Here is a 144,179-nt window from a genome sequence, read left to right as displayed (position 1 = left end):
TGCTGCTTTCTTACACGTTTGGGTGCAAACCTGGAAAAAAAAAAGCAATACGCTAACAGGCAGACCATGTAACTCAGTGATAGGCTGTCATGTCTAATACATATTCTCAACGTGCTGTTGCCTGTGCGTCCATTTGAGTCTGTAATCTACAATTTAGAACTTTATAAACTTCACGTCTAATTTGCCGCTTGGACAGTGTATTTAAATGTGATTATTCCTGCAATAATGCATTTATTTTTTTTTTGTCAAGGGAGTCACAGCATCTGATTTGATGTCGGATTTAATTCAGCTTTCCTGCAGCTGTCAGAGCGTTTCATTAAAAGAGCTGTTTACTCACAAGGATAAGTCTTTGATCAAATACACTCTTTCACATTGCTATTTGAATGTCTTAAAATACCTACGAATATGAATATATATCTATATATATATATTTCTATATATGCACACACACACTCACAAGGAATGAAGTCAACAATAGTAGATGTTGTTCAGGCTCTGTTGTTCACTCATGGCCTTCTGCCCAGACTTTGCTGATGAGCACACAGCCTGTTGACCTCTTAATATTGCCCAAATGTTCTGTTTATGCAGAAAAAGACGCTTGCTGCTCTTCTCTTAAACCCAATAATATCTGCTCCAAAAAAGAAAATCTGATGGCTTTAATCTAGGATTGTTGAACGGGTATTAAGAACCGGATTTTGAGACGGGTAAATGTCACATGTGACAAAGGAAGCGTCGCTCCATGCAGGCATGGAAAGTCGGATGAAAGGATCGAGGTGTGTTTAAAATGTAGCCTCGGTATAATTTGAGACGTTGATGACAGTCCGCTTCCCCAGCGCCTTGTCCTTTGATGCAGTGCTCACGTTTTGACCTTTTGTAACCCGAATTTCTGACGTCCCACAATGGGATTAACTCCCCCACGATGTTAAATGCAGTATGGAATGCCTGATGAGCCGGCGTAATGCTTGTGTAGAGGATGGCCGCCTTGTGTGCACTCTCTGGCTTGCATCATTTTGCAGAGATTAGATTTCTGCAGGGGATCATGGTTGAGAGTGGATAATCAAGAGGTTTGGATTACCTAATGATTAAAGCTGACTTACCCTTAATATCATGATATGGGTTTGATGGGGATGATCCCCATCAGAGAATCTCATCAGAACACAGATAAAACCATTTTTGTCCTCATCCAACAGTGTTTTCTATATTCATATTTTACTCATGGGGTGTGGAGTTGCAAATGTTCACACACTATTTTGTGAATATTGACACATCCGCGTCGACAAGTGTTGATCTCACAGCAGTCACGAGCCAACGCCGTACACGTCACATTTCATGTTCTTTCAATTCATTTGATGTTAACCAGCAATAGCTTAGGGATGACTTCATCCGGTGTCAGGAGTTCACTGGTGACGGCACTCCCATGAGCTGAGAGGAGGTCAAGGGAAGCTCTGGCTCAATCATCTCTTCAGAGTAGATCTGGTTAGCCATTTTGTTGACTGGAATTTTGGAGCGATGTAGTCATTTCTTAAGCCGCGCAAATACATCGGTGCAAAAAACTCAAGCTGGGAAGTTATAGCTCATGCACATCGGAAAGGGAAAACAACGGCGCTTTTTCTTCTGTCAATTACCATCAGGCCTTGTAAGAATACACATAAGGTCTGGAGCACACGGGTAAAGGCGTACACCCCATACACACACACACACACACACACACACACACACACACACACACACACACACACACACACACACACACACACACACACACACACACACACACACACACACACACACACACACACACACACACACACACACACACACACACACACACACACACACACACACACACACACGTGTAGTGGTCCGCCCAAAACAGCATGCACTTCATTGCCTAGGCTTGTCACTCTGTGGGAGTAATTTGCCGGTGAGGTGAGGGAGTTAACACATTGATGAGCAAACAACAACAGATTCAACAAAAATACATTTTGTGGTTCGCACCGTCTTCGTGTTTGGCTGATCTCACCCGGTGTGTGTTCAGCTGATTGGAGATTGAGCAAGTAGCGTCATGTCACTTGATGACAACTTGAAACCCACGACGCCATAAGGACCACGCGCAAGGATGATAAAGCCATGGTGCATCCAGCTGTTGTGTTTCTTACTGGAAAAGACTCAATTGTTCCTGTAAATGAACAAATAACCCATTCATTTAAAGTCTTCTGTTCAGCTAACAGCTATGTGTTTTTTTTGTTGGGTTTTTTTACAGATTTTGGACGGTATCTGGCACCAGAGCAACAGGACTTGTGGTCTTGTGGGAAGTGTGGCGCAGTGGAGGGAGCCGTGCCATAAAGGAAGCACCCGATCCGGGCATTTGCCAGCAAAAGACTGAACTCAACTGCGACCTTCAGCAGCGGGCGGTAAGAGGAGGAGGCCATGTGGACCGCACGCCTGCTAGTCTTCGCCAGCCTCTTCGCACCAGCCGCTCTGGGTGAGTTTGGCTCAGCAGAGCTTCTGTTTGTCTGTTTGTGTCTATGTGGAGCAGATGTGGGGACGAAAACATACCAATTCATTTTGTGACTGGCAGGATTTGAAGCTGTATCAGAATTTCCTCTTTTTGCTTTTTAAGAGCCAGTTTCAGAGATAAAAGCCTTTGACTTATGTCTGTCACGTTTTTGGCGTCTATATCTCCTCCCGCTAATTAGCAGTTTTTTACTCCTTAAGCTGGAGCTTTTTTTCTCCACTTTTCTTATTTGCATTCTCTTGTCTCTTGTTCCTTTCTCTGATTTTCTATCTATTTTTAGATCTGTCCCTCTTCCTCCTGTCTCAGTCTCCTGCTCTCTTGGCAATAGGAAACAAACTGAAATTGCTTTCAAAGAATCATTAACACAGCTTTGGCTTTGTGGCACATGTCTGGTATAGTGAGAATCGCAGGAGGAAAAACAAAAATGACTTCTTTTGTCATTTCACGCATTCAGATCTCAAGATTAAGTTGTGAGGACTCTCTTTTCCCACACGTCGGTAAACGGAGACCGCTGTAGTTCTGCAGCATTTCCCTTTTGGCCTTCTGTGAATTGTTTCAGAGGCAAACTAAATGAAGTCATTTAAATTCCGATTAAACAAAATCAGTGGTGGTTGTTTGTGGGTGTGTGTGGAAGTGTGTGGGGATGGGGCGGCAAGTAGGGTTTGGATGTAGGGAGTGTTGGGAGTGGGGCAATAGCCCATGGCATTGTTAATTGGATATGGCTAAAACCATTAATGGGAAATTTCAAGCTAATTAAATAGTTTTTATGCTGCAATATCCACGCAGGGCGGGCACAACCGAGTTCACCATAAAGTGCTAATGACGGCACGCTTTCCGGCATCGTTAGTTTTGCCTTAATGCTCAATAGAAAGAGGTCAGGGGGCAGCAATATGTCATGCATTTATCTCATACATTGTGATAAGAAGTAGCTACATACTGTTGGTGTTTGTTTTTAACTTGTGTACTTATTTGATCACTTTTTTATTACAGAACACTGTGTTGTGATTGAAGTCGTGGAGTAATGTACAGTGTGCTGAGGTCACCTGTAGTATTGAGCTTTGGTCACACTAACTAGATCCGTCCTTTCAGTACTGTGGGATGAACACAGGGCTGTGTGTGTGTTTGTGTGAGGTGCTGATGATGACTCAGTAGGTATTGAAATGACATGAATGAAAAGTACTGTTGAGTGGGAGCCGGTGCTAGCTTCCACTCCCTTTGTGGAACCTGCTGGTGGGTTCATTTGTTCCATTTTGAGTTTGATTAAAAGAATGTCCTTTGCCCCATTTTTATTTCCGTTCCTCTTCTTGTGCTTTCAATATATGTGTCAGTTTTAACGATTATTAGCCATCAGTGCATCGGTTGTGTCAAGTCCACAGCGTGTGAGCATTTTTAGACCTAACCATGTGAATCTTCTGTCTCACTGCTGCGTTTTAAAAAGTCTACACTGTCTTCTCACTCGAAATCTATTGTCCACAAACGCCATCGGAACAAAAAGCATTTAAGCTTGTCTTGGGGATTTAAAGCATATCAACGCTCCATTGGCTGGATAAACACTAGGACAATCAGCCTCGGCCAATTAGAAAGTGTCATGGGGGGGATTTATGTGCCGTGGTTTAAAGGAGATGGACGTCTGAGAGACGTGTCCAAAACGTGTCCACCGCAGACGCTCTGTGACAGCTGGGTTGTTTAAAGGTGCAATGTGAGGTGCAGGAGATCTGGCCAGAATTGTAAGTTAAAATATACAAAGAAATGAACTAACATCATCAGCACAATGTCAAGAAGTTACAGTGTTGACATTACATCAAACATGTCTGTATTGAAGGTAGAGATATCATCTGAAATGACTTTTGTGTGATCTTGCTCTGCTGTGCGTTAATACTTTTTGTAGAACTGATGACTGTAGATTTAGATTGTAAGGACCCAGTAGTAGAGGTGTGATTCTGGCCCCTATTTCTCTGCAGCATGTGGCTACACAGATATTACATAGTGCACCTTTAAAAGAAATAAGTTGTGTTTTTGCATATTTTAGACCAACTACCACAAATCAAATATACTTTAAATTAGTGCGGTATTACTTTTTCCAAGCATACCGTAGCCCTCTGGTGTTTCCCTACCCTCCAATCGGCCGTTGCTGTTATTTTTTACGTCAGTATGGTATGACAGGGTAGGAAAAAAGCATTCATCAATCTTAAAAGCAGTGTGAACTGTTTGGAAAAATGACCAGCAGCAAAGCATGCATGATTTGTCATAAATGGGCTAAAACGTTTAAAAGCACCTGCACAGTCCTGTAAATCAATCATTCGGCATTGTTACTCATACACATCAATCACTCATTGATCCCATAGGAATAGCCGACATGCAGCCGACACCATATAGTCGCTATTTCTTTTTTTTGGTGCTGTAACTAATGCCCTAAAGGAACCGCATTTAGGCATTGTGGGCTTGTTTGAACACCAGATGAAGTGGTTGACATCCCAAGTAAATCATTTGGCAGTTTGACTGCGAAAAAGAAATCATTTAATACCCAAACCCTGATGCTAAAAGCAGACACATCCAGATGTTGCCAGTGAATTGTTCTGCAGCTGGGGAAGCTTCAGTGGGAATATTCCCCACAATGTCATTGTGCATGTTTCTCCCTTAGAGTGTTGGGAATGCGTACTCCGGGGGATGCTGGCCTACTTTGGGCTCTACAGTCCCTTTTGTCTATATGCAGTCAGGCACAGGCATGCACACACATGTTCACATGAATAGAGTAAGACACTGGCGATATCAATGTTTTTTTTTCTGACACAAATGCCAAGTTTCACAAAATAATCACATCATGTTTGTATAATAATGCACATGCAGCACTAGCTGAAAGTCTGCAGTTGGAGCTGCACGGCGTCCTGTCCTTTCTTGTCTTCATTTGTCTGTCAACACGTAAACCAGCTGTCTGACACTTTACACTTGTCTGAGGAAAATGAGGAATATCTCTGGACAGGCGTGATAAAATAAAGTCAAGTTAAGGAGTGGTGGGGGATTTGTGGCTGTGTGTGGGTGGAGATGCGTCTTTTGCGTGTGTGTGTGTGTGTGTGTGTGTGTGTGTGCCTGCTTGCATGTGATCTGTCTGTGTGTGTGTGTGTGTGTGTGTGTGTGTGTGTAAGTATAGCGACAATGTCTTGCGAGATTAATATAAAGGTTCCGTCGCAGATGCTGTCACTGGGTTGAAAAATACGTAAAACGCACCCTTGTCATTGTTTTGGTTACAGTGAATAACAATGAAAAAGCAATGTCCCAAACACTCTGGCCATGCCTGAGCAGCGCATTAATCATGTGTTTCTGTGCATGTAAAATGCTCCAGAAAGGATTTCATATTCATTCCACTTAATACCACCACATGGAATCTGAGACAGAGCGGCTATAATGGACCAATCCAAGAGATGAAAGCGTGAAAGTCTGACACATATTTTTCATGGTCAGATACTAGTGCATACATCAAGCCTGGAAGCGGATACCGTCCTGCTGGGTAGGGACATGTATGTAATGAGGGATGAATGAGACAGCGAGGCGGACGTGTGTACCCGACGTATCTGTTTAGCATAATGTGTGTTTGCCGTTTTATTTTTGTAGCTTTCAGAAGAGTGTCAAGGTAAGTGGCGATTCTGCAAGAGAGGCAAAGAAAGACAAGAGTGTAGAAAGAATAAACATATAGCATCCATCTCGCTTTGGTCATTCTATTTCTTTCATTCATATATCCTCTTACGCCAACATGCAACCTTACAAGCACCCTCTGTTGCTCTCGCTGAGGTATCTGCACCAATATGCTGAGGATAGCTGTATCTGCTGGAACCAAACAAGGGCATTAAACTTCAACGTCGGTCTCACTGTTCCCGTTCGGATCCACTTAATTAATCTCCTTGTGCCAGGGCACCGACTCCATCCGCGAAAAAAAAGAGGCGTCCCTGGATTTGCCTAATTTGCTTAATTAATTAAACAAATGATTTATTTGTGCTCATATTTCAAAGCGGGAGAAATTTCTTTGGAGAGCCCACTGAGGCGTGTACTGTTTAGTTGTGGCTGTGAGACGCCTCTCGAAGCTTTGAAAATAAGTGGGCTGTGGAGTGGGTGGATGTCAATCATTCATTTGCAGCGGCATAATGTACAGGCAGATAGTCATGAATTATATATGCGTTTGAATGGGACATTAGTTTAAGAAAATAACTGTGTTTAATAAAGGTGAATTAAGGGCAGGATTACACTTATATTGTTTCCCTCTGGTGAAAGCAAACAGAAAGCGTTTCATGATTGTAGCCTTTGAGCAGCCAAATTCTCAATAGACAATGTGCCTTGTGTATTTCGAGGTGTCGTATGAGTGGGTGGTAGAAGGCTAGAGAAGTTAAAGAAGTGAGCCAAGGAATTTGGGGAAACTTTGTGCAGTGTTATGCATTGTATCCCGTTCTCAGCTACCGGCTGATTCCCAACCCATAACTGATAACTACCGAAATAACTAATGTTTGAACATCATCTTGGTCTAGTGTGTTTACCATGCTTGTGAATTAGCACAAAACAGCTGGCCATACTTGGAATTGTAAAATTTGACCCGATGATGCTGCTGGAGGAAATGTCCGGGGATCATCATAGAACCACATTTTATGGTAATCCATCCAATAGTTGTTATTTCACTGAAAGACACAAATGTCAACCTCATGCTGAAGCTAGAGGAGATGTCAGGGTATCACCAAAGTCATTATAATATTATAATATATACAAAATCTAACCGCTATCAATCCAATAGTTGTTGAGATATTTCCGTCTGGACCAAACTACACACTACTAGCATTGCTAAAAACTCTTATTTACAACCTTGTTTGTGTCTTGTAAGACCCCATGCGCTAGTTGTGCAATATAGTGTGCATCATTCACACCGGATGAGGTTTTGGAAATGTGTACAACATCGCTCAAATTGGAGCTTGAGTATACTGCACATACTGGGACAATAAATATCAAGGCAAGGCCGGGAAAGTAAAAAACGGGTGCAGGCATCAAAACATCCGCTTATGCCTTTTGACATTAGTACGTCCCCATTGCGCGGTCACTGCACTTAAATCTGTGCTGAAAATATTGCACTATACATGATGATGATGAACGTAATTCACTTCAGTCTTAAGTAAAAGGCATGACTAGACAACAGCGATGCATTTTAAAAATGAGCACTACAGGAAAGCTCTGACTTGAGATCTACATATTTTAATCTAAAGATAAAGCAATTTGTTTGCTGGCAAAATGTAAAGTTTAGATAATTGTGTTTCCTGACTTTGCCATAACAATGTGATCACTTTGAAAATGGTTTTGATGAGATTTAAAAAAAAAAAAAAAACGCTCTGGGATTAATGCTTTAATAGTTTTGTTTTTTTAATTCTCAAATCTTTTTCCTGGAAAGGGTTTATGCTTTTCCCATAAGCCACACAAGGCTTCCTGAAAACCGATAATAGTGTTGCAGTTATGGGAAAAAACCCAACTTATTTAATACCTACCCTAAGGGAGGCCTCCATAGTCAGACGCCAGTTTATTCCATCGCATCTTTCTGAAAGCTTTTTTCTATTGCAGCTTTAGCAGGTCTTGTTTTGTCAATACGTGTGGCCTTATTTGAATAGAATTGATACATTTGAATTTAAAGTACATATTCTGGGTTTAACATCCGCTTTTCTCTGCATTCACTTTCAGTTCTCCCGTCCGTGTTATTCCGAGTAACAATTTGTGTGCGTGGCTCGCAGGAATCCCGTCTCTTTTTATGCTCTTCTATAATGAGTGAAAAATCAATACCTGCTTGATCTGGGGAATAAAAGAATGGCCTTTGCTGCCCATGGCACCAGTAGACATTGCCAAATTGCTGTCAGAACTTGCAACCCAAGAGAAATGGATGACAGCAACATTAAGAATGGCGGGGTGGGGTTAAATACCGCTGCATGTTTTATAGGTGTCCGTACTGGAACCTGTGTATATCTTCCAAATAAATGAGTTAGCCTCCCCGTTCATGGAGCCCAGTTGCGGAGGCATAATTTGGTAAGCGCTGAATGATGCCATTTAAAGTGGACCTGCAGCTGGCCCGAATGGTGTTTAATGAGGATAGATATTGACAGCAAGGTCAAGTGGCAGTGGATGTTAGTTTACATTAGGCCGGCATAATGTGCGCGTGTACGTAGTGCGTGTATACGTTTGCGATGTCGGGTGGAGTGGAGAGAGAATTGCTCAGTAACCCCGCAGACCGGCTCACAGGGCAAAAAATGGTGGGCGTGCAATACCACAGGGTTTCCCACACCGCATAGCGGCAGGGCTCCGGCAGTAATTTGGGGCGTGGGTGGAATGTGAGGAGCAGGAAGGGCAAACAAAACCCACGCAGAGAGACAAAGCAGTGACCTCTTCTTTACTCAATTTATGAAATTAATTACTCCCCCCCCCCCCCCTTCTACTGTGAAATCTATACGAGCAACATATGCGTTTAATCCCTCGCCTGTAAAATAAATCCAATGCATCCGCAGACATGTTTGCATGTGTGACATATTTGTGTTTCCGATGACGCAGTCGGCGCTGCGAAAAACTTGGCAGATGATTACACGTTGCAACGTTCGACACTACATTGCTGCGTATGCAAATGCTTCAGCTTTGTAGGATTGGCCCCATAAGCTTTGTTTCCACCATAAGGCTTTCTCAATCATGGGCGAGGCTGTGACAGTGTGTGAGTCAAGCACAGTGAGGCTGTCGAGGCCCACCCCCCCCCCACCCCCACACACCCACATGATGAATTGTTGCTGCTGCAGCACATGATTGCGATACATGCCTCAAGGCCACACAATATGCATATTTGCTAATTATTCAGATTAGAATCTCCCCATTAAAAGCCACATGTTGCTGTAACATGTACTGATATCTAGATTTTCGATGTTTGTGTGTGTGTGTGTGTGTGTGTGTGTGTGTGTGTGTGTGTGTGTGTCGGGGGGGGGGGGGGGCTATCTATTACGGCTGTTCATCTCTCCCTCTCAATATGCATCTGCTTTAGGTACACAGTCCAAGATCACAGACACATTTCGGACAATATGCCACAATCCAAAGCCCTTTTGATGAAGCTGTCATAAGGATGTAATGTTTTTACTGTTTTTGATACTAAAAATGTGACTAAAATACATAAAGAAAAATTGGAATAATGAATTAGACGCTATTCCTTTGAGATACAATTGCATGTCGTAAATGCAATGTAAACACTTCATGCTGGTGTTTCTTTTAGTGTGGATAATGTGTAACACATGCTTGAGGCACAGGAGTGCAGAGAGCGAAGAGAGTCACTTGGTTAGTTCTGAACGTCACTCAGGCTTTGGGTCGGAGCTGTGGTCGCGTATTGATGTCGCTGAATCAGAATTGTATAATGTTTACACCCGTACCAACTATCTAGCAATCTAGCCGAGACTATTGATCAAGTTGTAGTGTTTGTGTCATTCTCTGGTGACATTGAGATAAGCAGGTCTGATTTCAAGGGATGGGAAATCTACTTCAGCTAATGTAAGGTGTTGCTCAGTGGTCACACAACAGCACACAGTGGAGCGCTGTTCCAGTTGCCCCCGATGAAATACGCTGGCACTCTCTGCTGATGAAGAAGTCGACATAATGACACCCTGTCACCAGAACAAGAAAGCAGGCCCGCAAGTGAAGACCATATTATTTGAACAATTCTTTTAAAACGGTACAATGAGACCTAAACAACCGGCTGCTGCTTTTATTTCTTTATTGTTGGTAAATCTTGATTATAGTCTCGTATTGTTTGATGCGTCAGACTTTTGTCGCTGTTGTTGAACGTTTCAGGAACAATCGGAGGCATTAGAGAACTGCAGAGTACAGCGGCCTTTCTTCGTCAGACAGGGTGAAGCAATAGCACCTTTTATTTAACCAACAAAGGGAATCATTGAAAATGAAAAGGGCTGAGAAATTAATTAGTTATTTTACCTTTTGATCTTTCTTTTCAGATGCAGCACTCAAGCTATCGGGTGAATTCGAATGTATCCACACACAAACAAAGAATACCAAAGATCTGATGCCATTTGCGTAAAACTAAAGTTCACACAGATGTCGCAAAAACCAATTATGGGCAAGATGGTGTGTGACCCTTCTCTTTCTTTCCTCAGCTCTGTCATTGAATAAGCCAAGCATGCAAGGTAACTGGTGATTTTTGTCTCGGCGAATCAATATGAAGTATTGTAAAGTCTGCATTTCGAGCAAAGGGGTGGGGTGGGGGGGATCAAATGATACCGTGGCACAGATTAGCCCATGAGACCTTGAGGATAAGCGAGAGAGGGAGCAAGCAACAGAAAGCCGGCGGTGTTGGCGTGGGGGAGGTGGGCCGATACTGGAGATGGCCTCCAATGTGGCCCAGTGGCCTTGAAGGGGAATTCAATACAGCCATTGACAAAAGAAGGGTTCCATTGTGGAGGAGGCTGTTCCATTTCCTTATTAATTGTGCTCTCATTAAAATAAAAGGAAGGAGAGAGGGGAATGGATAGCGCGGGAGTAATGGTAGCTCCTCGGACGGCCTCCTTGTTTGGAAGGTTGCCAGGGTCAACTAGTCTACAGTTCTCATGCTTTTCCACAGGCTGGAAAATACACTGTGGTTTATGTATTCTATTTTTCTGCATGCACAGCACACAGAGATATACGAAAACCCTCCCTCCCTTTTTATCTTGCTTCTCTCACGCCTTCCCACACATTCGAACACAAATCTTCCTGATTGGCCACCACGTACCGTGCAGATGTGCTGTATCAGGACTCCGGGGGTCACTGCTTGGCTTCAGTCTGGCACCACAGCTTTCGGACATGGGAGGAATCGTCAGTTCAGGCCATGGATCACTGGTATCCCTGCCGAATATACTCCCTAAGTACACTCCTCTTGACCCTCAGCTTGAAGGATCATTTGGTTTTATTACAATTTAGGTCATATTTTAGTTTTTGGCATCATTTCTATTGATTATGATGACTTTATACTCATCACGGCAAGCCAAGTGGGGCAAGAAAACAGAAAAACGTAGCATGGAAGGTCAAAGTGTGGGTAAAGATTTGTTTTCCATTTCAAATAATATTGGCTTACCGGACATACTTACAATATTTCCAAATATTCAATTAAATTGCATCAGAGATATAGGGTACTCTGTCTTAGTCACCTCAGGGCAGTAAAACACAAAATGACTCACCTTCAGCAACACCAAAATCACCAAAAACGCGTGATAACAAATATAAATACATCTAAGCATCCAATATGACCTTGAATAATGTTCTTTATAACCATACTTCTTTTGTTTTTCTTCACCCGTATGGAGCAGTGTGTTACAAGCTTTATTTACATCAGGTAGCTCTCAAAGTGTGTATGTGTTGCTGCCCCCCCCCCCCCCTTAATTCTTGACATGGGCTATTCCAAACTGAGATGGAGAATAATATAGTGAAGATGTCTTTTTTCGGGAGGTGGGGTAAAGGGCAGAAGCCATAACTTTCACAGACATCCCCCTGTGCCTGGGACCCTACAAAAGACCAACTGTGTCAAATGAGAAAAATTGCAGGTGCACATTCCCCAGTGGTGCACTCCCTCTTGCCTCCCATTCTCCACACACACATTCGGGCATGCACTCATACACACACACACGCTGCCTCCGTGATCACTGCCCCTCGTTTGGTGGCGGCAGGAGGAGGAGGTTCGGTTAGAAGGAGATCCTTTTTCACCGTGATAATGCTCTCCTTTCTCTGCCGCGAGATGGACTGAGGAAAAGGTTGAAACTGGAGAGGCAGAGTGAGCGATGTCATTCCACAGCGAGCAACGGCATCAAACAAAATAGGTCATTTTCATAGGACCACTGCAGATGTTTCTTCGCTTGTTAGCCCTCTGCATAATACAATGCTGGGTATTTTGTATCGGGGTCACGGTAAAGATCACGGAAGCCACCCGTGGGAGGTCTGGATTTAACCCTGAGTACCCATTTACTGCAGTTTCCACGACTTAAATGAGTAAAATGGATTGCAAGTACATTACACACACACACACACACTGTGTGCAACTTGTGAAATCATGTTCATGTTATAGCTTGTATTTCATTATAGTTTTAGATCTTGCCTCAAAAAAATCAGCTTTAACCCATGGGACTGTTTGTATTTCAAAGAAGTGCTTATAGCTAATGTAGAATGACTTCATCCAAAATGTCAAAGTTAGCCCACAGCTAACATTGCACTTCCTGTTTTTCACTTTCTTATCCTGTAGATAAATCTCACAATCCCCCAAATGTATCTCATGACTCCTTGGAGGTTTCCCTACCCGCAGGTTGGCAACCACGGACATAAGGCATGATGGGAAATGTGGTGCCAAAGTTCTCTTTATCACCCATAAATGCAAACACATGAACTAGGACTCAGTCAAATAATGATTTATAAGGAACTGTAAATGCTTTGCAGCAGTCTTAAACTGTACACAACCACTGAAGCTTCTCAGTGAAAGAGCTGTTTTTTGAGGTGCAAAGCTATCTCAATGTGCTACTGTATCACGCATTACAGCTCTGAACCCGCTTGTGTGAAACCATGTGGCACCTTTTGCATTCCTTCCTATGCCATGCTTGTTATGCTCGGGTCCAATATGCCACATGTTAAGAGTTGCGGCCAGATGATTTGATGCGTGGGCACCACGTACATGTTGTCTATACATATTCAGCTCTCATTATCGCTACATGCTAAACCCTATGTCTGATACCTGTCATGTTGAATACAGAAAGAAAGACGATCAAAGGAGATCATTATAGCTGTGCGTCTCAGTTGTAGCGTAGCCACCCCGGCTAATTTCAGCAGCACTGCCTTAACTGCATACATGTGGAATGAGATTATTTCTCCCTCTGTGGGTGGTTGAAGAATCTCCTTTTTCACATTTTGTTCTTTATCCAACACTAGGTTTTTGTCTCTCGCACCTTTTTTTAAACCTGTTTTATTCCTGTTCACTTTTGATTTGTTTTCCTTTCACCCACACACTCCCTTCCCTCTTTCCTGTTTCGTTTGCTTGAGCTTCTTGAGTGGTGCTATGCCAATGCTAACCATTTAGCATTGCTACAAGCTCGCACAATTGCCCCTCAAAAGCAGACCGGCCAATCATAGCTTAGCATCGGCCAGTTTTGACCAGCGTCTGACAACTATACGGCTGTGCTCTAATGCAATCGTTTCATTGTCTTCATTTTCAGGCTGGTTTTCTGGATTTTGAGCTAGTCATGGTTAAATGTTGTGCAATAGTGATACTCATTAACAGGTTGGAAGTAGATTTCCGTTTCTAAGATGTTCCGTTTCTACAGAGTACGTAAGCACAATATACACTAGTGTGAACACGTCTCTGCTACGCAAGCTACTTAAACTGAATGTATACACATGCTTTAAATGTTTGTAACAGTGAATAAAGACCAACGTTGGTCCTTAATTTCATTGTCTTCTGTGACGATCTCCAGGTGATGGGGTGGTTCACTGTTTACATTGTGCTTTAGCTTCTATCTTCATCTTTTTTACCTGTTTTTGGTGCTGAATCAGTTCAACATCCTGAACACATCCTTCAGATGTGTAGTGTAGACCCTTCTGTCTGCTTCTCTCTGAAATCTCGTTTTCTTTTTCCCAAAAATTGGATACTATGTATGCAGTTAGTGACAGTGTGGGCTCCATGGTAGATCTGACAGCTTAACGGAGTAGCGGCGGGACTTAGCAAAGGGGTCAATTGCCTCCTCAGCTACAGTGACCCTACTGAAAAAGACCTCCTGAAGATGTACAGTATGAACCACTGAAATGACCGATGAGGAGGCTTGCACTGTCCCATAGGACATGCTGGGACTCTGGGAGACGATCGTCATAGGAAATCAGTGGTACGCCTAGCTAGTGATGTTGTAGCTCAGGGAAAAGGAGGTGAAACTGAGCAAGAAGAAATGATCATCCTTGAACGGTGTTCTGCGTAGGTGTATTCGCCAGATAGAAATAAGTCCCTCGGGAGACACCCCCCACAACCCAATGCATGTTGTATTAATGTGGGCAGCTGCACATACAAACGCATGCAAGAATGAACAAACCACAAGGGAGGTAAAGAATAGAAACAGCTTGCAGTTACTTTGAGTACAGATACAGACAGCCCTTAATCTGCTGATGCCACCCGGCATATGAGATTGCACCCTTTTGATTCTTACAGTATATAGGGCAAACCCCAACCCCCAACCCCTCATCTCACTGTCATCTATACTACCTTTGAATTATACCTTTCAGGGATTTTGTGAATCTGCAATGACACACGAGTAAGATTGACATGTTTTTTTCGCCCGTGCTTGATATTATGGATGTGGCTCCACTGGCACAAATAACTTTGGAATTATGAGGTAATTTCTTTGTTAACCTAAAAACATAACGGATGCATATGCATGAAATCACATTTTAATTTAAATACTTTCTTGTTCTTCATTATGTAAGTAAACATTACAGCGCTGAGCTTTAATTGGTATTAATTCATGCTTTTTGCCCCTCGGATATTACACTGCAGTAAAATTTCTACAAGCAGGAATATGGGAAAGAGAATTGGCTTAGGTTCATTTCCAAATGTGCTCTGCTGCAGAAAACAAATCAGTACAGTGTAATTCATAGAGTTTGTACCTTGTGTGAGGGGACTTTTGATGAAGTAGAATGCAAACAAGGACGCTGCGAAAGAGCTTCAATTTCCTGTTTTTGCCTTCAAATGGCGAGATATTGAAAAATGCTCATCCTGACTTCCCCGAATTCCAAACACGGCTACATTTTTCATACAGTTTCATGAGAAACTGAAAAGGAAATTTCTTCTCAGGATTTCATCAACAACCAATGTGCTGTTTTATGTAAATGACGTTACTATCTTTCCTCCACATTGTGCTTGTTTCAAGTTGAGAAACACGTTTGTTTTTGTATGTACAATTGATGTGGTGCAGAGTGGTGTGTTGTAGACTGATTGGGGTCATCTCAGATAAAGTGCTTTACTTTCTTTTGTTCCTTTTCTTTTGTTCCGCTATCGGCCTGATCAACAGGCAAACGTCATGTTGTGCCAAAGCAGAACGTCGTTATCAGTTTGGTTGTGATGGTGGTAACCTGGTGGCCAATATGTTAGCGCTGGGGTTCAGCTCTATTTGCACTCACTATTGCACCGTTAATACAACTCTAATGAGCAAAGCCCCTGGGATCCATTGCCTTGTTTCCTTTTCATTACAAGAGAAAGCATCTTCTCTGTGTTCTCTCATCGGTCTGTGTTGTATTTCGTGTGAAACGAGCTCATAGAGCTTGTTCAATATTGTGGGTTGCTACGGCAATACATGAAGGGCAATCAATGAAGAAAGAGACATGGAGGGGTACTCTAAATCAGACTGTATTTCAGAGTGTATGTTGACCTGCTCGACGGGGACAAACCGAAGTAGATCATGTTTTTATAAATGTAAGCACAGAGCAAACGAGTCAAATATTACTCAAAGCAGTTTTACAAAAACTGATTTGTCACAAAATGATTGTCACAGTCGGCATCAAAGTAAAGAATACGAAGCACCAGCACATTCGGCACATTCTTGAGGTACTCATACTTTACTTGGGTATTTGCATTTTATGCTACTTTAATTATACTCCACTCTATTTTAGATGAAAAATAAATCAACAAGGTTTATTTAACAGTAAGTAGTTACATTGAAGATCAACAATTTACATACAAAGCACATCATCAACTTAAATGTTTAAAAAAACACAATGTGGTAACTTGTTATCGATTAAATACCCATCAGTATTTATATGTTGAATTTGCTTCACTTCAATATCCAAATGCTGCTTGCGTGTTGATGCATCAGTAATAATACCATGTGCATTGTGCTGGTCGTACTTTTAAGCTTCTACTTCTAGTCATATTGTGAATGCAAAATCTTTATTTGTAATGAAGCCTTTTAACATTGAGGTATTGCTACTTTTACTTTAGTGAAGAGTCTAAATACGTCGTCCGCCACATTGCTGTGCTTGCATACAGGTTTTGGAAATTCCATGGATTCCGAAAATTTACAAATTTACACAAGTGGCCACCCTGGTTGAATATACTTTTGAGTTACCACCACTTCAAGTGTATTAGTTGCTAAAGTTGACTGTGCAAAAACTGGAATATTGCTTTGTATAGAAAGAATATCCGCCATTTAAAAAATTGTTGTTTTCTAAAGGTGATCCTTCAGTTGACCACGGCTGTAAGGAGGTGTTTAAGATGTTTAAGAGTGGTATCTTTTGGAAAAATAGTCAAAAAGAAAAAAGTCAGACACGGAAATGTCTTGCTGTGAAATCTGAAAGATGTACCACCAATTTAACACACAAATAGCTCCCTCAGGATGTTTTACAAAGCGTGCATGTTTTTTTCATATTGAATGCCTGGCCCCTGTACTCTAGTGTTTTCCTTGTCTGGAGGCCGAACAACCTCAGTTCCCACTGCAGTTCTCAGCTCGCGATGCTAAATTTAGCCACGCTCTTGCCTCCAGTGTGCTCTTAGGCAATTGCATCTGATGATGTGTGGTAAAAGAAGAGTGAGGAAAAGACCTCTTTCCCCTCACACAAGACGGGAATCAGCCCGTTGTTTCTTTTGTTTGACCTCAATTACAATCAGGGCATGTGTTACTATAGGGGCATGTTGAGTCATGCCTGCTCTGGGATTAGTGTGCGTGTGTGTATCTCCTATGTGTGTGTGTGTGTGTGACAGGGATTGTGTTCATCTTAGCCTGGGAGGCACCGTACAGTAGGTGAGGGCCAAGGTGCATTAGTCTTGGTTGAGATGTTCCCTTGAGTGATGCCTGCACGTGTGGGTGGGTTCCAGGGAAGAGGGAGAACGCAATGAAAGGAGAGGAAATAGCAAAACGATGTCAGACATGACGGGAGCTGAACAAAGCCCAGCTCGCTGCCGGGAGCCGCTGCCAGCTCCACAGACTCACCTCCGGCTTGAACCATCTGACAAAACGGCACTTCTCTTGATAGGAAGCAGGACACACACACACACACACCTGTGCTCTGTTTACGTTTAGGGAAGGAAGATTGGGAAACGACCCGCATTTTTTGTGAATTGGCAATTAAAAGCAACTAGTCACAGGAAGTATTTTTCAAAGAAAAGTTCCCTTTAATTAGGATGAATTTAAAAATAATTCAGCTCGTCTAAAATATACAAAAGTACTTGAACATCTGTGATTGGGATCACTGGCGGGAAGCTGGAGTGGATTTGACCTAAGAAACTAATGTTGTAATTTGCACACCGAAGTGGTTTTGAACATAAGACCTTGATGGGAGACTTACCTCCCATTTTCTCTTTTTTTTTTTTTTACCACGGCCATACACTTAATGAATTGAAGTAGTGATTAATTAAATGGAAGTGCTTGCTGCATGGAAAGACACTTCACCCCTGTGTTCTGAGTATGTGAATCAAGCCTTTATGGAGTGATGGCAAGGTACCGGTGTTTGTTACTTGTGTGTACGCAAACATGAGGTTACTGTCTGTTGGAAGCGTATCGCAGGGGGAAGGAGGTTGCTGTGCTCTGCAGATTTCCCTCCCTCCAACGACCAATTTATTAACTTTCACAGTTATTAACTCTCATGGTGTCGATACACTGTTAGCGTAGGAGAGGAAAAAAGCAATACACTGCTACTCTGTAATGACTACTTTTTTCGATTTCATCAGGTAGATGGTTGCGTGCATCTCCTCTTAACCCCCTCCCCCCGAAACTCCCCCCCCCGATCAAATATTCAACATGCAGAGGTTGATCCAGTGTGCTGCAGTAGTTTAGTATGACTGCACTGTATCTAGTCCTCCCTCTGAGCTAATTTGTTAACACTGAGAGCTAATTTCCCTCCAGGCATCATGGGCAGTTTGACTGACGGTTTGAAACTGGCATTTGCACGTTGCCGCCCAGCAAAAAAATCATCATCAGTCTTCCCCCTCTGCTGGAATTTGCAAGTGCGTGGTGTGTTGCCAATTAATGTCTTCAAATGTGTGTCAGCGAACGCAAGTAGAAGCAAAACAAATGGCTCGTTCATTGGGCGTGTTGAATGGATCCCTGGGTCCTGTCATAATGAGTAATGCTAATTGTGCTTTGCAGCATCATTGGTCAAAGTGTCAAAAGCCATCAAGTCGATTTGAAAGGTTTGTCACCGTCGTTCCCGTGGTCAGCTCGTGAATTCATCATTACAGAGGTAATATCCGTCATTCAGCTTCACGTTTCGACAAAAATGGCTTATTTAGCCTCAATTTTATAGCTGTGAAACTTTTGTCACAAGTTGTCTGACTACCTTGCCGATGCAATTCTTCTTATGAAGCACAAATGTTGTTATGTTGATGCTCTTCTCTTAAATGCTCCATCTGCAGAGTTCTTTGACGGTTCCCTTCCTGGATAATTTGGCACTCCGCGCAAAAGCCTTTGAGATTTCACTTGCCTTTGGCCATATGTAAACGTAATTTACTTGGGAGAACAATTTGCCTGAACTGTTTCTCACTTCAAGATAAATAATCCCTCATGCATTATTAAAAATGCGATACTTTTTTTTTCCCGAGTTGAAATTCAAAGTAGTCCTGCAAATTCCTTTTTTTCCCCCTTCTCCCCCAGAAAATGTCGTTTGTTTGCAAACTAGGCAGTGGGTGTGACAGGCTGCCATTGGTCTAATCAAATAACGGTATCCAGATTCATGCGCTAATTAATCACTAGCTCTGAGGGCCGGTCCCATCCAGCGATTCTCGGTAGGGAAAGAGACATTTGATCTGTTGAATCAGCTCCCTTGCCATCTCCTCCCCGCTCTTCCATCTAACTTACATTAATTCAATGAAGTCAGAGTTCATTTGAATGCAACCCCCTCTCGCACATACACATTAAGTTTTCAGTTTGTATCATCTACTGCAGAGGCTGAGTCTCCTTTTTAAAGGATAAAATATTACATCCTCGCATATTAATAGCCTTTTTTTCCTCCTTTACTGGGAACATATTTGGTTCTTTGCCAGACTATCCAGATGCCTAATTGCAGGGGGAGCATTATTATTTATTGGGAAATTATCCGCTGTGTCTGAGCTAACGCACTTCAGCTGAAGTCTGATTTCATCTGAAACCGGGTTGTTGAGAGCTGTCACATGTCCCCGACATCTGTTTATCTGAGTGATGGAGGCTCATTTGGACAGGCTCATTGTAATAATTTGTGCTGGTTGACCTTAACTCCTTGTCCCTGACACATTTTCTTGGGAGATGAAATGAAAATACAAGCCCCCTAAGGCCCCTGTTTTGTTACTAATGATGACTTTTAAATGTCATTCTTTCTCTGCTCGGTCTGCACTTCAATGCTCGGTGATTCAGAGAAGGTAATGTGTCAGTGACCAAAGAAAAAGCTCTGCTTTTTAACAGCAAAAATGTTCCTTCTTACTATATACCTTAACTATTTTCTTACTTTGAACAAACCCACATTCAGAACTCCAAAGTGTTTCCCCCTCTGCATTTGATTAAAAGCTCTGCGGGGTACCGACATTTTCCAAATGACCATTTTTCTCTCTGACCTTTCTGTTGCCCTTTTTGGTGAGTAATTGCGTTTTTCAAAATTTTCATTTGTGCGTTATGTCATTTGTAAGCATCGTGAGTCAAAACACTCTGTGGTGTGAATGTAATGGAAGTATCCAGCGTGACCCTGACAGTTGGCTTTCCCCAAACGACGACTTCTTTTTTCTTCTTTTCTCCCCCATATTGTGCAGCGCACGCAGAGGAATTATCCAGAGACAGAATCTGCAGTGGAGAAGAAAGAGATGCACTCTGCATGCGAATACTCCTCTACAGTATTGGCTGGAGAGGAGGGAAGAGAGATAAAGTGAACGAAACCTCGGCCTAAGATAAGAGAATGGACTTTCAATAAGACCATTTTGATTTTCGATAGCTCTGTCGATGGTGTGCACAGGTAGACGGCGATGCGTGCGAGTGGGGCAGGATGCTGGCTCTGGCACCCGAGGAATATGAGCCCTATCAATCACCGCCTCCGGGCACAAATGTAATTACACTACAGTTGTTGACTAGGCGGGTAATCCGAGACACCGTTGGCATGCATTTACTTGCTTACATTAGGGGATTGCTGGTGCCCATGTTGACGGCATCATGCTCGCAACTCTGGGTTTTTTTTCCGTGTTTTTTATGGGGAAGCTGGCGTGTGTTGAGCCCTCGCCTTTTCAGTATAACAAGGCTGAGAAGAATTATTCATGAAGAGGAATCGCAGAGATCAAATTAGTCAAGATTTAAATTTCCAAGGTTGTATAATAGAAATCATTTTACTCCTACACTTTGAATGGCTGCTCTCCAAAAAGAGAAACCACACACAAAAGAATGAAGATCAATAAACAAAGCAAAATTGGTATTTGTCATTCAGACTCGATTACTCTTTGTCATCCATCTAAATGCACCTGTCAAAGTCAACCTATGTTATCCTCTTTCTTTGCGCTTGTCAGTTTCAAAGAAGTTTGGTGCGATCCAAACCAGCACTTTTCAGGGGGCGAAATACATCTTCCCATTAAGAGGAAGATAATTGATGGCTTTCAACACCAGAATGAATACGATTATTCCAATTGGTGATGTTTCCATGGCAAGTGTGCTTTACTGTGTTGGGATCTGGAGGATTTCTGAGACACAATGAAGTGACAGGATAATGAGGGGCTTCTTTTGTTGTTTCACCTCTCAGAATGTCTTTGGGATTTCTCTCATGTTTGTGGTTCACTTTTTAAAGAAAGGTAAGAAGTGGTACCTGGATGACATTTGAAGAAGTGAGAGTGACACCGATTGTGTGCAGTAACACAGTAAAGGTGCAGGCTGTAAAACCAAAACAACGAGCTAAAAGGTGCTATAATGCTCAGTAGAGAGGAGCAGCAATGCTGAGGGACAATTATCTGTGGGTTCATTCTTTTTGTGGTTTGATTCCAAATGGAGTCAGTCACGTCCATCCTGTTGCACTCAGCTGATTACTTAAATACCGTATGAGTCAACACGATGCTGAACAAAGTTAAATGTAACCTCTGTTGGATATTAGTCATTTTTATAGTTTAGAGAGGAAATATGAGCCATTTTTACCGTCACCTGAATGACAACCGTGCCGTATAATATAATGATTGCATTGCGTAGAAAAAAGAAACAATCTCGCACTTTAATAAGACACAGAGCAGTTTATCACTTTGCCATTTGCCATTTGCCATGAATATGCTCCGTTTGATTCACGTGCGACAAAATGATTTCAACTTGAGGTGCAATTACTATAGTTGCTTTGAATAGGATGACAAATGGTCCTCCCATTGAGGCGTGGTTGACAGCTCAGAGTCAAATAAAGGGATTGGAGCTTGATTTGAGATTATTCTGTCACACACTGAACTGATGAGAGTCCCAGAGAATTGTTTTGTACATTAAAAAAACCCAAAAACGTGGTTTCATTTATTGTTACCCAGGTAAATGTTGCAATTCATCATGATATTGATTTCAGGTGATACCGCCAAGCCCTATCCTCACATGTGGAAACCCTCGGTGCCTTTTTCTTTCTCCCCGTCCGTCTGTCCTCCCTGATGAATGTCCGTGCTGCTCCGTCGTCTGGTGGTGGCTTTTGCAGCTCAGACGCTTGTCTGAAGGGATGTTTATAAAAAAACAATCTATAACTGCCACAGTCCTCCTACAGTCACTCAGGCCAATGTTTACACTTCTCGCTCATTTTTTGTTCTCGCTGTAAACACAGAACTCCTCCAGTCTGTCGCGCACAGGCTCGCGTGTGCGCGAGTGTGAGCCTCCGCAGACGTGCGTGGGTGTGCGTGCGTGCGCCCGGTGTCAAGGAGAGGGAAAAATAGCAACCTCCGAACCGCCGCCGCTCGGTCACAGTAGCACTCCTGGCCATTTTGACTCCGCGGTAAACAGCAGATTTCTTTTGCCAGACAGATTCTAAGCTTTGGCTTGAGGCAACGAGCACCTTTTGACCCCCTACCTCCTGCCTGTGCGTTCTTAAATGAAGTGCATTTTATCACTTTAAAAAGTCAAAAGAATGGAGCATCCCCGATGATTTATGAATTCTGGTCTGGAAGGATATAGTAACAATTTACACGATGCACGCTCCGCTCAGTTTCTGTCTGTCTCTAATTTCTCCGTTCAATGCCCATGTAATGAATTTTTATTTAACACAGCCAAATGCAAACACCGTGTCTATTTCCTTCTCTTTGATCTGTGTCAATCTCACACTCTCTCTTTTCTCAACTCCTGGCCTCTCGAGGGCCCCTGTGGTATTGCTCATCCTCCCACTCCAAACAGCCAGCATCCTGTCCGCCCACACGCTCTAGACCAGGGTGGACAACCTCTTCTCATATGTCTCAGTGTCAGACCTTTTGATTACAGGTCCTGCAATTGTTTTTTGTATTTCCCTTCTAGGAATATACAGATTTTTTTTTTTAATTCAGGCCTCAGCCAAACCCAACTCCAGGATGAAGTTCTTTTCACACTTAAGTGCAAAAACCCTTTAACCGAAGTAGAGAGGTCAGGAATCTGTATAACTCCTACTCACATGAAGTTTCTTTTCTTCCCCCTTCTGCAGCCTTCAGTCGAGCGCCCATCCCCATGGCGGTGGTGAGGAGGGAGCTGTCGTGCGAGAGCTATCCCATCGAGCTGCGCTGCCCGGGCACGGACGTCATCATGATTGAGAGCGCCAACTACGGCCGCACCGATGACAAGATCTGTGACGCAGACCCAGCACAGATGGAGAACACGCGGTGCTACCTGCCAGATGCATACAAGATCATGTCACAAAGGTAAGTTTATATTTCCTCGCACGAGTGAGCAGAATACAAATTTCAGATTGACTTTGGTATTCATACATTTATTAGAATTTTATATTTTCGTTCTACCTTCAGTGTTTTCTTTACATTTAGAGCTACAATATAAGCTCTCTCATATTGAGTCATTTTAAAGCTCTATAGATGATGACAACAAAGGACGATAATAAAAACCAGGTTTTTCATAGATGATCCATTTAGACTAATGGGATCTGAATATTTTAATGTATGTACAGCCACAGCCGCAAGCTAAATTTGCTTTATGCTTTTAAGTAATTGACTTGAGTAGCTGTTTGTTAAAACAATCTTAAACATAATCAGCAAATCTCAAGTTATTGAGCGATGCTGTAATTCCCAACTGAGGTCTGCTGAAATTGAATTAAATGTGTCTCTCCTCAAGACATTTTCCTTCATAAAACAACTGTTATTCATCTTATCCACATTGCAGAATATGGAAATGATAACAAAAAAATGGTGCGTAGATTTTAAAATGTAGAACGCACCACATTTCAATGAATTGAGCTGTGTGACAAATATGAGCACTTGCCTTTAAGATTAGCAAAAATGAGAAAATACGGGACTATGTTTACATAATAAAGCCATTAGTGGCTTTGGAAATTAATACAAAATCCCTCCTTTTGGTATGTGTCTGGCTTAGCAACAAGCCCCTGTATGGATTAATTGGCCAAAGAATCCTAGTAAACCTCACCGTACCTGGTTGCTAATCCATATCAGTCATAATTTTCTCCGACACCAATCAATAGTTATTTGAAGTAATGTATATTATCAGTTATTTGTCAAAATATAAATGTACTCGATGAGCTTTGCTGCCACATGTGGGCCTTGTTCCAGAGTTATGACCCCGTTGTGCACAAAGCGGGACCTGGAGACCTATTTGTCAGGCAGACAGTGTAGGCGCACCGTGCTTTGGTTTTTGCAGTATAATGGATTGCTAACATTAAGGTAATATATACACAAGTTTCGGGGGTTTAACCAAGAAGTTTTGGACTCAAGAAACTGTAGAGCTCAAGGCGGGTGTGGAGGGAGCACATGTATAGTCCATCTTGGCTCTTTTGTTGACTTATTGCAGCACTTAGAAGGGATGGACTTTATCTAAATTGCTACTCTGTGTTAACTTTAGTCTACTTCTTTTGATTTCCAAAGCTTTAGTTTCACATTGGACGGACCCCTTTGAGAATACTAATGGACCTTTGGGCTTTATCAAACAATTGCTCTTGGCTTTTTAGTTCGGTACCATAGAGTTCAGATAATCAGCTGTGTGAAAAGCAGCTGATGGTGAAAAGAGGTGGTGTGAAACATGTTGTCGGGTAATTGATGCACCCTGTGGCTCTCTTGTTCTCCAGCCGCCTACTCAGACTAAAAATCCCTGCAGGAATGAATCAACCGGTCTCGCTACTGTCAAGAACACAAAACTAACTATAAAGTACTAGCGAGAAGCCGGTCTTTGTAGCATCTCGTTGCTACCGGGGGCATTTCAGCGATGCTAAAAGGTAACTGCAATCCGATTCAGAGCCAGAGCAAGTTGTCTTGGGAGAGGAAGCTGCTAAGTGGATGAAAGGTGTGGGTGGTATGGGGTGAGAGGATTCAATGATATTTGTAACTGTAGCGTCACAGCTACACATTAGCATGTGGAGGTTAGCACAACAAACGAACGCCACCCCCGACTATTTTATGGTAAGAGCTGTCAGAGCCGTTGCTAGGCACCTGCGGCTACGCTCATTAGGGTTAAAAGAAAACAAGAGTGCAACAGAACGAAGCTATTTGAACAGAAAGGTCTTGAAAGATTTGACCGTATGGTTTCAGCGAGGATAATGTGATCCCTGATAGAATGAATGGCAAAACAATGTCACATGTTGATATAAATGCTTCAGTTCATTTACAGTGTTGCTATCTCTCAGCTTTGTAGCCTGTAAGCACAAGATTGTGTATTTCTTGAGCTTATCTTTCTTCAGTATATTGTCGACTTTCAAATTCTTCAATGAGTCGATATCAGCAGTGATGCAAGTACACGCCTTCATTAATATTTTAGCTTGATTTTCCTCCCCCGTCTCCTTCTTTCCTGTTTCCTTTCTCCTCCTCTATTGATCATGCGGTATATTTACAGGCTCACTGTAACTGAAGCAACGCAATGGTGTGATTAAAGCATTTACATGTGATTTCCACAATAATTGTAGTTTTCAATGAGTTGTGTGTCACTGCGCTCATGTCTGAAAGGACGTGTTGTAGACTGCAGAACGCAAAAGGGAGACTGAAAATAGATGGATTCATTCAAGTTAATTGTTTTTTATGGAGGTGAATTTGTATGTGTAGTCACCATAATAAATATTTGAGTTTAAAAGATGTGTGGTATAAATAATGGTTATATTGCCCAATAACCATCTTTTGATAAGGATCCCTTAAATATGTTTCTCTGCAGTGGATTTATCAGTCAGATAAAAACCAAAACAGCTAATGCCCTCTGTAATAGTTTTCAAAAGTCAGACACTGTTCAAAGTCCAGCTGGCGAGAGTGATGCAACCTGCAAGGCTTCTTGCAAATACCAAAAATGTTTCATATGAATGGGACTGTGGGGCTCAGGGGGCGACCTTCTCACAGCTGGGGTGGTGAGTGGTGACAATGTGAACTGTATTCTGATAATTTCACTGATATCTTACTTGACTTACTTGAGTCCACTCGATCTTTAAATGATCTCCCACTCTAAGGACCATAGAGGCTGTGTCCCATTTTAATACTACATACTTATTCAAAGCAGGTTTTGTGGTGGGTTCACACTGGACACAATTAAGTAAACTCCCAACAGTCGGTATGCATAGTAAAATGCGCTTGGTGTACTGTATATTAACACAATGCACAAAGGAAATGGAGGTGCAACTCACAGCTGCAACTAAATAAATTGCTTACAATGGTGAAACCAGCTCCTGAAAGATCTTAGAAAACTCCTTTGCTCCTTCTTTGTGAAGTTTATTTGGCATTATAATTCTAAGGCAGCAGTTTCATTGTCTGACGGATGATTTGTTATTGGGATGAAATGGTAAATCATGTATATTTCTTGGATTCCACCAGCTATAACTGTATATGTTTAGTATGTAATATGGAACTTGGACACAGCAGAGACAGTGAAAAGGTTGGCAACTAATCTCATGTGATTATGTTAAATGTAACAAAGATAAACAGGTTAAGGGGCAGTAATGCTCACATTACCTTAGAATCTAATTAGCATGCTTGTGAATGCACTGATAGTATTTTCCTCTTGTGGGACTCTGCTCCCCTTTCCCCCCCCCGCCTAGCCTGTGTACCACCTGCCTCTCCTGCTGGCACCAGTTAAGTCGTGGTGACTGGCAAGTGTGGTATTTAGCATTCACGTCCCGTCTGAAGATGAGCCACGCTGCTGCCGGCTTAGTCTGCGTGCCAGGCCAGCATCCATCACCAGCAAATGCCCAACCATGTCACCGGTTCTCGCGAGCTGTCAATATACATTTAGGCAGCTCAATCCCCCTGCTTCCCCCAGCCACTAACATCGCTCCATTGATATTCAGCTATCAAGCCCAAGTGCTACCTTTTTCTCGTTAATCCCACTCATAGAGGTGTATACCAGGCCACTTCGGCAAGGTGTTTGGTTCCATTACAGTCCTTTAAGCGGGAGCTAATAGCAGCCTGTATCTGAGTGATAGCACGCCACTGAGCTTGTGAGTGCTGGTAATGCATCCCAAAATGAAGGTTGTCTCGCACCGTGCTGTGACAGGACGAAATGAATGGCTCTCTTTCATTAGCCGTCGCTCCCTTTTGTGCCGCGAGCGTCGTGGCTGCACAGAATCCGCAGCCTCTGGATAAACATGTCCCCTATAGGTGGTGCCGCGTTGCAAGCTCGCTGGAGGCTAATGATGCTGTGATTGAAACGCGCTACCAAGGATTCATTTAGCCCAATCTGAGGCCTGTATTTGCATAGTGTTGCACACATGCTGCAGCCTGTGGTTTTTGCAATCACTGCTTTTCCCTTTTGGGCAATCTTTGGAGCTTATTGTTTGGGAGCTGGGGCTTCTCTCCAGAGCATGTATGGATCTGGTGCCATTTCCCCACTGTGTGAAATCACTGGAGAGGCCGGGCACTTGTGCTATCAAACAACAGTGACCCTTTTCTCATCAGAGTCCCAGTGTCTCTCTCTCCTCCCTCTTTTTGTGTTCCCCTTTTGCTTTCCCCAAGGCAGTGTGGCCTTCACGGCCAGTAATTACAGGCTATATCAAAGCTATATATCACCTTATATCTCAGTAGACCTCAGCAGGCACCTTAAGGGACAGCTGATAGCATTGTGGCAGGCTTGTGCATGACCCCTGAAGGAGAAAAGCAGGTCAGGATGGTGCAAAGAAACGCATTCACCCAAACACACACATACACATTTGTGTCCCTCTTTTGTCTATTGTATTGCTTTACATTTTCTTTCCCCTCCGTCTCTCCGGGATTCCTTCCGCTGCCGTGTCATCACACTTGTCATTTCAAGGAACGATACATATTTTTGTCTACTAGCGTTCTGTGTTGATGCACATGACGCTAATGATGAAGGTTAATAGATATCACGGCTTGATGAGGCTCTTGGGGACGACGGAACTAAATGAGCGCAACCTGTGATTTGAACCTGCTGGCCTTGTGACAGTTGACATTTGAGAACCTTCCTGTTAATGATGTTTATGTGGAAAATAAATGCTTCCCGGCCATCATTTACTTCACCACGCTGGAATGCACGAGACAAATGGCTCCTCTCCCGTCGGATGAAAACACGCACTGACAGGAGGGACAAGAATGATTGAGGGATAAGACGGGGTAAGCAGATGGGAGGATCCTTTCTCCTCTGCCGGTGATCTGTCCCATACGTTCCAGTTCTCATTATCCTTGGCTTCTGACCTCATTTCAGAGTTTAAGGACTTGATGAGATATTTGTTTAAGCGGGAGGGTGGGATTAACTGAAGATTTGCCCATCTTCATTTAAATCCACTCATTTGAAAGAGGATGTTATAGATGTAGGTTTTTGGGAAAATGCTGAGGTTGCCAAAAATACTCCGGCGTGTAATTCAAGGGGAAGTTAAAAGTATGTAAGTTACAATTCCAATTAACTTAGAATTTATTTTGTTTGTAATAACAAGCGTTATTCTTTCGGCGACAAAGGAAAAAACACTCAAAATTAGTAATTTGTTGTTAGTTTTAGCATTTAATCGTGTTTACAGACAGACATCACAGTGTTTTATCAAAACAGATATAATTATTTCATAGTATGTCAACATAAAAGGCTGATTGCATGTTCTCAAATAAAACAATGGTTGCTATTAATGATAAGTCGTAGTTATCTCCACTGATACTCGTCAACTCAGCCAGTGACAAACAGTTTTATAGATCTGGAGGGAGCTGTCTGAAGTTAGGAAAAAATAGCCCTTATGATGTCGTTAGTTATTTTTTTATCCAAGCTTTGATTTTTCTTTTTAATCAACAGACAGCCTGCATTACAAGATGTGGGGTTTGAAATAATTGGGCTTATACTTTAGGAAGTAGGGGGAATTCAATAAAAGATGCTATGACGCTGCATCGTGGGAAATGTAGGATACGGTGTATTTGGAGCTTGACCCAAATAGAAGTCAGGATATCAAGGCCTTTGGTGGTTCAAGTGAGTCCCGCGGCTTTATGGAATTGTAGCGCTAAAATGCTGGAGTATGCCTTTAATAATCATCTTTTTTTGCAGCTTTAATGTAGTTTTTTTTATACTCAATGCATTAAAAAAAGGCATTCGTATAGTAGTCAAAAATATTTAATATAGTCTTTCATACAAGCAAATAGACAGCTGCCACTGACATTAAGAGAGAGCTTATCATGCTGAGCAGATGTGAGCGTAATACCATCATTGCTCATGCACGACCCCCACAGCTCTATCAGAAGTGGCCTTTCTTGTTTAAAGTCGAGATTTGCATAAACATTTCACTCCCCAAACAATTGGATGTCAGATGAACGAATGCATGACTTTAATGTTGGAGGTGCAAACATCGCGCTTTAAATTAAAGGTTCTGTTCGGCAGATTGTAATATAAGTGGCTCTGCAGCGCTTAATCATACGGAAGGATCCAACACCGCTTCTACTTCGATTCCTACTGGGCATCCCAAATTAGACATATAACACAAAGCATACATATAATTATGTACACTTTGTTTTAATCGTGCATGCAGCATATTGGATTATATTCAGTGCATATTTTGCATCAATCACTAAGCAGTGCTTTCTGTGACAAGCTTTTCCTACCAGCCTTTCTCTATTCATACAAGAGTCATTGGTTTGTCTTGCCTCTTCTCCATTGGAGGCCGTTTTTTTTTTTTCCAAGATACAATTATGTGTTGAGCACCTGACAATTACAGAACAAAAACATGACCGATGAGCGCAACGGGGGACAAACGCCTGTTGTAAGAGTATGAGCAAATAGAGAATGGTGGGTGGTTTTGCATGCCATCATTAATATGCAAAAGGAAACATGATGAAGTAATGAACACATTTGGAAGGTGATTGGATTACTGTAGGAATTTAAACCCCCACACCATCTGTACACGTTTGCCTCGTGCCCTTGCGTAACTCTTTTTTTTTTTTTTTTTTTCGCAAAGACCTTTTAATCAAAGAGATTTATTTCTTCCTTATTCTATTCTTTTCCTACAGTGGATGACATCACATTACATTATTTATCCTGTCTCATTTCTGCCCCTTCCCTACGTCCAAACCTACTCCAATCCCCTTTGAGAAGAGCCTACCGCATTTGGCCAATTAGTTGCTGTAAAATTTCAAACGTGCAGTCCATCCAGTCAGTCCGGGTCTCCAGAAGTGGCCGTACAAGACTTCTGCGGTGATTAGACGGGAAAGGAAGCCCGTGGGTTCGCAAATGGGGAATGTTGAAGGACATCTCCCCATACCAAGCGGATTGGTATTTCTCAGGAGATAAAAGATAAAAAGAGGAGCAGATTGACTCTAACCAAGCCAGTGGTTTGAATCAACCGAAGCGGTGTTCCTTCTTCGATGCTGAGCGGAATGCCCCATAGACTTTGTTATGTCGAGCGCTTTGCAAAAGAAACCAGAAGTTTGAGAGTTTTGAAAAATATTTGGATTCCGGTGCATATTTCCCTCAGTCTGGTCATTGGGTCTTTTGGTATCAGATTAATGGCCGTCGCAGTGGCGGCGGCTCACTAAACACCCGAGTTTTTATAATGTTTTAAAAAGTGAAAGTAGGAGGCCTCAGTCCATTTGTCAGCTCGGGGAGTGAGTTTCACTTGGATGAGTGCAAACAGTAAAGAAAGAGCTAATTCAGAAAGGAGCAGGTGGTTAGTCCGAGTGCAGGGAGCCGACGAGGCTTTTTCCTTCGCTCTATCTGATATTTGCCCTTCTCTGCGCTCCATCGTCTTTCATCCTTGTTCTTCTAGTTTTCTGCTTCTTTTTTTTTTTTTAATGGGCAGCAGGAAGTAGGCAACATACACATTTGATGTCTCTTGATTCTGCCCTGAAGCAGTATATCCCTTTTCTTCCCAGTAACGTAGAGAGGGCATGCAACTTTTCCAGACATTTGATAACTTTCCTGGCTTAAAGATGAAACAAATAAAATCCTCCCATGCTGATTCATGGCAAGGTCCAACACTTCTTGTGGCTCTTTCATCCACTCAGTCTACCACTTTTACATAAAAACAACTTTTCCCTGACGGCTTTCCTTAATATTTATCGGCAATTGTAGAATAACTTGAGTAAATTGTTAAAGTTTTTATGCTCATTGTACTATTTATTGGAAGAATGTTCCCCTTAGCACCACTTTCTAGCCCATCTATTGGTATTTTGGTGCCCTGGGGCAAGTCATCAGCTAACTTTTAACTTCTCTGGCAAAAGTAGCTTTGCATTTATTATTCCTGAAATGCCATTTGAATGGCGGTATAATAATGTACAGCAGAATTATGATTGTAATCATTTTGATTAAATTCGATAAGGGTGAGCAGACTATTTATCTTTTCTTTTTTTCTTTTTTTTAAATCCACAACTCTCTCAGGAGAGTCATGTAAACGGGATTATTGTGGGAAATTGTTTGTTTATGCAATCATACGCAGTAAACGGCTTAAACAAACTGCTCCAGTTTTGGCAGCAGTGGCGCTGTTGTTGCATATAAAAGTATAATAGCATATTCTAATTGAATCCCACCTTATTAATCACTTTAGTGAAACAAATGTTTTACTACAGAGCCAGTTATTCTATTGCTAAATGAAACTCGGTGTCTCTACAAACACGAGGCACATTCGCTGTCTTTGGTGCTATTTATTGGCATCTTGCCACATCTTACACCCTCACTGCACATGTTCTAGGGATGGTCGCCAAGAGACCAATTTTCAACATGGCATTGGTGGACGAATTTGATTGGGTTAATGTTAGCTGTTGGATTTGGCTTCCAGAACTAGATCTCTAGTGTTTCATGGCATCCAAAATAACTTTGACGCATGTTTTCCGAACCATGTTTCCCGTGTTTCCCGCCACAACGCTGGATTGCCAGTGTTTGTCATGGAAATTTAAACTGTTTGATTGGTGTTTGTGTTTTTTGTGAAGGGTGATGTTTGTCACCTGGCTTGGTTGACTTTGAAAAAGGCTCGTCTTTGAAGAGTTAAGGCTGCGATGAGGTACTCTAGTCCCTCTGAAACGATGGATGGCTCAAAGTGCTTGGCTGGGAAAGCCACCAGTCGTTGCTCAGCCCAGCATTACGAGGCCCTTTTTTACCTCTCTTAATCCTGCCATCTACCCCCTCTCTCTGTCTCTCTCCCTGTCCTCTCAATTACTGTTCTACTATCAATCCCTTTTGCCCTCCTTAGCACTCCTCTTCCTCTTCGTCTTGTTTCTTTTATTTTACTGTAATGTCTCTCTTTTTCTTCGTGGCTTTGTCACATCACTTTTTTTTTTTTCTTGCTGATGAGCTTATGCCGGGCATGAATGAGTAGCCACAATCCAAAGTCTCTGGGTGCTTTCCTTGCGAGGGCAGTGAAAGCGGGATCTACATTCACGCCGCATGCCCTCCAAACTTGGCAAGGCGGAATCAAGGGAGCTAGACAAGGAGCGGTTTCACCTTGTTTCCTTCGTGACTCTCTGATGGCTGCACGGTTAGCACCTCACAAAGGACCCGTTTTTATTATCACGGTCTCATTCGCCCACAGTCGACGCTCTCATCTGCGTCTTTCATTCCCTTTTGGCAAGAAAATAGATCTAGATTTGTAATCAGAAAGGGGACCTTTACAATTCTGCAATCCCACTTCCTCTTTATCCAATTAGATCTTCTTTTAATAGATAGGTTTTTAACTTTCAATCCTAATCAATTCAAATTGTATAACTACCTCTCCGTTTGATCTTCAGGTGCTGGGCCCACCTGCGTGGTTAATTGGCAATGGAAAGCTAAAACCTAATGTATCGGTCTTCAAGATGAAAAACTGATGACACTCTTGTAATCAATGTTTCATAGAACATTTGCATAATTCACTTTGATCTAGCGCAAGCGGCTGAATATTCATAGTTTGTCACTTGAACTCTATACATATCCAGTAATCCACGTGGCTATTTTCACCAGTAGGCTCGTATCTTTAGGGTTTCTGTTAGCTGTGCATGATTTTAGATCAATTTAATTTGGCATCCCTCGTCCCCGTAAGAGAGTGACATGGTTTAAATTGTCATCACCATCAAGCTAATCTGCCATTTATTAGCAATGACATCTTGATTTGTGACTTCCTAAATGTAGTCATTTGTCACTGTTGAAGAAGCACTGGAGCTTCTAATGTCTGTGTTCACCATAATAAATATACCTATCCGCCTATTGGCCTTCGATATTGTGCTAATAGTGTGTTCTTACATGCCTGACGTCACATCTGTGACCTAACTAATAAATACATATTTTCGTGATGTGCCTTTGCAAGGCCCGACTGTCACTGCCTCATTTAGTTTTTATTGTTTATTTAATTAACAAGGTTCATACTTGAGTCTTGATTGTTTTTGCCTTTCAATCTCAAGTCAAGTAAAGTCTTCAGGGAGCTATGTTTCTAGTCCCACAAGTTTATGACGATATGAGCGTGCCAAAATGGCTGAAAATATATATTTTGTTCCTCTTTTTATTTTTGAAAATTGAATAATTTCAGAAATATTTGAAAGCAGTTTTTGGCAACAATCCTATCCATTCTCAAAATAAATATGTTCTCTAAGCCAGCTTTTCTCAACCTTTTCTGCCCCGTGAGTTAGTTTTTATGTTCCAGAATTCTGATCAAAAGCTTTTGACCGTACCACATGATCTTCATTCGATTTTTTGTGACATGATCTATGACTTTGAAACTCAACTATTTCAAGCCTCATCTCCTTTAATATCTTATATCAATATGATTTAAAAAAATAAAATATTCCACAAACCCATATGCAAAATGAGATGACCCCGTGTTGGCTGTTCTGATGTCTTTCATCCCCCTAATTGGTTGTGCCACCTCATCCTCAGTGACGCACACGTTCCTGTTGTGGAGTTTCTATCTGTGTCTAGAATGGCGTCTCCTTCTGGCCCCATACTTATTTGTGACAGCTCATTTTGCCGGGCTGTTTTCTGACCTGGAGCATGTCAATATCGCACAGTGGGAGAGCTCTCACTTACCCAGCGCTACATTGTTATTCATGAGCCTTAATTCCATCAATAGCCTTTTCAGCCACTGCACTGTGGTTGTTCCTTCCTATGGTGTGATTTTTAAGGAAGGTGTATGTAGCTGCCACAGAGTAAATGCTACACCAAAAAGGAAGGGTAGCTTGTAGCCCTGCCCACTCACCATTTGCTTAGAGCCATGTTCAAAAGTGCTGCGTTTAAAGCAGGAGAGGGGCTTTTGTGGGTGCTGTCATGGACCAAAATCCATGTGCTCATTGAGGCGGGGGCTGCAGAGGGTGGGAGCCGAATGTCTAGTGGAGGTTTTGAGGCTCTTGATGTGATGCCCTGCTCTGGATTTTAGAAGATTTGGGCTTGGCAAAACACCCACAATTGCATCAATTCTGATATCCAAGTTTGGCTAGTTTCTTTATGAAACACTGCAAAAAATGTAGGTTTAACAACATGACCAACTGCAATTGCACAGAAGGGTTGATTGCTGCCTACTTAAATGGATTTTCAGTTGAGGGAATGTTTGTGAACTTAAGCAAGTAGCATCCATGCTTCATCTGTTTCTTTGGCTCAAACCACTCAACAATAAAACAACTAAAAATTGAAAGTGTTGCTGTAATCTGTGTCTGTGTCATTGGAGCAAAGACATAGAAAGATACAGCGGAGAATGTTTGTAAGGGAGGGAGTGAAACCGTGTTCATAGCTGGAGAATGACATGGAGGGATGCAGCAGAGATGAAAGATGGTTCATCTGAGACACCACTGCTCCCTTGTTCTCCTTTGGCTGCTGATACTGTCGTCACCCAATCAGGTTTCACCTTGAAAAGTTGATGGAATTTACTGAACGCCCACTGCTCCCTGATATTGTTGTTTACAATGCTTTTCACCTGCAACCTGGACATCAGTTGCTGTTTGATTAGTTACAAGATGAGAATTTGAATATGCCTTTCCAAGCCATCTAGATTTGACATCACATTTTACGAAGCCATCCAACGGGCTGATGTTTGGGTTCTGGTTCAAGAAGGTACTCCATGATGCAAGTACAAATACAATGGGTGAGGCGTGTACACCCTGACGCCATTGCACGTCTGCGAGTCCGCTAACCAAAGGATCATTTCCTTCTTTAACAGTCACCTACGTCCTTTAGAGGAAAGGTGTAAAAGCCAGATGTAGCTTTATTACTGGGCTCTTGTTCTGTGGAGACCAAGATCTGAGCCCATTTGCAAATGCTATAATAAACTCTTGAAAGACAACTTGGTTCTCAATCTTAATTTCAGATTTGCACCACAGAGGATTGTGCGAAAAGCATGACAGCAGTATATTTAATAAAAGATAAGATGAAAGTGTTGATTCCAGTTGGGAAATTAGGTTGCAGCTGCATACAATAATATAACTCAGCTAAGTAACAAGGTGCGATATTACAAGTAATAAAAAAGGCAGAAAACAATGCGGTTATGTTTAAATAGTAATGTTATATTTGAATTAGTTAGTAATAGCGCTTCTCCTTTCTTATAAAGCAAGCACGTTTGGCCTTTAAAAGTATTATTTATGAATACAAAAAAAATACAACATTTTAGTTAGTGCTGCCAATGCAGAGAAAGATTAAAGAAAATCGAATTGTTTCTTGGAAGGAGACTCTGTTTTTTTAACCCGAGTGGAATTGTGGCTGTTAAAAATATGACTTGTTTTAGTGAATTGATAAATCCATCATCTGTTTTCTAGCTAGAAGTCAGCTCCTTTTATACTTCCATGTGAATGCAGTATTTGTGTCTTTGTTGGTACCTCGTAGAAATGCTGGTGCCTATTTATCCACAAGCCTGGACAAAAACGGATCCTGGGAGCTTTGGTATGCGGCATTAGAAACCATAGCGACAGAACTCGGTTTGAACTTGAGAAGTCTTTGTGACAAGCCGTGAGGATTAAGCCCAAAGTTAGCTTGTCTACCCACTAATCCTGCTTCATGAGACAAGACTCGGGTCATCATAGATACCAGAAATGCTGGAATTAGGTGTGGAAAACACATTTCATGTTCTGTACAACAGCACAACAAAGTGTGCTCCAAAAAACTGTCATTTCAAAGAGTTATGCAATAAATATTCTGCTACAAAACAGACGTTGACACCAAATACATACCGGAGTTGGGAAACAAGCCGAGCGGAAACAAACAGACAGGATGACACTCTCTAGACTTTGTTTTCTACCTGATTGCGACCCTCTTCCTCAGGCTGTATTTCACAAGGCCTGGTATGTAAGAGAAGTAAAGAAAAAAACAGCTTGACTTCACTTGACAAATTCGATGGGACAGTGGTGCTGCGTGGGGTGAAATACAAGGAACGCCTTGTCACCTCTATGAGTACAGGAAAAGGCCAGAACTATATCAGTGTTTGCACTTCTAATTCCCTCCTTGTTCACCTTGCTTGCACTCCCGGTCTGCCAAGCGTAAGCTGTGAATAAATCTGAAGCAGTCTCACCCGGCGCTCATGAAGTAGGGCTCCTTAATTAACGCAACAGAGGAAGATGTTAATAAAAGAGAAAGTTGACTCTAGTGCTTAAACAATTATTAGATTATTTCAAGCAAACTCTGTGTAGAAATCCGAGAAGAAAGACGCTCCTTAAAACTCCAACTTGGCTGAGAATCACAACATTTTAAAGTTTTCTTCGGTGCTGAAATGATCCAGTGCTAGTCGTCTCTTCATCCATGGGTACTTTGCAAAAAGCAACTGCTATTGGCTAATTCAGCCTACTTTTAATGGGGCCAATTTTCCAAAATGTAAACAATATAATTTGCAGGTCTCTGTTTTGTCTAAGGCGGGGGGGGGGGGGGGGGGGGGGGGGGCACCGTGTCAATCTGAAGTTATAGACTTAACAAACAGTTGATTAATCAAACAACAGAATAATAGAATAATCATTAGTTGCAGCTCTCATTAACTGTGACATCCACACATAATGTTTTAATCATTCTCCACAGGTTTATGAATAATGTTTGCCCTTTAAAGTCTATCTTAATAAGGATCTTGCAATGTTGAATATGTTACTGTACTGAAGGTGTATTTTTGCCACTGCTGCCGTCCCACCTTCAACATACAGTAATTGATATGTCTTGTACTAAATTCGGGCCTTTGTTCCTTTATGGGCCAGTAAATTACTTTCCCCTCAGACTGAAGTTGTGACTGACAGTACCTTGGGCATATTGACACAGGAGACAGGAGAGTTCAGTCAAGCCCAAGCTTTTAATCCCAGCCATGCTTCCTCCAGGACAATCCCCTAAGACCCGCGGTGATTTCCTGCATGCCAATGCACGCCTGGACCCTTGCCGAGCTATCGACGCCTGACCCCTCCTGTATCGAACGCCGAGGTTACTCATAACCCCTGCTCGTCTTTCATTATTGAGATGTGAATGAGGAAGGTCGGGGAGGTGGTGGTGGTGGGGGGGGGGGGGGTTTTATTGATCGGTCAACACAGGAATATTTAATTGTCGCTTGGGTTGGCGCTGCCAGGACACTCTTCTTCATGACAACAAAGGTGGCCATTTTGAATGTATAAAACGGGTGAAGTGAGCGTGTAAACCTCCAGTTTGAGGTCACGCTCGGTCTCCTCCGTTCTGTTTGTCTAACTTGAAGGATTGCGAAACCGCAGCTGTAAGGCGAGGTTTATTTATGGCTAAACCTTGTGGCCTGTATAGATAGAGTGGTTTGTTATTAGACGCACCTATTCGGGCCCTTTGTCATGTGAGGTAATTAGAAGCTAAACACACTCCAAGAAGCTAAGCACTATGGGGGACCGTTAGTGAAGCAATGCGGTTTTAGGCTTTGAAAAAGGGCTTTGAAGACGGAAAGTGCTGGAAGCACATCCTGGCCCAAGTCGGACATTGGAAGTTACCATGGTGACAGCGACTAGAAATGAAAAATCTGTGCTTAAAGGCAGGCCTTGGTGTGTGTGTGTGTGTGTGTGTGTGTGTGTGTGTGTGTGTGTGTGTGTGTGTGTGTGTGTGTGTGTGTGTGTGTGTGTGTGTGTGTGTGTGTGTGTGTGTGTGTGTGTGTGTGTGTGTGTGCTCGCTTGGGAAAGTGAGGGAGGTAAAAAGAGATGGCGGAGGGGATCAGTGATACAGTATGCGTATTGATTTGTGTGTAGATTATAAATACACAGAATGGAGTGCTATTTTATTTGAGTGTTGGTCTGAGGAGTTTTGTATTCTTTGTACAGACGAACCTCAGACTTTCCTCCCATTTTCTCAAAATAGAGATTGAATAATGGTCCACGGAAAGGATTAGAATCTTTTTGTTGCCGCTGCACAGTGCATGCAGCCACATAAGCCCCCCCCAAAAGAAGTTCTTTGACTCGAACCAGCAGCAGATGCCGCTCTTTGTGCGCAACAAACAGGACTCGCCGCCTTAAAAAGTCAAAGCAGTGGCATTTTCTGCCTTTCTCTTTCTATTCCCCATCCGTCAGTCTGAAGGCCAGCACAGCAGTGGCGCACCGCTGGGGAGCTGGCCGAAGAATCTGACGCTCGCAGTGATGCTCTTGAGATGGGCTCAGAATCTCAGCAGGAGTGGTTCAAAAGGCTAACCGTGGTCAGCAATTCAATGGGGCCTGTCACTGCAATATTTCGGGATGGATTCCTTCTTATGCTGTAGAAAGAGTGCATTGGGTGTGTGAATGCACGTGCGTGTTTGAGTGCAGCACAAGCCTCCCTGCAGAGAGATGCAGGTTGGCTCATACACGCGGCTTCAATTTAGCCACTGATGCACACGGTGCACGCGTCAGAAATCCTACTTCACACCCTACACATCAAATTATTGTTTTTCTTCAATATGTGACACATTCATATTCATACGACTGTGGTTATAGAAAATAATAACCCAATCCTCCCTTTTACACGCCCCCGCCCCCCCCCTCCCTCCCCCTGAAATGAGGCTCAACCTAAAATGGGCCTAGAGGCTGAAAGTCCCAAGGGCCTTCACTGGGAGATAAATCAAGCGTCACCAGGAAGATGGGGAGCAGCATCATTTGTTGGCAAGAATAGAAAAATTCATCCTGGAAATCGTAAATCATTAGACGGGCAGGCCCCAGTGAATAAGCCTCACCCACCAAACAAATCGATTCGTGAAGTTATTGCACATTTCAATCCTCCCTTCTGCCGCCGTACCGGCACCTGGAGGGACCCTGTGGGACCCTGTGGGCGTTAGGATTTGCATACACATACCCGGAGATTAGGCGCTTCCTATTTTTTGACAGACATTTAAATCGGGCGCTGAGCTTTATTTATTTGTTTACTTTTAATGGAAGAGATGTGTTCCGGCTTGTGTAACGGATATCGGTGGTCAGCAGGTCAGCCTGTAAATGTTGTAGGAGTGAAAGTGCTGATCCAATCAATGCGTATTCCTCTCACAGCAACAGCTTTCAAAAACACGTCCTAATTGACTATTGTCCTGAAGAAAGTGGAAAAGCCTTTTCTTTTCTTTATAATCCGTCTAATAATAATATACCCACTGCTTCTGATGACTTTATTTTTCATGCCAGTTACATTCAGTCCTATATTAGTTTCCAGGTTCAGAGCTGAACTGAAGTTGTTGAAGAAATGCCGTCCATAAAATGTAAAAGCCTGATGGACAATTGACATGTTACTTACTGATCCTATCTGAGGGAAATAGCTACCCCATGGGAAATGATATTGTATCTTATGAACTGTTACAAATTGTAGGTTGAGCTGTCAGTCCTCCATGGCAGAAATCCCTGTTGCCTTGTTTTAAATGAGAGCAGTCGTGGGAGATATTGACAGGAGTGCTTGTGTGCTGGCTTTTTAATTATCCACCGCCGCCATAGCTACTGCAGCATAGGAATCCTCTACCTCCCTATGTGTGGTGACATCATTTACATACAACTCTGCTTAGCCTTACCATTTCATCTAATTTAGGGCACCGTTTAAAAGGAGCCATGGTGATTATGGTGATTGTCCGATGGACAACCTATCATTTCAATGAACATTAGTGACGGATTCAGTTGATTCAAAGAACAAAATAATGCATTATTTATTAGAATTTTCACTCTGGGCGAGCCTGTGGCTCAATGTTTGTGTGTTTCTGTGACAGAGAGAAATATCTCAACTAATATTTGCAGAACTTGGAATCAAAATGATGTTTAAATAAAACATTGTTTTTTGCTCTCTTTTGAGCTGCGCCATTTCCAAGATGCGTATCTCCCGACATCCGAGGAAACGGCGGAGGATTATTCTGCAGAGTTTATCTTTGCCCTTTAGAGCTAGAACACAGACACTCGTGTGTGTGTGTGTGTGTGTGTGTGTGTGTGTGTGTGTGCTCCGTCAGACCACTCGCCGCCTTGAAAGCAGAGATAAGCTTTACATGTGAATGTGTTTATGAAAAGGGTCGAGCATTGATGTCAAAGAGAATTCATCACACGCACTCTATTGTGTTCAAAAGAATGATTGTATATTTAAAGAATATAATTAAACTGCAAAAAATATGAACTCTAAAACTCATCTCAATGAATTATCATACAAGGCCAAACCTTTGTTGTATGATTTAAACAATGCACTTGCAGTATAAACTGTTACTGCACTGGATTTACTCCTAACGTTGAATTTGGAAACGTCTAACTCCCCCACCACTCTCAAGCGTGGGCCAAAGTCATACTTTAATGGAATTTCGGTGTGCACAGCCAGACAGATGTCTACAGCATGTGCGGAATCACGGATTGACCTTTCAGGTGGGGAGAGAAATTGCAACACCTAATACCTGTTGTGGCACCAAAATAGATGGATTAATTTCTCAGAGGCTCGCTGAGCAAGTTTGATCCGTCTGCAGCAGGATGACTTCTCCTTCAAAATAACATGGTGTCTTATTCAAAACTCTTTCTCAGAAATTGTATTGAGTTTGACGTGTCCCATGGCTGAAGCTGTATTTATAACATGTATTCCTTAAAAACACATATCTGATATTATCTTGCTGTCAAGCTGTCAAGAACGATATAAAATGTCAAAGTTCCGTATTGAAAGACACAGTTCACGTTGGTCACAATCAATGCTTAATCCTTATACTCTACACAAAGCGCTCGCTTTCTCCTCTGCACATTCACACCACGCTGCAGAAAGAGTTTTAGCTCTCCACTTGCTCTAGCAGAGTGTTTGGAGCAAGCTGTTAGAGCTTAAGGTGAAGTGAACATGTACTGAAGAGCTCAGAGGTTTTTCCATTTGTAGTATTCACATTTCCGAGACTTATTTAAGATTCAGAAGCAGGCTTTGGTGCCACAAAGTAGTGCAAATAGAAACATGAAACATCCGAGGACCTCTCTTTCAGAGACATCCCTTGAAAGAATGAAACGGGTCATAATCTGTTATTAATCTGTTAAATCCCAAAGCGCAGCGAGTTGTGTTGAGTAACTTCCATTTGTGATTTAAGTCTGTGCATGTCTTCCTAAACGCCTGTTCACCAAATGTTTACCGCAGCTGATCAGCCCCGGTGGTGTCGGTAAACATGTCTCTGCTCTCGTGACAAATCCTATGGTTTGGACCTCACTGTGAACAGCATCCAGTCTGCAATGCTCATCATGGGAGGGGTGCGTCCCCTGAGGCTGTAACCTCTCTCTGGCCTCAACTCAAATCCATGTGTTGCCTGCTAACGACCCAGAAGATTCTGTGCACCTTTCCTTTTGTCAAAGAGACGTTATCTTGCAACTGAGAGGGGTGAAAGTAAACTATTTTGACTTTTTATGTCGACAATGTCAGTGCATTTATACTTTTATATGAATTTTGCGTCATTGTTTCCGGTCGGTTAAATTATTGTTTCATGTTTATTTCTGATTTTCATAAAAAGAAAATTAAATCAATGGGTATTCACAATATTTAAAATTTTACAAAAATATACACGCCAACATATAAAGAAACCCAAATCTGGGTTTCACTGCCGTGCTTCATTCAGGCCCTAGATTCTGCTGGAGGACAGCTTGAACTTGTCGTGACCGCTGCTGTGGAGATTAATCTTTACCATGCAGAATGTTTCCATATTGACATTGGTGTTGTATTAATGAATACACAGTCACAAGCTCAGATGTGCTAAAAATAACCTGCATACATTTCTCCTCAAAACTAAGTGGTGATATAAAGTACATAAACTGTCAAATATATATATATTATACAAATAAAAATAAAAAAACATGAGGCAGGATTACATTAGGTACAAATATGACAAAATCCGAGATGAAAAAGCTTTTGACTGTTTATATTTGTCTTATCCATCATCGTGAGCCATAAACAAGCCCGGTCTCTTCTTTTCAGTTCCAAAATGTAGTTTTAGTCATCACCTCCGTGAAAGTGCCCACTCGTCCAAACACGCTGCGAAACAGGAAAAGCATGTGTTTATCAAGCGGAGCTGGTGCTCCACTTTAGGCTCTTGGACCGTAGCCAAGCAAAGGACCTCATAGAGGAATCCATATATCGCCCACATCCATAAAGTCTCAGTATGTACTCCGATTTTTGTCTGCGTTCTAGTTGATCTTCCCTCGTCTACTGCCACTGTTATTCTTCACAGCTTGTTGCATTGGGACAAAATACAGCTTATCTCCAAAATACAATGTTAGTGAGAGGCAAAACTGTGTGATGTAGAAACGTTATGAAACTAATCTGTGTGAATGGCTAAGAGGGATTATGTTTGTCGGGAGGAAAGAAAAAGCTTAAGATGCTCTTTTTTTATTTATTTTTTTAGAAATAGCGCTAATTATGGAAGCAGTGGAAGTAGTTTGTGAGAGATGATCAGGCTTGACCTTTGTTTGACCGTCCCTAATGAAACTCTTATTCCATACCTGATAGAGCCTGATAAAGGTCATTCATATAGCGCATGCACATAAACACTCCATCTTCTCCATACCGAACAGTCACTTGGCACTTCATTCATTTCTGCCTAGTTCCACATAGTTAATCCTGTAAAAGAGGAATACGGCTGATGTTTTGTCACCCATAGTGTTTGTAAAGACAGCGTGACAGCTTGCTCTTTCTCGAAGGTTTCGTAGCAGGTTGCTAATGCCACCAAGTAGCAAACTGTGACTATTCACATTGATCAATCATCTGTCGGAACATGCCGGTGCATGCCTGCGTTTGCCAGCAGATGTTCATCCGTGTTTGTGCGGCGCTTTTGTGAAGTTAAATACTCAAGGACGGTGAGCCCCTTCAGGGCTGCACTTAAAGTACTCCACACCCACACGGGCCCATTGTACTTGTGTTGTATACATTTCATTCCCCATCTTCCTCTTCTGCTTTTTAATATGCATTCAGCAAGTCTCTTGGTGTGTTGGAAAACAAATTGCATCTTTAGAATAGTAATGTGTTGGGGTGGTCGTGCCATTCTAGATCATTTTTAGTGAGTATATAGAGTCTGTGTTACAAGTGCAGAAGGGTAGGTTCTCTGAATATGTATGTAGAAATATGTCACTTCTCTATTACCCTCTGGACTCACATTCAATCTGTGGGTTTAAAAAAAAAAAAAAAAAAAATGTTCTAAAGGGATGTTCGTTTGGTTCACACCAGAAAGGAAAATCCGAATAAGAACTTGAAAATTCAGTGTACTTCGAAGTCGCCCTCAACCTTTTTGACCCCGCCACAATTAGCCGGTTGCTCTCTCCGGGGACTTCACTCAGCAATCAGAGTTACCTCAAGGTGACAGCACATTATGTTGAGCAGCAGTGGGAAATAGTAGTTACTGGACCTAACTCCAGTTCTATGAATACTTGTGCAGCCCTCTAACTACTGCGTTGTTAATTGATTTCCAAAGATTGATCCACATCTATTTGCATAAAGCGAACATATTTGTCCACTCCCATGTTGATAAGAGTATTACGTATTAGAGAAATCTCATCCATTAAACATTTGAATCAATTGACAGCCCATGTATAGGTATATACAAGAGTGTAAGCAGATGACTAATAATATCAGTGTAGCTTCACTGAATTCGAACACATAAACCCAACCCTCTCAACCAGAAGCAGAAACAGCACTTATGAAGCATAAGCATGGTTGTTACAGTTTGATTTTCCCCTGCTGAGGGTATCTTTGAAGTAACTCCAAATAATTGGAACATATAAAGAATAAATTACTCTATAGCAGCTCCACAGCAGAAAGCGTGATACATGTGCTCCTTAGCAAGCTTCTGTGAACAACAGGCTTCCACAGGGACTGATAATTCCTCTGTCTGAAAAGAGCCGCACTAAACAACACTCAACAGTTGACTTTAAATACTTCCTGGTTTTACTCCAGAGCTAAATACACAGTGCTTCAGGCCATTGCTCCCTTTCTCCTTGTAACATTTTCTTGAGGTTTTCATGGGAGTTTTAAAGGTTGTTTTTTTGTGTGTGTGTGTGTGTGTGTGTGTAGCGCCAGGAGACAGACTGAATGAGAAAAGATGGATGCTTTGGCGTGCAGCAAGGAAAGATAATGAATGAAGTCGACCGTGGGTGGCGAAGACCATCACTAAAGCGTAATGGGTCCCAGCAGAGGGATGGGGATATTGACCCGTCCGTCACTTTGTTCCCCGCTCCCCTCCCTCCCTTTTCTTACAAATACAAACTCTCGCAAGTGTGTACACAGCCTGACACACACACAGCAATGTACACATTGAGCAATACCAACATACACTTTGTCTTTGCACGCACACACACACACACTCTCCAAAGTCCCTCAAGCACCTTGTGCATAGTTTTCTCTTCTTAACACAGGAACTAATACCAGTACGTGTGTGGATGTGTGTGTGTATGTGTTACTTTATTGGAGGTGGGGCAATTTGGCTGTGCTTGCTCTTTTTAACTGAAAGCAAATGGCGAGTTTGTGCTCCCTGACAGGGACTGTTTCATCAAACACATACGACCTGTGGGAGAACTCCACAGAGAGGCGTACCCTCAATGAGGTACGCGAGCTGAGCCGTCTCCGTTCTTATGAGACTTACTCCAGGCAAACTTCTTTGAAGTGAATTCTATGGAAAATCACTCGCAGCAATTTGCCGTATTGGAAGCAGATTCAGCGTTGCGTTTTCTTCCTCCTGAACTTTTAAAAGCTGGCGAACCTTTCCGTCCTTCCACTCGGTTGGTATTTTCCTCCTGATATAAATCACTTGAGTTCTGAAAGGGAACGGTGGTGCTCACCAATTCTTCTTTTATTACTCTCCAATATGGACAAATCTGTCTAGCTTTGACAGCAGCTGCACCTTCCCTGTCTTAAACTACTAGTTTCCTTCTTTTTTTCGTTTTCTTTCATTGATTCAATTATTCACCCGTTCATTTATTTATTTTTCTCCTGTCAGTGGTCAATAGACTGAGGGGACTCAACCCACTTACATCAGAGGCAGCAGCAGGATCAGCCAGCGATTACAGTCATTACAGTTTGTGCTTACATAGGGCTCTTGTGCTTTGTGCCACATCTCCCCTTGTCAGCTGGCAGTCTGAGCTCTAATCTGCCAGTTATAACAAACAGCAGATGAGGGAGCAAGAGGGAAAAAGCTATGAGGGAGGAAAAGTGAAAATGCGGGAAAAAAGGGGGGCGGTTTGTGGCCAAATTGAAGAAAAAAAAACGAGTTTTCAGAATCTTAGCTCTGAGAGAGGGTTATATCCAGATGTAATCATTTACCATTGGCTGATAACACTTAGAATTGCTGTATATGTTTCAAATAGGGTTGTCGGAATATACTGGTATTGACAATTACAGTGATGTTTAAAAAAAGTGAAATGTTGATTTCCAGTAAAAGGGATAGTTTGGATTGTTTGTGTCCCACAGTAGACGGCAGTCTGCACACCCTCAGTTTGAAGATACAGACAGGACGACCAGCACAGGGGCACCTAAAAAAATCTGTATTAGTTTAAATGTACCGGTACTGCATTGGAACTATTTGTTTCTCCAAACTGGCCACTTGCCATCAATATACTGACTATGGATAAGAGCGCCATATATATTGATATGACACACACACACACACACACACGCATACTTACAGTAAACTAAGTTAAAGATTCATTTTAACTGATTTTCAAATGTTCTCTAGATATATTGTGAATTAATTTGGCCACGATAAATGTGTAGTGGAAATCTGAAATTGTCACAGTCCTCGCTTCAAATGATACATTTCATCCTTTTTGCTTGTACCGTGTGTGACCCGAGCTTCCGGCATGACGCCAATTGCAGCATTTAGCCTGCTGCAACTTCTAATCACCTGCTGTGTTCTTCCTCCTATACTGTACACCCTGCATTCCCATATGTGGAGACATCACTCAGACTTGATCCGTTTCTCTCTCCCCCTGCTAGTTCAAAGGGCTCCGTCAGAGCCAAGGGTCTGATGAGATCCTGATTATCCCTCTAATTGGTAATTGCGAAGTCGTTGTGGCACGTGGCGTGGGCAGCTTCTCCTGCTATTGATCCGCCTCCTACTCTGCCATTGATTTGCACTTGATACATTTAATTGTAATTATTCCTCCACCTTATTTTATTCCACTGCAAGATGCGGGTACTTCAGGACGCTAACGGAAATCCTATCAGGAGGTATTCGTGGCTGTGTGTGCAAAGGTAAAAAAAAAATGTACAGCAGAGGGATTTTGAATATGGGTCAAGATAGATGTTAAGGCTGAGATTAAGTTTGCAATCCATGTTAAATACACATTATGTTTAATCCCTCATGAGGAAGTTATTACAAATTATGATTAAAAATCCAGATAGCTTAACTTCTAGGGCAGCAATGGTAAATCCAAAAAAAGTACATGTTGTCCTTCCACAAAATATGCCAACAACTATGTCCATTCATGTGTGTGTGTGTGTCTAGAATAAACTTGAAATGGGAGTAAGGAGGAAGGGTGTACAGATGAGAAGGCTGCCTCGATAATTGTTTCTCAGTTTTATAGGCTTGACCCTTGATTTATTTGACTGGCATTTACTGCCTGGGAATTAACTCTTCATAGGGAGGTTGGGCCACAGACCGCTGAGTGGAGTGAGTGGCAGAAGGTGACGGGGGTTCATGAACCCATAAAGCTTGCATGGGCGAGACTCGGCAGACCATATCTTATTACCGGGTTGGCTTGAAATGAGATGGGCCCCTTTTTGCCTGTCCCTCACTGGTTCGATTGATTAGTCGACAGCCAATCAATGTTAATTAAGGTGTAGAGAATCCTTTAATTGTGGCATATGAATCATTGTGTCAGGACCTGTCTTGACCCTCACAAGACTTACAAAGTGAACGGCCTTGCTGGGGAATAAACACCTTTTATATATTGCAAGATAACGAATGGTCCGTAAATGAGTATAGATGGACGGCGATCCTGTGTGTATATACTGTAGCTCGCAGCAGCCGGCCTCATGAAGATCACATACACAATGGGTGCTCGATTGCAGACTGGACAGACCTTCATAACCCGCTTTTTTTCATTTTGCAACCAGATGCAGAGCAGCGACGGATCAATACTTGTCAGAATGTTTAAGAGTTAATGTTTTGAGATAAGTGTTGCTATTATGTGTGGCGAAAGGCTCTCTGTGCATATCAAGTGGGGCTTTGATTGATGACTGCCCAAAACAAAATGTCACATGAGAACACCACCGGCACCATAATTGTGTTTTTTAATGAAGACCTGCATTTCATGTTGGCGCTGACATCGCACACACTGGATGTCACACCCCCCCCCACTCCACTCCACTACCACCGCTACCATCCATCATGCAGTAATAACAATGTGACCTGTTCGTGGTTTAAAGCCTGGTTTCAGGTCCATGACTTCCAACTTTACCCCTCAACAGAAAGATGAATTGACCCTATCTGAGATCTCTAGTCCCTCGGTCAGTCATGTGTCCCCACAAATATGACATGTCTGTCGCAGCATTACAATCAACCTTTCAAGACAACTTCAACAAAATAGGTTTCATATATCATATAAGAAAAATACAGATGTTCCTAAATACAAGATTCGTCATTAAACACTGCAACCTACTAAGTAATTTTGTTGCACAAGTAAACCTGAAACTACTTAGTAGTAAACCTACGTTTTGGAAAATTAAAGTGAACCTGATGTGTAAAAACGGTGCAGTTACTATGTATTTAAAGGAAAAGACATTGGGCAAATCATTTCTGTTAACAGAAGAGCTTCATAATGTTCCTAATCTCTGCAACAGAATTAGATGTTCAACTCCATTAACCACACACTAAACATCTGACTAATGTGCTACTGTATATGTTTGCCAATCAGAAGGGCAAGATTGTCTGATGTTGCTATTATTGCTCTTTCCTCTGTTTCCAGGTGTAATAACCGGACCCAGTGTGCTGTTGTGGCCGGACCAGATGTATTTCCTGACCCTTGCCCAGGAACCTACAAATATCTGGAGGTCCAATATGAATGTGTACCCTACAGTATGTATTCCTTAATTCTCTCTCGCTCTTCAGCACCTCTTCACGCTCTTAGCCATGCTCATTTCCTCGTAATAGCAACGGCTCATCAACAACCCTATTAACGTGCACGCGAGTAATGGTCTTAATGTTCAAAAAATATCTTTGAATGTGTCATCCAGCTCAGCGAAGCACATTGAGACGCATCAGTTGACGTGAAGACAAGTGATGATTCCTGGAACCCAAAAAGCATAACACCGTGTTTTAGTGCTGAAAATATAATTGACAGTGTTGTTTACATGTGAAGAAAGCATTCAGTATATCCGTGTAGAGGAATATTTAGTCTGATTATCCGATGTTTTTATTCTAACTGACCGGAGATTAACCCTTTCATCATTTTCTTCATCATGCATAACATCAATTATGTCAACATCTTGCCAGCTTACGGTCAATTTATTTACAAGTGACATCCTCTATGGGACGTTGGTTGTCTAATTTATTGAAATAAAAAAAAGCAGATCCGAGGTATACACTGTAGATAGTTTAAAAGTGATACAACAGGCAAATGATTTGAGACCGATCGGAAATTGTTCCCCAGAATCATGCGGCTGTGTGGGAATTATGTTGTCAACAACATACTAAAAGAGGGAAGAAAAAAAACCTGCTAATGTAATCAGTCGAGGGAAGCGTTAGCTTCATTTCATTTTCAGACGGTGCTCGTCAGTGCCTTCCCGTCAGCTCCCCCAGTTCACAGTGCTGCAATATCTTTGAGGAATCATGTCATGTCTCTGTTAGCATAGCAGCAATAAAGGCCGTATGACTTTCATCAAAAATGAAACATACTTGTTGTTTTCGGTTCAGTTCAGCTCAGTGGACGCCAGTTAATGTTCAGACGAGCGAAGCGCCTCTGAAAGGAGTGAATAAAGAAGATTTAATTAGTGCAGCAGGTGAGACCCGCTGTCAGGCGCTACATAACTTGAGTGGAAACATTTGGGCAGGCAAGGGAGGGATCAGCATGGGGTGACAGGATGAGCACACGGAGAGGAAGTCCAGGTGAGGCCAGAGGAAGCGGCGTGGACATTGCCATATGACCCGAGGTATTGTGTCATGATGACCTTTGAAATGGAACACCAAAGCCACAGTAATGATCCCTGCCAGATTCCTGGCGTCATTTTTGCCGTGCTGTCTAAAGTGCTGATATGAAAATGGAAATATTTGGTCACAGATATTTATCGGTGCAGTTAGCTGCTGGGTTCACTCTACATCTGATCAAAACCATCTTTTTAACATTTGATGTCCTCACATGGCTCCCCTCGCTAGTCCGCCTGATAAGAGCTTTCATGTTGTGAAATTTAAAAAAAAGAACACATTTCTACCTGTGATCCAGAGCTGGCAGATGGCTCTTTTATACCCGACTGTTTTCAATATGCACATTTCTCTCGCCCAGCCACCCGGCGTCGGTGTCTTTTTGAGGCGTCCATGTGCAACACTGACCCAGACTGAAGCTGCAATGGACAGAAACACAAATGTAATCAACCGTCTAGTTTTTGTGCAACTCTTGAGTTCCTGTCGGTATTCAAACACAAAGAGTGCTTGTACACACTTTGTGTGTACGCTCCTTTTTTTGTGAATGTGATATCTCAGGAATGTTTGAAGGGAATTTCATCAAATTTGGGGCAAGCTTCCACCTAGACTCAAGGATGAACTGATTCGATTTTGGAGGCCCAAGGTCAAAATCACTGTGACCTCGTGTCCATCCCATTCTCCTGAATGCAATATGTCAGGATCGCCCTGAGGGAATTTCTCAGATATTTGCACTAAAGTCGAACTGGACCTTTTTGTTTTGGTGGTCTAAGGTTAAGCTCTCTGTGACCTCACATATTTGACCATAAATCAAGGATTAATATGCTAATAATATGTATTTGCACACATTTCTAATAGGATACAATGATTAGGTGATGACATTTTGGACAGACATGGACGTAAACTGCATTCATATTGAAGGACATAGTCACACATTATGACAGCATATAAAAAAGCTCGCATCCAATGCAGAAGCTTGGTAATGCTACGATATCCTGATCTTTGTGACACATTGTTCCAGCGGTCCTCTCAAATAGAAGTTACATGACACCCATGGGAACTACAGCATTCACATTCAGTTGTCTGCCTAAACTACTCACTTTCCACCTTTTGTTTTATTGATTAACTCAACTTCCTTAACAAAAGCCAAGTTGAAACATGGAACAGTCTGCCCAAACGGATTCTGGCAGCTATGTTGTTCGGGGCTGCCTGTTAGGGGTGCACCAGGGAGGTAAACGGGGGCACCTTGTCTGGCGTAACTATGGATTGTGTCCAGGACCGTTGAAGGATAAAAAAAAAAATTCTGCTGGCAATGCAGAAGTCATGTAGGCGTTTATTTGTATATTGAGCAGGAAAGCAAAGTGTAATCACAAACAGTCACTGGAGACGGATTTTGAAACATATTTTATTGCAGCTTGTGAATGCAATTCATCTGTGACAGCCCAGTGGACTCGCTCCCTTCTTGCCTCCGAAATGAGCCAATCCTTTTTGCTGGAATGTGCCGAGCTCAGAGACAGCTCTTTTTGTTTTGTGGCCAGATTAAATTAGTGCTACATGTCTTGCATAATAAATCATGGAACCTCTAGGTCAATGGATCTCTCATACTGAAATCTATATATAAAAAAAAATTTTAAAACGGCTTACGTTACAGCTCAATTCTCTCTTTACCAAGTTCCTGAGACAGACTGACGGATTTGAGTGTCTAATAAGGGAAGCAGCCGCCCATGTCTCCAGTCTTGACTCTATATTCTGACAAGCTCTCCCTCTCTGTTCCAATACTCTGTTTCTTCCAAGTCTCCCTCACTCTCACTTACATTTTGTCCTTTAAGTGCTCTGCTTTGCCTTCCCCCAATATCTGTTTATTTTCTCCCTCTGTTCCCTCCACTCCTCTCTTCTTTAGCACCTTCACTGACTGGCTTTTATCTGTATTCTCCTCGTGGAGCTTCTTTTCTTTTCGGATAAATTACCTCTCTGCTCTCCATATCTTTATAAGCCGGCGAGATTGTACAATCAGATCCCACCGTTAATAATGGCAGAGGAGTGTGCTAAATCGAAGGACACATGCCGCGGATACAATATTGATTTTATTAATTTGCGATTTGGTCCGCTCCATCACTTGTAATGAGAAACCTTTTTTTTTTTTTTACAACAATTACTACTAAGAGTGCCGGTGTGTGTGGCAGTGCCAGAGCACCCTGCATTCCATCATATTTTCATTTGATGCATCTTTCTGGATGAAAAACAAAGCACTAAATTCATAATAATTAGCTTCTATTTGACCCTGTGATCATGATGGAGTCATGTAAACTCCTTCATCTGCCAGAGGTCTCAGTCTTTGTTGTACTCGTGCAGTTTGTGCATGCTCCCCCCATGCACTTTACAGATTAGCGAGGCCAGCCTGCAGGCAGAAGTGACGCGCTGACCCTTTATGATGACTCATAAACATGACTTTGCTCCAACGCTGAACATCTGCCTCTGCCCCGCCCCCTCACCTTGACTTTCCACGGTTCAGTGGAGAGAGATGCGCGTCTCTTCTCTTAGTGTCTTATTAAAGCCTTTCTCACTCTCTTTCACCGTCTTTCTCTCCGCCGTAGCTCCTCCCAAAGGTGGAGCTCGTAAGAGGTCAATGCAACTGTGTCTGCCTCCTACCTACCCAGTGTTGTTCATTAGCAGTAATGAAGCACTTACATCCCCTCTGTGGCCCTTCAAACTCTGACTTGTCAAAGGGAGAAAAAAAAAACGTATTCAAGCCCCGCTTTGTCGTTAAAAGACTCGTTCTGTTGTTGACAGCTTGCGGTTACCTTTCTTGTCCTTCTCCCGGCCATCAGCCGTCTCCCGATAGCACGGGAGTGAGATGTGCCTTTCAGTCTAGTTTCATGGCATATTGACTGATTTATTTGGTCCAGGCGAGCGGTCGAACCCCTCGTCCCAAAAAACATTAGGTCCTGGATAGTGACACGTCCTGTCAGGGAACCGCTTTTGATCCTTTCCACTTTTTAAAATGGACACTTGCGTATGCATGGCAGATGAGGCGGAGGCAACGTGAAAGACAAAGATGAGAGCGGGAGAACAAAGGAAGAAAACCTGCTGGCGGTCTGTTGCTATACGTAAGCCACTAGTTCCCCCCGCTGTTTTGTAGCTAATAAGGACAATGTAAAATCCTGTCTCCCACAGTGGGATCCAGCTCAGCCCTGTCAGATATGGCTCACACGTTGGAAGCTAAGCCAGGACATATAATCATGCAATCAGTTCTCTGATTCGAACGGAGCGGTATAATCCGGAGCTCACACTTCACAGAAACTTGCCATGTAATTTGGCGAGTTCTTTTATTTCCAACTCACCTAATTGTTTTTTAATTCATTTAGCTAATAATAACACAGCTAACAAGTACAGAGGGGGGGGGGGCTCACTGAATAATGGAGTAGATTGTTTTGGCATGTCCGACTCAGCACCTGCTACCAATCTCTGTCCTTCTGTGTTGGCAGGTGAAACCATGAAATTGATGCTCTGCACATGGCTATCACGTACGATGCAGCTCGGGCAGATCGTGGTGTGATTACAGAGCCCATTATGTAGTGGTCACACCTAAGGTAAACACCACCTGGGCGACTTCATGGCTGCAGCGTGGACCACGCGGTTAGCTATTGTGTCTCGTCAGGGTCACCCATTGTTTTAGGTTATTAACATGAATCGCGTCGAATCTGATGTTCAAATGTCGCTCGCCTTTGATAGTCGCTCAGTATTCAAACGCCATCGGCAGTCTTCCGAGCTCCCAGGCAGTCTCTCTTTGCCTTGGATAATCTTGCACCAATTTTAAGCTTCTTCAAGAGTAGATCACTCTATTTGATATCGGTAAATCTACTAAGCAGATTGTATGGAAGTGCAGTGGCTTTTTTTGCCCTTGAGCTCTCCAATCCACGTTCATCGGGTCTAGTGTGGGAGGCAACAGCGTGACAGCAGATACATCACACAACCACACCCTTCCTCGCTCCCTGCCGAAATGCCAGTGAGCATTAGCCTGCTTGTTCAGACAGCTTTTTTTTTTTTCCTTCTCCCCACCTGAGCGACCAGCTCCACTTCTTCCCATGTGTGAAGGGGGGGGGGGGGGGCTGTAATGCCATCACATCACTCAGTGACAGCTGACCACTCCCCAGCCCACACAGCAAGCTCTGATGACTGTGACTTTCTGTCATATATTTCACACGCTATATTCACGCCGGTGTCGTGGCCTGAATTTGCAGAGATTGATCTTGTCACAGCACATTGGTTTTAATCTGTGCTTTGCAGAAACACCCTGTCTTTATATGTTATTGTCCAACGGAAATCACATTAATTTATCTCTTTTTTTTTTGCTGTCTTGGGAGATGTATAAGAAATGCTCTTTTCCCCCCTCAAGCCTCTGAGGGGTGTGTCAGTGTTTGTGTTTGATTGACTGTTTAGCTACCAGGCTCGTGTACTGCAGGGATGCAGAGAGGCCGTATACAACTGTGGCCTGTACAAGCCTATGACAGACGGGATTTTGTCAGAAGCGATATTAAAGAATAGGGACCACGTCAACATCTAAACTGACCGATCTTCAGAGGTATTAAAGCAGTTTAATGTGCTGACTGTTGACAGTGCCGTTTTCCACAGCGGTGCAGGGCAAGACATCTGTTTGTTTCTAGACAAGAAGGAGGCATTAGCTCGAGAGTTAATGTAGGTTGTTGCTGTTCCGGCTCTTGCTGTGATTGAATGGTGATGTTATTGCTACAGGGCTGCAATTTAGACACCAAAACTATATAACAGATACATTTCTGATAACTCTTTTTGTTTTTTTCTCAAAAGAGAACGCAGGACATGTGGGCTAGAGCAGATTTAATTTCAGTTATGTATCATGATACGGCAAATATATGTATATAAAATACAATATGTAGCCAAACAGAAATTGTTTAAAGATAGCACAATGTGTTCATATTCTTATTATACTATTATATACTATAAAAAGTTGATAAACAATACTATTATCACATGGAAAATAAAAGGTTAACTCCCTGATTTAATAAGATATATTAATGAATATAAAACCAGCTGTATATCTACTACATGATGTTTGTATTTTTATGGTACAAGTGTGGTGAGTTGAAATAAATAGAAAAATGTCAGTTTCGTGGCTGGATTAACAATGGTCCTACTAAATAAAAAGAAATCATTTTCCCAGTTGAGAGGCGATATAATTGCAGAGGGAGGCTGTGATTACCAATGTGGATAAATGGTGGTGTGATAGGGGTGAATCTGGACATGCGGAAACTGTTTTCCCCTACTAATAGCTAAATAAACTGGTGTAATCTATCAGGCTCTTGTTTTGTACCGGCTGCTCTTTTGCTCAATACAACGTACATGCAAGATCATCCCGGGCGTTTTCACGGATAGACAATTATGTACACACCCCAACGTATCGGAATACATGCTCTTTGCTCGCTGAACGAGCTTCTGGAAATGTTCATAAACACTTCCATTTATATAACACAAGCAAAGCTTTTATCTGTGTTTTTCCTTCAAGAGCCAACCCACGCACGCACACTCAAGCGCACAAGTCTGAAAGAATTATTGGGTTGCCAAGTGTCGAGGATATAGCACTAATTAGAGATCGGTCTCTTCGGGGGGGGTCTCTGCTTTTAATGATCACCATACTAATCAAAGCTCTTCTACTATTTCCTTTTCTTTTCTTTATTTCTTTGTTGACTGATGTTCCACCATGTCCAGCCACACACCAGGCTAAACATCCTCTTTTCTTCCTCTTCCACACCAACAATTCTCTCTCTCTCTCCCCCCCCCCTCCCCCCATCCCTCTGTTCTGTTCCATAATTTCAAGGTCCTTGAAAATCGTGAAATATTTCAGGAGGGGCTATTAGGTTATTTCTGCTCCAGTTGCCGCCATGTTCCACAAAAACTGTATTTAATTTTGTTTTGCTTCGGCTGCACTTGTCTCCTCTCCCTCTGTTGTTCTGTCCTACGTGGGCAGCAGGTTGGATGAGCGCCAAGTCCTTGCACCTGTCCCTCAAAGTGAGACAAACACACATGCATGCACACAGACAGAAGTACAAGCACACAAACGCACACACACACACACACACACGCGCGCGGCATCCTGCATTGTCAAGGTTATAAGATAGCGTTGCAGTTTCCCAGTAGGAGGGAGAGAGAAAGCGATGGAGAGAGAAAGCGATGGAGACCGAACGGAGACACTAGGGAGGAGATTGAATAGGTACGAGAAAGGGGCACAAAGACAGCAGACAAGTAGTTGAAAGAAGAAGACGGGTGTTGAGAAATAGAACCTGTAATGATGGTGTGGGAGACTCATGAGCACCAACCGAGGGAAATGATAGGAAAAAAAATGAGCGAGATGAAGAGAGAATCTAGAGAAAGAGAGATGGTAGCCTGCGTGTCCTCCCCCATCCTTAGGCACATGCTATTCAAGGCCCCGTAATTTGTGTCATTAATTAAAAAGCTGATGGGATGGAGTTAAGGGGTTTGCACTCCGCATCTCCTTCGTTGATAGAGAGAGAGAGGGAATGAAAAAAAGAGAGGGGGGGGGGTTATTACAAAAAATATTGCAGCCATTCCACCATGAATCTCTATTAGTGGCTAATGATACCATTCTGATACCTCTCAACCATTAGTGTGAAATTGGGAAGCGTTAATTATTGAAATGGAAATCCATACAGCCGCCGCTCACATGATGGGGTCGGGACTCTCAGTCGCTCGGGGCCCCCATTGTTAGCCGCTCAACGTGTGTCTTAAGCAGAGCGTAGACTACAATACGTATGCAGAGCAACTTCTCAGGAGCAAATGGTATTTGAAATTATTCATTATCTGAGCAAATACTGTATGGACTGCATTATAGAGTGGTACTATAATTGACTTATAGAGGGTATGGTATGCCTGAACAGCAGGGTGCTCCAGCATTGCCTGCCTATATAGTCTCTACACTGTCAACGCATGAATTACATGCTTTTGTTGTAGTTTTTGATTGAAATGGGAATTTTATAACCATGAAAGAAATGTATTATTTTCAAGAGTAGGTTGCTTTATTAAATTTGGCTTCGACCGCTTGAACGGTGAGGTAAGCTGCAGGATCAGCCATGTTGCCTTTCCCAGCTTTGTGTGTCTGGCGTGGTAAACCACACAGCAGCCAGACTGTAACAAGCTGCATGCGCACAGTTTAGTGAGTTATTGTTTTGCCAGAATTGTCCCGGACCTGTCCAAGCAATGCATTCACTTTAACTATGGCCTGGTAGAACACTTGGCTGTTTTCCATAACTAACCCAAAAGAAAAAGAAAAGAAAAGACAAATGGAACACAATTTAAAGAAATAATTGGAATATTAAATCACCTATTCATTAATAGTGATCGGCTGTGTCCACATCTGTGTGGGCAGCAGTTTTCTATCCCTCGACTAATCTCCAGATAAATCTATATCGTGATAGCGAGTAGAATTGAGGTGCCTTAGAGCCTTGCACTTAACCCCAAACTGCTTCCCACTGGCCAAAAGATAAGAGAGTGTGCACTTGGCTACTTCCAGAGGTTGTGCCTGTGTGCAATTTTGTGAAGCAAATCTATCCTGGATAATTAATGCACAATAAGTTGATCTGTACAATTTGAAGGGGATTTTCTTCTCTCATTTCCAATGATGACATTTCCTCCTTCCGGTTTGCTCTGGCATCGGACGGAGGGTGATTAAAGCTAGTCATTTTTGTTTTTATCTCTAGGGAAATGTGCCAGACCCTTGTTAACTGTCCTGCTCGTTGCAACGGCCGAATGATGAGCTATTTGCCTTTGTCCCTTTCCCCATCAGACTGGTGAAATGACGTTCTTAAATGATAAGTTCAAGCAGTAAATGAAGTCACACTGAAGTTGCTGAAATGAGGTGCAGCACCCAGGTCCTATCATGAAATACGTGTAGCCTATTGTTATTTCACTATTCTCAAAATTGCTCAATCTCATTTCTGCTTCTACATTGATGCTTTGATGCATGGCCACGCAACACTAGTCATCTAGTATCTCTACTAGTATCTCTACTAATTGTTTTTACCATATACCTTCAAATGGTCTCTACTGTACAGACCTTAGCTCTTGTTGTTGCCCTTCGCTATTATGAAACAGATTGTGTATAGAATCAGAAACACCCAGGGACATGTGAGGCTGTGTATAACCTATTAAATGCTCTGTCCTTAAATATCAGGACAAGGCTTTGTCAAGTGTTTTGGAACAGAAGTGCAGGTAAAGGCTCATTCATCATGTAGAGCCTCTGAATAAGGTACTCACCGTGTCGTGTGATGGAAGACGACGTAACCCTTTCATAGAGGTACCTCCAAAAGGACCTTTTTATTTCTATATCTTTTCATATTTTTAATAATTTCACTCTTCTTAGACATCAGTGAGGATGCAGAGAGAAATAAAAAAGGCAGAGAAAAGGGATGAGAGGATGAGAGAGAGCTAAGTGCTTTTTAGTGACTCAATGACAGCCGTGACCAAAATCGCATTACGGTCACAATGGGGGCGGTGGGGCAGAGTAAAGAAGCTTCTCAAATGAATCAATTCTCCGTCACACTCTGCTCTTCCCGCCGTAGGTTTGGGCACGTTCAGGGCCAGTATCGCAGGTATATCTCTGCCCGCGCTGTATTTTGCAGTGAAACACGAGTGGACGCGGCATGAACAAATTGGTTTGAGTGATCCGAGGGGTGACCTTGCTGCATCCAGCAGCATTTTTCTGGTCAAGCGAGACAGGGCCGCATACTGTACAGTAGCCCCGGGAGCGGCGGTATTTCCTTGTCGGGTATTTCATCCAAATCCTTTACTCCTTCTCACACCATCTCCCACGGCGATTGCGTCGTATACCAGCTCTCACATCCCCACCGCTTAATGCCTTTTTCTATAGATCATTACCCTCCTCTCCTCCTCGCCACTGTAAGCTATCGCTCAATCAGAAATGCCGGCCTCCCGGTGGCCCCTGTTGTGTGGCCGTTGCTCACGGGGAGGTGAAGAGGCTTCGATCGGCTATTTACTTTGATTTGATCGATGGGGTCCACGTGTAGTTCCGAGTTATCGGCAAATTTGAGTTGCCGGTAATAGTGATTCAGATGTAGCCCAGAGCTATTGTTGCACAGGCTCTGTATGGACTTATTGTGTTTCTATGACAGCTGGAGTGTTTGCTGTTGATGAGGTGCCGTACCAGTGTACAATTTTATGATCTGACCAACACAGACGACTTGTTGAAAGCCTCTCCCCTCCCCTTTATGTTTCTGTCTTCTTGCTCTTTCCCTCGCCTGACACAGCTTCACCTCACTCACTGCTTTTCATTGGCTCACCGCCTTGCATTAATATTGTTCTCCTCTAATAACTTTCACATCTTTCGAATATTACCCCACCCGCCCCTATCCACTGACCTCCATACCTCGCTCACTGGCACTCTCCATTTGGAGGAGAGGACTCTTGTAAGCCCTGGTAACAGAGGTTAATCCTCTCTTATTAGAACCGGGATTACTGGAGGGGAAGGGACAGGACCGGCCAAATGCCATGCCTGACATAAAAAGCAGGTCCACGAGAGGAAGCAATACATATAGTGTGTTGAAAAATGAAGATGTTACGGCCACAGCACTTCTTCAACAGGCTTTCCGAATACTTGTTGAGCTGTAGAATCAAAACGGCTTTTGCATTCCACTTCCACCTGCAGCAATTAGAGCTGAGTGCTGGTGCAACGGATCATAAAACTAACGGTTCGGATCGTGTCACGGATCAGACCAGCACAAAAGAAAAAAGGGAGCAAATATAACTTATCGAGAATGCTGATCCCTTTTTTTTTTACCGCAGATACTAATTGCCAATCCTTGATGATCAATATTGGTAGATATAGATCCCTTATTTGTGTTGTTTGATTATAGCAGCTGGTCTACAAGGCTCCCTTCCCAAAAATCACTTCAGCCACTCTGAAATCAGTGTAAAGCATTCAGAGTTCTAAATGTTATCCTTTTTACTTTGTTATAGTAATAAAAAACACACAATTCTGATGATTGAAATAAAAAGATTGTGTTATTGATTAAAACAAATGTTGTCATTAGTGGTGTTAATGATGTATTATAAGCTGCTTAGAGCCAGTGTAAACAGGTCATCATTTCTACTCTAATATCTATTTATGTTGCTGTAAAAACATGTCCTTCAAACAACTGTGTGTATTAAAAGTTCTCACAAAAACTACATGTGAACACATCGTAATAACATTATAATTTACCTTCGACCCACATTAATTTATGTACGGATCGATGATGGTGGTCCATGACACCACTACAATACATTAACTTACCAGTGCCAATACCAGGACCCTTGAAGGGATAGCTTTGGTCATCCATCGTCAGTGTATCACCTACAGAAGATGACAGAAGTATCAGCACCGCAGCAAAGCCATGAAATGTAGGCTACTCAATTTGTTAGGTGCTTTTTTTTCTCTCGCAGTTGTACCCTGGACTCATAAGCTTGCTTGTAAGTGGTCATAAAGTTGAATGATTTGATGAATGTACAAGAAGTCATCTGTTTTACACATTCCCATCCCTCAGCCATCACTGCAACAAAAAAAAAAGCCCCAAAAAACATCTCGTACAATTTAAGACCTGATTAATCTGTCTTTTCTCCAACAGGCTCATGTTGTTTCTCTTTCCTAAAAGCTTATGATTGAATGTTTTGTGTGTTTATTCCACTAACCCCGTGCTCGTCTTAAACTGTTGTGACTGTTACAAAATAAAGACTTTTCCCGGTTATCACATCATTAATCTGTTCTTTCTTTTTTCTTTCTCTCTCTCTCTCTCTCTTCCCTTCATGCCTAAAAATAGAAGTGGAACAAAAAGGTAACTAAATGACAACAACTTTTCTTATTCATCTGCACTTTTCATTTGGGCGTAGGCTTGCTTTTTCTTTTCTTTTTTTGTCTTTGGGTGACGGGCCGCTAAAGCAGGTGTCTGATATTTTGTGTGTTTGTGTTCATTGTACGGTTCATTGGAGAGGTTAAACATGCCATTCATGGGGAAATTTGATTGATCAGGGAAGACGGTGTTAGAAAAATACCTAATTAGCTAAATGCTTTCTCTCATTTAGTCTTGTGCCAAGCTGCAAGCATCCAAAACGGTTACTATCGCACTGGACCTTCATTCCTCGTTCATCAACAGTAACACAGATTGACATATATGCCACATATATGATCATTCTTTAGGGTTAAGGTAATTACAGACCTGCTCTCCAGTGAAATCCCATCACCCGGGGGTGTTTTTATTCCCTTTAATAAAAGAAGATTATTCCAGCTCGGCTTTATCAGCTGCATACTATTAAAGGAGACGGCTATACAGGGTGATCAATAGTTTGTCCAATAAGCTGTCAGCATTTTTGATTATAGCTCTAACATGATGATGGCTATAACCTTCAGGGACTTATTCGTCAATACTGGAGACAGATCATAGCATAGTCACGTTATTATTTCATCAGCACCGCATGATGCTGCAGGAACATACACTTAAATCTTTACTTGTGCCCCAGGAGCATTGTGTTTGTAGCGTTATCTTCCTACACGAGTTGGAATAGTGTCCTTTTGTCAGGCGTTAACTACAAAGCTGGATTGAAGTCAAAGTTGGAAATGGAATCATTAAACAGGAGTCAGGAGTTCTGCTTTAATAGCTGGTGCAATACATTTTAAGTTTCATCGTAGTCATGAATTAATGACATCACGCTGAAATCTGTGGCAAAGAGAATGAGCAATGAAGCTGAAAGGGGGGGGTTCAAAACATTTCGTCGAGATGTCTGTGCTGCTAAGGCAACAGTTTTATTCCCCATGAAAGCCATGATTGTTTTTGTATCACTTCTCTAATACATTTCACTCCTCCATGCTTACGTCGTTAAAAAAGCATATTTGACAGAGCCCCGTGTGCTGTCGGTACAGAGCTTTACCTCCTCTGACCCTGTAGCCTACCCCGGCACATCTCGTCTTTTTCGACCGCAGCAACGGCCCTCTTAGCATTTAGCGGAGCAGCCGCTGAGATGTGTTGCCAAGGCGTTATGTCAACAGGACGCCACATTTTTCACCTGCAGGTAGACAACATGTTTAATCTTAAGAGATTACAAGGGAAAGAAGCCTCCGTGTTCGCTGTCTCTTTCTCCTCCTTCTCCTCGGAGTGTGTGCAGCTTTTACCTCCCGACGGATCTGCGGCGAGAACCTGTCAGCGTTGTCAGGCTCCTGGCCCATTACAGTGAAAGGAGCCTTGACACACACACTTTGTTTTTATATGTGATGTACTGTAGGGCCCAAACCCGTGGAAAAAGGGAAAATCCTACTGTGCAAATCCTTTTTGTTTCTTTCTATCAGACTTCGGCCAGTTTGTCTCTTTTGCCTTATGAATAATCTTTTTTTGTGTGAATGTACGAAAGACATATGTAATTATTTGTTCTTATGTTGTAGTTTTAAGAGGAGTCTTTTAACGTACTCAATGTAATCCTGACAGAATATTCTGAAGATAATCCGTCATCAGCTGAAATTAGCTTTCCACTCTTGACCTGCTGGAGCTGTATTGCCTTGGCCTGGCATTATCAGATTTGTGTACAAACCAGTTCACATTTAATTAGTTTACTGTGTGATATTGTAAATCCTGCTGCAGACTAAAAATGTCATGTGGGGAAAATAATGGACAGGCAATTATTATATTGATGATGTAATTACTGTATTTGTGTCTTTTGTTTTCTATCTCCTAAAGGGAGATAATTAAGGCGTAGCTATTCATCCAAATCCTTTAATTTTGGGTTTGTCTGTTTTATACTATTTATTAAAAAGTGTCACAAGAGTGTTTTAATTTTTTTCTGTTGCAATTATATGTAATTTAGTAGTACTGAAAAGCCACTTTGTAAAGAGAAACCAACAAATGGTAACGTGTGTAAGTGCATGTGGGAGAGTCAGTCCGTCTGTGGTAAGTTTTATCATCGTCGTCTGACTTGTTTCTGCTCTACATTAAGTCAGAAGAAATAACCCTCATTTACTCTGTTCACCCACAAGTCTGTTCCTTCAGTGATATTGTAAACTAATTGCCTTAAGGCCTAGAGAGACTAACTGACTTGGAAGTATCCTCTCTAAAAATATTGTGTATTTCCTGTTTAACTTTTATTTTCCATGTCACAACATGTACAGTCTGTAATCTTTTCTGCATTTAATCGAATCATCCCGACACTAATGAAGAGAGTGTGACTCAGTATCTTGGGTCCTTCACAGTGGAGAAGACTCAACTCCAATGTGTTTGCATCCAGTTGCTGTTTTAAGTTATTGGTGAATAATACCTGCCAATGTAACTCTGTACTTGTCTTTCCCCTATTTTGGCTCCTCAGTATTCCTGTGCCCAGGGCTTCTGCGCAGGGTGTACCAGAGCGAGCACCTCTTTGAATCGGACCACCAGTCCGGAGCCTGGTGCAAAGACCCTCTCCAAGCCTCCGATAAGATTTACTATATGCCCTGGACACCCTACCGCACTGACACATTGACCGAATATTCCTCCAAAGAAGACTTTATCGCCGGAAGGCCGACAACAACTTACAAGCTCCCACATCGTGTGGACGGAACGGGCTTCGTGGTCTATGACGGGGCGCTGTTCTTCAACAAGGAGCGCACACGCAACATTGTCAAGTTTGACCTGCGAACTCGCATCAAGAGCGGCGAGGCCATCATCGCCAACGCCAACTACCATGACACATCTCCATACCGCTGGGGAGGGAAGTCGGACATTGACTTGGCTGTGGACGAAAATGGCCTTTGGGTGATTTACGCCACCGAGCAAAACAACGGGCGGATTGTCATCAGCCAGCTCAATCCTTACACGTTGCGCGTTGAGGGGACCTGGGACACGGCTTATGACAAGCGCTCGGCATCCAACGCCTTTATGATCTGTGGAATCTTGTATGTGGTGAAGTCGGTGTACGAGGACGATGACAACGAGGCGACAGGAAACAAGATCGACTACATCTACAACACAGAGCTAAGCAAAGATGGCTCTCTGGACATCCCGTTCCCCAACTCCTATCAGTACATCGCTGCAGTGGATTACAATCCCAGGGACAACCTGCTGTACGTTTGGAACAATTACCACGTCGTGAAGTACTCTCTGGACTTTGGAGCGTTGGACAACAGACTCGGTAAGACCAACTTATTTCTTAATTCAGTTCTCATAATATTCATTCACGTTACTTGTCCTTTTCTACTTGGGTCAGTGCAATTTGGTGTTTCAGAGCAAATGGCGATGACAACAGAACATCAATCTTTAAGGTGTAAGACAATCTGGATGACATTTGGTTTTTACACATACATTCTGGAACAGAGCTCACATTTAGATTACTTTAATTTCTGCAACCAGATAATGACATTGGTACATCTAGCCATCCCTAAATTTGGTTCAGCGGAAGCTATTGGAAAAACAATACTGCCCACATGATTATTGTATGGAATTGAATGAATTCATTTTTTATATACTTTGTGATCCGCTGACCTTTCCTCAACATCAACCACGTCTCCACCTAACCGTATCAAATACTGTCTCAATGTAAGTGGTAAATTATTATGCAAATTCCTTCCCCAGGGGATGAACGTAGACCCTCAATAAGAATTCAGCTGACATCACCAACAGGCATTGTCCTGTGTAAATCCAAAGCAAAGCAAAAGCAGGATACAAGGCAATATAAGTATAGAAAGCTAAAAAGGCAAAAGCAAGACAAAACTGGGGTATAAACAAAAGAAAGTAAAAATGAAGACAAAAAAAACAAAGCTGAGAGAAGACAAGATTGAACAGTACGACGGATAGATAGAACAAACTCCATGTTTAGCCTCGTTAATTACAAGGCTCCAAGAAAATCAGCATGTATTTTGGTTTGCTCCACACGTTTGTATATTTGGGGATACAAAGAACAGCTTGGCATGGCAAGCTTTTGTGATAATTGGCGTTATGGAATGCTGCTCGATGTGTCATCTCTGTAGTGTCACGTATCGCCGAAGTGGAATAAAGTTAACCTGAGAGAGATTCGGGAGAGACATAGAAGTAATTAGTATAAAACCATCGTTAGCATTCATGAAGAGCCTCATCAATTCTAATTTAATGATTGGAGAAAATATTCGTCGTTCACAAAACTGTGTTTTCTTGATGCCTGTACCACATTGGGGCGTTTAACACCGTAAGTAGTTCACATGTTGTATTTCAGCCACAAGCGACATTGTTTCCTCACTCTAGCTGTTGCAACTGCTCACATTAGACTTCCAAAAGCTCTTTTGAAAAGTCTAATTTCTCCCCTCCATTGTTCTTTTTATAAATTGGTGCTTGTTGTGAAGCATGACACTGAAAAAAAACCCTGTTTTGACACACCATGGTAATTCTTTGCGCTATCTCATCAACAGCTCTAGTCAAAAATGTCACAAGTTATTTGAGTGTGAAGTCCCTACCTCTGCTTTCTCCTCTGGAGCTTTCTCTACCTGCCGCTTGCCAGTTTAATTTATTTTCCTTCGCTGGCTGCTGCTCTGCCACCAACTCTTTTCTTTTTTTTTTTGAATACACGGAGTCCTGCTTCAACACTCCCCGTAATGTATTCATTCATTCAGTGACCACGCTTACAGGGTTTGGTTTTGATGATACACAGCTACTAATTTGTTGTAGTTAAGGAGAGTGAAATGATGTTGTAATGTGCTTTCTGTATTCAACGATTATCCGGCACTTTTTTAGCAGCGATACACAATGAGCACACATATGTACACGCACACGCGCTAATTCACATGCAAATGCAAATCCTCGGCATTCGACTGAGATGTTGTGTGTCTGGCTGCCGTTGTGCAGAATGAGCTGCCCAGTAAAGAGGCTGCTGCATGAATATAGATAATAAAATGTTGCATTAAGTGGATGCATGGAGGCAAAGAACAAATATAAATGTCAGATAAACAGCCTGATAAGAAATGAAGGAGTGATTGAAATGGACTGTAAACCATTTCATTTGATCAACTCCCAAACCAAATACAAAAAAAGAGAATGCAGACTTATTCTGCTGCAATCAAGTATTTTTTTCTTCTCAGCTGTACTCATCTGTCACACAATTGTCTCACTAGGCGCCTAATTATGAGATTGTAGGATAGTTACCACGAAATTGGTTAATTCAGCGTCAGTGTAGTCCACTTCACCACACACCAATGAGTCTGTACACTGCTGAATCCTAATGTTTAAGCCATTTACATGCTGCTCCAGTGAGAGTGTGCATAGATCAAACAGAAGAATGTGTGATGGAGGAAAACTGGGAATAGCCGTCACAGAAACGTAAAGCAACAATGGCTGCAGTGGAAGAGACGAGGATTTGAAAATCATTTGATGCACATATCTTTTACCAAGAAAACAGAACACTTTTACTAGTTTTGCCTGAAGCAAAGTTGTTAAATGTAGCCAGCACACTTACGTAGTACTTTCCTTTTGCTGCAAACACAATTCAGTGTCAGTGATCATCGTGCCTGTTGACTCTCCCAGAAAGGTCTCATTGTGTGCTCTAACACAAGCTCATTTCCCCCTCCACGAGCAAGCCTGACCTGCCATACAAGTAGAGCATGGTACGTTGGCGACAGAGCGGGAGAGGAATGGCCAGGCCACAGCTTGAGCCCGCTACCGTATGCCCAACCACATGGGCCGGGGCACTGCACCTGCGACAGGGCAGTTGGCAGGGACCGGGGTTATGATAGCTGGAAGCAGTACCGGGACTTCTAAGCATCGTATTATGTTTAATTGTTTGTGAATTTGAACTCTTTCAGCAAATGATAATTTAGTAAAAAAAAGACGAGTTGTTTCTTAACCACACACACACACACAAAAAAGGAACATATATTTCCCACTTTTAGAATACTCCCAAAACATGATCCTGTGCTTATCTGTGCAGTTGCTGAAGTCTATTCAACAGACAGAGCAATATTTTTTTTGGCCAAAACAGGCCTGTTTTCAAGGACGGATGATCTATGCCCAAGAGTGCTTCCATGACAACTCTATTGATAATTAAATTCACCGAATTGGTGATAAAGACTGTGCTGCACAGACTGCTATTAGCAGGCAGATATAAAAGCTCTCCCACTATTAATCCACTTCACATGATCACATGCAATGCAGAGTGTGCAAGGACAACTGGGAAATTGCTCTATGATCTTTTTAAAAAAAAAATAAACATAAAAGAAATATACAGCATATACAATAGTTGAAGAGCCAGTAGACAAACAAAAAGTATCTCCCTATTAGTAAATGGACATTTTGCAAACTCATTTGCGAAGGCCGTAGTGGGCTCGCTCGAGGTTGCCGATCTTCTGAAAGTAATTGTCCCCCAACTATCCATGACCCAGTTCTGCAGATCCACCATTTAGAGTGTTCTCCCTCTTTCATCACGGTGTGGTACCGCTCCATCATCCCCCCCCTTCACCGAGGAAAGTTAGGGGATTGTTAGCAAGACGCAGGGGCTTCCAAACACCTCTGATTGGAACGGTTGCTGGAAATCATTGTCAAGATAACAAGTATTATAATTGATACTGACCAGGCTGTCAACTTTTGAACCAGAACATCAGCTGAACAACTTCTTCCTGAAAGCGTGTCAGCAAATCCATCCATCCATTCACTTCAGCGCTTATCTCTGTTCGGTGTCACAGTTTCAACACTTGTCTCAAACCACTTAAAGACCTTCTCCAGACTCAGCCAAAGCATATGGGTGACCATGTTCTGTATGAAGATACCACCGTATATATGCACTGTCTTGTAGTCTTCATGTTGTCCCATCAGATTGAGATTGTTTTATTTCTCACTGCTGATTCTCAATTCAATCAAAAATGATAGTATTATTAACCAGATTTAAAGCAAATAAGATTATTGTGCTTGCAGTGGATTTGATTAATTTGATTTGATGTGAAAACTTCACAAACACACACACGCACACACACGTGTGCACATGCATAGGACTTCATAGAATCCAGATAATAAGACAAAAATGGACCTTCCCTCAGCATAAGGAAAAAAGCTAACAATAACAACAGAAAACCCTGCAGTACTGTGTCCTGTCAAGGAGACATTACTGCTGGACCTGGCCGCACCTTTACCAGAATATCCTCTGAGCTGTCTGCCACAGCGAGCACGAGGCGCTGGCTGCACTCAGGACACGACGGCACTGCAAAGGCGAGGGACATGAGAAAATGACCCTCAGTCTCACACACCTGCTGCTGCACTAGTACCAGCCTTGCTGCTCATGCTACATCATGTGTGTGTTAACTTCGACGCAGTGCTTCAGCTTCACTCCAACGTTATTCATATAGACTTCTCACATACTTTACAACGATGTATTCACTGTTTATGTCGAGCAATCCGGATTTTCAATGATTTCTATCGTTCAAATTAAAATATTCAGATCCTAGTGTGTCGAGGGCTTTTCACAGAATACGGCAGTCGGTATCTTTGAGCTGTTCCCTTCAGCTCACATTCAAGTGAGACGACGTCTCAGTGACTCTGCAGTTGGTGTCATAGATACAGCCATCGTCTGGCATTCCTGTAATTTTGCCACATGTTGCCATCTGGCCAAGGCACGGTGCCAGCGCCGCTGGAGAAAGCCGGCAGACGTGGTGTCCCGACCTTCATGCCGAAGCAGCTGATGTTTTGGAAGCTCAAGCCCGTCTTTGGCTCTATTTGGAAGTGCCTGACACATGCTAAATTGATTAAGACTGTCTAAGCAGTAAATGCTGGCTGGCAGAGTCTGGTGGAGATAATCTCGAGTGGGACTCTCTGTGTGCTCTTAAAAGGCACAAACTGTTGTCCCTTCTGGCTCCATTCCCTATGCACTGGCCTCCCAGTACCTGTCATGCTGCTTTTTGGTTGATACATTTTGACGCGTTACTGTATGGATCCGAGTGAAACCCTGCAGTTGTCTTACGTCATCACAGAACCTTTTCTTTCTCGATGACAAAGCTTCAAGAGACATATTGCTCAGTGAACGGCCTTTTGCATGCTGCATGAATCCCTTTTTGATGTCGAGGCTCAGAAATGTAGGCTACATGCTTATTTGCGGGCTACGCACTTAACACATGCCTGGTGCACCTCCTGCAGAGGGCAATTCTCTTCGAGGGAATGTGCAAGGTTTAGGATTATAGTCTGGAATGATTTTTCTAACACATGTACACACATGCTCGCGCTCACACACACACACAAACGCATGCACGATCGTCTTGCAAACCCTTTAATGCTGCAACACAATGGGGCCCTGTTAGTAATGCAGCTTTAGATTTTTTTTTGCATGGCAACAGGGGGCACTTTGTTGGTGCTTAAGAGCCTCTTGTAACGTTTCAAAGCCATATTCCCGCATGTAAGAATACATTCTACTATATTGTAAAATATAAACACTGTTGCCATATTAATGCTATTGTGTTTTGCTCGTCTTAGCTTACTTGTGTAATATTTCTGATATGGATTTTGAGGTGGCGAGCTCATGTTTCAAGTGGTTCAGCGTGTCCGTGCGTTCTGTGCGAGACCCCATTAAACATCACATGGGTTTGTGTGGTGTCCCTCCTCCTGGCTGGCCATCCATCATGGGCCTTGGCAGCTCTACCTTCATCTGGAAATCACACACAGATCACCTGTGTGGTTTGAGGGGTGGCAGGCAATCCCTCAATTAAGGCCAGCAACCTATCCATCTCTCCTGACATGTACAGAAATGGGGGGGGGGGGGGGGACACACTTATGCAGAAAAAATAGTGTTTGTGTGGTTTGAGACACAGGTGCATTTTTACTTACTTCTGTTCATTAGCAAAACGTGCTTTTTCGCCCCTTTTTTGTGTGTGTGGAGTAAAAAAGAAGGATACCATGTGTGTTTTCTCACAGTTTCTCTTTGATTTGTTTGTTTAAAACGCACCTGTTTCCCCTCAGCTGTCCCCACATCGCCGATCAGCTGTGCAGTGTGTGAACTAAGCAGGTAGTTGGCATTGATTTCACCCAATGAATATCAAACAGAAGAAAAAGAATGTGCAACTAGAGTACTGGAGTGTGTGGAATCTTCTCCTCCACGCTGCTCTTTCTCCACTCTACTCCTGGATGTGGAACCCGTTTACACATTTACCACATTACATTTAACAAGCTTGGTGACACACAAGCTCAAAAGTGATTTATTTTGGCCAATCAGCCAAAGACAAATCTGATCGGAGGCCTCCGTAGGATCTTAACCTCTTTCATAACCAGTGTCGGAGTTCCTCGACACAGCTTTGCCCGATCCATTTGGCCCATACTACTGTTGGTTTGAGAGTCTTTGGAAAAGCTTTACTTTACGTTTTGGCAATTGGATGAGACTTTGAAGGAGTGCTCCTTTCCTCTCAGTGAGTCTGAAATCCCCTCCGCTCATGTGCTCATACTACTCTTCCCTCCTCTTGCTTTCCCTGGTACGTTTGATGATGTGTTGCCTCGTCAGTAGCCAGTGAGACTCATGTTTTGGCTCTAAGAATAAAAACTAAATCCAACATTCATCCGTTTTTAATGGATGCTAAATATGGGTTTCGGTGGACTGTGATATTTTAATACAGACCATTACAGTGTTGTACGATATATATTTATAGTAAATGTGTAGATTCATGACATATTAACATAATGTGTTTTTAATTGAGATTTGCACACTATTTTAGAATATATAGAAATGAATAAATATACAACTTAATTAGCTAAATCTAATTTTGGAAATGCAGATGGGCTTCTATGCATGCACATTAGGGGGGGAAAAAAAAACGGCGCTTGGGTTTTTGTGCCTTTGCATGTATTTACTGCATATCTGTCACCCTACAGTAGCTCACTCTCGTGCATATGCAAGCAGGCTTTGCTCACTTCTCCTCTGTCATTTCACTCAAACACTGTGAGTGTCTCTCCGGGCCTACGTCCATGTGTGCATATATATCAGCCCCGGGCATACCCTTCTCCCAGGGCTGCGTGACCTCCACAGATGCCCTCTCAAGTCCCGGGAAGAGAGCTTCGGAATGAGAAATTAATTGCCAAACAATGCATAGCTCCCATCCATTACGGTTCTCATCATGTCTGATGATATCGGAGCATTACCGGATGTCTGGCTGCATAATGTACCACACACTCCTGCCACCACCATGCTATGCTATCACCCCCCCACATCCCAGTTGCACTCTGTGATGGATTTGTGGTCCTGGCACAAAAGACTCCATTAAATGACAGGACTTTTGTCATGTCATTGCCGACCATTCTCCTCGGGCACACGAGGACGCGTGTCGTGTGGCATTTTGGTGGGATCATGCAACATAAACGTTCGGGCGTTTAGTGAATTATGCCATTATGAGGCGGGTGCTGATTTTGCGAGATGGCTTAAATAGATGATGTTCTCTATGTTTCTCATCGAAAATAAAATGTTATACAAATGAATGCTCAATTAGCTGACAGCTGACAATAACAAACCACATTTGGTTTACATTTTTAAAGCCTCAGATATGTTTTTGTCATCAGTTCTCTCTGCTTTCACCCTTTAAGATGTGGGTCACATTGGGACGCACCTTTTTAACGTTAGTCTCAAATGTGTTACTATATTTATTGGTCAACTATAATTATAAGATAACCCACTTTTTCTATTTGCTACCTATTGCTACAAAGAAGTTCTGACGTCAGAGCTAACTAATGTGGAAGCAGCACTCTTACGTCAAACAGCCAAATGACAAGTATGTGGTTGAAATTTATTTCTGAGAGCTCCACTAATAGCCACACTCTAGTACGGTTTACTCTAAAAATACATGTCCCAGCACCCAGAAATCCCATTTAGCATGCTTTAAACAGGCTAGTAGGAAGCTAATGGGTGACATCCCACTAAGACTGTCCAATATTTTCTCTATTTTCTGAAGTAAGTAACCATGCATAAAGGTTTTAATACTAAAATTAGGAGGTAATTGGGTTCAGCACATGGTTGGAGGAGTGACTTTACTGTCTGATGCTAGTTGCATTTTTACCCCCGAAAGCCCTTTGCACCTCTTTTGATCTCGACTCTGCAGAAGTTTCCCAGAGCCCACGAGCCCACTGTCTGTGCGGAAATGGCAAGTCATACAAACCGGATTCATTTCATAGTAGCATAGCAGTTTTTTTTTTTTTTTTTTTTCCAGGAGCAAAGTAGAGCGTGCTTATCTAATTTTGAAAGCCACGAGCCCTGGGATACAGAGAGAGAGGCTAATTAGTTAGAAATGAATGCTTTGAAATGAAGCACAAAGCTCGGTGTGCGGTGGAAACAGACTTCATGCGTTTAGTGAGGGGGGATTGTGTGCATTAAAAGAGGTGCGTGGATGATGAGTGGAGTTGGTGGTTCAATGAGAGGAAGCTGCGGCGCCCACAGAAGTTTTGCTCCTGTCTTGTATGAATGAAACGGTCACCTGACCAGGTGTAGGGACATGTTTAAGCCCCCGAGCTTAAGAATCATGAATATCTGATAGCTGGATGTTGGTACTATTCATTTTTAATCATCTCTAATGCCTTTCAAAATGCATTGAATCCGGAATATACAGAAGTTAAATTACCTTTTCAGGTTTTAGACCATTTTATTGAATTATATTCTTAAACCTGTATCATGAAATACCTAAACACATCCTAGGGCCATATTCTTTATTTAAAATACTAAGAGGGAGCACTTGTAAAGTAGACATTGAAATGAGAAATTAATTAATTCAAGAGCATGAGAAGTAACCAACAGTCTGAAAGATATTTCCATGTCTTCTTTGTGGTCAACAGTTTTGTAGACCAGAGATATTCAAATCGGCCTGTAAGGTCACTCATGAGTCCCACTGAGAATGCCAACGTTTTTTTTTTTAACCTCGTTGGTGCTCTTGAGCTTTTTTTTTCTCCTCCCTTCATCCCTTTGGAGAGAATGGGGAAGCTGGCAAAGCAAAACAAAATGTCCTTGTGTTGTCTCCAAGGCGATAGTGCTCGCAGACTGTGGCTGCTGTCTGCTGCTGGCTTTTCCTTTTTTTTGTGCTCATCTCATGGAAAAGATATACAAGTTTGCTCAAGGACACTTTCTTCTTTTCCACTCCCGCTCTCTGCCTCTTGTGGATGTCTTTGCGGGCGTATTCAACATGCTGCGTGTTAAAAAATAATTCAACAGTGGGCTCAACGGGATCATCTGTCAGTATAGAATTACATTCCAGACATGGTTCCTAGTGACTTTGAATTAACCTCATGCTGTGGTGGTGATTTCCTCAAGCCATACTCTCTGTACTGTCATGTTACCCAGAGTAAAAAAGAACGTGATAGAACTTCTATTATGATTATTTGAAAAAGTGGGGGACAAGTGGAGGACAATGGTAGCTGGATATTTGTCTTGGTTAGAAGAGAGGGCATCCTGCCTCTTCAAATGACGTTCATAAGCGATAAAACACACTGTCGCTAACGTTAGCGACATGGCAAAAACCTAGAAAGATGGATTTTGCTGTGTTCCTGACATTAACAAGTCAGTTTGCTGACTATATGACGACATGATTTTAACATTTGACAGATAAACTTTTCAAACATGTTTGTAGCTCACGGCCCCATTCTGTTAACTCAGCAGTTGCATTCACGTGAAGTCGGCAGAATAGGAAAAACAGCTAAAAAACGACTGTTATTGATGGCACTGATATTTGTGATTGAAAGGCTTTAAAGTCTAATATATAGTCTGGTGTCCTAAGTATTTACTCTTTACTATATGGTCCAAACTCTGAGCATTTTTTGTGATTGAGTGATTGCCTCCACACGGCTCTCAACATGGCGACGGCTGTCGCGCTAAACAGCACGGAACAGTGCAAACAACAGCAGCAGTGCCGCGGTTAGCCAGCCAGTGGGGCACACAGACCGGGGCTCGTGTGCACCAAAAGCACAGCCGATCCCGGGTTACAACACACAGAGCTGGAGTGCAACTTCTCTGCTCAGGACGCCATTAGTCCACTATATGTTTACATAGCAAATAGTTGTGTGCTGCTATACTAATGCTTTGGATTCCGCATTCAGCACATTTAATGCATCACCTGTCCCTGTGCTGTTCACTGACTTGCATCAGTTTGCATTTTGGGCAGCTCAAGCAACAATCTCCCTCAGCAAAAAAAATGTGTCACATTCAGAATCGCTCCTGTATCAGCCGTCCTGACCAGTACAATATTTCCCCCTTATCTTAATAGGCCTGTCTGCACACCTTTTTAGCCACTAGCTTATCTGAGTCTGGGCAAGGTGACCTTTCCTGACCTCAATATGAGCAGTGAATTTCCATGATCTGATTTCCATGAGGTACTCTTACGGGCTCTTTTACTATATGCACTTTAAGCACCACCGGCTGGATTTCAATTAAACTTAAATGAATGCCATTCCCTTTTACCAAGAGCTGGTGTAACATATTTAAGGTTGTCATCACTTCTCAAATACACATGCATAGATAAATTCATTCGCTCATAAATAATCCAATAAATAGACTGGCGTCCTTGGAGATATATCACCCTCCTGTTTTCATGATCATTGCAGCCAAAGGATCTCCTGGGCTGCCGTGGTGCAGATTGATGATGATGTCTAATAGTGGTTATAGAATGTAAATGGTGATGTCTCTGTGGCTGGTCGAAATGTTAAATACCTTTTTGAGTATTCATGTGGTTTTTAAAGCCCTGTTGATGGTTGGTCGTGTCAATTTATGTTGTTTGATGTACGGCTGCCAGTGTGCGAGCTTGTGACTGTGCTTTTCTGCGAGCTTATTCAAGCATTTGCATCCACATTCACCCGATGCGATAACGTCTTTTAACAAGTTTGTGTGTATTCCACTTAATTAACATTTTCTTCTGTATACTAAGGTGATTTTTTTTTCTCTTCCTTTTCTGTCTGTGACAGATATTTTTGAAGTTGTATAACCTACATTATCAGGCAGTTGGGAGTAAAAAAAACCGCTCTGCGTGCCTTGAGTTCACATTGCAATTCAATGAGCTTCTTGTTATAGTCCCGCTTTACTGATGGAGTGCCTCCACAGGAGTGCCCAAGATACCTGCGGATCTTGAAAACACAGAAAAACTCTTTCGTTAGCAAGAGAAAACAAACGCTCAATCAGCCTGGAACTTTTGCGGTAGTGGAAACCTATTGAATCAAACCTTGGCTATCGCGGAGTCGTGTTCAGCGATGACTCCGTCGACTGCTGAGAGTGGCCTCGTTCGTGCCGTTACAGCCTGCAGGCGTCTCGGCAATTCACAAACACTGATTTAGTCTTATTTCACTGCTTTCACATTCACCATACAGAGGAATCGTCCAGTTGCAAATTGAATCTCGCTGAACTCTGATTTCAGAAGTTATCTGAACTTACTGGATGTGTGATGTCCATTACACCTGCCAACCTCAAATCAACCCTCATTACGTTTTGTTTTGCTCCCCTTTCATGCAAAGATTGGGACATTTGTCACTTCTGTCATTTTGATTGTATCGCTGCATTAAGCAGGGGGGAAGAAGACGACTATTCCAAATTGCATTTTGGCCCAGACGTCTGTGTGTGTGTGTGTGTGTGTGTGTGTGTGTGTGTGTGTGTGTGTGTGTGTGTGTGTGTGTGTGTGAGAAATGCTCTCTCATAGGAATTTATTGAAAGGCTCTACAGCAAGCTGCCTCATTCCAAACTACACTCAGTAATAAGATCGTGACATGTGAAAATGCCAGTATCGCATATTGAAGAATCTTTGTGCAAAAATAATGCAACCGTATAATGAGCAACACAGGGCAACGCTCTTAATTATATTCCGCAGGACACAGTTTCATAGGAGTAAACTGGCTACTTCCCACTTTCCAAAGATATGTTATGAAGTATGACCTCTCAGGGCTTTCTCTGTGGCTTAACCAAGTCCACACATTCATAAAAAGCCTGTCGCTAAATAAATCTGGGGCCCCTATTTTCCAATCAGTGACCCAGGGGGAAAAGTGACAGAAAATGCTGAGTAGATGGGATGATTGATGACGCGGAGTAGAGGAGGTGTATACGAATTTTAGTGTGAAGAGAAGGATTACCTGTGCATTATCAGTGCATCTTGGTGTGTGTGTGTGTGTGTGTGTGTGTGCTGGTGTTATGATAGCCCTCGTCCCCAACAGCTCAGGTAAACAGTGTCATTAGCAAGCACCTCCTGGAGTGTAACCACAGGGAGGACTCGCATCCAGCAAAGAGGTATTTCAGTTTGTCCCGTCTGACCCAGAAATAGCATGTAGCTACAACACCCAGCTATTGACTCACAGAGATATGCCCTCGTCAACAGCAACTTCTATACTTCACAGCTGCGTACGTTTGGTGTGTGTCTGTTGGCTTAGCCAGCGGGGGTCCAAAACTAGACGCCATGCATGCCCATGTAAGTCACACCTGCCAGTTCCAATTGATCCTCTTTGAACTCTCTCCTCTTAAACAGACAAGTGGAAAGGAGGGAAGAAAAGAACCCCCCTGCGCACGCTCTGCCTTTTTTTTCCCACTAAAATACATTTCCCTCAGACATTAATGAAGGGTGACTGAGAAGAGAAAGACATTTATTCTCAATCTTCTTTTTCCAACTCTGCATTTTTCCTAAAAAGTCTTGTCGGTTCACATTGCTGCTTCTTTCTCCTTTACCAGAAACGTCCTCCTCTGTATTGGTGTACATGGACACAACGACCCTAACGACGAGGACCCTAACGACGAGGACCACCACTCGACCGATCACCGTCTCCATGACGACCTCAACAGCCAGGACTACAACGGCCAAGATGCCCGCCACGACGACCGCAATGGGCCAGTGGCCACGGACCACATCCACAGCGGTGGCCCCTGGCCAGACGCCGGTGGAGGGTTTGCTCCCAGAAGACGACAACAGGCCGCCGCCTTCCTCCAAGCTTCCCAACGTCAGGGTGGAGTTCTGCAATCCCCTGGTGATGATGGACATCTCCTGGCCCAAGACCAAGCTGGGCGTGGTGGCCAAGATGCCCTGTCCACCAGGAACCACAGGTAATGCAGATTTGTGTAACGTAAAAAAATCGATAAAGGGAGTCTTTTATAGTCTTATTTTGTTGTCCAGGTCCTCTGGAAGACAAAATGAGGCCCTTCCATTCATCCATTATTTCTGTGGGTCCAAATTGTGACGGCAGCAGGCACTGACATTCTTCTCCCAAGCCATACCCTCGACCTCTAATTGGGGGAATTCGGGCCACGTGGAACGTACAGCTGTCCAGTGAGCTTTGATAGTGGATATTTCCCTTGAAATATACCGTATCAGGTTAACCTCTTTGCCTTACGAGGGAAAACTCATTTTAGCCACTTATATCCAGTATCTTTTTCTTTCTCTCCCTAAAGCTCATTACAAGTCGTGAGAGTTGGAATGTACATCCACGAGTGAATTGAGAGCTAATCAGTTCTTTGTTCATTGTCATTGTAGCTTTGTCACAGTTTTTGAGTTAGCAGTTGCTATTTTTTATTTATAAAAAGTTTCCTTTGAACTTGAGAGTGGACTTTCTTACGACATTTTTGTTTGACTCTGCTAATGAAATATATGTGTGTATAGATATATGTTTCTTTATTCCTTCACTCGTTTGGAGACGGTCTACTGTCAGGCTCCTCCCCTTGACGTTCATGTTTACACTTCCCCTGCAGCTCTCGTCGTCTTGCTTCCTGTCCTCTCGCCTCACTCTCTATTCCTGACTCACTGACGCAAGGCTAAAGATAGTTTAGCCTTGCGTCAGTGTGGAAACGATAACTCGTACGCCACACGCCCATATTTACTTCCCGTCTCTCAGGATACAATTGGTGTAATTAATTAATGGCTAAACACGTTTGTGTTAGGCACTCTGAAAGGGCTGTTGAGCTTTGTTTATCAAGGATCAGACCATTTGTTTCCCTATATCTTGTTCCAGCTCTGTCTTTGTATCAATACTAAGAGAATGAAATCAAGTATGCATTAAGATACAAATCAATGTTTGGTGCTTTAGATATAAAAGCTTTACCTCAGGAAGTAGGAATACCCATGTAAGTGCTGATCAAGCACTTCCATTGAACGCATAGACTTTTTAAAGGAGAGGATCCGATGTTATATGGTTGAAGATCTTGCTGCATTCTCAAAATACGAGACGAACTGTGTGGGGAGAATTTAAGTTTAACTGAAAGGTAACCTATAAACCCTTATGTTGTGGGTTTCTGCTGTCAGCATTAATAAAGCAACTCGGTGGCGGTAATAAATCTATTGAAAATGGAAGGAGTCTGTCTGTCGTTTGATTTTCATCCGATCGACTTCACACTTGGCGGGTGTATTGTTTGGGATTCAAGGAACAATGGAACATATGTATTAGCGGTTATTTATGTACATCCTGTGTATTGTAGGGGTAGAGCAGGGAGCTGCTTCTGAAACGCACCGCTGCATGTCTGGTGGAATCACATCGTGGCCGCGATGAGCTCAGGCTGCCACAGTCAGAACGCCGTCCCTCTGGCTGGTGGGAGACAAAGTTTACTTTTCTTTGCTATTCATCTGAGCTTTTGCACCTAAATGGCGCGTATACTATGCAACTATGTCATGGTAGGTCTAATCCTCAGGGAGCGAAGAATCGAGTGTGAAGCAATCGGCACGTTTTGAACAAGCGCTGCACTAGCTATTAAAACCAAAAGGAGAGGTAATGCAAATCAGACGTGTTAAATTGCGAAATATGACTTTTTTCAGGAATTTTCTGAAACTTTTCTGTAATGATTATTTTATAGAGCAAGTCACCCTAGATCGGGGTGTGACATCATAGCCTCAAATCTGGCTCGAAGCCTGAAAAAATCGTTCATTTCATCAGTCAGCGCCCAGACTCAGACACACACACACACACACACACACACACACACACACACACAGGCTTCATTAATGGGCGACACCAGCACCCGTCGAGACCTCACTAACAGCCGTCATATGGCAAGATAAGAGGAACACATACCCCACCTCCTCTCGGCACATTCTTCAAAGCCATTGCTCTTCAGACGACACTGCCAAGCAGAACACGACTCTGTGAGCTTCCTCTGCCAGTCTTTGAAAGTTCCTCGAGCTCCCCTTCCATCTACCTCACTTCGCTCGCTGTCATTCCGTTTCCCCCTACACCCGTCTGACTCCCTCTCTCACTCCTTCCCTCTTTTCATGCTCCTTCTCCTGCCTCTCAATACAGGAGGAAATGCAGCAGAGTCCCTTATCGTATAAAACCGTCAAACATAAGGCTGTCCAAGGTGGACCGGGGAAGGAAATTATATGTCAATCAAAATTTATATCCGCTAATGCCGGTCGTGTCACCCGCCAACACACCGTCTCTCGCGAAGCACAAGCAAGGGCAATTAAATGTCAGCATGTAGCCTTGCTGATGTCAGCTCTGAAAATATAGATGCAAGTTATTTAAAGGTACGTGGAAGAGCAACTCAAAGACAGACTTTGTTTTTTTTCGAAAACATTGCATCCATTTGATTGATTGCACAAAAACTCTTGATTGAGTGTATTTGATGTATTAATTAAGAGAAGGTTGAAGGTAGGATTAGAGAGTGCCTTAACAGATGATGGCCACACTGTTTGATTTTAATCAATATCTGGAGGTGTTATTGTTCCAGATGGAACATCGTAAGACTGACACTCCTAAACCACACATCTGTCAGCAGAGACAGTTTTCTCAGACCAACCTAATTGACCTTTCGTGATGAATTCAGCTATGGCAGACTTAATTGGCACCTAATTTGGTGTATTTTTCTCATGCAGGAGTTGAACTGCCACATGCAGACACTGTCTGACTTTCAATGATGAAATACTGTCTGGGCGAGCTTGGCCGTCCTCAAGTGAAGCAACTTCATTTCAGTCGGAATAAGATAAAAAGCATCCAATTACATTTCGCTACAGCCATTAATTTAATCACTTACGAATTGTGCTTCTTTGGTACATCGCAGTTGTATATATCGACAAGTTTTGCAAATAGGAAAAGTGCTTGACATTCGGAAGAATTGGGCATTAGATGACAAGACTGAATGCAGAGTGTCGTCCATCGCTCTTTGATGCAATAACCGAGTCGGAAAAAAATGTCTCAAGACATCTTTTAGAAAACACGCACACAAAACATGTGTCACTGTAGCTGCTCGCTCTTTACCGACATGGTTTTGTCTCTTGAGCTGATCGGTTTGATGTCATTGTTCTCACCAGGCCACTGTCTTTCTTCCCTCTCTAGGTGTGGCCTCATACCTGTGCGTGGGTCCAGAGGGGTACTGGGACCCCCAGGGACCTGATTTCAGCAACTGTACCTCCCCTTGGGTCAACCTCATCAGCCAGAAGGTACCAGGATGATATAATAAGCAGAACATGTGCTCCTTAAATTAAAATAAAAACTCAAATAGCTTGAATGATGGCATGTTGCTATGATGTGTACATTTGTTCAAGAGAGTGTTTTTTATACAGAACTGTGCCCTTTTTTTCCCTGTTCCACTTAACATTTACCAAAGCTCACAATGTAAACCAAGGGTGTATATTGCTTTCACTCAATGAGCTTTAGTTTGTGTGTTAATGTTACGGATCAGACGGGGGGGGGGGGGGGGGCGACACAGCAGCAATTTGCATTCTATGTTTCTGAAGCACAAACGATTTGTATCTCCTCCTCTACGGGCGAGTTATTATTCAAAGGCTCACATAAAGCTCCCTATGCTTAAATCTGCAATAGAATCGAATCTGCAGAGGAGGAGGAGGTTACTGCAAGTGAGGAGCAGGGTTCCAGGTTATGAATTGCAGGCAATGTTCTCCCTTAAACTCATAGGGCCCTGAGGCGTGCATGTTATAACACTTATGATCTACTCAACAGCACAAAGCTCGGCCCATTAAACAAACTGTAGTTTGCCGATTTAGATGGAGAATGGCTGCTGGGGAGCAAAATAGAAGGGAGAGAAATTATCAGGTGCATTTCTGTGCAGCGCAGCGCCGTTTGAGCGCCGCAATAAAGCTCCACTTCAGGCTACTGTGTGGAGAAATTAAGGAGAGCAATGTCTTCCTGAGCTTGCTATATGGCCTCTTGCTATGTTGCTGCATGGATTGAACAGTAACGGTGTGATTCTAACGTCGAATATTCCTCTTTTAAAAGCAAGTCAACACTTCAGCGGTGTGACGACAGGACGGCTTTAATGAAGATCAACATGTCAGAGATCTGGAATACCCATCTGGCACTTCGTTATTTAATATCTGGTGCCATTGTCTTGAATGTGGCACTGCTCATTACCAGATGGTTCCGTTGACGAAATGAGAAAGGAAACTATAGAGACTAAAAAGAGAATGAGTTGACATAAGATAAACTGAAAGAGAGAGAGAGAGCATCCCCAGCTCCTCTCATTAAGAGAAAAGAGCAGAGAGGGAAATGAGGAAAACATCTTCCAAAGACCAGATCCCCTGCATGCACCTCTCTGTGAAGACCAATTTAAGCAGCATAATTGGCTTGACTAATAAACCCACAGGCGATGACAGCAGGTGATGCCAGAGTAAATCGGCATTGGACTGTTATAGTTGGTGTAACTACAGTTTTTAGGCTCATCTTACCACACCTAGTCTATTAGTACAACGCTGAAGGTACCGGAACTTTTTGAAAGACAACACCAGACCAAAAAGGGTGTTCTGCATGAGAGTCGACGGCACAAATTAGGTTATTCAGAGTTCACAATTGAGACCAACTCTTCCATAATGTTTGTGTAATGGTTATTGACATGTAAAAAGGCTTTGGGACAGTGAATTTTACTCATCAAAGTATTTTATTTCCCACTATACATCTCATATTAATATGGCAATGCACTGAAAATAATTAGTTATGTTTCTGAGTTGTTAAGACCCATTTTATTTACTGTCTGGCAAGTAGAGACAGGGTGGACATCAAGGGGGCACTGCTGCACATTATTAGGTAGGGAGAGCTGGGTTGAGACTGTATGTACACACTCTCATTTGAAAACCAGGATAAATAACCCAGCAAAGTATAAAGTTTGTGAGCAAACCTTTCAGGGTTTGTGGTGAGCCTCATTAGCCAATAAGCAGATGCCTCCATAGTTCACAAGTTAAATATAGGGAAGTTTCTCCTTTTGAAGGGAAATAGCATGGGGCACTCTCCCTTCTATTGTAAGCAAAACTACATGATACATGTGACTAATGGATGCGTTTGTCAAACAAAAAGTTCTCTCTGGTAACATTGGCCGGGGTTGCTGGAGTGTAAACCTCCCCAAATCCAAAAATAGCTGCATATTTGGAAAAATACTGCACGGAACAAATAAAAAAAGGAGGCCGACAGGCTGTTAATTGTAGTCTTAGTTTAAAAGGATAAAGGCACTCTTTAATCAACTTCTTGCGCTTTTACTCTTTTGTTTTCGGTTGTGGAAAATCACTGTCTAAACTCCTTTTGTTGTCATGAAAGCCTTGACAGACTTGCCATGCCTTAGTTATTGTGAGCTATGTTAGCTGTGATTGAACACAATGGGTGTTCGGGGGAGAGGTTTTATTGAACAGCTTTTTTTTTGTTATTTTGAGGAATGTCCTTGTATATGCAGGTGAATTGTTTTGGGAGAGTGAAACCGTAACGTGAGAGAAAGGATGCTCGTAAGTCTAAATAAATGTGAGAGAAACTAAATGAGACTAAATGCGAACAAATAGAATGTGAAAGGTCTCCAAAACATTATGAGGCGAAGTTTGTTTTTGGTCTCACAACAACAAAAAGCAAACGCTCACAAATCATCATTGATATGGTTCCGTTTTCAACAAATCCCATGACACAAAAATCACGTAAGCTTTCGAACAAAAACATAATTTGTGGGAAGGATCTGGGGAAATTGCCTCAATAGGAGCAAAATTGCTTCTGGATACAATATTGGCCCCAGTGTGTACACTCAGCTGAGGACCGTCTCGCAACATTAATTGTGTGCACTATAGCAGCCTTTGGGGAAAATGTACAGACTAAACGGCATTCATTTTAAGGGGTCACACACTTGTGTAGTGCAATTTGTCATGTTTTCCACTGTATAGGTTGTAACAATGATACAGTAGAAACTATATAGATATGAGGCTTGTTTGTTCAGCTGCACAGGAATAAATGTTCATCAAATGTTTCTCTCGGTTTGTCCTTTTTTCACAGCTAAAAGCTGGAGAGACAGCCGCGGTCATTGCCAGGGAGTTGGCGGAGCAAACGAAGCGTAATCTTCAGGCGGGAGACATCACCTTCACAGTGAAGGCCATGGTTCAGCTGGTGGATCTCCTCGACGTGCAGCTGAGGAATCTCACGCCAGGTGGCAAAGACAGTGCAGCACGAAGCCTGAACAAGGTAGTGAAAGAAGAAACATCCAAACTCGTTGGTCACTTCTCCTTTTGCCTACTAACTAACAGGCTGGATAAACATGGCCTGCAGGAACGGTGATCTGTTCCCCTGCTTGTTCACCCTGTTGCAAAGAGGCATAATGGGGGGATTTTAAGTGAGCAATTAAACTCAAAAGTGCCAATCTTTCAGTCAGCCTTTTCAATCTGACTCCGAAACCTTTTTAAATTTGGAGGCCTACCTACCACAAAACCCTAATCCAGTCAAAACTGAACAGTAGGTATTCTTTTAATGATCTGCTATTTGGCCTAGTGCCGTCAGATAAAATGATTTCCTCTTACACGGGTATCATGTATTCTGCTATTGATCTAGTTTAAAAGATATTATCCATATGTCGTGCTCGTCAAAATCACGACCCTTGCGCCACTTGATTTTTATTAATGAGACTGGGTACGTTTTCATTCGGCCGGATCTAAACTGTGGGAGTGCCGAGTTATTTTTTTGCCGAACCTCGATCTAATGCATTTACTCCCCAATTCGCAGCGGAGCACAGTTAGGGCCACTCAGGCGAAGCGATCTAAAATAATACTTTCTGTCTGCTGAGCAGCCAACAGAAAAGCAAACATTAGTGAAATTCAAAATGTCAGTCGTTAATTTGCTGGAGCGGCTTCACTTGTAGAGGAACATGAACACCTGTTCGCCGATAGTTTTTTTTTCCGGCACGGTTTTTATTTCATTGCCGCGGCAGACACAGATGTCCCCATTGAGATTTTAGTGCCAGTTTTCTCCAATGGAGAGGGGAGGCAGTAAAGATGGCCAACAGGCCTCAGAAGGGATTGGGATGAGCAAGTCCATATTGAGGGACAACTAGAGTTTATAATACCTCTTGAAAAACGGGTTTCTCATAAAGAAACGGAACACTCAAGATAGAGGCTATACTGCTGTGGTTGCGATTGCATTAGCTTCTCTTGTCAAGAAACCTTTCAAATCCATAATCATTTAGAAGGTCATGGGATTACTTATGATTTATAATTCTCTGTCCTCCACATACTGTATACTCCATCCTTGCATTTTGGCGCATCGATGGAGAAAAATCAGTCGATATCTTTCCCTTCTGTTCGGCATCTTTGCGAGTGACATCCCTTTGCGAGTGAGAGCTCACAGAACTCTTCTTCCTCTCTGCTCTGGCACTGGCTGATGTTTACCTCCCGAGTTCAATCATTTTTGACACAATCTGCAAAGAGCTAAGCGAATTAAAGATTTTTTCTTTTTGATAGCGAAGCGCAATGCTTTCTGCCAGCAGACAATGAAAGGATTGAGTTGGCAAACGGTGAGATCAGTTTCGTTTTCATGATCAAAGGGGTTGCTGGCTAACGGTACGGACGGGAGCGTTTCCAGAAGAGTGGGCTGTGATGTAGAGCACGAGGCTCCTTTAAGGGGAGATGGTACCCTTTGGAGCTAATCTGCATGGCACTGTTAAGCCACATAGTAGCACTGTTGGCTACCTTGCCTGTATCAGAACTCAATTAAAATCATCCCCTCTCCATGGAGTGCTGACAGCCTTTCTTTGAGACTGAGCTTTCAGGTATGCAAAATTGTTGTCAGCGCTAACTCTCCTTCAACCGTGGCAGAGGTTCAAAACATAAATAGCTCTCCTGAGTTCTCATAGAATTTCTAAAGTGAAAAATATAAATGATCAAAAAAAAAAAAACTTTAAAAGTGTCAGAGGCATGCTCCCAAATGTCTATCATGTCTCATTTCAGTGCTAATTAACACACAAGTGTTTTTCTCCGGTAGTGTATAATTCACGTGTTTTATATAATACTTTGCACACAATTTATGAAAGTGATTGTTGCAAAAGTAAAATGCTTTTTTTTTTTCCTCTCACTACTCTCAACGCTCTACTTCAAACAGAGGAAATGTATTCAAGTGGGTTTGTTTGAAATGATGACCTTTTGCTAACTATTTGCATTTCCTTTGGGTTGCAGCTGCAGAAAAGAGAGCGCTCTTGCCGGTTTTATGTTCAGGTATTTGGACCAAACTTTTCCCCGTACCCACTTTCCATTCCATCATTGTGGAAACTGTACCGTCATTTACATTTTGACCATATCATTGAAGTTTGACCTTTTTAGGTGGAAAGAACTATATATATATAAATTTCACTGTGCATTACCAAGTGAACATCAGTGTCTCAAACCAACATTTAAGAGTCATGTCATATGTCATCATTGTACCTTGCATGCATACAGTATGTCGTGATATTCCCCCCCCCCCCCCCCCCCCCTTATATGTTTGGCCTCAGCATGAGGCTGAGCATTGCTATATTTTCAAATGCCATGTATCCATTGTGGGTTTTCTCCACGGTCTCAATCATTTAACAAAAACACCCTTAAACCATCCCATCTGCTTTCCAGTGAAATAACCCGCATAAGAGGATAGCATCAGTCAAAAATCAGGCTCAATGAGATGTAATGTACTCCTACATTTCTCTGCACATGCTTAAGCGCCAAAAGAAGTGACCTCATTATACCAGCAACTCAACTTCTAACTACTAAGTCAGCCAAAGTCATGGCATGTTATGATTCCCCCTGATGCATAATACATGTGTGTCCTAATTTAGGGGGGTGTCTGTTGCTTCCGTCAGCTACTTCTCTGGCTACTGAGTTATTTTGTTATGCCTGGGGTGACACACTAGCCGCCATCAGTATCAGTATTCTACCTTGACAAGAGAACTATGGAATAAGTTGATATCCATGTCTGCCATACAGATGGCTCCAATAAACCTGCACATTATAGGCAGATGTCGTTTTGTATTTATGCTCCGCAGCGCTCATGTTAAGCAACCTGTATTTGCCTCGATTCCTCCGAGGCATGTCAGAAGGCACTTTGCTGTGGATAGTCATGTGATTGTGCAAATGACATCCAACTGGAATGCTTTCATATGGCTGAGCGTTCACATGTGCAGATGGGTTTGTGAGTGTGAGTTGCTCAGAGGATAAGGCTGGTGGTATCCTATTTCTGTCTTTGTTTTTGCCAACAAATGCCAATTGTCTGGGTAGCCAAATTCTAAAATATGACATTCTTCCCTGTCATGGACTCTCCCACTGTCGACCAAATTCTCAGGGCTCGGTGCAAAAATGTTTACACTTTCAAAATGACGATGTTGATATGCTGATGTTTAACAGGTATAATGTCTACTATGTTTGCCATCTTAGTTTCGCATGTTAGCATGCTAACATATGCTAATTGACACGAAACACACTGAACGTATATTAGCACCAGATGTCCCTAAAAAAAAATGAAAATGTCAACCTCATAGTTATTTCATCCCGTGAATATCTGCTCTTTCTGCCTGCTTTTACGGCTACATCTGGGTTTCCACGGTGTAGTGTATGCTGAGGATGTAGTCGTGCACATTACCATACAAGACTGTACACACCACCCGGCTGTGCACCTCCTCCTCTCATCCGTTTCCCTCGCTGGGTTGACAAACAGTGCGGAGCGTTCACTTGACGAACCGGAATAATGGAGCAACATCTGTGGCCTTAGGTAAACACAGGCATTGACTGCACACGCTGCCAGCCTTTGAGGGACTTTCATTGATTAGGGAAATTGGGCAGTGTTTTCTCCAACAGGGCCCTGGTGGTTGTTCTAAATGGGATTAGCTGAGGAATACAAAGCAAATGAGAGGCGCACCTGCCTTTGCTGTCCCTCTGCTCAGAGACGGTGCTGAAAACAGACTTCGACAGTACTTGGGGGGGGCGGGGCGGGGGGGGGGGGGGGGAGGCAGATTGTGTGAGTGCAGGTGTGGTTGTGGTGAAGGAGGACGTAGTCCAAAATAAAGTGCTGGGCTTGAGGTCTAAATGAGAGGATGAGTGAGTCTCGCCTTGATTGAGGGCTTTTATTTCGCTTAAGTGGTAAACACAAGATGAAAAAACGAGATGACACTTGACTTGAAAAGGTACTGAGGTCTTCATCGTGTTCGTATCATCAGGGAGTTTCAATAGGAGCGGCTTCATTTGCTGTTTCAATTACATATTCACAAACTGTTCAACCTGCAGCAATCTCCCTGCCTCTATTGATCCCGTGCAGATGAAACAATAATTAATTATGACGACTTCTGAGTCTTTCTTGATTGTTCATAAACCTTGATATCTGCCGCATGTCGTAGCTAATTTAAATCCACCCAAAAGGATTTGGCCTTGATAAAGCTACAAAGCGTACTGTATAGTTAGCAACTCCCTATGTTCCGTTGTTCCCCTGGAGGAATGTTTCTCTGTTGTGCCCTTTTGATTTCGAACAAACATGATGAAAATAGCGGCCTGTCTTCTGTGCCTTTTTGTTATAGTAATGGCAGCTTGTTTATCGGCGGTGACATTATGGGTCCAATTACTGTGATTATGTCCATCCTCCATGTTGCAGCTAAAGTCAAACACGCTAGCTTTGAATGGCTTCTTCCTTTGCCATTTATTTAGTTTTAAAGCAGAAGATTTGTGACTTACATTTAAATTACCCATGCATATTCAACACATAATAAAACAAATTAATATCTTGTGCCTTAGTGGGAGCCAAGTGAGTGTGAATTCTCAGGATGCAGGGAGGGTATTGAGTTTCCGGCCTCTCATTAAAATGACACCTTGCAAAGATGACTAGGGGGGAGTGTCACGGCGCAGGATGACCTTAGAGCAGGCGAAACGAGGGGAGGCTCCTCGCTCAAGAATGTAACGAGATGATCAAATTTCCCTGGTAGTCAATTTGTGAAAAGATGAAGATAACCACATCCTCATAACCGAGACCTCTTCATCTGTCTGAATAGTCTGTGTGAGGCGTTTCTGCTCAAAGTGGAGAGAGAAGGATGTCTCCAGCACTCAGGATTTCATGTTTATGTCACACGTATGTAAAATGTAGCGTGAGAACATATTTAGGTTTAAGTGGACACTGAATGTGTGGGGTTTCAAATTAGAAGCCAATCAGAAACTAGAGAAAGCATGCCCTTAGGTACTGGAAGGCTTTTCAATTAACATATCTGTGTCGGAAATGTTAAGTTAGCTTTTCATTGAACGGAAGAATAAGTAGATAATTGGCGATTACAAAATTGTATTTCTGTTAAAAAAAAATGAAGGTCAGAGCAGCCAAGTGCTGAGTTTTAGAGGACTATCTTTTTATGAAGTGGACGTGGTCATCGTGACATCACGGTTGCTGTCTGATTATTGTACTGACGGAGTTAGTGCTGTGGAATTAACACTTTTTAAAAGTCTCTTAGAGTCTGCCTCTCTCTCTGCCATTTATATATACATAAAGGGTTGCTATTTGGGTCTTAAACGATTAAACCTAAGACAGAAAACACAATGGTAATCCCTCAGTAACTCACAAATACAGATACAACCCACTTACAAGAGGGGGGAGGTTTCATGAAATATTAAACGTGAAGGTTGCAGAGATTTTCAAAGACTGCTTTGGCTAGCAGGTCAAATGAAACAGGCAAAAGAAAGACAGAAATGGTCCGTCCCCCCCACACACACACACACTTTGAGATCAGCTTTCAACGTCAGTGAGAGAAAACAAGAGAGAGGAGCCAACTGGTCAACAGGATGGGAGGAGGGAGGAGAAACGGGTGTACACAGAAAGCCGACCAACGAGCAAGCCAGAAAGGGAAGAGAGGGAGGATCAGCCTCCGCCAGAATCAATTTCCCAGACCCAGAGTTCATTTCATCAATCAGCACACAGATAAAAGCACACACACCATAGGCTGGCTTGGACTCCTGCCAAGCGCACGCTAATGTCCACCTCTCCCTTCCTTCCGTCTGCATTGGTGTAAATGGCCTGTGCACTGCAGCTTTTTCGCGCCCAGTCATCACGCTTGTTCCAAGTTGAACATTCCAGCAGTGAGTCCAGTTAACGATTAGCATGACCTCGTGTACCAGAAAGCAAAATGTAGTTGTTGTGTTTTTTTCTGCTGGTTTACGTTCTTTCGACATAGGAATGCAATGTAGCTTAAAAAAAAAAAAAGCGGTTGGGAGTTTGCTACAGTAGACTGAGCTGCTACATTTGACAGATGGAGTGGCAGTGTGCTAATAACAGTAAAGTAGCAGCCAGCCACCGTCCCGTCTCACCTGCACAGACTGGGATGATGGTAGCGATGTGATGCTTGGCTGCACATCCCAAGCTAACCGCCAGCTGGCTGGAGCTTCATATTTACCATGCACACATGAGCGTGGTATCGATCTTTTTCATCTTTGCCTCACAAGAAAATGAATAAGCCTATCTTCCAAAAGGCCACAGAGTTACATTACCTGGATGGACCAAGTAGACAAATGATGTGTTTTTGTCCTGAACGATTGGCCAGATACACACCTTGTACACACATACATACTGCTTATAAGTTTAGGAGGGCAACATATATCATGTATTTGGCATCAGAGTCATAACTAGGATTTTTTTTTAAACACTGACATTTAAAAACATTGAGGCCGGCCAAGAAAAGTCCCCATATAGACACTATGCATTCAAACCTTGAATGGTTTTCAGGTTTTTAAATAAGTTAAAAGATTATGTTCCTTCTGAATTTGGGCGAATTTGCCAATGGAGTGGCTCAAAGAACTGCTACAAAACTAGATTGTTTTTGAAACAATAGAACACATGTTTCCTTTGGCTTTGAAGTGTCCCCAGAGAAATAGTTTGACATTTTGGAAAATGCTTTCTGTCTTGCTGTCCAGCTGCCAGTTAGCCTAGCTTAGCTTAGCACATCAACTAGAAATGGGGGAAACGGCTTCCCTCCCTAATCTTATTACCTCTAAAGCTCACTAACTACCACAACACTGACTGATTGTTTGATCCACGTTAACATATTTATGCTAAGCTAACTGGCTGCTGGTTTTAGCTTCATATTTACCGTACAGACATGATTGTTATCAAGGTTCTCATCTAACTGTCTGCAAGAAAGCAAGTGAGAGTTTATCCCAAAATGTCACAGTTTTGTCTTCTTTTGTAAAATGTAGAAGCCCCGATGTCCCAGACAGTGTCCTAAATGATAGCTCCAGTGATCTTTGGCAACATAGACAGCTTAACAAAACTCTCAGGGGCACAAAGTAATAACACAGAAGTGCAGTGTGATTGTTCCTCTGCAGCAAAGGCAACACATAGTTTCCTTTTTGTAATCATAAACACCAAAAGACACTCTTTTGTTCCCCCCATTATATTGTATGTGTAGTCTAGCTCAAGTTAAGGTAATTGTCTGTAAAGTATACTGGTTTCCAACATGTAGACACTACTCTCCAGTCGTTATATCATAATTTCATTCTCTAGTTTGAATGAGGGAAAATCGGCATGCTCCACGCATATTAATACCAGTAATGAATAATTTGCATCAGAGTGATTTGGTAATCTATTGCATGTCCAAATGATGCACTAGTGAATATCAGCTTTATTGCATTTCCTTGGATGTTGTTATACATGCCTGAAGGGCCTGTAAGAAAAACGACCTTTCCAATACAAACGTTTGATACATACTGTAGAACCTGCCCTCAGTTGTTTAATTCACTCTTGTTTATCAATTATCCATCGTATAATCCCTCCTCATCAAGTTTCTGACCCCATCCCTCTGTCTTTGGGGTGTGCTATTATTCTGCTTTGTTTGTTGTTGTTTTTTGTACGTCTCTTCTGCATGCGAAGAAGCGAGACTGCTTCCTCTGCAAGTGCATCCATCCTTTCCCCCGAATAACCATTATTTCAGTGTTTTAAGAAGTGCTGGAGAAAAAAAATCTTGCAGTGTTGAACAAAGGAAAAAAAAGAAAAGAAAAAAGTGTCAGAGCCTGAAGAAAAAGAGCTCCTTAATTGAGAGTGAATCAACCTCTGCCTCTGGCAGAATGTCAAAAGGTGTGATTGTAGATTGGCTGCAGATAATGAATAATTACATCAAAGTTGGTAGACTGTCTGTGTGCATGTGTACGTGCATGTGCCTGCGAGTTTGTCTTATGTTTTTCATATACTAGCAGGTGCAGACGTGTGTGTTCACTCTTGCGTCAGTCTCTCACAGTGTGTGTGTGTGTGTGTGTGTGTGTGTGTGTGTGTGTGTGTGTGTGTGGTGGTGTCTGGGTGTGGGCGGCTTAATGTGTGCAGGGTATGTTTTGAATGAGGAAAAGCCAGCTGGTGCTGTTTGAAATTCTCATCCAGTGCCAGTGAGTTGAATACAGTCGGTCCTCCGTCTCCTCTTGCTATCGCAGCGATTTGAAACAAACATACATCTTAACATTATGAAGTAATTGTGGGGGGTCCATTACACTTATGATTAGTGACGAGTTGCTTGGTAAAGCCAGCTTTCTTATTTTTTTCTGTCTTTTGATCAAGAATTCATTTGATACACTAGAGCACATGATGTCTCTTATCGCCTTTGGCTTCATCCCCGTGCGGATTTTGAGTCATACTAAAACTCTTATTCCTTTTCATAATCCATTGATCAAAAAGGGGATCTAAGCGAAGTTCAGAGAGAAGTGCTGTAGTGAGACCCCCTGTTTTTTATTCACACACATCATGAATCTAACTAAACCCAACTGGCTTTTGAAGAAGTGCAAATGGAGAATCAAAAGTCAAACCAATTTTTGGGATTTCTTCTGAAATGTTTGGAAAACACTTTCTGTGACGCCCATGTCTATAATGGATTACACACATACTTATGAGTTATCATCTGTTGTTAGTACTGTGTAATTATAAGCACTCGGAAATATTAAAAGTGCTTGATAACAGTAATCATAACACATAAGGTATTTTATATTTATAATGCATTATATACATACTTATAAGCTGTACAACTAATGGAATTATTATTCACAATAATCTTAACACATAAAGCATTTCATGATTTATTATTAGGTTAATGTTGCATCATAATTGCTGGTCACTCATTCAAAGTGTTTTTTTCAGGATCATATTGTATTATAATTCCCATAATTATTATAGAATATAGTGTCTTCCTAATGTATTACAATTACTGTTATAAGGCACTATAATATAATTAAGTAACTGAGTTGTCAGTGTTTGCTAAAGTCAACACTAAAGTCAAAATATATTTTTTTTACTCTTTATAACGCACTATGATCCTTGCAAAGAAATGTCAGTATCACGCTGTTTGACCTTATAAGTATGTTTATGCTGCATTATTGATATTGTGTATTCATGATTTGTTTGACCACCTACTGTATTGTAATGGCTTTGAAATAACTTTTAATTCCAGTTGCAGTCAGGCTCATTTTGCTCTTCAGTGCAGTGGCACTGGGGATGAATTAATTTGCCTGACCAATTAGTATTCCATTCATAAATCTTGCCATTGGCATTTTTAAATCTTTAATAGCTCTTAATTTTTCATCATGTCTTGAGAATGTTCTCGTTTCTTCCTTGCTTACTGGCTCTGGCGTTGTTGTGAGGAGATTAGAGAGGGCACAGCAGTTGTTCGGTGCTGTTTATGCAGGAAGGATGTGAGCTGAATAGCCGAGGATCGTTGCTACCAGCGAATACCTTGTCCATCCATTGGCATGTCTCAATGTTGCTTTGTTTTCTGCTGTGCTTTTGTGTATTGGGATTGTCTGCATGGAAGAACATTAATCACACCAATTAAAGACTCCAGGCTCAAGTCATGTAAGAACTGGCCTCTAGTCTTGTAAGCATTGGTTCTGATTCACTTCCATGATTAATTCCGCTTGTAGTCCAGATAAAGGGAAGCGGTAACAGAAGCAATTTAACGACACATCCAATGTCATTACAGATTCAGGTGTTGCTGCTACCAGTTACGCTCCGTGGCCAAAAGCAAAACTTGTAAATGAATTGGAAATAAGGTCATGAAATTACTCAGTAGAAAGATGATTATGAAATGCAAAATGGGAAGAAAGAAAAACAAACACGTCACGCTTATTCCTTCCCACAGGATGATGTTATTTGTTTCTTTTTCAGTCCTGAACTCTCATTTCACTTCCTTCACTCTCACCGTTTACCAAATCACCATGTCAAACAACAGCGGTCCCAGGCCAGCTTAGCTTCTGTTGACTAAATCAATGGTTTGGACTCCCCAGGCCATGGTGGAGACGGTCAACAATTTGCTGCAGCCTCAGGCCCAGGCAGCATGGAGGGAGCTGAGCACAGGCGAGCAGCTGCGGGCCGCCACCATGCTGCTGGACACTGTGGAGCAAGGGGCCTTTGTCCTGGCTGACAACCTGCTGAAGACCGACATTGTGCAAGAGAACACTGACAACATCCGTGAGTACAAGCAAAGTTGGCAATCGTCATTTACTGTAAATTTGTAATTAGCTTTAAGACATATGAGAATACTATGTGTGGAATGTTGTTTTTTTTTCATATTGATTTTAGAAAAAACTGAATCATGTTCCAAAATGGCACCCAATGGATTCCTAAGAAGGTTGTTAACTGGACACTAAAGGCCAAAATGTTTTTTCGGGCTTTCACGAGTTGACCATGTTGTTCTGGCGCTTCAGTCTTCCAGTCCAGCCGGTTGAAAGCATAGAGACGAGAGACTTCCTCCGGCTCCTGGTGGTTCCTCGCACGCTTACTGTACATGGCACAGTATAATCTAATGAAATGGCTCTTCTGTTCTTTTCAAATTAAATTGGAAGTAATGGATCAAATTCTGATGAAGTCATTTGGTTGAGAGATCTGGAATTCTGTTCCTTTTTTTTTTTCCAATAAAAGCAATGAAAATGATATGCCAGCAAACAAATCACACTTTAATTTGGTCTGTCTGCATGAGTACACCACCTTGGATTGAGTTAAGTTAATTTCTTCTCAAGCTGCTGAGAAACAGATTATTGGCTCTGCATTGTCAATTATGATATTTAGAAAACTGGAAGCTATTCTGTTTGTTTTTCCAGTGGTCCCTTCCCTCATGTGTCTGAAGTGTTTCATCCTGGTCTTGCCATTTGTACAGGGGTTACGAAGTTCACCATACAGCTATTGATCCACGGCGCTATCATATTGACAGCGGGTGCTCTTGAGGCGCTGGAACAAGTGTGAAGGTCGCTGGATTAATTATTTCTCCCTTGCAGGAGGTTACATTTTGGCAGGGCTGCTTATGTCTGATGGCAGTCAGCTGTAAAGTATCAATTATCTCAAATGATTGTACTTATACTTAATTATTAGCCAGAATGAACCACTAGTTGTGCAGATCAGGGATCAGTGCTCACTATTAAGTGTATAAATACCAAGTGAGCACAGATAATGGAACAACTGTCGTCAATATTTTTCCCTCGTTGAGCTTTTATAAACTGGATACATCAGTTGTTGAAAAGTCAAATTTATTAAAACTGCCGTTTACATTGAGAGCCATTTACAAAAGCACGAAATAAATCTGACTTAAATAACCCTTTTTTTTTGCACAGGGCGGCGAGTGGGGCACGGAGGAATTAAGAAAAAAATAGTTGTTATGATGTATCGACCTCCGCTCAAAAGAAGTGGGGATTTTTTTTTTCTAAGATCCTGCTGCCATGGCAACCTAAAAATATAGGTCTACAGACTAAAAAGGAAGCGAGCGTAAGGAGAATTAATAAAATGCTTTTATTGTATCTGGCACACAATTCATGTGGGTATTAAGGAGATTCTGGGCTCGTTTAGAGCGGGGAAGGAGACGATGCCGGCTCAACTGGAGTGAGATTCTGCAGCGCATCGTGGTATTCTGGGTAATTATGCGCCGGCGACACGTTTACTAGGCCTCATCTCGCTGTTAGTTCGGCTTGTTTTGTTTTTCCAGCCAGTTGGCCCCTGCAATCCCTCATGCCATGCAGGGTAGTTAAATGAAGACAAGGGGCGGCCCATTTAAACATCAGCAATCACCGCAGCAGCTAATTATTGATCTCTCACAATGAATTACATGTAAAGTGACGGGTTTTGTGTGTGTGTGCAGGTGTACTGTGGCTCATTGCACCTGGTTACACGTTCTCAACGAGCCGTTTTTTTTCCTGCTTTAAAATGAATCCGGAAGCCTCGCTCCAATTTTAGGTTTAAGCTCATAATGAGATCTGTTTTCTTCACTTTCAAAGAAGGATGAGATTTCCTCACCCATTGTGTTTGTGTTTGTGTTTACACGTCACAGTGCATGCGCTCGTCTCGGGCTTTGTCTGCGCGGGAGTGTGCTTCACTCTCCGCATGATAATCTCATGAGCAGATTTCTGCCGATTAGCGTGTTATTTCGACGGGCTTTGAAGGTATAGCCTTTGGGTCCAGCGACGACTGCGGCATCAAAGGAATTCCCTGAAGCCCATCGTAAGCTCTTTTACACAACCACACGGGGGAGAGAGAGTTAGAGAGGGAGAAGAAAAATGCTTTCTTTATTCCAAACGGCAGGCTTGGAATCCAGGGAATGGTGAGCTATCTGGGGTATTGTCTTAGCTAAGTCGAATAGGAATGTATCACCAAAACCCCCTGGCCTTTGCAAAAAGCACAAGAGAACATTAATACAAAGGTTTCTTCTTTTCTTTTTCTTGAGAGAAGATACAGATACAAAGGGAGGATTAAATGTGGCCTCTTTGTAGCTCTCCGTGGGCACTAACCTTTAGCAAAGACAGAGGTGTCATAGCCCACTGACATCAGATCATCAGCTGAATGCCTTATCAGGCTTGATGAAGTTTTCCTACACATGGATGGCTTTGTGTTTGAGATTCTCCAGCCAGGTTTTTTTTGTGTTGCGCCAGAGATGACCGCCATTAGCATTGGCGTCGCAGAAGGCGAATGCGGTGTCATTGACCGTGAAACGTTTGGACTGATCGCGGTCGGAAATCACCCTCTCAAGCAGATGAAGGGAGCCGAAATGAAATTGAATGTTATTCCCGACCCGAAACATTTGAATGGAATTGTTCATGACGTCACCTTTTGTGGAAAGAAAACAAAAAAGGGTAAAAAATACATTTCAGTCAGAGACACTTCCTGCAGTCTCCGCTGGTTCTCAGGAAACCTCAATCTGATGACTAGACTTCACTCATTCATTGAGCTCGGCCAAGAAATCCCAACACGTCATCCGAGTGTACAAATGAGCTGCCACAGCAGTGATGGCAGTTCAGTTATTTACTCCTATCCCCTGTATAAGTCCATAGTGCTCACCTCATCTTTTGGAATTTGCCATTTGTGCAATTTCTTTTCTGTACCTCCGCCTCGCAGTGAATCAGTGGATTTGTCTCAGTGCTTTGAGAGTTAATGTGACATTTAGGAATGCCCAGACTTCACGCAGGTCACCCGTACTCCAGATTAGAGCACACTCGACTGCTTGAATCAAACTGAATTGTATCATACCATAATAACTCCGATGGAATGAGCTTTTTTTTTTTATTTCAGCTGGGCTCCTCTCAGCAGCTCCTTCTCCTCTGCGGTATGACGCCGTAGTCTTTGAACCATAAATTAGGAGCTCGCTTCAGACACAACAGCTGTTGAGCCGCCACAGAAGTGAGCTCGTCTTCCGGAGCTGGTCTTTATCTCTTGCGCTCTCCGCTCCTCTCGAGAAAAAGATTCTTTCAAATGAAGATGTTTTGACGAACTTAAAATGAAATAATGTCACCTGAACACTTGATTGTCATTTGATTAAGAGGCCTGTAGGAAAACACAAACCTCCCCTTCATAAGAAGAGTTGAGAGGGAGGCAGTCCTTCTGCTGCATGAATCAAGACAGGATGTGTTGCATTTAGTGCTCGTTGGAGATGCTTGGATTAATACAACCAGCAATATAGGAGAATGACTTGCGAAATCAGTGAAGTGATTGTAGATGTTTGCTATAGGCTGCTGTGTGTTGTAGTTTTATAGGTCTGTATCTAATGGCAATGATACCAAATAAGTCATAAGGAGGTCAGGTTCATTCCAAAGCCTGATCGCTTTTATTGTTTTACAATTCTGTTATGGCATTTACCGCATGTTGAAAGGATGGGTTTTTGTCAGGGTTGAAGTTACTGAACATTGTTATTGTTTGTTATATAGTCAGTGTATGGGCAACCATATCGCCCATAATGTGGAAAAGTCCTGTAAGGCCTCAGCTCCAATATTGTGCACCGTTGTGCCTGTGCAATGTATAGCCTGCAGCAGTTTGCATGTCTATTATGTCTATCGTGTGTCACGCAAATCAAACGTATTGATTGTTAACTGCCGATGCTTGCGTTTCTTCCGTCTGTGTGAAGAACTGGAGGTGGCAAGAATGAGCACAGATGGGAACTTGCTTGATCTGAAGTTCCCACAAACGGGAGGACAGGGCAACTCTATCCACCTCTCGGCGAACACGCTAAAGCAGCACGGAAGAAATGGTGAGTCGTCGAAACTTTTGAATCTGCTTTTAATTGTCCCCTGTTGTTTGAAGTGTGTTCATGCCTTGTACACAGAGTCTGTGCATTATGTCTTATTCATGTCTGTAATATAACAGAAATGTAACAGGCAGAATTTGACACGACTATAACGGCAATACTGTTGTATTACTTGGTGTATCAACTGCAATAAATCAAAAGGTATTTTTTTTTTATCTTGCTGTAATATTGCGTTGGGAGCTGCAAAGGTTTTTCATTCCTGATGCATGTAAATTACTTTCAATTTTGACACCCACGTCCTTTGTTGGGCTGCATATAAAGCACTAGGATCGTTCTAAGACTCCAAACACCACCCTGGCTGTAGAATTACATTCAAGCTCTGCCTCTAAACTGTGAATGAGGCAGTTAGACACAATACAAAGCTATTTCCAGGAGCAATACAGCCCCATTTTTAGACTATATTATCAGCCCATGCAAATCGGAATCGAGTCAAGCTGCGCCCGGTCCCTCTCAGCTGGATGACTAAGTCTATGTCCAGCCGCGCATCGTTATAGCTGGGTGGCGCATCTTTTCCCCCTCATCCGGTGCCATAGCACCCTAATTGTTTTCTTTTCATCTGAGTGAGTGATCTCAGTCACAGCGGGAGGGAATTTTCTTTCATATCAATGCTGAATGTTGAGGCAGCAGCAGAGGAAGGAGATGTGTGTGTGAGAGACAAAGAGAGAAAGACATGAATAAGAAGAAAAATGCTCGGCTTTTTCAATGATGAGTGGCAACCACATTTTTTTGTATGCTGAATTAAAATAACTTATAAAAATATTTCTCTTTTTTTTCTTACCAAACTATTTCTACAACCTTGACATTAGTCTCTTTTTTTGTCTGTTTTACTTCACAAAACTGTTCACAAAGCTTCAAATGAGTGGTTATTCACAGTATTTCTCTAGTGTTGCTTAAATTGCCAAATTCCAATAGCATCCAAGCCATATAACTAGCATATTAGCACATTGTTGTCACATTATAACAGCAATACACTGTATGTTGTGTGGACCCTTTGCTCATAATGTTGTGTTCTTCGCGTCTGGGGCTGTTTTTCCTAGTTTAGTTCCACTTGAGACATTTTTTTTAAAATTCTACTGCATACAAAGAAAATGTTGACATTTAATATACATTGTGTGCCTCTAGCTTTGTGGTTCTGTATTTTGAATGACAGCAGCAGGGCGCACCTTCTGCTCCTTCTAACTACCTTTACCCTACTACACCACAGGCTGATGCCATTTACTTCTACTGTATATCAAGCAGCCAAGTGTGGGTTGAAGGTTATCATAGGCAAGAAGCAACATGGGTCAATTATTACAGCTCATTTTTTCTAACTAATGTGTCTGTCCAACAATCATTCAATGGTTTAATGTTGTGTCCACATACTTTTGGCCATGTCGGGTGTTCTTTACTCACTTGTCACTTGTGGAAGACTGACCACTTGCCCCTGCTGGTCTTCTTGCAGGTGAGATTCGGATCGCGTTCGTGCTGTACAAACACATCGGGGTCTACCTGTCGACGGAGAACGCCAGCATGAAGCTGGGCAGCGAAGCCATGGCGACCAATTACTCCGTCATTGTCAACTCGCCGGTGATCACAGCGGCCATCAACAAGGACTCTAACAAAGTCTACCTCTCTGACCCCGTCATATTTACCATTCGACATCTACAGGTAATGTTCTGTCTCTTGAGTTGTGTGTCTCCGTTGAGACGTGCTTTGTTTGTCCTTTGATGTGACTGTGTCTGCGTTTAATGGGCTTTTTGTCTCTTTCTACTTTACTTTCACACAAAAAGAACACTTGCATATCGGATGCGCCTCCTTCATAGAACCCTTTCGTCACAATTCTCTCTATCCCTGAAGTGCAACAAAAGATGTAGAAATCCCATTTCAGACGAAGAAAATTAAGTTAATATGACGTTATATTCGATGGGAGGTGTGAGAAATTGCTCACAAGGTGATGCTGGAGATGCATGTTGTTGTTTATTAGTTTGAACAAATACCAGCCTGATCTCTTGAACAAATATCAGTCATATTGAGCCTCGCTCGAGGCTGCTTAGTCATTGTAGGGAGTCGCAACTTCTCCCTCTTGACTCCATTATCTTCTCCACACTCTGCCACCCTCGAAATATCCCTGTTTTGTCTACAAACAGCGCCCTCAGCGATTATCAAGGATGTTGAACTACCATGGGAGAATTGCGGCGGGTCTCATGTGTAGGAGGGACCTGGAAGGAAGAAACAACGGCGGGAAAAGTACACAGCGCGCTGAGGGATAAAGAGAGTGAGAGGAGGAGCGCTGATGGATATCGAAATTAAATGACGGGAAAATGTCAGGGGGCAATGTCGGCGCCGTTATTGCTGTGACTCACCTGCCTTAAGTGCAATTTGGAATTTGGATCCTAGATTCAGTCATTTTACTGTGCGTCTAATGTTGGGGCGCTGGAGCTTTCGTACCCTTTCCTTGCTCCGATCAAGTCATTTCCATAAAACAGTGCCCTTTTGGAAAAGTGTGTTTTCTGCACTGTAGCCTCTTCTGCTCGTAACAAGAGAGCCGCTGCTTGTATTGTCATTTCAACTGAAGTGACATAGACATACATCATTTACATATAGAGTACATTTTGTGTACACCGAGGGCTGTACAATTAATCATATAATAATAATGATTCCAAACGTGCGCAATGAATTAAATTTGATTGGATGCAATATTGATGTTTTGCATACAGCGCTCTGGTGTATCGAATCAAAAGCTCCCTATTCTCTGGTAAACTGGTTAACCAGACAGAGGTGTTGTTAAGACAACACTTTGATTAACTGGTCGTTGCTGCAGGTGAGAACATTCCCGTATTCTTTTCATTTTATTTGGCCTACACTACATTACACTATTGTTGTATTATTACTGCTTTGATCTCAGCTTGACTTATATTTGGCTCTACAAATCAAAGACAAATAGATGATTGTGATCATTTCATTTGTGTGAACTAAATGTTGCCCCTGCATAGAGAACATTGTTAGCACAACTGAGTCTATGCGTGATGCTCCCCAGACAGAATAAAAGGTATCAATATGTATCTCAGGTATGTTGAGTGGACTTCAACTTTGCCCTTGAAAATAAACCGTAGTTATCGAAACTCTCCCAACAAGCGGGGGTTCCTGTTTTTCGGGCTTCCCACACTTAAGTCCCCTTCTCAACCATGATGTTTTGGATCACTAGTCTTCTGGGATGATGATGTGTCCTCTAGTTATTGTTTTGCTTCCTTGCCTCACCACTTAATGGGTCCAATTAAATCCATTAATGGAACAGAGCGTCATCCTATCTCCTTGCTATGGAATATTTTACGCAGGGTTTGGATGTGTGAAGGGTGAACTCAGTCAGCGGCAAATTTACATTCACAGAGGATAAACCTTATTAGACTAATTACCCTACAGCAAGTGTGAAACTATGAAAAACTACAGCCCCTCATGGTGTTAATAGTAAGACAGCAGACATGTTTAACCTTGGAAGCTGTGAGTCACAAAGCAAAGGATCCCGAGTGTGCGCTTCTTTGTTACCGAAGCTACAAAAGAAATTGGGCTCGAGAGGGAAAGGCCGTTGATGTTTCTATTTATCAGCAGTTATGTTTTGTTGTGCTCGTGTGTTACTCAACCTCAGTGGTCGTGGGTGACTTTTATAAAACGGCAAGCGAGTTAGCAGGGAGCTGTGCTTGTCGTTAGGGCCGTAGCCCGTCAGACAGCGGTGGTGCCCATTAAACAGTGGGGTAGTCAATTTTCATGCAGTGAAAGTTAAAGAGAAAGGTCAAAAAACAATGAAAAACAGGCATGGGGCTGCTTGATGCTGTCAGTAAAAACCACCTGCTATTCACTTTAGCATGGATACAGATTGCAGTGCGGGGAAAAAATGAACCTGATTTGATGTTTATTCTGCAAACAAAGCAAGGTAGAAATGGACAAAGCGAGTATGTGATTAACTCCAGACCCCTGTGTTGTACTTAGCGAGGGGACAATGCTGTATCTCGTCCTGTTATTCATTCTACGGCGTCTGATTCTACTTTTGTATTCGTGTTTTTTCGCCCTCCAACAGCAATCTGAGGAGAACTTCAACCCCAACTGCTCATTCTGGAGTTACTCCAAGAAAACCATGACTGGTCACTGGTCGACGCAGGACTGCCGCTTGCTCGGCACCAACAGGACACACACCACATGCTCCTGTACCCATCTCACCAATTTTGCTGTCCTCATGGCCCATGTGGACGTCAAGGTAGGCCAGCTCTTCTCCTATTCTTTGCTTCTCAAAGGACATAATGTATCCACCAAAATGTGCCATTCACCAAATGCATTTGAGAGGAATGAAAATGCATTCGTCCATTATGGTTTACCCGGCCAGTCCATTCCAAGTTGATAGGTTGACAAGAAAAGTAAGGTTGAGGCGGCGTGACACATTGTATAGCAGTGGCTGTTTGTCAATATATATTTTATATTTCCCTTGCTTTTTAGTTCACACGGTAAAATAGAATAAGTGTTTTTGAACCTTCGCAGCACTTTGTAGACTAACATTTAAAGTGCCAATATACGCACCCTATTCATATGATTTTAAACAGTGACCCTTTCAGTGTGTAGTGTGTATTGATCGCAGCCACCTTAAAAGTCCTATGTGCGAGGCAGCCCAAATATAAGATTGGCTCCCGTGGGTGGAGTGTTTTGTGCACGCAGCTGTTTAAGAGCTGCAGCGTGCGATGCGTGTTTGATTTTTACACGTTGGCTTTATGAGTAATGATTTTGTTTTTGCCTTCAAACCTTTTTGAAAGTCCATATATGACATCAGAACACATACTTCTGTTGATATGTACGATAGAAATATGTCTTTACCGTTTCTTTAACTACCTCTCTTTGTGGAAGGAATAGTTTTGGTGTAGTAAAGTAACCGAATCTAACAAATGTCTTGTTGATATCTTACCATGTCTCACTTTATGCTGAGCAATGTACAAACGTATACTGTAGGCAGCCATTGAGCTAAGAATCAAATATTCAGAAATGGACTTTATGTTCCCTGAATGTAAATCTTAAAGGAATAGTCAGTTTGGGAAGGTGACTTGCTTTCCTGCCAGGACTCACTGTAGGTGAGAAGACTGAGCGGTATCTATCGTCTCCACAAATTATCAGCAAGACAATGAAGTAATTTTCCTTGAAATATATATACAGTATATGTACATATTTGTATATGTATTGTACTTTATCAGCCACATTTATATATTTTTGTATAAAGGGATTGAAACCTAACATCAACATTTATTTTTGAGTCCAAGCCTTTTCCATCTTCCCTCTTTATTAATGCATGAATGTGTTTTTTTTAATTTGTTTATGTGAAGACAGAAAGGAGGAACACAATTTGCAGGATTGTCTCAGTGCACCATTTGCTTTTTTGCCTTCCGGGTAAAACGCAGAGACAAAATGAAATGAGTACAGTAAGTGTGAATGTAAATGTGAAGTGCTTTAGCTTAATTCATCGGGAGGTGCTAATGGAAGTTGGAAAAAAAAACAACCTTTTGTAAGTTGGCTGTGAGATTTGTGTGCAGTGATTACTGGGAAGAAAAAAAAAATACAAAAGGGAGAGAAGACCAGTAAAAGTGTGTTGAGACAGGAAAGGGAAGGAGGATTGCCGGTCAGGGAAGAAGTTGTGCCGTAGTTGTGATGCTGACAGACAGCTTAATCATTTCTGTCATTGGAAGTCTGAGGAGCTTGCTGCTGACAGAGCAGAGTAGTTCTTGGTATCTGTTATAGCATCTCTCTCCAGAACCTCTCCTCTGAATCAGTGGGGGAAAAACACAACCACTAGTCCATCCTTCACCTTCCCTTTTTTCCCGCAATCCGACTCCATCCCTCATTTTTCACACAGTCCCAATGCTCGAACCCAATCGCACACTATCATACGCACAGTCTACAATTCTGCTGGAAGGTCTCGGGGCGATATGGTCTACTTCTTCTAGCGGGAGAGAAAGACGACTATTTTGTCACTCGGCGGCGTGACTTTTTGGACACACTAAGTTCTCTGCAGGACTGAAGCCGAGTCTGGAATAGAGAGGGAGCCTGCGAAGAATGGAATCCTTCACGCAGTGAAAGCAAAGCAGAAAGAAAGGAAGCAGTAAAAGGAGCGCTTTCAGTCGAGCCAGTCCCTAACATTTTGGAAAAGCCTGGCTTGCTTGTTGCACTGCATTCACCGGAGGAAAGTGGCCAGTAGTTACACCCTCAGCTCTGACTGACAGCGACCCCCCCCCCCCCCTCCCTCCCTCCCTTATGCTTTATCTTTTCCACTTGGATGTTATAAAAGCCCGCTTGTTGGAAGGTGCCACTGAACGGGGAGATACGGGGGCTTTTCATTTGCCAAACTGTCACAGTGTTGTATCTGAGAACACACTGAATGTAGGGAAAAGCGGGAATGTGTGCGAGAGAGGCGGAGAGAGAGAAAATTTCATAAATTGAGGAGACTATCTGTTTTTGTATCCATGGCAACACAACATACCACCGCTGATCTCTGCATTGTTATTACTCATTACCCTCAGAGCAACAGATTATATTCTAACCTTGTTTATTTCTCAGTGGCATCGCTGAAAGAAAAAGAAAAAAAGATAGGCAAGCTGCAATTACAATTTTCTTCGGAGGACAGATGCTCACTACAGTATCACCATCATCTTTCATCTTGTTGTTTTGGTCGATGGATCGTGTGCACGCTCGCCGGGAATGATGATAGTGTTCTATTCAGGGATGTTTATGTGCAGCTTAATAAGCTGTCTTCCGTTTCTTCGTGTTGCATTTTTAGCACCAAGTTCAGATTGCATTTGAAGTGCCACATGCTTCATAGGAATTAGAAGTGGCAAAATGCCCCTACTTGTGCGCGTGACATTATGACCGGTGTCATTTTGTCCTTCACAGGGATTTGAAGTTGCCGCATGGTTTTGGACGCTTTTAACAGTTTTGATGAGCAGAATACGAATGTGTTTTTTTATATTCCAGCTCATATCTAGTAGAAAAATATACCAATCCTGTGTGGAAAAGTTTATTTTTGGATGTTGGATTTTCTCCAAATGAGATGTGATTGTATGAAAATCGTTATACATAATTCTATAATCATACCTGACATGTTTCATGGTCTTTAGATCAGTTGCCAACCATAGGCTTTAAGATTTCCGAGGTCGACTCACTAAACTTTTGTGACACAAAACTAATGTATGTACACAAATATACCCGTTAACAATAACTGCCTTGTAATCCTGCTCAACCCGTCTTTGATTGTGAGTGTGGAGAAGGTGAAATCGTGGCACGCCGATTCATATTCACAAGAATCCCTTGAACTCGAATGTACTGTATATGAGATTATTAGACAGACTGTGTCTCATCGGGATTAATTATGTTTCAAGTCAATTAGTTCCTCAGAATCATTTTCAATTCACATGTTGTAGATGTTTGAATATCTGCTTAGTGCGTACCCGAGGATGTTTAGAGCCCTAGTGGTAATGCAATTTCCTCCTTTTTTCAAATTACAAATTGTGAAATCTTTTTTTCAAGTGTCAAGCTCACAAGAACTCATTAAAGTCAAATATTCAACTCGAGCCTGCTACTTTTCAGAAGTGCACCCACTCAAAGGATATCTGTCGGATACAGGGAATCAGGTAACCGCCACTTAGGTGATCACAAGGGCATCAAGCGCTGTCACCGCTGCCTGTGTTGCCACTCAAGCCCTTTTTTCAGCTAATTTTGAGCTATCCAGCCAGAGAGCTGATGCCTTTGACTGAATCCCGAAAATCCGAGAAGCGCCGTTGGCCACATAAACAAATTAAAACTGCACTCGCAGACGGCAGCTGCGTGTGAGAGATTATATGTCTCTTGTATCTTTACAGAATGATAGCAAACAGGGTTTTTTTTTTGGAGCAAGTGATGTGAGAGTGGGTGTACTTGAATGTGACTTTGCTAAGAACGCTGATGATTCTCACCTCGAGATGTCCTGTTTCTGAGCCGACACACATTCATTCCAATTGAAGATGCTTGATAGGTATTAAATCCTAAATACATTCATTCCACTTGGACCTTTCTGGGTCACTTGGTCTCGCTTCAGCAGATGCAGAAGCTCTGTCAATGTCACAACAGCAAACCATGAATGGCTACTATATCATCAGGATCTGCTTCGAAAACATAGGTTTTCTAATGGTTCATGCCTATTCCAGCTCCTTAAGCTCTTTACTGAACCCTCTCCTTTTGAATTCAAGTCCGCCATTTGTGAAGATAGCTAGTGGGCATTGAGATTAAAACAAATGTTTTAAATATGGGCAAGAGTATAAGCCCCAGCTCAACAAATATAGACCTGCTGTGGTTCCACCTACAGGCTATTATTTACGCAGTAGATGCGTGTGCTGAGATAGGCCCCAGGGAGGCATGGAGCTACTGGTAAGTGGCACTATTCCCGACAGACCAGTTCGTATAAATCAATGGCACATCCCACTGGATGATGGAGAGGGTGATATTTGGGTAACATTAATCACTGTCTTTAAAGAACATCTCCACCCCGGCACCATCAGACAATAGCTATGATGAGAAAGGACAGTCAAGGTTAGTTGTGTATTTCACCGTGTTGTGTGCACGGTACTGTACACACAGCTAGGGAGTCTGTTCATACAGAGAAGACGGAGACCAGGTTAACAGAAAGTTTGATCATAGTTATTGTAGCTTAGAACACAGTGTGACATTAGCTGCATGTGTTGAATGTCATCTCCCGCCAAGCAAGCCGGAATCTCTCCCCAAGCCCTTTTTTAAAATGTGACGAATTTGCCAGCACCCCTGATTCATATGCCCTCTCTGCAACTGTTCCTCATCCCTGTGCAGATCATAAATCCTCGGTCATACCGGAGGTGAACTTGTCACATGACTCCCCGCAGTGGGCCACTACCCCTCAGCGCAAACTGTCTGCCCTGCCGGACCGTATTTCATGAGTCAAAGCCCAGCTCTGGAGGCATATAGCGAGATTTATGCATTTTAATTGGATTGGCTTCATGGCCCCATGCTGAGAGCGGTTCTTCGGGGTATAAAGGATTGAAGCTCTGTTCTCTTCACCGCGTCACCCTGTCACGCATTTCCGAGAGTTGGTTCAGGAGACTCGTGGCTTTGGACATGGAATGTTACGGCTAATAGATGTGTAAGATGTTAGGTGAAGTTCAGACGGCTCGGTCGTACTGGCCAGTGTGCAGAGAAACCTCTGCACCTCTTTGTCAGACTGCTCGAATGCCAGGAAACCTTATTTTGTGCTGCGTGCGAGCAGATCAGGGGCAAAGCCAATCTCCTCAGGCATCCGTCTGGAATGAAAAATATGTGTGTTTAAGAAATAAGAGACAAATGTAGAAGGGAAAGATTGGAAGACAAATCGAATAAATGTGCCTCGCCCTGCTAAGTAACATGGATGCTGTATGACTCGACCGCCCTTGCGACACAGCGGAGTGGATTTCAGAGAAAATCACGTCCGCTCACTTCAGAGACCCCTCGACTGATTCCCATCGTTGAGGCTTGTCCGGTGCGAGGTTAGGTGCAGAGGCTCTGCAGAACATTTGCCAATTGCCAACCTGCCTGAGCAGAGCCGCGAGTAAAAGGAAACTTTTCAGCAGAGACATTGTGGCCGGCGTCGTCTCAGCCATCATCCACCTCCCAGAACAAAGAAATCATTCCTCAGTAAATCCATCACCCAGGTGTAGATACACTCCACACCCGTCTCTCTCTCTCTCTGTTTCTATAGCTTTGTCTCCTTTTCTCCCTTGCTCTGTTGCCTTCTCTTTCTCTCTGACCTGGCCCCTCTCCAATTGAATGTGAGATTGTGATGGATAGAGCCTGCAGCCAGTGCACAGCTCGCTAGCCCGGGAGACCTTAGGGCCCCCTCACGCTGCACCGCAGCTAGTACCACCCACCGCATCAATACCCTTTGTAATGCAGCGGACTGAAAACAGACTTATGTGTCACATGCATAACGTACCTACAGAGCATGCAAACACAAACGACATCTGTTTCCTTTCTTTGCCATACTATAACATGACTTTTTATGATATAACATACTAATACTTCTGGACATGCTGTACTGTATGCCCCCCTCTAAAGTAAGGGCCCTGAAATCAGACGTACACACACAAGCAGACAGACGTCTGCTCTATGTAACATCTTGCCAGCCCAGCCCTCCAACGAATACACAACGGCTCATCAGGCAGGAAAATCAAAAGAGCGCACTCCCCAGACTCAAGGAGCACTGCGGCTGTTATTGTACCAGAGCCCCTTAATGATCAGCATCTGTTCCCCTCTCTGCTAGCATTAGCTGAGCTGCCACTAAACAAGGCTTTTGTGCAATACGTCATCCCCCCAAGTTTCCTCACTCTGACTTGACTGGTGTGGAGAAGAAAAGACATAAACACCCGTGGCTGTTGATCGTCTGTCTCTCCCTGCCCCCCCGCGGAAAATACTGCTGACTGTGGTCGAAATATGATTTAAAGAGGTGCTTGTTTTGAGAGACATATTAGACATATAGTATGCTTTTGCGGCGTTATTTCTCAACGTAAGTAAACATTTCCTTGGGTTTGTCCAACGCTACAGCTCAGAGTCATGCATTATTTGCTGAAGGCCAAGGCTGCGTGCACACCTTTGATGTCAAACAGCCAAACTGCTCTCTGACGTCTGGTAGTTAATATACGGTGTCGGTCCTTGATGTCTACACAGTTAAAAGGAGTTTATCTTTGCTTTCACCTGTGCTGTGTTATTTTTAACTGTCTGTCAATGCTAATCAGCCGTCTGCCATTAAGTATGCAGCATTCTTCTGTGTTTAAATAAATTCCTATTTGAACTTCGTTAGCATTCAGACGTAGTCGTCAATTCAGCATTTAAAAGTTGTACCGAGATGGTACTTGAGTCCCAGCAGGAATGATAGTCAGTTGTCTGGAGGTTGGCAGATTTCCCCCCCCCCTCCCTCCCACACCACCACCTTCACTCGATCCCTCCCTTCTTTGAATCAAAGCCCAGCAGGATGAAAAAGAGGACGATCCCTTTGGGAAATTAGGAAGCCTTAAAAGCTGCCCAAAGTGCTTGCATACAGTAATTATCTCTCTGATGCCTAGCCCCATGTTTTACACATAGGAGACACTTATTTAAGCCTGTGTCATTATTTAGCGTCTGTCTTGGCAAGTCTTTTCTTCCCTACTTGGTAGCATGATAGAAAATGCTCACATGACAGCGCAGTCCTTGATACCATATGTGAATTGCACAGGGAACCCGGGCATCTGTTTCGCTGACGTGTGCTTGTGCACAGTTGAATCTTCAGATGTACCCGCAACAGCCGTGTCAGATAAATCAAGAACCCCACCATGCACACACCACCTGCCGTGTTCTCTTGGAATTATTTTAAACTGGATATTATTTAACTATTAATGATTTTAAGTGGATACTACAGTGTTTGTATACAATTGAACGTTGCACTGCGACCGCTCGGAGCAGCAGTCGATGGTCATTTCAACAATGTATCCAATACTTTGAACTATTTTAATTATTTATCCATTACTTTTAGCTATGTGTTTTAAATGTGTATATATTACTTTTAGGTGTTTCATTATCTTTTTTTTAATTTTTTTTTATCTAATTGTAATCTCTATTCCATCACATTAGTTGAGCTACTACTCAATGTTGGTACCCAATGGGGTACAAGATACCCTGTTTGGGAATCACTGTTTTTGGGGGATTTCCGTGAAGTTTGCTGATCAAGCAAGAATGGCCCTGGGGCTGTAATAGGTGACAAGATGCCACCTATTACACATTGCTAATAAAGCTCCGATCCTAACAGTCCTAGGTTTTACCCTGGGCAGGATCTTGGCAGCATGTCACTTGTAATGTCTTTGCCTTCATGTGTTTAAGGCCACAGAAGTCAGTCATTCTGCAGATTCTGCTGTTTTTAGTGTGTGTTGCCTTTTCCCACTTCTGTCCAAGTACCCCTATGTGCACTTTGCTTTTATGGACTGATGTAAATTTTCTTTCATGGCTGCAGTGGAATCACTGTTGATCCTTATCTCTCCCGTAAAGGCACAAATTTACTGTCAGCAAAAGGCGTTTTAGTGCCCAAAACTGGCTGTGGTAGCAAATTACTATTTGAGAAGAGAAAATAATCTAAAAGGATCAGTGAGAGCTTGACCATGTTGTGGTTTTGATAGTATTTATGCTGTGTTGGTCTGAGACACCTGCCGCCCTTTGGACCGCTCACTTTGTTGCCTGACCAAAATGAATGAATTTTAGATTGATTCACACTGACTAATTCATGATTCATATCTGCCACCTGTGACTTGCTCTGTCGCGCTTTATTGGATGGCGGCATGCACTTTACACCCGAAAACTAAAAACTAAATAAATCATGAAAGTAGAAGCTTTTGAGTTGTTTGCCGGAACAGAATGCTGAATTGATTGTATGTTCATGTTTTAATTTGAAATGTGGTTGTGGGTGCAATAATAAGACTATATTAAAAGTATGATGACAACCAACAATGGACCAGACGTTGTTGACCACTTTCTCTCATCACCTCCCCTGCAGAACACAGACCCCGTCCATGACATGCTTCTCGATGTCATTACTTGGGTCGGCATCCTCCTGTCTCTGGTCTGCCTGCTCATCAGCCTCTTCACCTTCTGCTTCTTCCGCGGCCTCCAGAGTGATCGTAACACCATCCATAAGAACCTCTGCATCAGCTTGTTCATCGCCGAGTCCCTGTTCCTCGTGGGGATCAATCGGGGTGACCAGCCGGTAAGACTACCGCTGATGGATACTTACTTAAGTATCGATTTATTTAGCACTGTTGCGTTTAGCACGCTGCACAAAGTACTGCAAAACAGTGACCAACTTTAACGGTACAGTGTGCAGCATTTAGGGGGATGCATTGGCCGAAATGTAATATAATATCATAAGTCCACCTGTGTGCATCTAAGCTTAACATGATCTGACGGAGCTCCATTAAATCCGTTGTTACAAAATGGAAAGTATACGGTCCCGCAACTAACCTGCCAAGAGAGGACCAATACTCAAGGACCAGGCAAGGATGGCATTGATGTGCCAAGAATATAGCGACGTTAAAAAGGTGAAAATGATGGCCAATATGGATGTGATATTGTTACTTCTTTTAGTCCATGTAGACACTCGGGTAGCAGTATTTGGAACATCTGGTCAGTAAGAGGTGCATTGAAGTGCCTAGATGAAAAAAAAAAAATAGAGACATGCCCCTCTCTTTGCTCCTTGCACAAAAAACAAATCCTGAATCACAAAATTTGTTGAAAATCACTTTTCTTTTGCCCCAAATACATGATCCTTAGAGGCTGCTCGGAGGGCTCTCTGAAAGCTTTGTATTAACCTTCACTGAGGAGTGTTCACCATCTCCTCTAGATTTAAGAGCCAAGCTATTTTTTTTTAGAAAACATAACCTTTGGTGGCCTGCTGTGCTGTGAGTGGTGCTTCCCAGAGAGTGCCAGTGGCCCTGAACTCTTTTGATTCTTCCAGGCTCACTGAGAAGAAATACAGAAAAGGGAAGAATTGGATGCTCTTTATTCAACAAACACTCTCTCTTGGTCCCCCTAGTTGCACAGAAGCAAACATACCCTTGCAATTACTCTCACATACGCAGACACACCACACACCTGCCAACTCACCTCCTCATATCTCGATCATTGTTCTATTGCACATACTCACTGAAATGAATTCATCCGTTCACTCCCCAAACCACCGCCTTGTGCAGTTTTTCCAATTTGTTAACACTTCAGATGCATCTGGATTAAACTGTTCAATACACTAGGCCGTCTTCTCGTATAATAACTTCAGCCTGGATGGCATTGCTTTGCTGTAAGAGCTCAGCTGTGGTGGCAGGTGGAGGCATGCTGTCACTGCACAGTCATCTTCAAGTGTGTGTGCTCAACACTCACACTGTAGACAAATGTGGAGCCATTACATGTATACAAGTTGGCGGAGGGCTTTATTCCACCTACCGCTTCTCGCAAACATGCCATTCTTGCTTGCTAATGAGGATGAGTGCACTGTTAGCTTTGCTGGAGTGATTGTCTGTGCACAGTATGAAATTATTTCGGTGTCTATGAATTTATAACGGGGTCAGACACTGGAATATATCTTATTGCTAATAGTCTTTTTCAATAATTGTATGACAGGTCACAACTGTGTTATAGCTGCAGGTGAATTATTATAGAAATACTAAGTTCATAGAGAAAGAAATGACATGTCCTTACTTTTTAGCCTCACGCTATCAAATCACATCTATTTATTGCTCTGCAAATATCACCATAACTATCAGAACCAAAGCTCACAGGCCGTAGTTTAGCCGCAAAGCTACTTCCCTGGAGAGTTAGAGATAATGCTTCGGCCCTACAACTTTTCCCTTCCATAACATTTTATGGGTAGAGATTCACCGCCTGGCTCTAAGATCACTCTCCTGGACTGCAATTAATGTCCACTCAACCTTTTAGTTATTTAATTGGATCCGTTTCAGTGACAATGTACGCTAGTTATGTTCAACTGTGCCAATAATTAGATCAATCCATGTAAGTACTGTATCTTATTATTGTACGAAGGTGTGTGGTCACGTGCATACACGCGACAGTCTGCTGTAGTCTAGTCTTGCATATGCGTATCTCTTACCAGCTCAGGCAGTGTGTCACGACGTTGTGTGCTCACACCTGGCCGCCGTGTAAATGCAATGAGCTCCAAATGGCTCTTGGACTGTTGACTTCGCTTCTTCATATCTCTCTGTCATCCATGCCAGCCACAGCAAACAAGACCACATGGGCTCAGTAGCTGCAGCGTTCTCCTGCCAGTCACTACAGGCAAACATCCAATCACTTCAGCCAAACAAAGCTTAGCAATGCTAATTGTTGGGAAGACACAAATCTGCAGAGGTCAGCAAACGCTGCTCAGTTCTAGTCACTTGGAGGACACATTTCGCAAGTCATATTATGCCCTCTAGCGACGCATTAAAACTGATTTGATTCAAATGTTTTAAACTGTGAATACTCACATCTCCCTTCTTTTTTTCTCCCTCCCTGTTTATCTCTCTCATTTGTGTCTATAAACCTTTACCAGATCGCTTGCGCCGTCTTCGCCGCCCTGCTCCACTTCTTCTTCCTGGCAGCGTTCACATGGATGTTCCTGGAGGGCGTGCAGCTCTACATCATGCTGGTGGAGGTGTTTGAGAGCGAGCACTCTCGGCGGCGCTACTTCTACCTGGTGGGCTACGGGGTTCCCGCGCTAATTGTGGCCGTTTCTGCCGCAGTGGACTACCGCAGTTACGGCACCGACCGAGTGTGAGTACATGCGCAGCTGGATTAGGTTTCGCAATTAAAAATGAGGTCTTATACACAAACAAAAATCATATGAAGGTACCTTTTTTATATATTTATCATTTTTATTATCGGTGAAAGCAGTCTACATTGGTACGTAAAAGCAATCGCCTCACCTCACACCTCAAATGAAGGCAAAGCATCCATCTTTCATCATCGCAAAATACTTATTTTAGCCACTGCAGTGCCCAGATACTTCAAGAGTTTAGACCAGTGTCACTCACAGAACCCAGACTGGCCACAAGGGGGTCAGACTCCCATTGCTCCTCGAATGCTTTTGAGTAAAAATCAAATACAGAAGTCCAGAATGGCTGGAGGTTGGGGCATGTCCAGAATCGGTGTGTGAGGGTGCCAGCTAGATTCTTACATTCGTTACACAGTGATACATTACTGTTACTTTCACTATTGTATAGTGCAACGTATCAATTACTTTAAATTGTATCGGTGTATGTCTAGCATTCACTGAGCATCGGTGAATATCCATTAGACAGGTTTCCCTCAGAAAGGAGTAACCCCATTTCTATCACCCTATTATTTTCTGTACCTTTTAGTGCAGACTTCTTCCTAGCTAATAGGTGTCTGGAATAAGATGTACACTGCTCTTCATCCTCCCGGTCATTAATGGTACGATTGCAAGTGCATAACGTTTTGGTTTGTCTGCAAATGTAGATATATGAGAAATAAGTTCCAGACTAAAGTTCCGGTCTCTCAGTGTAACCGAAATACACAGTTTGTCGAATATGTTCAATTGACATGGATACCAAAAGCAACTTACTGCAATGTTGATGTAGTCATCTCATGACATTGTGTCTACAACCTGATCTGGCGGGGTTTAGTGGGGAGCAGGAAGCCAACAAAAAAACCCCGAACAACCATTCTGTGTGTACTGTATCTACAGCCACAGAAGGCCCTGCTAACAACGTGACCACAGTTTGTGTTGGTTTTAGGAGCTTTAACAATCTTGCAGATGACGCTCCAGTAGCCATTGCTCATCATCAACTTTTAATGAAGCCGAACGGTTACTCGAGCTGCGTACATTTCCCCACTGCTGAATTGACATGGTTTTGACAGTGAAAAATGCTCACTTCGGGATATGGTATTGCTGGATGAATGGCGGGCTGTTATGGTTAATGTCTTCAGCATTTTAGGATGCACAAATTACAGCACAGGCATGGACAGATTAAGAGCAAGGGGGGGGGGGGAGGAGAGTGAGCATGAACAGGGAGATGGAGAGTGAATGAGAGAGAAAAGGACAGGAGATTAACAAAAAGATGGGCCACTGCCTTTTTGTATTTTCTACAGAAGCTACATAAGCTCTTTCCCCTGAAATACAAAGTGGTCTATAAAGCAGTGTAGTGCCAAACAGAGGATTGGCCTCCATTCCTCTCTGTTAATCTCAAACCCATCTGAAAATAATGAAGACCAGCATCAGCAGGTTGCTTAAAAGATGTTTATCATAAATGGCACACCCCCCCCCCCCCCCCCACACACACACACACACACACACACACACACACATTGCTACACACAACGCAACTGACAGACAGTGCATTTGCAGATTGGCGGAGCCATAGTTCTTGGTGATGGATGAGGTGATAGCTGCCACCGCCTGAGCCTTGGCATCATGTGAATAATTAAAGCCTGCCACCGGTGGGACAATTATACTCAGCCATTGAAGGATGAGGGAAAGGACAAGGCGTGATACGTGGTGAATAGCAAAAGGTGGGGGAGGGCACGTAGTCCCGCTGCAAATTGATTTGGGGACCGTAGCAGCGCGATCATAGGTGTTATCACTTTCAGCAGACATATCCAGCAAGCGACCCAGGTTTAGTAGATGGCTGAAGCTGAGCCCCAGTGTCTCGTAATAACTGAGCACATTTTTAAAAAAAGGCCACAGCAGCCTGAAGCTCAGCAAGCTTGTGAAGTCACCTGTTCAAAGGCTGAGATCAACCAAAGAAAGTAGTAGGACCAATTACTCTGAGTGATTATTCTAAATGCCGCCTGTGAGCAAGGAACTTGACTCGAGTCCAGTGAAGGCATCTGGTGGTCAGCAAAACAAGGGGCGGGATCCCATGCAATTTCTCCAGTTTAATGAAAGCAATGCATCAAGCCACCTGTAAACTCAGGAACTGTCCAGTGTGTTCCACTGAGCATGAAGAATAATGGTGGTAAACATTCAGTGCCTCTCACCCATTACCATTGTATCCTTTAGGCCGAACAAACATGTTGAATGCATTTTTATTTCTTATAAAACATTTGCAAGGCCAAATTTGTTTACTACATTTATTAGTACATATTGAAATCTGTTGTAGTTATTTGTATTTTGACATTAGGACACAATCAAACTATTGGCTGTGTTAGCTATCTTAAGACCACACTATTGTTTGACTGTGTCTGCTTGTCAACACAACCACACAAAACACAATTTGAAATATATTCTTCTGTAAATTTAAACTGTAATGTAGAAATTCAAGAAAATGAACAAACATATATTTTGGAAGGAAGTTGGCGTGCTAAAAGTTAGTTTGTTACTCTCATACTCATATTTCGTAATGTTTGCATACAATGGTTTATACAATATAAACCATGGTTTTCTCAAGGGCAGTTAGGCTTCTTCACTAGTTAGCTTCTTACTGTAGAGCTAGCAAGGCTACCAAAAAGTAGCTTCCTGACGCCTTTGGCTGTCTCCGTCCGTTGTACATTAGTGGCTCCTTTAGAGTTGCTCAATACAGTTTTTCTTGATCGTCTTTCCTGGTGTTTGCTGGCTCATTGCTCCAGTGTGTTTCCTGATGAGTACCTTTCATCAGTGTTGCCAAACACCATGCACACTTCTTTAAGTCCCAGTGGACTGTGAGTATTCCCCAGTGAAATATTTGAGTGCTGTATAGTTACAAGGGGGATTTAAATCAAATATTTAGCATTGCCGGTCTAATATAGTGCGATTTGGAGTACCTCCCTTGTCGCTAAAAATTATAGATTGATTGATCGATGAATGGATCTCATGATATTATTGGTTGAAATTCATCATACCTTTGTTTTACATGAAGAGAAGATGATATAAATTGAAGAAACTGATCTTTCGTCATTTTTTAAATAGATATATTGTTAAATATTTGCACAATTTCACCGGCGATGTGATCTAACAGTTTTTTGTTTCATTAGGCACAATGTGCTTTCAGGACCAAACCAAAAGGCAGCTGGTGATCTCCTTTGGCGCAATCATTTCACATTGCTTGACTCACACTCTTGGTCATCGGCACACTGTCACGCCAATGAAATGACTATCTCTGTTGCAACGACTTCTTTCCAGATTAAGCTGCCATGGCTCAAAGGACAGCCTGTCTCAGATCGCTGCAGAATGCCAGAACACTGTTGGCACGAGCTTGGCTTGTGTTTTGACTGGCACACGTTTATGTTTTTTTTATTGCTTGGTTACTAATGGAATAGTGCACAAAGAAGCACACCAGGGGGGTAGATGAAACTAGATGTGCTCCAAAAGCCCAAACCATGACACAAGTGGAGAAGAGGAGGTAGAGAAGGCAGAAAAAAATAACAGCCCGCAGCTCCCACCGCCCACCACGTCTTTAAATCTTTCTATGATCTGAAGAAGAAGAAGGCAAAAAAAACAACAATAGAAACCTTCAGCATAATTTAAAACCGCGACGTTCCGAGCATGTGCTTTGATGAGCAGCCAGAGTTCTGTGCATGTTGTGTGTCTTTTGTTTGCGCGTATTCACTTCTTTATGCATCCATATGTGTTTTTCTGTGTTTCCTCCTCTCATCCATTGATATCAGTGAGGGGGAGACATATCAAGTCCCAGGAACAACAAAAGCCCAGTCAATTTTTGTCTTGTCACTTCATATACAGTATTCTCTCTCATTTGTCTGCGGGTTCTTTGGTGACAAAAAGTGAAACCCATACAAACTTGTCTATTGCGGTTGAGGTTTTTAGGCTATTTCTCTGTAAATCCTGCTTTTCCTCAAAGAGAATGGGTCCACAATAGCATCCATGATATCGCGGATCATTGTGTCTTTTGCTTTCAGAATAGGTTTTTATGGAAAAGGGGACACCTAACCTTTCCTCAGCAATCAGAATTTAAGGCAGTGTGCCATTTCAAGACAAAGATATTTTCTTTTCTTCTTTGTTGTGTTTTTGTCTTCTACACTTTTTACACCAGTCACTGTCTAAGGTCCAGTGGTGTGTTCCCTCATAATCTCAATTTGCATTAATATGCTGTTGAATTACAGCTAATACTTGTCTACTTCCACTCCGTCAGCCTGAATGACAACACGTCTCTTATGAACTGTAATTTTCCAGTGGCCAAATATGGAGGCGTCTATCTGCTGCAGCAGCGGAGATTAAAAGATTAATAATTCAACCACAGGTCATGAATCAAGTTTTTTTTGTTCTTGCCATTTCAAAAGGGGCACTGCCACCTTCCACCGGCCCTCCTGGTCTGTATATAGTTCCACTCAGCAAAGAAGAATTGACTATCTGCTCTGTGTTGATATGACTGGAGGTCAGGAGAGTGTGTTATTTAGTTCTTGACATCGTTACAGCGGTTGTAGAGAGTCATCGCAGTTAACATGAACATGTAAGACACTCTGCTGAGTGCTTAAGGACTGTGTGTGACCATGTCTGTCAGGGTCAAGGTCAATCCAATATCTTTTGGAGTGATGCAGCTAGGATTCAATTGAGAACCAATTGAATCGTCCATAAATTATCATTTGTAATGTTAATTTCCAATCTGAACCCGACAAATTGAAACCGAATCGTACTAGAGTCTGGTCACTCCCAGCCTTTAGGGTAGATCCTTTACAGTTTTAGCTGCATCCCGCTCCGTTTTTTTTTCTTTGTCTTTGATAGTACACCTGTTTGGCTATGAAAGCCCATCATTATTGCTGTCATTGCCACTGAAAGCCCCCTTTGCTCCAAATTCTTACTGATGGCCATAATTCTCCAAGCCCCTTGCGGCAATCTATGTTTTGAAGTACCTATTCCTTTGTGTCACTCCAGCCTCCTACTTGATGTATATCCTCTGAGCATGAGAACGAAGCTATAACCTCAAATCTCTCTCTCTCTCTCTCTCTCTCTCTCTCTCTCTCTCTCTGTATACCCCCATCCCCCTTTTCCTCTCACTCTGTCTCTTTCATTGCAGTTGCTGGCTTCGCCTGGACACCTACTTCATTTGGAGTTTCATAGGACCAGCAACCTTGATAATTATGGTAAGCGTTACCCCATCCACCCCTTCTGCTCATTAACCCTACTTAGCCTGCGGGTCATCGCTTAAATGGTCCGCCGCCATTCCTTTTTCGAGCTCCTATCCTCCCTATTTTCTCTGCCCTGTTGAGCATATATGCCACCGCCGGGCACGGAGCCGTCCAGAAAAACGAATGAGGGGTGTAGGAAATATATTGCATTTTGTCACCCTGCTGCAGTCACCGGCTAAGACAATTATTGGGGGATGGGGGGGGGGGGGGCGGGGAGAGAAAGAGAGTGAACTCTGCTCAGTATGCAGTGTTGGAGTAATCCGCACTGCGATTATGATTGATTTTCTTCCTGTTCCAACTCGTACTCTACTACCTTTCTCCATCTCCTCCTCGCAGGCACACAGACAGCTTTGGGTGCAGATACACAAGCAGTATGCAGTGAAGACACACACACACTTTCTGTGTCTTTTCCAACTAGGACAGCCCCAATTTTCGAATGAAATATCTCATTTATTGATCCCTCTGCTTTAAATCTGATGTCAGAATGTTCTTCTAACTGTTTAAGCTAATGCAAAGCTGTAAATATTGCTGTGCCACAAGCTATTTATTTTCCAAGACACCAGTCAGCGATCATAATTAATATTGGGAATCAGTAAATCAACTCGTAAATGTCCTCAACAACTCCAAATGTGACAATTGTATTGTCCCACGGGTCGGTCCCAACTTGTGAAATTCTAACAATTCTGAACACAACTCTTCCTGCTCAGCTGGATGCTAAATCCCAACATGCATAATGCGCTTTCATGCTCCAGTTCGGTGGAATCATTCACAATGCATCTCTGTGTGCCTCATGACTCACTCCTTTCTCTCTTAGATTTATAAACAAGAAAATCTATTTTGAAAAGAAGGCTAGAGCTCTGATCCAATTGTCCCCTGGGAAATTTGGTGAGGGTTTGGGCAAAGAAGCATTTGAAGCGGTTAAAATGGCGTGTTTTAAATAATACTCACCTCATATAAGCTTAATTCCAACTGTGAGCATCAGTAAATTAAGTGAAATCATTCTGAAAAGATCCCCCCCTGCTGCGACCGGATTTGACTCATCTATTTCTGTGATCACTAACACAGAAAAATAAAAAAAAAAAGAGATACACAACAGTGGGTCTGTTCAACGTACGTTTTTTTTTTATATTCAGGAGTCAAACTCATTGAGATGTGCTTTACTCAAATTCTGTGTTTAATTAGTTGTTTGAATAAGAAATCTGGGACATAAAAAAATATAGTACTTCACTTAAAGGTAAATGATTGTCCTATGTTAGAGTAAATAGGCACATTTAAAGTGTTAATGAAATGATATGCTCATTAAATGCTGTCTTTGCTTGTCATGTAGCAGGGGACATAATAAATGTTATAAATGTGAAAAGTACCTCAAGTATTTTACAAAAATGTAACACCCATGTAATGCACTGTGATCATACTTATAATGCGTTGTAATCTATTTATAGCACTGTATAAATAGTATTATTCGTAGTGATTTATAACCGTAATCATAACACATAAAAAAAGCATTTGTAATGACTAATAAGGTCAAGCATCATAAAACTCCATAATTGCTGGCCACTCACTGACTTTATTTGGTGTTATAATTCCCATAGTTGTAATACATAATAGTATTCTTATCATGCATTATAATCAGTATTATAATGCATTATAATGTGAATAGAAGTTACTCAAAGTGGTCAGTGTTTGCTTTAAGAAAAGGGAAAGAAATGTCGACGAACTCGGCAGCAGTGGCAGTTATTCCCTGTGCTTGTCTCTAAGTGTGAGACAAGTTTGAATAAGTCAGACGGAAAGGCTCCCTCATACAAGTATGCAGCTGTCGTGTCTCACCGTTCGCTGTTTAGTCTGTTATACCACCATAGAGGTTTCATAGGATTTTGTGCTCTGTTTGGCAAAGTGGGAAACCAACTCTGGCTGCAGCGTTCCAGCTCTGTGCTACAAAGTGCTCTGATTTAAAATGAATGGAACTGAAGCAGGAAACATAAAACCTCTCTCTCTCGCTCTCTCTCTGTATCTCTGTCTGTCCCTCAGCTCAATGTGATCTTCCTGGGCATCGCTCTCTACAAGATGTTCCATCACACGGCCATATTGAAACCAGACTCCGGTTGCCTGGACAACATCAAGTAAGAGCACTCACATCACCCAGATATCCATTAAAGTCGTCCAGAAATAGCACTCCTTATGACATTTGTTACAGATGGAAAGAATGTTTCAATGTGACTCGCTCGCTTCCACCAAAAGCACTCTGACAGCTGAATTGTATCTAGTACGACTCAATTTGAGCCAACTTCTCCTCTCGTTTCTCTCAGTTTAATGAAGCCCCGGTTAAAGAGAACCATTGGGACGTTGCTTTGTATTCAAGCCGATGTTTCCGAGCAATTCACACTTTCTTTCCGCCGCCCCCCCCCCCCCCCCCTCCCCTCCTTTGCTATTTCGAAAACCTCATTAAAAGCACTTAAGGTTGTGAACACCCAACCCAAGGGTCTGGGAGTCTGAGCCTGCAAGGTAAGCGTCTCCTATTAAGCTGAAAGGTTGTGTCAGGCAGGGTTAAAATCAAACAGGTATTCTATTGCGTCCCCACCGTTATCTGAAGAACTCTGCTGTCTGCACAGGAAAAGGCCAGGAGACAATCTGACAGACCTGACCTGGTGTTATCTTGATGTCAACATGCCACCAATGAATATTCATATTTTACGTGTGTGTGTGCGCGCTTATTGTGTGTTTGAGTCAGTTTATCTGCCTTTGCCTGGCTGCTTCCAGATGATATGAAAGCTTGAGGGACAATAATGATTATATAACTCAGATTCAAACTTTCTTTGGCGTTTACAAGTTTGCGAGTACAAGTTTTAATGCTTTGATGTATATCCACAGTACGTGTGACATTTATTTCAGTGTTGCTTTGGTAGGTCTCAGCTCGTAAACATTTCCTATTAGTTTCAGCTGCTTGTTTTGTTTTTTTATGTGATTTTAGATGTATTTTGTATACTGCAAGGACTTCATTCATTTCCGGACGAGACCGAAAGTCAAACAGCTTTAGTTGTGTGATCCATCACATTTACATTAGTGTTGTGAGATAATAAGTGCAGACCTAAGGCCTTTACCAGCCGGGGACGTTTTTTCAAGCGATTAATTCGCACGTCCATATATTTTAACAGTTGCATCTATATTTATGAAACAACAACACCAAGACGGCAAACTACATATACGACTCCTTTCAACCGTACCAGATTCACTCCTTCTGTTCTTACCCTTCACAATAAAAGCCCTATACATATAGTATTTGAAGTATACATTTTCGTGTTGATAATTCGCCTTGCCTCCCCCATTGTGTAAAGGCCTTTACTCTCAATAAACTTATTGGTTAGTGCAGCTTTAGGAGCTAAAACTTTGCATGTATTGTAGTCTCATGCAGTGTTGGAAACATACCACCATTTGTGCATTGAACTCCACAGATTTAACTTTATAGACTGGTTCAGGTAAACCGTCAGTCAAACTTCTGAAAGTTTCCTCCTGTCTGGCTGGATGTGAATAAACTGTTTGAAAAGTTGTGTTTCAGGTCCCTTTGCCCTGCAGAATGACACAGCGTTTTCGGTCATTGTCTTTGCTGTAAGCTCCAGCTACCTGGTGTCAGTGCAGACTCGTTCTACAGATGGTGTAAAGTTGTTTTTCTGCCCGTTTGCTATGATAGATAAGGGTCTCTGCTCTGTTTTTGCTGTCTCCCTGACTTTTTTTAAGCCACTCTGGACACATTAGTCTACTTTATGGCCGGCGCTCTGGCTGTTTCTTTGTGGCATCACATCACTGGTTGTGTCTCAGCAGCACAGCGGCCCTGTCTGCCCTGCTGCTCTCGGCACAGTGATACACACATAACAAAAACAATCTTCTGCCAGCCATGATATAGCATGCTTAAGCTGCACCATGTCAGACCATACTTTGTTTTTCACTCACAAGTTCACTGCAGGATGTTCCTGAGTGGAGCTGTGGTTTTTAAGTGCTGCCTTTGAGCGGGGCCACAGTGAGACCCACACTGCCATTACAGTTACCTCAAGATGACACGAAGCGATGTTCACTAGATGTGTCACTTCTGAGAAATACAGACGTTACTATATTTTGAAGTTGGCGACTGCATCAGCTCTTCATAAGTTCAGGCTTACTTAGCCAGGATACCAATGTTTACTGAGTTCTGGACGCTACGGTGACTTCCTTCTGTTCTAATTCTTGCTCCAAATGTTTCCTCGCAACCAACTTACACATTACGAAAGACTTAACCGGCTAAGACATTTAAACGGTGCAACTAAATGTAGTAAATCCTTAGTTGGAAACTGGCTAGTGGTGACTAAGAACTTTCCCCAAAAAACTTTTTAATGATCAATGCAAAGCTGGTGGAACCCAATCCTTGTTTTATTCCTCATCTATCCGATAAAGGTCTCGCCATTTCCTGTTCTGCTCTTTCTGCCATGCTTTTTCAAAGCTATAATCAGGTCCAAATACTTTCCTGCAATGTTAATGATAGGTCAATCCAAACTTGACATCTTCCCGAAGTGGCTACATGGTGAAAGCCATTTAGTGTCACCTCTTTTGTCCTAGTTTGTAATAACATTCTGTGAAATAACAGGTTATGTGTTTTGGTCCTGTTTGATTTCAGGGGTGTAACAAAGAAAATGTAGATCACTTGTATGCACTTTGGAGCAATTGAGTTTATGACAAGAGAATTGTGAAGCAGATGCCGGGATCATTTTCACAGCCATCAAGACTTGACGTCCAAATGATCTGAATATATTCCTATTGAATGAAATAACTGTCAGCACTCTGCTCACAGAGTAGGGTTCTGATCGGCGGCGGATCTGTTATTGGACACCAACACAACGGAGTCTCGGAAACATGTGCTCGTTTACACTGAAGACATAAATTCAGCCCCAAGCTCAAACATCCACTACGAAACTAAACCCTTGCTGTGATTCAAACGGCTGGCAGAAATACAGGCAGACCTCCTGCAGCCCCTTGATTGGCTCTCTAGCTTATATACTGAGGCATGGTGTGGGGGAAAAAAAAAAGATTGCTTCGCAGAGAACTTTGATAGAGCTCCAGACCACGACTGGTCCAGAACAGCAGGTACATTCAGCGAAGCGTTGATCCAAAATGCTGTAATCGTTTTCCAGATAACATTTGTCAAGGCGGTTCTGTATGTTGCCCGTCTTTTGGTGCCGCAAGATACATTGCGTTGTTTGTTCCGCAGTGAAGTATTGACCGCTGGAGTTCTCGGTGCCGTATGATTTATTACACTGGCCTCACATAATGTACGAAACAATCTGACCTCCTGACCCCCCCCCCAAGACTCACTCACTCCGAAACAGTCTGCAATGTTTCACGTGACCATCGGAAAATAGTATGAAGTAGCACCGCTGTTGTCAGCCCTCGTTCATCTGACACGGTGTTTACGTCGAGACCCATTTCTCAGCACACGACAAATCGAACGAATGGCTTTACTAGAAATACTGCGACGCTAAACACGTCACGTCGTGGTCCGTTTCATCATAAACGAGTAGAAATCGGTAAGTATGATGGAAAATTAAGTATTTCAGTTTTTAACATGGGTTGAAATAACATTCAGTGTCCAATGTGGTGTAGCAGTCGGTTATTGCCGCGCTTTCCCAATGAGCTTTTCCTTCGAGTCACCAAGGTGGACCGGTTTGATGATGATGATACTACGGGTTAATTACGTCAATCTATCTCTGTTTAATGAGATGTGTCTTCTTTTGTGTTACATTTCTGCCGTTTGCCTCCTCTTTATGGTTTGATGTCACATTTTCTGTTCAGATTTCATCACGCCGCCTTGTTTTAATATGAACGTTTCATCTCTTCTTCGCTGTGTATCTCTTTCTCCTTCCCCTCCTTTCTTTTCTTTTGATTAGCACACACATCCTGCCTCCTTATCTGAGGCTGTGTTTATCTATAACATCTTTTCTGTTTTTCATCTTCCATTTTTCTTTTTCCTCTTCATTTTAGCTACCGTTATTATGATGGATGTGTTATTGTAGAATGGCACTGGTAAGATGCAACATTTCTCAGTAGAGGATGTAGAATAGAATTGATATTGTGTTTGATGTGTTTCTTCCTTCCTCACCCTATAATAGAGACAGCCGCTGCCCTGTGATTTATGGATTACAACATGACTTTTGCACCATTGTGGTTTTACATCCCAAACTTGTTTCTGAATATGGCATATTAAGAACATAATGAACTGTACATTTTTTTTTTTTTAGAGCAAGGTTTGACTTTTGGCTTGCATAGCTTCCTCACCGTACAGATAAGAAACTTCAATTGAAATTTTTCTAACGAGGATGATTTCAAAGATACAAAACGTCTATGCCAACATCAAAAACTTTGATGTCTTGAACACTTTGAGGTGATTAGCATTTTAAGCATACCTTTGGTTGAATAATTAACACCCTGTCGAGTTGATCACAGCACTTCCTCTTTTCCTCTATAAAAAGACTTCATACACATTTGAAACGGGTTGAATTGACCAATTGCAATCTCATGCATAAATGATCTGTGACATTGCAATGAATGGCACCTCTGCAAATGAAGTCATTTTGAAGGAAATTGGTGGTAATTTGATGCCACAGTCTGAAGGGGTTCTCTGCTTAAAATTGCTAATTTGTGGAATTCTTGTCGACAATTGGCACAATAAAGCGTCTGTCTCCTTTTTGTGCTTGAAAAGCCTAGAAGTGCTCTGCTGCAACCCTCAGAGATGGATAATAAATCTATATATTGCACAGCCATTCAAATAAATAGATGGTTTCCTGAAAAGCTCAGTTGATAGTACTTCTATTGCTTAGATGCTATATTTAACATTCTAACATTTGAATAAAATACACATTTAATTAAAATTATTCCTAAATAACATAATTTGCCTTACCAAGTACTACTCCGTACATAAACAATTTTGAGCGTAATGATGCCAAAAATATGAACTGAGAGGTTTTGTAACTGTTGTATTAGCAGCTGTCAGGCATGCAGCGATCCTGACAGGATAAAACTCAACTGAAATGCACCTTCTTCATTTATAAGTGAGCTGTTTTTCCGTGACTGTTATGCAGTCTCTGAAGTTTCGCCTCAAGGCTCCTTCCATGCAGCTCTCGAACTCATCCCCATATTTGTATCCGATAACTCCAGACGAAGATAAGCCATGTGCGATAGGAGCCGTAGCCTCTTCATATCCTGTCCACTCAGATGCATTACTTATGACCTCTTGTGTCTCCGTCATAAACCATTCGCCGAACAAAACTGTCACTCGTTAGAGGACAATATTTTTGTTCTCTTTGTGCCCACTGCTTGTGTTTCTGTGTCCATTCCGGGGGCAGTCGTCTTGATGAAGTACCTCTCCCACCAGGTCATTAAGACAGCCCTGGGAAAATTATGTTTAATGGTTGCCCTGGTGAATTCATAAATCATTTATTTGGCCGCACACCTGGCCCATTTATAACAGCTTAAATGTGAAAGTCTGCCAGTATTTATGAGGGGAGTTAGATACTTCAGTGAACCAGGATAATGAGGTTTATCTCCTGTAAATCACTAACAAATCCCTTCCCAAAATGTATGAATGTCTGGCTGATGTTTGGATGCGAATGCTGTGAATTTAGCTTTAACAATAAGTCATTTTCCCTTTTTGGTGTATTGTTTCCCTCTTAATGTCTTAATTTCTACATTGTATTTGTGGCCACACATTTTCTGATTACGCCTCCCCATGTTTTGTTATGTGACTTGATTTATTTTTGCTTATTTTCTTTTGTTGTTTTGCTCTTGTGATATCGCTCAGCTATCAGGATTATGAACCTGAGATCAAGTAAGACAAAATTGGAAGGGCCATTTCCCCATATTTCCATCTTTCATTATCTCCTCCATATGAGCAAATCCGCACCCAAATCCATCTCGATGCCTTCCTGAACCATTAACATGACTTATTGTGGAGTACTCCGTCATGTTGAAGTCCACATTAGTGTGCACACAGCACTCTGGTCTTAAATATACCAAGCCTCCAGATGTGACAAGCAAGATTAGTTTTGAATGGCACCTGCATCTTCACAGCGCAGTCTATATCAGAAAAATGTGTGATATAATAAGCTAGAAGCAGTATGAATACTTGAAATACCTGAAATTAATAGATACATGATTGAAACAATTTATTTTACCGTAATTATATCCAGTTTTATGTCGCCTAATTAACAGCAGAATAAGTTCCAAGTAGATAAATTCATATTTCTGGACTTATTGAATGCCTGGCAGTCGCCATTATTAGGGATGTACAATAAGCCTCAGAATAACCACATTTGCAGTTATTGATAACATCCCCAATGAACACACCATACAAAGGACTTCATCAAGTTTACACTGAAACTTTGCATGAAATAAATTAGTCGTAAGCAAGACATTATGCAAGAGCTTTCACACTCAGAGTATGCACGGTCACACTGCATTGAAGTTGAACCAGCAATGATTCTGATCCCCACATCGTGTTGCTGTAATTTGGATGGCATTAAACCCGGGAGCCAGAATATCGAGATATAGCCAACCGCGGATGTACACAACAGCAGAGAAGTTTGTTTTTAGACAGTCAGGTATTGTTTACACAAAACAATCCAAATGATCTGATGATGTGCGTTATTGTGCTTTGACAATGCGTGCCCCTCAAATTCGAGGCTATTAACTGCCTCTTTCAGATCGCTGTTAAAGGACTTAATCTCACTCAAAGGGAAGATTGTCAAGCATGCAGTGCCGTTGGACACGACCGAGGCGGGCAGGAATCTGATATGAATCTTAACTCCGCCTCTGTACCCCAAAAAACGGTGCAGGTGAAGAAAAAGTGCCACTTCTCTGCACAGCGTGCCCTACATGAAGATAGAGTACTTCATTCTTAATAGACTCTGTTGTTATTAATCTCAGTTCAATCTTTCAGTTTACAAGACACTTATCCCAACCCTCAGGTAATAGAATCCAACATGTAATGTATTCATTTAAATAGGCTTCTAATAAAAATGCCATATTTCTTACCCTCCCATTTATACAGACCTCATTTATCGTATACACGAATCTGCAGTTTTATGGCAACGCTTGACAGAGTGCAAATAAGGAAAGGAAAAGATGGCAAAGACAGAATCAGAAGATGAAGATTAAAGCCATTGTCATTTCTCATCAATTTCTTCCCCCCTCTTCATGTTTGTGCCTTTTCTCCCTCTCATAGGAACACCTTGATATCTGTGCACACCTCAGTTCACATTGTGGCTTTTAACCTCTATTTATTATCACAAAATATTGTGTTTGGTACAATTTACACTTCTTCTCCCAAGTTCAAAAGCACTTTTAAAGCACTTTTAGCATCCTAACTTTATCAAATGGTTTGCAAGATGGCTTGTTTGTTTGTATTCCAGATCATGGGTGATTGGGGCCATTGCCTTGCTGTGCCTGCTGGGCCTGACCTGGGCCTTTGGCCTGATGTATGTCAACGAGAGCACGGTGGTCATGGCCTACCTGTTCACCATCTTCAACTCCCTGCAAGGAATGTTCATCTTCATCTTCCACTGCGTGCTGCAGAAAAAGGTACGGGGTCATTCTCAAGATGTGCCGTGTGAAATCCGTTGATCGTTGGGTTATTTTCGTGCTTCGGCCATTACGCTAGAAAAGCATCTCCAAATGCGGCAAATATGACAGTGTTCCCCTTGGATTTGGTCATGTGGTTGGTTTGCATTGACTGTAACTGTGGCTTTTATTCCATGCAGGTGCGTAAGGAGTATGGGAAATGCCTGCGTACTCACTGCTGCAGTGGCAAAAGTGTGGACAGTTCCATCGGCTCTGGAAAAGGCACCGCCTCCCGTGCGCCAGGACGTTATTCTACTGGGTCACAGGTGGCAAAATGAAGTCCTACTTTGTTTTCTTTCTTTTCGTTCTTTGATTCACTGCACTTGACAGTATCTCCTTCAGCAGGACAAGTTAACAGGCACTGCGCTTCCCTGCTCTCACCTCCGAACAAGGACATATGCTGTCCTTCCTTCTATTACACAGTCGCCTCTAAAATATATTCTCTCTTAATAACTTGAGCTGTGGTAGGGCGCCGTGCAAAACATTAAAGTTTTCTTGCGTCTAAATTCTGGAAGGATGTGCACATCTGTGTGATGTCACGGATTATTATCGAGGAATAAGTCGCCCGAGCGATGCAGACCGACTACTCAAAGATAGAGCTCAGTGGAAATCTAAAACCAAATGAGAGTTTAAGCTGAACATTTTCCGAGTACATAAAGTCAGTCTGGAATTCATTTCCACTAGAGCTGGTACAGCGGCGCTGACTAAACCATTGGCTCGAGCTTTGTGAGGAACTTGTTCATGCTCACAGATGCAGATTGGACTCTCTCTGCCAAAATATGTGAATTCTGTCCCCTTGTAAAGTAAATGGCTAATGGATTCCGCCCACATTGACCTGAAGTATAGGATGAATTGCCATGATACACTGTAATTGAACATAATTTCCATATTCTAAAGATTGTGGTTTCCTTCCAGTGTTCCGTTATTTAAATAGTGCTTGGAGTCAAGCGTGCAGTGGCAACCCACGACGCAAGCTGGTTTCTGCACACAGATCAAAGCGTTTAATTATACACAGTGCTTTGACAAGATGGCTGTAACCTCATGCTCAGTCGCTTTATGTGAGCGAGACAGGAATGGAAACACTCAGAAAGACGTGCTTGTTTATTGCTTACTCTGAGGCATCTAAATGAATGTGTAATCAGCAAAGTACATTCGAACCCGCCGGCTATGAATGGTTCAAGTTTTGATCCGTCCAAAAAAAACAAGAAGTCGCAGCAGCAGTGTCATTTCCAACCCATCTGTGTCTTCAGTGCTGGGGACAACATGACGTAGAATATGTTAATGAGATCGTCCGTGTCAGTATGTGTTCCCGTAAGATTACAAGAGCTGCGTGTCACCTGGGGGTGACGCAGAGGTGCCGTATTGATCATACCACATCTGCGTGGGCAGTTTTTTTCCACATCCTTTATGAGACGATGGAGAAACTTACATGTGTAAAAAAAACATGCTCACGGTCTGTATGTCAAATAGAGAATTTCAGGAGGCGAGGGTGCATTTGCTCCAAATGTAGTTAATGATGATGGCAGTGCCGACGCCATAGTTAAGCTGGATCTTGTTCGAGGTGTCAAAGGCAACTTAAAAACATTGCTTCATTCCATGACTTTACTCCTGTTTTATTTTTTAATCTGGTTGACGATAAATTGGTGTTAAGGCGGTGTAAGGATGATACTCTCGTGCAATAGTATTATTAACGGTAGACATTATGACCAGAACCACAAAAAAAAGAGCGTTGATTATCCTTTATGTGAAGCACTTCATCACGAAACATTCTGAACAATGTTTTCTTTTCGCCGTCACCAATTCGTGGATCAATCTGGAAATCTGTGAAAACCTCTGCCAAGCCCGTCTGGCACAAGACAGCAAGCATTCAGCTCCATGGTTGAATAACCAGATCCTTAGCTTGTGCAACAGCCCGTGGGACACTAACATAATTAACCAGGATGAACCCTTTTGGATTGAGCATTTGAAAGCTGAGACACTGATTCGGAGAGCTGGAATGATGTCTTTATTATTGACTTTGCCTGTCCCAGTACTGGTGCTCATCTTTACCCACAGCTGACATGTTTTCTGGCTTGAAAACTTGATTAAAAAGCAGACATCTTATTTATTTTTGCTTCATATCTCACCCTTTATTGTGCTTAAAAGTTAGTTTAGTGTAATAGAACTTCACAAATAGCCCATAATGTTAGTCTTTTACTTTTCAGCTGTATTTCTGACAATGTACAGATTGAAATCTGACGTGTTTTGACATGTTGTTTGTCCCCCCGCAGAGTCGCATCCGTCGAATGTGGAATGACACAGTCAGAAAACAGTCAGAGTCTTCTTTCATGACCGGCGACATCAACAGCTCTGCATCACTTAACAGAGGTACTTGGTCACGCAGCACACATTTACTTGAATGACTCCTTTTTGTCCTTTACTTGAATACACCGGCCTTCACCTTTTTAGACTTTATTACAAATGCAAGATAGAGTTTTTCACAAAAGATTCCCTATTTTCCAGTTGCAGTCGCTTTCCATTTAATAGGACAAGAAGACTTTAGATTATGAAAACATTTTTTTTTGAAAAGCAAAGCTTTTAACTGCAAACCTTGAGTCAAGGTAAATCAGTCATGTCACAAAAGTTTGCACAAGATACTCCAAATGATCAACATTTCAAGTAGGAGACACATTTTGTACCCAAACGTTAATTACCACCAAATATAAATGTAACTACGCATATGGCTTGGTGCATTTGTCGCCTGGATGAAAGACAACACGATTGTGAATACAAGGCAGAGATTAAAAGGATAAAATCCTGATTTGGTGTCGTACTGCTTCAAAAAATATTGTTCATGTTTTTTTTTATATTTGAAGCATCAACAAATCCTCAAAGGAGTTTGCAAACAGGATTTCATTTCATCTAAACAAATACAAATAGAATTCAGTGAATGTAATGAAATCCAAATGTTTGTAAAAATTCTGGTTTTGGTGCATTTAATAAGACTAATAAAATTCACTTGTCAAAGCAGTGCAACTATAACTGACAGTGAAACTGGGCTTACTCCCGGGAAAAGTGCTGGAATAAAAACAAAAAAATCAATTCAGTGGACTTCCCTCTCAGACACACGCGTTAATAAAAAGTATTTTTCCATAATGTATTTGACAGCGGTGCAGTGAATGGAGTTAACTTCGGAGTCCCTCAGATCATACAGAAAATAGATCGCAGCCTACGTCCGACATCGAGTGGCAAATACCGCACTGGCTGGCATCCGTCCCTAACACTCTCCCCACTCATCGCATCTCTTGATGGAGGGCTCCAGTTCCACACTGCTTGCTCTCTAAATTCGCTCTGGGCGCCTGCTTGCGTCGACACTAATGCATAGTTACAATGATGGATTAATGTTCGACGCAGGGAAGAAGTGTCAAGATCTCAATAATTAGACACTCAGCTTAGCACCATCAACAGACACAGCCTCGATCCATTGTGGAGAGGCTAAATTGGGGCAGGAGGGGTGGGGCTGTAGAAAAGTTGAAGAAGAGCGTACAGAGATCTTCCATGAAGGCAAAAGGCGGAGTTAGTAATTAGGAACGCAATTTTATACCCTTGGCTTCTTACCAGGCTGGATTTGATAGAGCTAAACACTCACAAGAGTTAAGTGTGTCCTGCCATCACAAGTATCATAGGGAACAGATGCAAAAAGAACGTCACTTATCCGCGGCTGCTCCCGTGCTGTTATTACGGTATTATGAGTTGAGGAGCGACTATTTCTTGCTGATTTGTCCTTTTGATTTCCCACACCCCCGGCTTCTCCCCCCTTTTGGCACCTGAAAGCGAGCTTGCAGCTGACACTCGAGAGCGTAGCCATGCAATCATCCTGATAGCATTGCATGTTCAATTCATCCCAGCATTCGGGATTATTGCACCACACAATCAGTGCAATCAGTGGAGCTGTGGAAATTGTCCAATTTATCCAACATAGACACAATAAGTGGGGGATCTGTCACTGGGAGAATTCAAAAGGGGCTAGCGTTCATGGAATACACTGTAATTAGGGCAAACAGCAACAACAAATTAAAATTAAAAGAAAAATCTCTAAACATTCTGTTTTCCAAGCTAAATTATAATACGGCTAATAGATACTAAACTCAAACTAAATATTGATTAATGCTGAAAGATCAGCAGTACTGTTATTATTTTAAAATGTCATCCATGTCTTCCAACATAGAAAATATGAATTTAATAAGAATCCCCTCAAAAAGTAAAAAGACCAACTTTTTGAAAAGATAGCGTGTCACAAGGTAACATCCAAATATTTCTCCATTGGTTTGACAGATTCAATTCTAACTGCTGTGTACTCGTACCTCGGATAAAAGACGTTTACCTGCTGTGGCACAGCATACAGGAAGTCCTCATAAGTCTTGACTTTGCTGCTTTAGAAATAATAGCATCATTTCATGTCGACAGGTCTTGTAAACAGGAAATGAATGCACACCTGATATTCAGCATAATGTATTCAAACACTTGAAAATATATTATTTTCTGTCAACGGGCAAAAGAAAAGCCGGAACATCAGGGAATCCGCACCCTTCATGTTTAAGATGTCAGCCTTTAAATCTGCAGCTAATCACAGGGCTCAGACTGTGAATGTATCTGTGGCGTGATGCTATGTGGTTGGGGAAACTGATGTGTCATTTGGGCGAGATCCTAGCAATCCAAGCGAAATGAGCCAATGTTCTGTTTGCGCGAAGGCGGCGAGGTTGAAGTAATAACTATCTTGACCAAAGAGAGGACATGTCACTAGGCCTGTTAGTCACGTTATTGTCATTCGGGGAGTTTCTAATCTAATGTAAACAAACACAACGGGATGTATCCGGGTCAGCAGAATTGATAGCGGTCATGTCCATATATGGTTGAGGCCATGCGGTGTACCAGAGATGTCAGAGATGAGATGTACCAGTCAGAATTCTGAGCTATTTTTTAAGCAATAGGTGCCTGATTTCAGAAAGAGACAGCAGGCCTCTCACTTCTAGTTTGGCATTTCGCCTGTTGCCATCTTGGCTTTTGCCCTTTGCCTTGTTGGCATTTTGCAGCATGAAGTGACACGAGAGGGTGGGGCTGAGTACAACCGGACGCTGAAAAAGACATTTGTAGGTAACCAAAATGTTCCAATTAACACCAGACCAGTTATATCTGATTCTTAGTTAACGTTACCACTGCTGATTATTGCAATCTCTGTTCAGAGGAGGTGTTTTGCAAACTGTCAATTAAAACAATTGCGAGCACTCTATTTTTTTTTTTTCAGCCTCAAAGACCAAACAGTTTCCCGAGTGATTATTGCATTCTGCCCTGTTTGAGTCTAGAAATGTAACAGTTCATGTGTTGTGTTGGCCATTTCGATGTTTCTTTGTAATTTATGTCTGTTAAGGCTCGTATGCTGCCTGAATGTGGAGCACAGAAACAGGCTTAACACTCATGGCTGGCATTAAAGGTATAATATGTAGGCACATTCTCGCTTGCTTTTTTTATAAACGCAGCATTAAAAATGTGCCCCTCTAGTAAGCTGGAGAGATGGATGGATAGATAGATAGATATATAGATAGATAGGGTCGACCGGGCTAGAGAGGGAACAGCATTAGTGAGAACAAAGCTGGAAATCAGAAGAATAAAACATTATTTTCTGATTGTTTTCCAGCATTTACGTTCTATAGCACAAATGGAAACACCCATGCCGCATCCCGACACCACGGGAAGGTGCAGCATTTAGAATGAATGCAGCATGTTTCATCCTGCTGTGGCCTGTCTGCTCTCTCCGTGTCTCCGCTCGGTCACGGACACGGTCCAATATAGCGCCGCACGGCAGAGAGACTTGACAGGTGACACACAGAAGCACATAAAAACACACAGCGATGTATAACAACCCGTTTTCCATTGCTTTGTATCAGGCGGTACTTGATTTAGGATTGAGACCAGGCAGCACACATCCTGCTTATTGGCTAGGGGTTCCATCCCCAAATGTTCTTTACTGACGCCCAGCAACGTCCTGAGCACAGCAGAATTAGAAGAGAAAATATTTTGTAGGGAAATTGTTGCATATTATACCTTTAACAATACAATTGACACACTTTCCATCGGGCCCATTAGCCGCGTCAGTGCAGCTCTGCCACTTTCATGTGTAGCAAAACCCCTCACATTGATGATCATGTGATCATTTAGGTGTTAATGGCCGCCATTGCTCAGCTGCATCTGCCCAACTGATATGTATGTTCTCTCTCTTTCTGTCTGTCTGAATATTTTTGACAATTTATCCACCCACCGACCGTTCTCTGTCTCAACGCTCTTCTTCTCTTCTGTTTTTTTTCTGTCTCACTCCGTCTCTTCCTGGCTGCTCCAGGGGCTATGGCTAACCATCTTATACCTAATGCACTCCTACGTCCTCATGGCACTAACAATCCCTATAATACATTGCTTGGGGAATCGGCAGTCTATAACAACCCTCTGGGCATGTACAACACACAAGGTGTGCTAGCTTCTTTTCATTCTTTAACATTGTGGCTAGGGCAGTGTTTTTTTTTCTTTTTTCTTTTTTTTCTGTCCGGTCCTGGAGAGACTGCGAGGTTTCACATCTTTTGTTCGTGCTCAGGAACAGAATGCAACTTTATGATTGGAGAGTTAAAAGTAACAGACTTGCACTGAGCTGAGATGCCAGTGTTCACCCTTGAGTGTTTTTACAGGGCTTTGATTTAAAAAAAAAAAAGAAAAAAAGAAAACACTGCTCTAGGTGTTGTGTGTTAGCATTGAACAAACTATTGCTTTGTCACAAAAATCCTACAGGTTTGTCGTGCTGTGGGGTTTTTCATTGGGGGTGTATCATGGCTTCTAGTCAGGCCGTGCCATTCGGTTACAAAGTTACACACCCAGACATTTGGCCGTCATAGACATGATGAAAAATGTGTGCCTGTTGGCAGCTAGATACATCCCCAGGCATTTATTTTAAATGTGCTCTAATGTCGTCAGTGAAGCTTGTGTGCCATGTCTTTTGTCTTTCTCTTTTGAGCATTTCTTTCTTTTGATGCTCCTGTTGGATCGTCAAGCATCGTTGTTTTTGGGATGAATGTAATTGGAATTTAAATTTCAAATGCAATTCATTTATATTTCATAGAATAGAGTAGTCTGAAGAGCAAAAATGAGGATTACCATTCATTTGATTCTCTTGTGTTTTAATAATTTCATGAATATAATTTCCTCCATTTTAAGCCATAAATGGTTCAGTTTTCGGACTCTTTCAAAGAATAAATTGCCCTTCCATTCGGAACTTTTGATTGTAAAATTGCTAATTCATATATTCAAAATGAGGGTTATTAAGTCAACGTAAATGTGATCCACCTGTTATTTAGCTCCTTGGGGTGAGGGGGTGGTGGGTGGTCAATATATTGGTACTTGAATATAACACCAATAGAAACCATCTCTGATCAGCCAAAAATAAATACATTTGAATCTGGCATCAGCATCTTAAAATACTATTCATCTGTGTGCAGAGCTGTTATTATTTTATTCCAACGTTGGGCAGTCAATATGAGATCGCTGTAACTTTGTGAGTCTGTAAAACTTGTGTGAAACTGAGATAAAAACTCGAAGAGAGCTTTGATCAGGGGATAATTTATGTATGCAATACAAGTACTGCATCGGAGCTTGTGACAGAGGGCCATAATTCACCTACATTGCCGTAGGTGTTAAAGAAATATCTGGAAGGATGAAAAATGCAAATGCATCAAACGATTTACTGGTGCATTTGACACTCTCCACTACCGTTGCCATGTTTCACCCCGAGGATTCTGCAAAAAAGTCATATGAAAACATCTTTACTTCGATATATTTTCTTCTCTGATATGTTGTGGTTCTTTCTGTGGGTACACAATATTTGCACGATACTATGAAAGGATTGCATTCCAGCAGCATTTTCTCGGTGCGTCATCAGCATACTGTACGTGCACATTTCTCTTCTACCTGTCACTGTTATGCTTATTGTGTTTTCTTTTCTTCTTTCCTTCCCCTCATGCTGTCCCAAAAAAAAGAGCCCTACAGAGAGACAAGTATGGGAGTCAAACTAAACATTGCTTATCAAATGTAATTGACTTTGGCTTTACTTTCTTTTCACTCGATGCTGACAAAGGGGTAATGAAAACAAAATGTCATTCCCTTTGGAAGTAATAGCGTTCTTTTATGACAAAGGCCCTCACCATTTCAAATAGACCTGTAAAAATCAGTTTAAATCACATCCTGGACTTCACTGCTTATTGTACTTTGCACTTCTTGATGTAAAAAAAAAGACTTCAGGCATTTGCTGCTTCTTACAGGCAAATATCCATTGACCCGTTTGGTATCGCACTCTGATTAAGTTAATCCAATTAGTCACCATTTCGACTCAACCTCAACATTTAATGAGGCCTATCGATATCGAATGATTTGTATTCTTATCAGCACATATTGAACACCCGTGCCTGTTCATTTTATTTATATTTTACTCTTCACTTTGATCAAGCCGTCACATGTGTTGAAGGTCTCAAACATGAGTCTTGTCAAGTTCTGAAGAGGTCCAAACTCGTGGGCTTGACACTTGTAACGAGCCGGATGGCCTTGTATGATGTAGTTTGAATTAACGTTAATGCTGATGGCATGAGCCTCGATAGAATATGAAATATGAAAACCCGAGAACGGAAAGTCTCATTCCTTTCAGTGTGGGTTGATGTACTAATTCATGTCTAGAGAGAGGACTGTTTATGTTCACACAGGCAAAGCAGACATGAAGAACTATTTTTATTCCAGTATTACAATGTTACCTTGCAATGCTCAAATGGGACAATATGGCTGGGGTCCAACTTTACAGCTGTTGCTCTGGTTTGTGTTCACTTTAAGTGTCCCATGCATGGCTATGGTCTTTGTCTTTGCTTGCTTGACTGTAGTGCTGAAGCTTTGTGTGTGTGTGTGTGTGTGTGTGTGTGTGCGTTTGTGCCGTGCTTGAGCTTTGTGGTGTTGCGTGTCACACATATCGGTGTTTTCACCACTGCCATAGAGTAATGAAAAGTGAAATTGGGTCTTAGAAAATGTTATTTTTGCAACAAGGTAAGTGTGTATATGATGTTCATATTTACAGGATATTGTGTTTTGTTATTGTGCTTTATATCTTTCCTAATCCAAATACTGTAGGGTCTTAATTTCCACGAAGCACACTTTATAGAATTGTGGGTGACATATCATTTCGTAGAGTGCTTGGGGTTCAGAATAAAAGGGCTGGAGAATGTGATGGGTGTAATTTGTGTTTGTAAAAGTGGCTGACATTTAGCTGTTGCAATTACATCCCATCAGATTCCACCCTTGTCATTTGCCCCACTCTATACCCCAACCCAACCCGTGTTTGTCATTCCAGAGGGAATCCTGAACAATGCCCGGGATACAAGTGTCATGGATACTCTACCACTGAATGGTAACCATGGCAACAGCTACAGCATCGCCAGCGCCGAGTACATGAGTGACTGCGTCCAGATCATTGATCGGGGTTACAACCACAAGGAGACCACCCTGGAAAAGAAGATCCTGAAAGAGCTCACCTCCAATTATATCCCCTCCTACCTCAACAATTCCCACGAGCGCTCAACCGAGCAGAACCGGAACCTTATGAATAAGCTGGTCAACAATGTCAGCAACGGTGGCAAGGACAGTGGCTACGGGATGGGCTTGGGAATGGGGATGGGCATGAACGTGGCGCTGAGCCTGGACGACCACTCCACCTTTGGTCCGCACCACGACGAAGGCCTGGGCCTGGAGCTAATCCGCGAGGAGTCCAATGCCCCGCTGTTGCCTCAAAGGCCGCTCCCGTCACTGCAGGCGGCGGACAACCTTAACAATCACCTCCACCAGTCGGCGCCGCCACCCCTTCCTCTGCCCCACCACCCCTTCTCGTCCGCCACCACTTCCTCGTCTCGAAGGAGGATCCCCCAGGAGAACAGCGAAAGTTTCTTCCCCTTACTTACCAACGAGCACACCGACGACGAGGGCTCATCACCCAGCCACAACCACCAGAGAGACTCCCTCTACACCAGCATGCCCATGCTGCCCGGCCTGCCCGACGTGTCTGCCAAATCCGCCGACGGCTCCAAGGACGGCGGGGACGCCAAGAGCCCAGAGGCCAGTTCGGACGACGTTTACTACAAGAGCATGCCCAACTTGGGCTCCCGTAACCACCTCCATCAGCTGCACTCCTATTACCACTTAGGGCGGGGCAGCAGCGATGGCTTCATCGTGCCCCCAAACAAAGAGGATCTATCCCCAGAAGAAGCCCAGTCAGAGCCCTCGCACCTGGTCACCAGCCTATAGGCCCAACACCCTCCCGCTCCTCCAGTGTCCCTCCTATTACCGTAGTCCTCTTCACCGTGTCCCCTTGTCCCTTCAGTCGTTGGCAGTGGTAGCCTTTCTTTTTATTCTGTGCCCTGAAGACTGAAGCAGAGCAAATGACTCTACTCGCTTTTACTCACCACCAACAGGATATTATTGCTAATATGTGACTATATTTGGTTAAACATTGCGGGAATCTGTTGATGTTGTGTGTGTGTCCCCCCCCCCCCCCCGCCCCCCTCTCCAACCCTGTGTGGTTTGGCGTGTTTTGTCTCAGTGTGAAGAGAGACAATTACTCGCACAGGATTTTTAGGTCTCTGTATAGTCTTGACAGTCGAGATGAACTGCATAGCCCCAAACTATACAAGTCTACACTATAGGCTTCACCAGAATAAATGGGAAATTTAAAAAAAGGACTATTTTATTATACTTCTGTATCTATATTGCTTTTTTGAAAGATTTTCTTCCTCTTTGGTGAGTTGCAGCACATTTTGTTTGCTGAAGTGTCCCTTCGATGAAAAAAAAGACAAAAAAACAACAACAACAACAACACAAACACATTTTGAACAATTACCATGAAGGAATTATTGATCGTATGCTTTCAAGCATAGCTGTTCTTTTTCTTTCATTTTACTGTAATAACAGTTGTTAAAAAGAGGGAGAAAAAAAACTAATAAGATAATTATGAGATATTTCTATGTAATTGTACAGGTAACTAGCATTGCACACAGTAGTATGCTTTCTTTTGTTCCGAGCAAACCCTTTGTCTCTGTAAATGTAGTGGTTAGGAGCAATTTTGTTCTGTTGTGCTGGCCTTTCTGGTTTTCTGGTACCAGTCTGTTTTTTTTTTGTTTTTTTTCCTCTTTTATCACTTTCCAAGAATTGACCGTTCTAAATAGAAGCAAAAATAACACAAAAAATATCACAACGAAAACGCGTATCGTGCTGGCATTTTTGTGCTACGTATTCATCTTTGTTTTTCAGGTCTACTTTCTGTTTCAGTTAGATTTCTGTTCCCGTTTTTTTTTTCTTTTTACTGTGTAGATAGCAGAGCTACGATTCACAGATCGTCAAGGAGACAGAGTAAGTCCTAGTTAATCATGAATGTCCCTCGGAAAGGTTCATAGTGCATTCTGCATCTCTATTGGCATTCGCTTGTGCTTCGAGAGAGAGAGAGAGAGAACAAATTGAACATTGATGAGCACCCGGCACTTGTACAAAAAAAGAAAGATGGTTGTTTTACTTATTAAAGAAAGAGCTTTTGGAGTGAGAAAAACTGGAAGTGTTTTTGTTTTTCTTCCTCAAGGAGAAAATATATTTATTTATCTGTTTACTAAACAGTAATCAAATGCAGGATGGAACCAAGTTTAGTGGCACAGATAAGTTTTTATTATCGGCTATGATTATGGCTTCTTATTTATTCATTTTTGTAACGGTTTCCAAGTTGAATGACATAACTAATATTTGTTGTAACAGTGAAACTTGTTTGCCAACAAATAAATTAATGACTAAGATTCATCACTTAGCTATGACAAAAGTTTTGTCTGGGTCTTGAAACTCTTTTATATGGATACCAGCGACGGACCTCCAAATGAGGAAACGATCAATTCATTTTTTTTAATTATCGGTTAATATCCCTCATTAGCCCTCTGTCCATTTTAGTGCCAAATAGACTTTGGCCCAGAAACAGTGGATGTGCTCTGTATGCTCTGGTCTGCTTTACAATAGAAGCAGTGATTTCATAAGCTGTAATAAATATTTCAATATCATTGCTGGTGTAACCAATGAATTCTTTACAGAGACTGTGTTTTACATTAGTTTGATACACTAAGCAGGACACATGAAAGTCACCCGGACCGTTCATCCTGGAAGAGGGCAGGAGGAGAGGTAAGTACGCCCTGTCTTATAATGTCAATATTAAGTCATAGTATTGTATTGTTTCATGACGTAGCAACCGCTCTCATCAGCGAACTAACTGTTTGTCAAGGCCCACCTGATTTGCACAACAAACTCAATATTACACTCAAATATTGCATCCCTGCCCCCATAAACCTAGTTTACTCAATTCCTCATATATTGGTATTCTAGGCTTTTCCAGTGGACGAATAAATGAATTGTTCCACTGTGTAATGAGCGGTTACAAGCTTTCTGTACTTTTCTCTCATGTTTGCTTATTGTATTTCACAATATCCTGTTGTAACGTACTGCAGGAAGGAAGAAGGAACTCGAGCAATGCTCCCTGAGCTGGTTCTGTGATTGATGGCTGAGTCATAATGAAAAGTTACCGGGGGATGTTTGGCTGCTCTTATTACAGCCTTGGAAAACATATATTTTCACTTACCTGTATTTATAGATCTAATTGTTTTGGTGTGCGATATCAGCCATAGAGATGTCTGCCTTCTCTCCAACATAATGGGACTATATAGTACTGGGTTTGTGCTCAAAAGTGTAAAAAACAACAACATTTGAATAACTTTCAACAGCAATGTCTGCTTCCACAAATCCTGCAGCTTCATGGTCGGAACTATGGTTGAAAGAAAATAGTTCCTGCATGAAACTGCTCATAATGTCTGTGGATTATTTTGAGAAGCTGGGTCATGATTTCTGGAGAGAGACGTTGCTGTAGATATTTACAAATATATTATTTTTGGCGCTTTGAGCACCACAACTCCAGAGCCAATATAGTACCATTATATTGGAGAGATACTAGGCAATTTACACCAAACCAATCTAGATTGATAAACAGCCCCACAGATAGGACGACAAAGCTGTATTTCTTTGCTTTTGGGGTGAACTGTCCCTTCAAGCATGGATCTTCACTTAGAGATGTGGCTCCGGTGGACAGAAAGAGCTCCGCGTGTCCCTGCTGCATCATTTTGAATGGCATTTACAAACTAGGGCGAGTTCATGAAATGTGCTGAAGATGCCACTCTGGCTCCTTATCCACTTTATTAATAAGTTGGTACGCAAGCTCATAAGCTGCCCTGACGCTGGCAAGGAAACATGCTTGCGCGGCACAAAATGCCACAGTGAATAAGCAGCACTGCAGGTCACTTCCCTCCCATTGGCTTTGCAGATTTATAACGGCGTTCAGATGTTTACTGGCACATACAAAGACACAGATTGCAGTCGGTGCATGATATTTTATATTCAAGCGCTATCTTTAATTCACGCTGTTTACCCAAGTGAGAACAGTTTCTGACCAGCACAAGTGGATATTTTATTTTTTACTGCCATCAGACTTTAGACTAAAAACCTTAATTCTGCTTCGCTCCCTAACCACAAAGTAAGTAATGACATGTGCTCAATGCTCTTAAAGTAGAGCACTTCAAAGGAGATGCCAAATAAATTATTAATTCATAGTATTTGTGCTATTTTTTGGTCTCCAGATGTTCTGGTGGATAATCAGCGATTATTGTTGGAACTCACAACAGACTTTAATGTTGTCTGTGTCCTTATTTCACAGTTTAAAGTAAAAACAACAACAAAAAACTTTTATTTACACTTTAAAAAACTTTTAACAGACAATGGAGCAAATGCTTATGATAGAAAGAACTACACTTTTCAAGCCCCTGAGGAAGCTGTCTGGCCAGCTGTTTCATGCCACAATCCCTGCCTGTGACTGGAGATATCCTTGTTGCTGACAGTTAAGGGCGATTTCCCTCCATCCTACCTCCAGCTCTTCGCCAATCTCCAATCATACCATCTCCTAATCCACGACTGATTTATTTGATTTCAGCTTTAATGTTACTGAACATTAAAGTCATCCGATGTACTTTCCCTTGAAAAATAATCAATATAATCTGACATGTTTCAATATAATCTGATATGTTTTCCAATGGCACGTCATTCAGAGTCACACAATTTCTTTTCAGTTTTTGATGAACATGTTTAGCACAGGGGGGCTGGAGACACTGTGGATGTGCTGATAAGGACGAGTGTCCATTTGATTCTGGTAGAGAGGACGTATTGCAAAACTGTTGTCTGCCCATTTGTGTCGTCACACGCGTTTGTAAGCATGACGTGCATATGTGTGCTCACATGTTGGTGTTTGAGGACGTCACTCTGCATGTTTGCACACATGTGAGTGAACGAGACAGGTGCATGCCATGTGAACGACAGCGTACGAGTATCTCAGATGTGATACAAAAGATGGCGCATTTTTTTTTTTTATATCTCGCCCCCTAGTGAAAAATCAATGGCCAAATGCCTGGCAGAATTCCAAAATGAAAGGTGAATCAATGTCATCTCCAGCGTTGTGTATTGGGACAACTTGACAGCCTAAGCACATAAAAGAAAATACCTCTCTGGCTTTTTTTTTTTAGCCCAGATAACATTGATTTAAGATAGAGGCGAGGATTTGGTCAATGTTTGCCACTATGGGGCCCAAAGTGTTCAAGAATTTGGGATGTGGTTGTACTTGAGATATTAAAGCTTTGGTCTGCGCAGCAATAAAAAAGAGGTCAACGAACTTGGAGAAACTTACATTATTATCAAGCATTTCCATAAGCGACAGTTATCATCTTAAAGGTCCTGCACGCCGATGGTAAACCGATACAGGTGAGTTTGAAGGACCTGATGACCTGTGTTCCTCATCAGCGTAAATCAAGAGATTCATGGGTTTGTTTTTGTTTAGTGAGAGCTTTTATCTTCCTTTAATAATGAATAGGCTATTTATTGTTACAGAGCCACAGAATTGTATTTATTTTTATTTATGTTTGGCTGATTAGACAATCTCTCAGGACTTTGCTGGCATAGTTGTTATCTCCCTCACGTTCCTGTTAGTGTGTTACAAATTACACATAATATCATGTTTGGACCTTACATAATTAGGCAAAGCACTGGGCTGAGAATTGCAAGATTTTTTTTCTCCCAACAAATTGTGTTTGCATTGTACGTTTTTAATCTTGATTTGAAAGAGCCAATCACAAAGTAAAAAAAGACACAAACTACACTTTGGGAATTGGATGAAAGCTTTCTGTTAGAGGGATACAAATGCTGGAAACAAGTTATGGGGAGAAATATAAAAATAATGCATGTCATTTCTAACAATATTCTTATAAATAAAAGCATTAGGAAATGTAATATTAATTAAAAACGGGTCTTTGGCGCTTCCTTATTTTGCAAATACATATAATATTTCGAGTTGCTCAATATCATTTGTGAATTCGACATTTGCCCAAAAATGTAACGTTCGTCCCTCCTGAGTATAGGAAAGTGTTGCATTATGGGTTGCTTGTCGCCGAACGTTAAATGTTTGCCAGCGAGTTTCTAATGTTTCAACCTGTGGAACTTTTCTATGCTCGGTAGTTAGCCTCCAAAGTGGCGAGTAGAAGTCTAAACAGAAGTTGTAAATGTTCGTGGTTTGCTGGGGATGAAACAACTCACGTGAGAAGCGTCTCACTTTTTCTGTGACTTTAAAAAAAACGCAACGCAGGATTTCATGCTGCTCTCCAGAAACCTCCCTGGACACGACGCACAAAGGTGAGCTCTACGCTTCATTCAACGTTGGCTTTAACTTGCACAGTAACGTCAGCCGTCTATGTACTTGTTTTTTTTAATTTTATTATGTATTAGAGAAGAGGTTGAAGACGACAGTTGGATTTGGTATAATGAAAAGTGGGTGAACATCCCCAGCTGCAACGAATACCAGGTTAATACGGCCATCTGCTAAATGAGTCTGTTAGTTGAGCATTACGAAAAGGGCGCCGACGTTATTGATTAGCAGACTGGTTCAGCTGGTGTCTCTGGAGCAGTGCGTTAGCCTTCACTGTAGTGTGTCACGGCTTACTTCTACAGTGTTTTTATCTGCTTGTGAGTCAATTGACTGACATTCATCAACGAGGTTGTTTTTATTTTTTTTATTTTACTTTACTGAATTAATATGGGCTGTTAAATATGGTTTATTTACCTTACTTGTTCAACATTGTAACGTTTCTATTATGTATGGTGCAAAGGTTGTCTTTAGGTCGATACATTTACACCAGGGTCAATACACTAATGCATTTAGTGTTTTAAAAACAACACGGACAGCTAACAGCACAGAAGTGCAGAATCATGTGGGGCCATATTGCAGGTGAATCTTTCAAAACAACAATAAATATAACTATATATATATATATATATATATATATATATATATATATATATATATATATATATATATATATATATATATATTACCACAGAAAACACTGTTGTGAAAAGGAGGCATGGTTACAATCCGAATCTATCTAACGCGGTTGGGCCTGCAACCCCAATCATTTTCAATAATAGTTGTTTTTCAGTGATAATTTGGTATGTAATGAGTCAGAAATAGTAAAATTTGCTCATCAGTTTTCCGGAAGTCATGCTCTCTAAATGTCTTGTTTTGTCCAACCAG

General features: G+C 42.2%; 1 protein-coding gene across 1 annotated transcript; it reads left to right on the top strand.

Moving 5' to 3' along the window:
• Positions 1–23,139: 23,139 nt before the first annotated feature.
• Positions 23,140–137,779, top strand: LOC306714295 (adhesion G protein-coupled receptor L3; the record flags this gene model as incomplete). Its single annotated transcript, XM_079184282.1, has 22 exons — positions 23,140–23,345; positions 48,312–48,421; positions 60,343–60,357; positions 62,870–63,670; positions 76,142–76,510; positions 79,726–79,829; positions 82,648–82,833; positions 84,813–84,851; positions 92,886–93,069; positions 96,980–97,102; positions 98,601–98,806; positions 101,211–101,387; positions 109,719–109,928; positions 112,263–112,483; positions 117,679–117,745; positions 119,819–119,910; positions 127,219–127,387; positions 127,567–127,692; positions 129,697–129,793; positions 133,800–133,925; positions 135,481–135,498; positions 136,833–137,779. The coding sequence occupies exons 1-22, from the start codon at positions 23,155–23,157 to the stop codon at positions 137,777–137,779; spliced, it is 4,578 nt and encodes a 1,525-aa protein (XP_079040408.1). The 5' UTR covers positions 23,140–23,154.
• Positions 137,780–144,179: the final 6,400 nt, after the last annotated feature.

The sequence above is a fragment of the Pholis gunnellus genome (assembly GCF_910591455.1).
Source record: "Pholis gunnellus genome assembly, chromosome: 23".
Classification (NCBI taxonomy): Eukaryota; Metazoa; Chordata; class Actinopteri; order Perciformes; family Pholidae; genus Pholis; species Pholis gunnellus.
This window is presented reverse-complemented; position numbering and strand designations above follow the sequence as displayed.